Raw genomic sequence first — 144,179 nt, 5'->3', positions numbered from 1 at the left:
GGCAGGCGGACTCTCAACCACTGCGCCACCAGGGAAGCCCCAGAGTGATCTTTTTTTAAAACAAAAGACTGACTGTACCCTCCCCTGTGCCACCTCCACTGGCTCCTGCTGCCCTTGGGGCTGGGAGGGGGCTCAGTGTGGGCCCTCCTTCCTCCCATCTCCCTGGACACATCACCCCACGCGGCTCCCCGTGAACCACGACCTGGGCGGCTTTTGGTTCTTTTAGCCCCGGTTTCCCTCACCTGGGGCCCTATTTCCATCTGCACCTCCACCTGGAGCTCTCCTCCCCCATCTCCTCCTACTTTCACCCACGATTACAAATCACATCACAGGCCATCAGAAAACCTCCCACGAAACTGCCGGGAACTGAGTCTCTCCCTCCACATTGGCTGCTCTTTGAAGAATTTCCCTTTCCATCTCTGTCCCAGCCTCTGCTCGCTCTCTCTCTTTAGGCAAGATCCCAGACATCACCGTGCCACAGGAAAACACATGATAAACAACCCCTAAGCCTTTTAGTAAAAGGGTTTAGTTCCCCCTCATAATAAAAAGTCAGACCTTCTCTAATGGCTCCATCCTTGACGGTGCCTCTGTTGAGAGGTCCCCCAAGAATTCAGGAGACTTTCTGCAGACAGACGGTAACTTAATACAGCAGCCCCAAAAGGAGATGTGAACACGGAAGGGGGACTGGGAAGAGACATTCCTGATTCGTACAAGAGCCAAAAAGTAAAAGGGAAATGTCAGAGGTTTAGAGTGACAATCTGAGGTCTCTCTGCCAGTAACCCAACTCCAATCCAACTTGGTTTTCTAGACTCACTAATAGACCACAGTCTACAGTATCTTTCTCTCTTGTTCTTTTCCCCTCCCTTTCTCTCTCTTTTCCCCTCCCTCTCTCTCTCTTTCTCTCTCTCTCTCTCTCACACACACACACAATCACACACATACACACGCACCAGAAGACAAGTACATGGAATAAATACACTGAAGGTTTCCTTGATGATCATTTAAATGCTAAGAAAGAGAGAGAAAAAGGAAGAATGGGAGTGAGTTGTGAAAAGCAACTTTTCCCCCATTTTAATCCACAGTCATCAAAAGTCTTAGATACTTTTTAAAAAAGCTCCACAAAAGCAATGGTAGAATGAATTCTAACATGAAGGAATCGTAGACCTGGGCTATAATCTACACTCGGATACTAATGCAGTTTCACTTGGAAAAACTATCCTTGACTCAAGCACTATGCAGATGTATTTTGCAAGGAAGGTCCAGGGGGAGATATGGAGAGAAGCAGCAGGCAGACACGTCCTGAAAGCCGTTCACCTCCTCATAGCTGTACAGCACCTGAGGTTACTCTGGGGACATTCTCTCCCTCCCACTGTGTGTGGGGTTGTCAGGACAGGACACACCTTGAGATGCCCTCCCTGCAGGGGATGCAAGAGGGAGTCCAGCTCTACTGGTCCTTGACAAGGTGGAAACGAGGAACCACCTCCCTCTGCATGCAAATGTGGGATGCGATGCCGGGTCAGGGATGGGTGGGCCCTAGGACATTGAAACCAGCCCCGCTGGGTCACAGGGACCTTCTAGGTCCCCGAGCTCCCAGCTCAGAGCCTGTTCCACGATACCACACAGCGATTTTAGGAGGCGCTCACCAAACCCTGGGGCTGCTAAAAGCAGACCCAGTCAAGTGGCCCACACTTGTCTTTCCCAATCACTCTGTCTACAAGGACTCCCCCTTCCCCAAAACCCCAAAGCCTCTGGGGTCCCTGCCACTCACGTGCCACGTACCAAACATATCTTGCCACATCCTAGGGTCTATTTCTTTGCAGGTCTGTCCCGACTTCCAACTAGACTGCAAGGCTCTTGAAGGCATGACTTAGCCTTCTTCATCTTGGCACTCTACACGGTACCCGGGTACCCAGCATGGTAATTAAGAAGAGACAAGAGAGGCACGAGGCCCCCTTCAAATAACACTTTTGTTAAGCAGATAAGAAAAACATGTAACAGATGTGTTATGATTTTTAAAGGCCCCCTTCTAAATTCCAACAAAGTTACTTAACAAGGACCTGATGTCTATTCTCTTTCTGCTGGTATCTGGACCCATTAAAAACAGGATGTGAAAAAAATGCTGAGGAGCTCACTGAGCAGGAAGGACTCATAGAGGACAAGAGTGGACAGTAGATGGCAGTCTGTCCCTGTGTCAGGAGTGGTCACAGAGACAACACACAGTGCAGCCGGGAGAAGCAGCGCTTAAAAGCCTCAGGCAGACGCACTTCCCCCGCCTGGGCTGACTACAGCCAAGATCAGGGCTACTTCTGGAAAGCACACACACCTACACATCCACCCAGACCTAACACCTGTACATCACGCCCCTTCCCCAAACTCTCCCTGGGAAGAACCAATGGCTCCCATTACAACGGGCTCTGAGCATCCATCACAAGAGGCTTGGTCAGGCCTTGGGAACTCAGGGATGAGAAAAAGTGAAGGCAGTTCATGGACCCTCCAGCCTGCTTCTAGTCCAGAGGATTCCCCATCATTATTCACACCAACACACAACATTCCATCCAGGAAGCCTGTGCTTGAACTTCCATGCTCCCACGGCCCCTCCCTAGAGCATAATGATGTAACTGGCCCATTGTGCACACCAGCTCCTAGACCCTGGAGCTCAGAGCTCAGCGTTCATCTCTGCATCTTCTCCAGCATCGAGCACAGGGCCTGAGACTTGGCAGCCACCAACAGGATGCTTAATGAACAATCTTTAAACATGTGTTTTCTGAGTGTCTAGAGATAGATGGCCCTAATTCATGTGCAGTGACACCCAATTTTCCCATGACCAAAACCCACATTTGCAGAAGGACTTGGCAGACTAAGACACAGGGGAGAAGGGGGGCTCTAAAGAGAGCAAGAACAGCCTTTCCTAGTGGGCTGGCAGTGAGCTTCATGACATCAGCCTCGGGACAGGCCGAAATGGGACACAGAGAACATGTATGGCTCTGGACCCTTGGGAAGGAGTATCACTTCTCTGAGCCCAGCCTCTCACCGCTAGGACTCCCTGATAACCCACCTGTCATGCATTCACTCACCCAACACAGATCAAGGTGTTGGGGACACAGAGATGAAAAGACCAGGTCCCTTTCTCTGCAGAGCCCATCTTCTAGTGAGAAGACAGAATACCGGGTGGTGTAACACAGGGAAACTGAGAGGGAGCCCCAGGCTCCCTGGAGGATGCAGGGAGGCTTCCAAGAGAAGGTAGTGGTGAAGCAAAGATGTGAAGGATGCTTTCAATATCTCTGGTGAAGAAGGGAGAGCTTTCTAAGCCCAATATACACACAGAATAAGCCCTCAGTGACCATCTCAAGTTCAAGAACAGATGTATACTTCTGCTACTCCTACCCTCTTGCAATCAGAGGACGTTTCCCTCTACATTCAAGCCCCTTATCAATCCATCCATCCAGGCTTTTCTACTAGCCCTCGATTCCCATAATTACTGATGAGTCAGGAAAGATTTGGGGGATCATCTAAGCCAGGAGCCTTTCACTCTCCATGGAGCAGAGACTCCCCAAATTGCACAGTGAGGCTCTGGGACAGTTTGGGGTGGAGTCTGGTATCTCTGCTCATAGTTCAGGATCCTTCTGATTTCACTCACCAAATTCAACTACCCAAAGAGAATTTTATCCACATAAACCTTTTCCTATGCTTTCAACTCCCAATCCAAGATCTGCCACCAATCTGGCAAGCTTGCTTCTTCAGCACTTTATAAACATGCACTCCTCCATGTGTTCAAGAACTTATCTGGCACCATATAACTTCATTTCCTCCTCCACCCCCTCCACATCTCTGCACGTAAGTCCTCCAGAGGAGCAGGGATGCCCAGAAATGCCAGGCATGGGCCACAGTGAGGCTTAGGGAGCAGCAGAGTCATGGAATATGTGAACGGTCATGACTGGCAGGGTCCTTTTGACCTTCAAGTGAATCCCATTCCCTCTTTTTCAGGAAGAGGAAACAGAGGCCCGTGGAGGGAGAATGCTTTGCTCAAGGTCGCAGAGCTAGTTTGAGTCCTTCATGAAGAGAGGTGAGGTGAGCAGTTTGGGGAGCAAAAGCTGGGTGTCAGGAGAGTTGGGCTCCTTCCCAATTACAGGACGCACATGTTGGGAAACAGGTGATTTCCAGAGCTGCACTCTCCCTCTTGGATCCAGTGGAAGCAGGGGATGGATGTGCCCCATGATCCATCAGGAGTAGATCTGCTAGACACAGAATGGAAATAATCCCAGACTGAGATCTTGAACTATATTCCCTGAGGGATGATTTGGAGCCAGAGGGGGAGGATATTTTTAAATGCCAGGGGCTCAGACCTAAAAACAGAGTTGGGGGGGGGCAGGGCAAGATTGGTCTATCATAAAAAAAAAATGATAATAATAGGGCTATGTCCTCTTACAAAGAAGGAAAGCATCCCCCTACACGTGGAATGTTGTTTTAAACAAAGGAAGCACATATCTTTTGAGCCACAATTTCACAGGCATTAGGTTAATGTTGTCCATTTATTAGCACATTGAAAATACTTTTCAGTAATAGAACCAAGTCATTCTCATTCATTGCTTTGAAGATGTATGTGTGGTAGTGGTGACGGGAAAGTCAGTAGAGGAAGAAAAAACAAGAGCCTTCAGTCACACCCTTCAGAGATGGCGGCCACATGCACCCCGAGAACACCTCTGGCTTCCCTACTTCTGGTATTGCCCAGAAGGGCATGCAGCAAGCAAGGGCCAGGGCTGGAAGACTCTAAAACTGCTCTGCTCTGCATCAAACAGAGCCTGGGGACCCCAGTCCTCGGTAGCAACTCCTGCCTTCAACCTCTCAGCCCCTGTATACATGGAGGAAGTTCCCTAGCCTTTCAAGGAAAGCCATTTTCCAAATTCTGAAGAGCCCTCACATTCTCCATTCTCTTTTACTTTGATTCTGTGCAACCCTCATCACAGGACTCAAGAACCCTGGGACCCACCACCTCTCGTGGGCAAGTGGATCAACACTAGATGTCCAGCTCCAATCTTAGAGAGTTTACAAGGAGGCAATTGTGACTTAAATCAACACCCCCATTCTGGAAGGGCAGATTCCCTTGTCAACAGGACGGGAAGTGAAGGGGGAGGGTGATGGGAGCTGAGACAGATCTGATATCCAGCAGGTAGCCAGAGAGCCTCAGCATTTGTCTTGCACATGAAAATGAACCTTCCCATGGAGCAGGTTACCCTGTGGGGTGACAGACTTTGGAGAGGGCGATCAAGCAATCTCCCATCTGGATGACATCACAGAATGCAGAAACAGAACCTGACTGGCAGGTGATGGACTTGGGATGGTCACAGGCTTCAGGCTAGAATGTCAGCACATCGAGATCTAGCTGTGTACCCGTACACATACCCCTTAACCTCACATAACCTCAGTCTCCCCACCTGCAAAAGAGATTATTTGGGGCACTGAGATAACACCATGTGATATTTACAGGAATGCCTGGCACCCAGTCAGTACTCAAATATGAACGATCATCATCATCAATTATCCTCAAGGTGGGTACTTCTCTCAGTCAGAAACACTAATAGGCGTTCATGTGGAAGCTGGATGATTAGCATCGGGTCTACCAGAAAGCCAAACCCCACCCCTTAGAGCTCTGTACACACCGTGCAGGCGAAGCCAACTTCAAGAGCATTCTTGGCCAAAACAAAACTCTATGGCAAATTCTTTGCATGCCTTTCTGCCTTTGACTCAGCCATTCCCCAAAGATAAAAACAGGAGCTCATTGAGGGTGTGCCAAGATGCACTCCAAGCAAAGCATATTAGCTAGCGCTAATCGAGGAGGAGGATGGGGCTACTGTAGAATCCTCAGATGGTGCCGTTGGAATGGAACTTTGAGATCCTCTAGTTCAAGTTCTTCATTTACAGATGGGTATGTCAAGGGCTGGAGAGACCATCCAGGGTCACACAACAGCAGCCTATTAGTGACAGAGCTCAGTGGCAGGCTTGGTCCCCCACCTCTAAGTCAGCAGGCTTTCTGCTGCCCCAGGCTGTTTAAGATGACCTTGGCCTGGGATCTTTTGAGATCAGTAAGCTGCCATTTACTCCTACAGCTCTGGTCTTGAATGAGCAAGAACCTCAACCCTTTCAAAAAATCTCTGACTGAACAAAATCCATAGAAGCCTGGGGGCTCAACAAAAGTGTTTCCTGGAGATGCTGCTGAAAAGTGAGCAATCACAACAGACCACACCAAAGTTCACGTCAAAATCCTTCTCCAGCGAAACCACACTGACAGGCAGAGGCTAGTCCTGTAAGGATGCCCAGAGCCACAGACAGCCTCTGGTGGTTCCCAATTAGGACTGCTTGAGAAGGACCATGGCACAGATGTGGACACGAAACAGCCAACGCATCCTCACCACCCACACGCGTGTGCACACTTAGCCCCTTGGTATTTTTAGGTAGAAGGAAAGGCTGACTTACGGAAAACTATCAACAACACGCAAAGACTTTAAAGATCTTGGTCCCTCTACATGTGCTTTCATAGGTTCTAAAATGAGTCCTCTGAAAGGCTTCCTTTGTCCAGCCTTGACCTTAATAGAAATGTGTTCAAGCAAGAATGAGGTTCCATCTGCACTGGCCTCAGACGTCCTGAAAGCTCACACATCCTCCATCCCCAAATACAAATGGTCTGAAAAAAAGCTGCTCCCAATTTCTTCCACAAGCTGGCTCTTCTGCAAGACACAATACGGTGACGGTCCAATCTGAACCAGGTGCCCATATACCTGCCACCCATAACACAAGCTCTAGAAATGCCTCCTGCCCTCCCGGGGCCCCTCCTGTGCTCTTGTGTCCCCCAGCACACACACAGCCCTGCTCTCCTCTCTCTCACCTAGGCATGCACACATCTATCCCACCTCGGCGTGCACACACCTATCCATGCACAAAGTACATCCACAGAGCTTATCAGCAGCACCACACGGGTCTTAGGCTGGTCTCCGGTAGATTTGGTCCTTCTCCAACAAACTCAATTTTAAAGAAAACTAAATGGACAACCCTAGCAACGGTCATTAGTTCAGCATCCCCACCACCAGAAACTGCCTGCCTCATTAAAGAGTAAAACAGCAGCTGGTGAGGTTGGGAAGCAGGGTGGTGGGTTTGAAGGATCTTCTGTGTTGGCCTGACTCCCTGCTCTCATTCCAGCCAACCCTGGATTTACATTCCTCATAGTTGGGGTGGGAGCACTGTAACTGCTCAGGAAACAGTCTGGAGAAGCCTGCAGCAGGAGCCGCCTGCTGCATTTGCCGTCCTGGATGGAGGGGCGGAGTTGGGGAGGCCTGCACATCTGATCTGTCTGGGAGGGGAGCTGCGGAGATGGGAAATGTTATGTAATTAAACTCTGCTGGCCTGTCCCGCCTGGGGAATGTGAGAGCCATCAACAGTGACCTCTTCCAATCAACTTAATTGGCCCAATCTCGCCAAGAAAAGCGGCAGAATTGGTTTAGTGCCTCATGGAAATAGCTTAGCGCCTGACTATTTATGGCCACTGAACTCAAGGATGGATGGGAGTCTGACTCTGAGCCAGCGGTTCACAGCATGTGCTGACTTCTGGGAGGACTCGGGAGGCTTGAGTGGGTTTCCTGGTCCCTCTTTTTTTCTGGTCTCCATTTTTGTCTCTGGGGAAAGTGGCTGCACCAACTTGCTGCATTGGGTGTCTGCAAAGATCCAAAGCCCATGCCCTCTTCTTACGGGCAGGCTCTTGCCTGCCAAGGACGCGTAGCCCAGAGAAAAACAGACCTTCGTAGTAACCCGGGTTGGCTGGACTTTGCTCTTCTTTTATCCTAACACGCCGAGGACAATGACTATTTTCTCTGTCCTCAGATCACATTTCTTTAGGCATCATGGCCTGCAGAAAAGGGAAACGTCCGCGTTGGAGAGTTAATAACATTGATTTGTGGACCACCTTTCTTCTGAATAGTTCAAAGACCTGTTATGAAAACAGGTTGCCATCAACAGTAATCTAGACTTGGCTGCCTCCATTTTATGGGTGAGTAAACTGAGGCAGTTATAGAAGGTTCTGTCTGCACCATGGGTGAGCAGTAGACACTCAGCGGGCATTAAGACTGTTTTACCAACTTGCACTGTAAAGAGAAGGAGGCCCAGGACCCATGTCTATAATGGTTCACATCCATGCTAGCGCCTGTATTCAACTCGGCGTCACCTTTGAGAAAAGCTTTGTATCCCTAAACACACCAAGCTTTGACGGGGAGGGAAGCAGAGTGAATTTTCCTTCTCATTGAGTCACGGCAGACAACGCCATTTTACACAGAGGAACAATGGAGGATCAGAGAGATTAGAACATTTTCCTGAGGTCACCCTGCTCCAAAGTGGCAGATCCGGACTAGAACCGAGCCATTCCCAATGGGAAACCTTCCATCTCCACCACGCCATCCTCCAAAATACTGCCGCAAGATCCTCTGACCAAGGATCAGACCCTGTATCAACACTCGTACACAGATGAATTTCCCCTACAAATAAGGCAGAACCTCAAAATGGCACAGCCATCATTTCAGGAAATCAAAAGTGTCATGGGTCAAACAGATGAGGTTTATTCCCCCCAAACATATGCCCTCCCACGAATAGACCTAATCAATGAGGTTCCTGGTCAGCAGGTGTGTGCGGCCAAAGCCCACCCCTCCCCCTGCTCTGTCCCAGTTACCTCCCCAGCTCTTGCTGGTATGAACCCAACCAACGTCACATGCCCCTCCCTCCCCAAATGCTTCCTAATAAACCTGCAATCCTTCTTTTATCTGTACGTTTTAAACTTTGATACACATCTGAGCATCCAAGACGATTTTCATCCTTCCTCGGCCACAAAGAATTCCTGCAAAAATATACATTCCACTTCCTCCACCAGAGCCAGCATACACACCCTTCCTGTCCTCTAAGCTAGCCTCCCCCCAATTACTTCACTCCAGACCCACGGCGTGTGTGCATGCACACACGCACGCCCACACACACGTTAGCTTTACACTCACAGCCCAGAAGTCATCAAAGATTAACAAACACTCCCAACCTGCATCTTCCTGGCATCTTCCTGCTCACTGCCTCGCCCCTTCTCCAGCTCCACGTATGAAGCCGCATCCCTGCCATGCTCTCAGAAACTCAGCCCTCCAGTGTATCAGCACCTGCATTCTGACCTGGCTTGCTGCACCCTCCATTCCCAGCCCACACCCCCTACAAGAAACAGTAACAGCCCTCAGCTCCCTTCCCAACACACAAAACTATCCATCACCCCTATCTTTCTGCGCCCTTTTTACAAAACCACAGGTACCTTTCAAATCAGCTTCCCTTTGGCCTCCGAGATCCATAAACATCTCTAGAAACTGAATTATAGCTCTTGAAAAAACCTTGACTAGCACCGAGCTCTCCTCGTTCCTCCTGGCAAAACTGTGGCAGTCCGCTGAGCCCTGGGAAGAAATTGTTCTAGGGCACCGTGCCACGCCCCAGTACCCAGCAATGGGCTGAGCATCCAGTGGGCATTCCACTTCTTATTTCTTAAATAAGAAACCCATTATACAATGTAATATTATGCGCATCCCTGCCACTCGGCATGCAAAACACATTTCTCCACTCACTCAGATCTCACTCCACACATCCCCAGCCGATACCAACACACAGAGGACTTTTCCCCTTAAATGTACATCCCTCATCCTAAGCCTTCTCCAATTCCCTCCCCTCTGGGGAGGTGCAGTGGGGGGAAGGCAAAAACCACCACAGTATCCTTCTCTGCAAATGCCCCATCTCTCCGTAATGCGTCTGAGCCCACACTTTTCTGTTCCCCACATACCCCAATGCCCTCCTGGCCAAATTTCCCAGCACTCACTCATAAAGTTCACACTCTGCTCTTTGCAGATAATCTCCCCGCCCCATCCCTTCGGTAATCCACAGGCGCCTAGGCTAACCTTCCACACACATCCCCCACACGGGCGCCCTCCCACGCCACACCCACTCCGTGTGTCCGTGCAGGCGCGTACAAGCCATCTGCTGCAACACACCGTACCTCTCCTGCTCCGACACCCTTCGCAGGCACAGATTTCTCATCAGCTACACCTCTGTTCCCACATGCTCTCACCTGCTACCCATGCAAGAGAGCCTCAGAAACACACACACCTCCACCTGCACACAGAGCAGGGGGAGCTCCCGCACCCTGGCCGTCCCCCATGCACACCCTCATGCAGACACTTTCCAAAAAACCTCTTTCCCTGACCAAACAGAGCGCCCAGGGGTCCTGATCGCCCTCCACGGGCCGGCAGACCCGTTCACACAGAGCCACAGCCTCCACTTCCAGCTACAGAACAGTCCACACCAGCACAGAGCCGTACACGCTCCTTCCTGCAACCCCGCAGACTCCCTGCTCTCCCCCAGCACCGTTCAGAGCTTGGTTTCTTTTCATCTACTCCTCTCCCAACGCCAAACCCAGGTCTGAGCGTTTGAGCCCAAGGCAGAGGCGGTTGGATTTGATCCCCTGAATCCCACCCCTCCACCTTCTTTGTGTCGGGGGCGGGAGCGGGGCAGGCTGAGGACATGGGAGAATTTCTCAGTGCCGGGAAAACAGAATCGATTGCAAAGTTCCTTCCCGTTCCAACTTTCTCCATCCTGACATTTGGGACAGAGGGTTTAGATGTGTCTCTGGCTCTCCGTTCTGCGGAGCGGGAGAGGACATCTCTTCATTAAAGAGCACTTGCCCAGCACCGTCCTTAAGCGACTAGAGTCCCGGGGTGACACCCACCCCCTTTAGCCCGCCCTCCCCCCCCCAGCTCCCGCCCCCTGCTCCTCGGCGCACAGAAACAAGTCCAAGACGTGCAGTCGCCAGCTCTCCAGCTCCAAGCTCAGCGCTAGGGCTGCGTCCAGGCAGCTGCCTGCACTGAGACTCTGAACGTGCCGCCCGCCGCCAGAGGTCGAGACCAGGCTGTCTAGTTCGGTGTTTCCTCCACCTGGAATCCCCCGGCCACGGATCCAACGAGAGGGATCCTTACTAGTCAGCAGCCCTCACCCGGTGCGGCTCGGGGGTCTCAGTGCTGTGTCTTTGAGGAACGCAGCAGCCAACCCCCCCCCCCAAAGAAGCAGCGTCTCCTCGCCGCGCACCCACTCGCGCCCGAAAGCCACAAGCAGGGTCCCCTCCCCCACCCCAGGCCCGCCTTTCCCGAATCTTCAACTCCCGAGCGTTCTAAATTTCCTTGGGAGTGTGAGTCTACGACCCCGAGCTCAGGCTCAGGGGCCACGGAGAAATTTGGTCCTTGGGGGTCCTCTGAAGTCCGACCTAGCTGCGCCGGGCCCCGGGCCTCCCAGCCTCCCGGTACCTCAGATTCCTAGAGCTGGCCCGGAGGAACCGCGAGGATCTCCCCAGGGACCGCCCGGCCCCCGTGCCCGCCGCTCCCGGCGGCGACCCAGACGCGCGGGCCGCGCGCACGGCTCCAGCATCTGCGCAGAGACCCAGGGTGGGGTGGCCGCCGGCCAGGAAGAACCCGGGGTGCGGGGCTGCTTCCGAGAAAGCTTTGAGCGGAGGCAGGGGGACTCCAGCAGGTAGCCACGCCACGCACGGAGTCTCAACTCCCGAAACTGGGAAGCGACTCTCCGGGGCGGGGGGGCCGGAGCTCCGCGTCCCCTACCCGCCCAGCCCCCGCCCGGCCCGGGAAGGGGAGGAGAGCGGAGAGCTTGGCGAGGTGGCGAGCGGGGCGCGGGGGGCGCGTGCGGGGAGCGACGGCGGCACCGTCGCCTCCCCGCCGCCCCGGATACGACTGCCACCCCCTTTTGTTACGGGACGCGCGAGGAGCCTTCTCCGCGGGAGTAGACGGATGCGCTGGTGAGGGGCCGGCGGTTTCCCCGAAGCCCTTTCCTGCCCTTCCGTCGGCCCCCTTTCCCCTCGCCTCCGCCCCCCACCGCCCCATTTTCAATCCCGGTCCCTTAAACCTGATCACTTTCCCAGATATTGGGCGGTTTCTCTAGCAGCCGAGGCACGGGAGGGAGGAGGTGGGGAGGAGTGTCCGTGCGCGGGGGCGGGCGGGTGGCTGTGATCGCACCTCGGCCTGGGCAGATCCGGGCGCAAACTTCGGGAAGGCACGAGCGGGGGAAAGTGTGGGAGCGCGGCGCGGTGGGGTGAGGGCGGGGTGAGGAGCCCGGGCCGCGCGCAGCTCCCCGGCCCCGAACCTGCCCGCCCAGCGTGCCCGCCTCCCCTTACCGTGGCAGAAGTGACCATGGCATCCGTGTGACTGTTTCCAGGGACGTCGACATGAAGAGAAAGGTGGACGCGAGCTCGGTCATTCAAAGTCTCTCCCACCCCGCCGCCGCCGCCAGGCCCCAGCAGGGGACAAAAACAGGAGAAAGGAGAGGGAAGAAAGTAGTTGCGCCGGGCTCTCTCGGGGGCCTCGCGCGGAGCTGCTACGGTGGGGAGAGGAGCCTTCAACTCTGAGTCCCGTGAACAGAATCTGCGCGGTTATAACCAGCCAACCCGGCCAGATGGCTCCGCGCTCAGCGCCTTAACCCCTTCGGCGCCGCGCCGCCCGCCCCCGCGCCCGGCCGGCCGCGCGAGCCTGCGCCCCAGCGCCCCTCCGGCTGGGGTCGGGGGCCACTGGGGGCACCGGGTCATTTCCCCTGTCCTTTCTTAAAGAAAAATATTCCCAACCTCCAAGTCGGTAGTATGCTTCAGTTTGCCCCTCCATCTCCGATTTAGAGATCCAAGAAAAAACGAAATATTTAACTTTTCACTGCACTTTACACATTCATGCCTTTAGTCTGTCTCACGTGTTCTTCTCCTTGAAAAATCTCTTTTTGATCTTCTTTTTGCTTTTCATTTAAGGTTTTTCTTTACAAAGCAGAAAGGCCTTTCTTGCCCCTTGCCTCGGGAGGCTTGGGTCGAATGTGCAAACTCCTCCGAACCTTCGACCCTTTCGGCTCCAGATCTCTCCCCACCCGCTACCAAGAGCACCCGTCCGTCCTTCCCTCTCCCCACCACCGGAGCACGCCCCGGGACCCCGTTCCCAGGCTGCCCGCCGCTCCGGGACCAGCACCCAAGGCGCTGCAGGCGGTCCAGGCGGATCAAGCCAGAGAGGTATGGGGTCGGGGTTGGGGGGCACGGGGCGGGGGGGTTGGGGAGGGCGGGTGTGTGTGCGCGCTTGTGTGTTTGTGCGAGCGTGAGCGTGGAAGGGAGAGGGTGATGAATCGGAGCCTCCCGCCCCAGGCAGCCTTCAACTTCTCCTAAGCCCCTTCCAAATGAGGGTCGGGCCCTGCAGCCGAGCGCCCTCCCAGCACCCACCAGTCTGCACGCGGGGACAGCGCGGGAAGCAGAAAGGCAAGCGACAGACCAACCTTTCTAAGCGCTCCGAAAGGAGTGACGTCCACTTCCCCACCCTTAGATTATTCGAGGAAAGGCCGGGGAATGCAGGGGGCAAAATCTCTTATTTCGAGATAACTTTAGCCGCCCACTAGACCCCGCTTGGGGTGAGCTCGGTCTCTCTAAATTTACCCTAGTTAATGCATTTTGCTTTCGCCCATTTGCCGTCAAGAGAAGTTGTGGGGGGGGGATGCCACTGAGGGGTCAATGAGAAATCCAGAGCCTCGGAACGGAGCTTTGCCCTCCTGTCCTCCTCCTACCCGCTCCCCGGGTCGTGGCATGGGGGGATCTCATCTCCGATCCCCCTCCCCCCCACTTCTCCCTCCCTGCCACCTCAGTCACCCCTAACCCCATCTCTTTCCAGGACCTTTGGACGTGCGCGCGCTTGGGGGAGGGGTGTGAGTAGGTATCGCTTCTCCCCGAGGCCCTGCCTTTCCGGGCGTCTAATAAGCAGTTTAGTTGGCGTCCAAGTACAAAAACATCCAAATTCCCTTGACTTGTTTGAGAATTTAGTCAAACACCTAGAAATAAGGGCACCGCACCTACCAGATCAGGCCGAACCCGACGCAGAGAGGAGGCTGCCGGTCCGAGGGGAGGTGGGAAGGGATGGGGAGGCTGGGGGCTGCGTACTAGGTAGATTGTACCTGCCTCATCATTATCCTGGCTGCTGGAGATTGCCACATGGAAAACGGCCAGAAGCGCCTACTGAGGCCCAGGGGCGGCCCGTGGTCCCTGGGGAGAGTAGGGTCCTCCTTCCGTGCCGCCCTCGCGCCAAAAGGTTCAGGTCCTCCTCCGGGCCAGATTAAGCTGCAGAGATGTCCCCTCCACCCGGAGCACGGCACCATGAAGGTCTGGATTGGGCGTGCTCTGCTGGGTCCCGGTTTTCTCGCTCTGCTCTGGCCCGCCCCCCTGCCCTCCCCCACTGCCCGCACTTGCGGCCCAATCCCCCCACCCCCACCCCCCCCCGCTGCCGCGAAGTCAAAGGCGGGATTCAGGCCCACTGGCCACGTTCTAGGGGCTCTTCTCTGGAGCTCCAGGTCCTCAGGTAACCCAAAGACTGCAAGGAAAGAGGGGGGTTGGCTCCCGCTGCAGCGAGGAATGGGTTAAAAACCTGTCCCGGCTGATCCGCCTGCTGCTCTACGGTCACCAGCACGATGGAGGGAGGAGGGGAAGGGAGAGGGGCAAACTTAAATGTGAAAAAAGTCAGAAGGAAAAAAAAAAAAAAAAAAAAGAAGAAGAAGACGAGGCAGCGTGGAGTTTAAGACCGATTTGCTCTGCAGATGCCAGGCGCTGACTGGCTCTCTCGTTTTGCCAGGACCTAGGCGATCCCAGGAAAAGTTTGTGCCTTTCCCAGCTCGAGGGGGTTTTGTCCTGAGCTGGTGGGTCTGTCTTTGAGTGCAATCAACACGCCTTGTAATATGAGCGGTGACACCTTAATCTTGCCAAATATGCGTGGTGCCTTGGGGGGGAGGGGGGGAGAGGGGGGAGAGAAGGGAGGGAGGGGCTGAGAGAGGAGAGCGGAAGAGGAGAGAACAGGCAGAGGCCGAAAGATGCCCTTTGCTCACTTTTTCCCAAATGGAGAGCCACTGGCCCTTTCCTTTGTGGAAGGCCCTTTTCAAACAATCTTCCTGGAGCAGGCAAACTGCCTTTTCCTTACTGCTATCCTTTCTAGTTCAGAGCTAAGTGTCCTCTTCCCCCCTCTAGAGACTGATATCCAGGTCCTCCCTCTGGCTTCCAAGAGAGTGACCAGGTGATCGAGAAATAGCGTGGCCAGAAAAAGGAATAGAAAGATAGAGTAAAAGATTATTGCATATAATATGAAATCGTTTTAGAACTGCGGAGCATTGTGACTTCTAAGCAAATCCATTTTTCGAAATAAAGACAGATCTGAGTGCTGCAGACTGCTAAAGCAAAGAACAGAGCTAGGAAGTAAGCTGGGGAGTTCATGCCCCAAAGGCGGTGCTGGGTCCGGGGGCAATCCATCCAGAACTAGGTCTTTTTGGATCCCTTTCTCCAAGTTGAGCCCGTGGTCGCAGCCTGGGCCTTGGCCGTCCATCTGTTGACTGTATTTTTAGGTTGCTGAACTGTCTTTTGCTCCTGGCTGCATCTGGGTGTCAGGCCCTCCTCCTGAAAGCGGCTTGTGAGAGCGGGGACTGGATCTGGTGTTTGGAGGTCCGCTTTAAAACTCTCTCCTAAAACAAATTTCTAGAGCAAGCCTCCTGCCCACCCTTCTCTTTTGCAACAGCGCCACTCTGTGGTTGAAACACTGAATAGAAACAGAATGAAAACGTTGGCCTGAAGTGTGCCTTTCCCTTGTAAAAAGCAGCACTTACGGCCTTGATGTTGTTAAGTGGACTGTGTATTGGCGAGGTGGGATGCCCAGCGTGTGGTCTTGTGCTCTAGCTGCCTGTGGTTAATTCACTGTGACATGTTGACCCAGGAAATAAGAGAATTGGGCCGAGTGGCCTCCAAGGACCATTTCCTCTGTGACCCTTCGTGGCAAAGACAAGTGGTGTGATTTTCCCCATGATCAGCTAGCTAGCCTTGAACATTTGTCTTCTCTCATTGTCTTTTGTTTTGTTTGTTTGTTTTTCCTCCTGCCTTGGAGATCGCTCCTCCACACCTCATCTGATCCTCAAATATTTGCAGGTTGCATCTTCTGCGGCTGGAGGGCACTGCGGAGAATTTGGCAGGATGCCCGTGACTCCTTTCTTGGGCCCTACCCTGTCCCTCCCCACCCCGACTCACTCAGACTGCTGCTTTGCCAAGGGAGCCTGAAAGTCTCTGTTTGTGAAACAATTAAGCGAATGCAAAAGGTGCTTGCACAGGGACTGGGAATTTAAGGGTCAGGGAAGACCATGCACTCCCTTCACTCCTGGCACTCAAAAGATTCCCCGTGAGCTTCCCTGGTGGCGCAGTGGTTGAGAGTCCACCTGCCGATGCAGGGGACACGGGTTCGTGCCCTGGTCCGGGAAGATCCCACGTGCCATGGAGCGGCTGGGCCCGTGAGCCATGGCTGCTGAGCCTGCGCGTCCGGAGCCTGTGCTCTGCAACGGGAGAGGCCACAACAGTGAGAGTCCCGCGTACCGCAAAAAAAAAAAAAAAAAAAAAAAAAAATTCCCCGCTGCCCACCCATTACTGCACAGGTCCTAACCACAGCGTTATTAACATCACACCCATGTGAACATCACGCCCATTAGCAACCCTGCCCAAAAGGCCCTGAAGAGTCCTGTGTGAGGCATTATTCTTTTTTTGCAAAGTAGGTGCAGCTGTCCACAGAAGCTGTGTGCCCAGGTCTTCCCTAAAATTTCTATCTTGAGAAAGTGCGGCTTTGCTGTTATCATCGCTGGTGTCTGGCAGAGAGGGGATCCCAGAGATCATGTTCTCTGAGCCTCTGTGTCCTCACCCCGCATTGAATAGTTGAGGAAACCGAGGCTCCAGCCTGACAATGACTCTCCCCACGGAAATAGAAAAAGCCTGGTAACAGATCAAGAGCTACGATTCATTGAAAGAGGGGATTTTGGACTCATCCAAACCCAGGTTTCATGCGGCCTTCTTCACTTCACAGCTGTGTGTCTCTGGGCAGGTGCTGAGCTTCTCAGTGCCAGCCTCATAGGAGTGTTATGAGGATCTAAGGAACTTATTTATTTAAAACACTCAGCACAGTGCGTGGTACCATGGAAGCCCCAGCTCCCGATCTAATGGTGCTTGCACTGAAATCCTGCCACCCCACTGGTGGCGAATCAGCCTTTAGAAAGACTGTCCTGTTTTTTGTAAGCTGTCTTTAAACATTTCATTACGGTAACTCCATGGGTATATATTCTCCCTTTTGTACAAAGACAGGAAGAAATCAGCAGAATGAAGTAGTGGACATATTAAGAATTTTAATAGCTTCTTAATATGGACCTCAATGAGCATGGAAGACATAGCTGAAGAATTTAAAAATCTCATCTTATTAATTCTTTGCCTCTAAAACAGAATCACCTCAGCGTTTTAAAGGAAATTCCAGTGTCCTTTAACTCTCAACAGCTTGCCTAGGATGTTCTCGGTTTGTTGTTCTTGCTAATTACGTTCTAGAGCTTACACTGAACAATATAATGAGTTACACTGAACAATAATTGATCAACTCATTTTGTGAAATAGCATGCAGATTCATAATTATGCTTCAAAAAATTACCCAGAATAATAGAGAGAAGGTATGGATTCCTACCACACAGGTGGATATAAAAATCATAATAAAGTCTCCTATTTCACCAGTCATGACATGAATTCCTCACCACCCTATAAATTAGCTTTACGTTGCACCAAACTCCACGCATAAAAAAAATTGACATGAAGGTTTCCTAGGTAACTAATGCACTTCCAGAGGGCCTAGGCCTCAGGAGACAAAGGGGGCAGGGAAGGGGGTGGGGGCAGGGAAGTGAAGAAAGAGAAAAAAAAATCTTCGATGAGACCCATGTGACATAAACAAAATATTTCATGGGTAAGAACTCATAAGGTTTTATTAGCTGGGTTTGACATAGCTATGGCACTGCCATTAATTCCATCTTCAGACGATAAAATACTCGCTAGACTATCCCCCTCATCATCATCTTCTGGTCCAGGTGCAGAGTTACAGATGCTGAGAGTAACTGTTCATCTGCTGAGCTATGCCCACTCACCAGCCAGCTGTTTCTTGAGCCCTCCAAGGGGTATTTAGACATCACCAAATACTGGAAGTGAAAAACAGGGTCAATTTGGATGTTTCAAGAGATGGAGATGCATATGAACAGTATAGACTCTGAGCCCCTTGGAGCAGGGCTGTGAGCCTCAGGGGAAGGCTGGGGTCCACGGGTTGAATGGACAGGGTCCATGTCCGATTTCCAAACCTCCAGCCTGGTGGTCTTTTCACTGCTGCTTCATCTGGGGAAGGGTCTGGATGCTAAAGAACGCATGAATGCTTAGGAGGACATGGAAGGTTGTAGGAGGAGCTTAGGTTTCCATTTATGCTGAAAGAATGTTGGTTCATCCTGAAAGACATACAATCCAGGGAATCCAGGAACAACAGGGAGAAAGCAACACTGTCACTGACTTTGTGAGCTCAGGGAATTCACTGAACTTTTCAGCTCCTTGGTTTTACCATGTATACAAGGGCCTTGGCCTCACTTTCTTGTATAATGGGGAATAGAAATAAGAAAATTTAAAAAACACACTGACTGGGGTACAGTGGAAGTTTTATATTATTTGCTCTCCTCCACCTTCAGTAATTCGAGTGACAGTGACACTCCAGCTGGTTCCAAGCCACAACCAGGTGACTTCTCTGTGCAAAGCTTGGCGAGTTGCTGATTCCTGTGGCTGTAGTGTTCCTACCCATTACTACAGCATAGAGTGAAGCTTGCCTTTTGCACTTTCCGTGACTTGCTGGCAAAAGGGCACAAAATACAGGTTCTTGTCTAGAAAGGTGACTAGAAAACCAGAGTCCTTTCCATCACACGATCCCTTCCACTGGGTGTTGAAGTCATTTGGGGATTTACCTCTGGTTGGGGACTGGAATGGGACTAGGAATTAGACAAGTCTTCTGGCCACACCCTTCATTTACTATGCTTACTGGGTAGTCAGGGGCGGGGAAAGTCTAGGAGGCAAATCTATAGCAATCCAAAGGTACAGCTTTCCCAAGGATTTAAGGCTAAGTAGGGCAGGAACCCAGGTCTCCTTACTCTTAATTAGGAGCCCCGTCCGGTCCAGCCATGAGTATGACAGCGACATACAATAAAATGTCCTATGAGTACTCTCTTCCTGTACATCTCTCCTCAGAATTCCAGGCTGGGTGACCCAGCAAAGGTCACCTCATCCATTCTCCCACCCCCAAGACCAATCATCATTCACCACCGAAAGGACAGGCTCAAAATGTGCAGGATGGGTTGGGGGGCAAGGAAGGTTCATCCTGTTGTCCACGTCTCCTTGAAAACATTCTTCTCTCCAGCAGTCTACAAAACCAAGGACAGGGAACTAATCACTGAGCCCTTTCTTTTGAAGACCTTGTGCCCAGACTTCCCACAAAACACTCAAAAGGGATGTTAGCAGTTCTTGGGGGCCAAGGAAAGCCGAGTTCAAGTTAAAATAAGCTTACAAACCACTTCTCTCCTCAACACACACAAATATATACAGACACACCCCTGCAGGCACTCATCCGATGCTTTGCTATATTTACCAGTCCATTCACTGTAAGGTCTGACCCTGTTCCCACCCTGAGAGCAGGCTGCCCTCAGGACCCCATTCAGAATGCAAGTAATGCTCCAACCACAAAGAATACCCAAGCTGGGGTCTCATAGAACCATAAACTCCCAGCGCAGGGAGAAATGTAGCAGGTGGGAACCTTCTTTACAGATTGTCATCATCACCATCATCTTATTATTTATTATTATTAACAATAGGTTATTGAGTGCTTCATGGGTACCAGGTACTGTTAATAATATGAGCATTATATACCAGGTACTTTTTTAAGTGTGTGTGTATATATATATATGTACATATACGTGCATGTGCCTGGACCAGCATATATTCATATGTTATAGATATATGTATATCACATGTCCTAGAACTGGACAAGGAGACAGAAAACCTGGTTCATGTCTGAGCTCCTGTGTGATCTTAGGCAAGTTACTTATCCCTTCCTAGTCCTCATTTTTAAAAATCTGTTAAGTGGAGATAATAATCGTGCCGACCTGTAGGGTTTTTCTAGGGATTAAATAATATATAAGTAGGTATGATTATTATCTCCATTTTATTGATTTAAAATATTCAAGTGTAAAGAATATCTTGCCCAAGGATACCTAGGTCGTGAAAGAGTTGCAAAACAGAAGTTTGAACCCTAACCGCTTGTCACCTCTACACCATCCGACCTTGAGAGGGTGGTGTTTTTACAGATGAGGAAACAGGCCTAGAAGAAGACGAGCAACTTCCCTTGGATCACCCAGAGGAGCTCAGATGTGAGTTAGGTGTCCTGCCTCAGGTCCAGGGCCTAGACCAACAGTATCAGGGTTGCAATATCTGTAGGGTTCATTCTCCTGGGCTCAAGGTCAGCCTAGGGCAGTGAAAGAAGGAAGGAGATGGATGATAGTGTACAGTGGCGTCAAGTCCATCCATGGCCCGGCCCTTCGAGAGCCTTTGTAGATGGAGGGAACTCATTCCAGAACAGTGACTTGGTACCAGGAAGAAAGACTGATTTTAGCACCCTCCCAGCTCCTCAGCAGGTCTCTTTGCCAGGACACAGCCTAGATAACAACATGCCAGCCTTGGGTAAGAGAAATCCCCCAAGTAAGCGGGACAAACCCATGCAGTGCCGGGTTACTATGAAATTCTTCCAAGGGGGCAGGCCGTTGGCTTTGCTCCAAAGATTAAAAGGCCTCTAATCCAAACTACTAGTGCTGACAGCATCAAGACATACAGGCAAAAAGTTGAGCCTTGAGTCTCTAATAAGTACTAAGTCTGTAAATTCCCACTCCAAAACCATAGAATGCTGGATTAGTACATTATGGAAAACTGATGTATTGTTACATATGTTTCCTTTGAATCCCATCCAGTCACAAGTACACTCATGCAAACATCTCCTCCTTTAGTTTAGACCCAGACTTGAATGCCACTTAGAGCTCAGACACAGCAGGCAAGCCAGCAGTCAAAACCTGCCTGTGAATGAGCTTTAAAGTCCGGAGCTGCTGCCAACAAAGTAATCATGAGGCATCAGATTTATATTTTACTGCTCCACCATGTCCAGCTTCTCTGCCTCCAAACAAGGATAAGAGAATTCCACTGGTCCTTCTCCCACTGCTTCAAAGGTCCTTTGCCAAAAGTTTTCAACGATGAGTCCAAAAGTTAGAAAGTAGTTCCTGTGGCGCAAAGAGAAAGAATAACTTTGCAAATGATGACAGTGATGATCTTTCCACCTGTATCGATCTCCCCCCACTGACTTTATGGACAGTTTAAAAATAAAGTTAACAAAAGAGATATACGACAAAGTTGGAAATAGCCTTCTTTCCATACATGGATATTAATAAACCTCAAACCATGTAGTTTTCCCAGGGTTAACAGGGAATCCATGGTTAAGATGGGAATGGACTCATAACTGGCAGGAGATTTACAGTATGAATCACTGGTCCACTCTGTATCTCAAACTGGAAAACAGACCGGCTGTATTGTAGCATCAATGCATGAATGACTTAAGTTCTTTCAGAGTTGCGAGGTGCCTGAGATTCCCCTAGTGCAATTGCTCATTTTACAGAGAACATTATCAAGACTCAAGATAATGAAGGGACCAGCCAGAGAGCACACAAAAAACGAGACTTGTCAGTGAGAGTGTGGAACCCAAACTCACGACTCCTAGGATGCTGTTCTTCATCTTCTCTGTCTATACAACCCCCAGGAAATAGACACAACTCCTGCTTTCCTTCTAGAAATGCCCCTTTTCCCTTTAATTCCTTACCTTTACCTCTTTCCTCTATTTCATTATTTACTTCCACTTATTCTAATAGTTCATTGTCTTTATTTTGTTCCCATTGTGCACTACTGGCAAGACAAGAGAAAATTAACTTAACATGCAGCAGGCAAGGTTTCAGTAGGAAATGGAAAAGAGTTTTAATTGCATAGAGGTTAAAAGACAGCTTCAGAAGTGGAATGGACACTTTCCTATTTTTGATGACATAAGGTCAGTCCTTTCTGAAGAGAGGATTAATTAGACCAACTCTATTTTTCAATAACATTATAAATAACCTTTTAAGATTCTCACCTGAATGAATCTTTTTAAAAAATCTTCTTTCCTTTGTATTAATGACAGCAAAAGTATCTATCTTTGCTAAGGGAATGTTTCTTTGGTACAATTTTTAATTTTATTTTTTTCTTGCAATAAAGCTATCAGTAAAATGTAGGGTCAAGTTCTTTGCTCTCCTATTTACATCCTAATTCCTTCTTTGTAGAAGAGCTGACACCAACATCTGTTATTGGCATTACAGACCTCAGGAGCTTAGGGCCATCCAATAAACAGGAGTTGCAAAGACCCCAATATCTAGAAGGTCATGATGTAAATTTTAAAAATGTGGCTGTTGTGGAAGACCCCAAAGGATAGAACTAGGAATTTGCAGGGGTGCAAATTTTAAATCAAGACAAAGTGATAGTTCTGACACACAGAATTTCCAGAATTAGAATCAACTGCCTCCATAGCTATAAGTCACTGGACAAATTCAACCATAAGATTACCTTGAAACAATGTTGTGGAGGATGTAAGAACATATGATACACAGAGAAAAGATCTAATACACATATGATTAGTGTCCCATAAAGAGAGGAAATAGAAAATGGTGCAGTAGCAATATCTGAAGATTTAACGGTTCAGAATTTTTGAAAATTGATGAAAGACACCAGCCCACATATTCAAGAAGTTCAGTGTACCTGAACAAGATAAATAGAAAGAAAACCACACTTGGCACATGGCAATGAATCTGTGGAAATCGAAGACAAACAGAAAAAAGTAAAAGTACCAAGGGGAGAAAAGACACATTACCTTCGATTGCAATGAGACTTATCAATGACTTTTTAACAGAAACTGTGGGACTCAGAAGACAAGAGAGTATCAAAGTACAGAAGAAAAGAACTGTCAATCTTGAATTCCTTAGCTAATAAAAGTATCCCTGAAAAACATGTGAAGTTATTTTCAGATAATGAAAATTTGAGATAATTCATTACTGGAAGATCTGCACTAAAGGAAATATTAAAGAGACTTATTCCTGAATGAGGAAAAAGACTGCATATGAAAGTGAGGAAATATAGGAAAAGTTAAATGTGTGGCAAATGTGAATGAATACTAACACTATGGAACCACAAAATATCTTGTAGAATTAAAGTCATGGCAGAAACAGCACAAAAGCCAGGACACTGTAACTAGGTAAAAGTTCCAAGGTTCTTGTGTTCTTTGGAAAACCATATTAATACTAATGTATATTAAACTTTAATAAGTCAGAGTGACCTGTTGTAGTTTCTATGATAACCACAAAATGAATATAGCAAATGAAGATGCTAATGTGGGGTTTGGGAAAAATATTAACTCCAAAAAAGTCCAGAAAAGAGAAAAAAAGGAACACGGCACAGGTGAGAGAGAACTAATAGTAAGGTAGTAGGGAATTAGACCCAAATATGTCTATTTATATATTTATGAATGAATATATTGAAATAAAGTAATCTAACTACCTTAATTAAAGAAAAAAAAACTGGATTAAAAAAACATTACATGGCAATTACACCAAGAAACTTTAAAAGCAAGATGATTATAAAACATATACCATGAAAATATTTTCAAAATGTAAGTAGTGTAACTCTATTAATATCAGGTAAAATAGAGAATAAGGTAAGACTCATTACTGGAAATAAAGAGGGACATTTAAAAATACTAAGTTTCCATACACTAAAATCTAAACTTCCATGCACCTAGTAACATGTATATATTATACATATATAATATAGCACACACACACATGCACACACACAAGGGAGAAATAGACATATCCACAATCATAGTGAGAGATTTTAATACATCTTCCTCCGTAAGTGGTAGATCAAATAGACAAAAAAATTATTAAGGTTATATAAGATTTGTGCAACATGGTAAAGAAACTTGAACTTACTGACAACAAATATTTAAAACTCTGCACCCATAAATTTTTCCCAAGTGCACAAGTAGTAATTAACAGAATTAACAACATGCTGATTCGTAAAGTAAGTCTCAAAAAGTTTGTGAGCTTTAAAATCATACAGAATATTTCCCCTAACTACAGCCCAGTAAAGCTAAGAAATCAGTAACAGTGAGAAAACACCTAAATATTTGGATATTAAGGAACATATTTTTATATAACTCATAAATTAAATAATTGCAAGGTCTATAAAATATTTTGAACTGAATGACAATGAAATATGATATGACAAAACTTGTAAGATACAGCTAAAGCCATGATTAAAGGAAAATATATGTAGCATCGAATGTATAAATTAGAAAAGAATTAAAGCTAGAAATCATTTAACTAGATATCATCTCAAGAAGTTAGAAATGAAGAGCTAATTATAAGCAAGTAACATAGAAGAAAACAATACTCATAAGACCCAAAATTAATGAAAGAGAAAATAAAATTACTATTGATGGAATAAATTTTAAAGTTGTTCCTTTCAAATGTCTTTATAAGTGACTAATCTAATTAATATTAGATTATAATTAATCCTAGTACAGCTAATCAATAAAATTATAGAAGGCACAACATACTGATATCAAGAATGAAAAGAATCACAGATTCTAAGAATTTAAATAAAAATATTTAAGGAAAGAACATTGTGAGCAAAATTATATCGATGCATTTGGAAATTTCTATAAAGTTTACAAATTCCTAGAAAAAGTACTCATTCCCCAAAAGGATATAAGAATAAATAGCAAATGTGAATATTCCTGTATCTCTTAAAGCATTTGAATCTGAAATTTAAAACCTTCTTGAAAGAACTCTCTTGGCTTAGATGGCTGCACTAATGAACACTTGTAAGTATTTAATGAAGAAATAACATCATTTTTACACACAATCTATCAGTGACTAAAATGAAGGAATACTTCCTAAATTGTTTTATGAGGCTAAAACCTGAAAAGGACACTACAAGAAGAAAAAAGAGTATAAGTCAGTCTCTCTTACCGATATAGATGCAAAAACTTTGAAATATTAGAAAGTAAAATCCAGGATATTTTAAAAGTATAAAATCATTTCCAATTTTTGTTTATTCCAGGAATGCAAAATTGCCTTAATATTGAAAACCAATCAATGCAATTTACCACGTGAAGAGAACGAAAAAGAAAAACCATATGATCATCTTAATAGATGCAGAAAAATTGTTTGATAAAATTCAAATCTCATTCATGATGAAACCTGCAAACGTAGCAAACTAGGAATAGAAGGAAATCTCTTGAATCTGATAAAAGGCATCTACACACACACACACACACACACACACACACACACACATCCCTACCTACAAACCTACAGCAAACAACATATTTAATGGTGAAAAATTGAAAGATTTTGCCTTGAGAACATTAACTAGAAAAGGCTATCTGCTTAGTTGGAAGTCATACTCAGGATGATAAACAAATAAACAAATAAATAAAAATAAGGGTTGAAAAGGAAGAAATAAACTTGTCATTATTCATGGCTAACATTATTGTGTATGTATAAATTTCAAAAGAAAATCCTGATAATCTATTTAAATTCAAAAGTGAGTTTAGTAAGATCAGTAGTTATAAGGTCACCACACACACACAAAATCTAATTATTTATTAGCAGCAAATGATTAGAAAATGAAATCTAAAAAATACCTCTTCAATAGAATAAAAACATTTGTATCCAAGAATAATTCTAGTAAATCTATGCAACATAAATAGGTACAATCATTTTAGAAAACTATTATATAAGTATTTATTGAAGTTGAACATATAATTATCTTTGGCCCAGCAATTGCACTTTAAAGTATATATTCAACAGAAGCATGTTGCACTTTGGCCCCCAAAACATGTACAAAATGCAGTAGCAATATTTTAGAAACAACCTAAATGCCCCTCAAATGTAGAAATAAATCAACTGTAGTGTGTTAATACAATGAAATACTCTATAGCAAATGAAACTGATGAATTAATGCTGCATGCAAAAACAGGAAAATCTGGCTACCAAAATTTTAAAGAAACAAATGAACAAAAAAAAGGTACAAAAGATTGCATAATATCTAATTTCATCTTCAATAAGTTTCTAAAAGAAACCAGACTAACCTGTGGTTTTTGAAGTTAAGATAGTGATTACCTCTGAGGACAAAAAAATGTAGTGCTTAGAAAGAGGCAGAATAAGGGCTTCTGGAGTATTAGTGATCATTCCTTGGTTTGGATGCTAATTACATGAGTGTCAAAAGTTTATTGTCACGTATTTATCAGCGGGGCACTCCTCTGCATAAATATTAGAGTTCAATATTATTTTGTAAAAAAGGAAACATCCGTTTAAATAAATAAAACAAATTAATCAATTTAAAGAAAAATTAAGTTTATAATAGTTTTAGTGATATGCGTATATGGGAAAATCATTGTGTGGTTTGCAAAAGACAGACTTTTGGGAAATATTGAACTTGTGGCAACTTATGTTCTGCATTTCTCATCTTTTTTTTTTTTTTTTGTTATCGTTTTGGTGTCTGATTGGGCTGAGGACAAAAGACAGTCTGTCCTGACTCTAGGTATTTCTAACCCCTCACTCTTCTGCTGCCTGCATGGCCACATTACACTTTAGAGATCGTCTTGTTTGATTCCTCTAATTTTGAGGGCAAATGTATTAAGAAACAGGGGAAGTTTAAATTATATAACATCTCCAGTTGCTAGTCTAGCCTTCATTCTACTCAAATTTCAATAACGCTTGGTGAATTTGACATATACCTCTGTCCTCCTTCTGTGATATCCCTTCAGCTGTCCATCTTGGATGACCTCCATCCTAAAATGGGCTAATATATGTGAGAGAGCTTAGGATAATTCAAGAGAGAAAAAAAAGAAGAGAGGAAGAAGGGAAGAAAGAGAGGAAGGGAGGAAGGAAGGAAAGGGAAAAAAAGAAAAGGAAAAAGAAAGCAAGAGCTTTAGAACCAAACTTGTTTCGAATCCCAACTTTCTTAGCCACTTTCTAGCTGGAGAACTTTGGCAAGATCATTAACATGTAATTGCTTCTCTGAGCCAATGTTTCCTCATCTGTAATGACTATTAAGCAGGATAACATATGTGAGGCCCTTGGCACAGTGCTTAGAATGTAGGTACCACAAAGTTATGGGTTCTGCATTTCCTCAGCATCTGATGCTTCAGTAAGGGATTAAGAGGGAAGAAATGATCTCGAGGTTTTGTGTGTCTCAGGCACAGGGTGTTATTATTAATCACACACCAGGCTGATGAGGGGAAGGGCAAGATTAAACTCTCCTGAGAAAATCTCTAATAGATCCCTCATGGGGTCCATACTCCAAAAGGGCTCGTCGAAGTAAGTTCATGCAAAGACATCATCTCCAGAAGGCCCCTGTCCAAAAGTATACATTGAGAGGGGCAATTTGTGCTCATTTGGGCTCATGGGCACTTAGTGTATCAGATCAGCTGGGTCAGGTAAGGAAGGTACAGCCTGCTGGAAAGAAGCAGTTACCCCTTGGGGGGGGGGCAGCGTGGTTGGTGTACCCCTAGGAAGCATAAGTGAGCAGGAGAGATAGTTTTGTCCAATGGCTAAGAACACAAATTCTGGAACCACTCTGTTTGGATTCAAATCCCTTAGCAGTTCTGCAGGCTTAGAAAAATGCCTGAACTTTTTCCCTGCCTCAGTTTCATAAAAGGGAGATGCTGGGTGGGTGGAGAGGATGATAGGGCGTAGGGTACAAGGACCATTCTAAGGAATTTCTACAAGAGTCGTGTTTGCTTCTATTTCCGGCTCCTTACTTACAATGTCCTTTCATAAACTTGCTTAAAGTCCCATTACTGTTTTGCCAAAATAAGTTGCGCCATTGATAACTGTTTACTCTGAAAAGCCACTTAGAATTTAGAAAAGTGATCCTAGCAATGGAAACAGCATGAGATTAGGAGTCAGAAGACAGGTTTTAAGCTTGTCTCCATCATGAACACACCATGTAGTACTCATTAGGCCACTCCCTACCCCACACTGTGAGTTTCACTTTTTATCTGCGAGATGAGGGGCTGTGTTAGAGAATCCCCAGATTCCCTCCCCGTTCTAAAATTTTATGACCCTTTTTAATTTGCCAATCAGTTTCAGGCTCTGAGGTGAGGGATGGCTTTCAAACATGTCATGATCAGATGGTGTGGCCAGCTGACCACATGGAACATTTTTCCCATTCCCCATCCTGGGTCTTGCGTGAATAATGAGAGTTTTCCATTCTCCTTGATAAACAGATAATGGGAGAGGTTTTCATGTGTGTATATGTGGGAGAAATAAATAGATTCCAAGTCTATTTGCAGCCTCTGTGGGGGAAGAGGCAAAAACACACAAAGAGGACACTTGGTCACTTTAAATTCAAATCTTCTGGCTTCACTAAACTACATATTAACACATGAAGTGAATTAGCATTTATGATCTTAGACAATTGTTTATAACATTTGAGATTCATGGAAAAAGGGACTAGATACTGGAAGAGGGCAAATGTGTTTATTTTCAAAATAGGTGAGAAGGCTGACTCAGGACACTATAGAAGAAACTGAACATTCTAGAGGTTATTAAATCAATGGCTTTGAGCTCTTAGGCTGGAAGGTGACAGTCTCTAGGATCTAGGAAGGATTCACTGAAAATGTACTACAGAAGCTGGGCTGGTCATCAAAGAATTAGGCTGTCTCCGTAGGTTGAGGTCAAACTGCAGTCAAGTCTCAAGAGACATAAACAGAGGACTGTGTCTGTGTTCCGTATTTTCCATCAGCGACTTGGAAGAAGATAAACGTTCAAGCTTTCCAAATTTGTGTATTACTCCAGTCTTGGAAATATTTGTTGATATTTTCAATGGCAGAAACAATAGTCAAAAGAATTTGGAGACCTGTAATGCTACGTGAAAACTAGCAATATCCAATTAAAAACGAAGGAAAAGGACAAAAATGTCAAGTCCTGCATTTCGATGCAAAGGCAGTTCTGCTAGGGTAAGAGTTCAACGATTGGGCGTGACCGTGAGTAGTTCCCGCAGACCAGAGTGGGAAGGTCAGTAGAACACAGACAGAACCAAGATGGTGATGCAACCATGGGCTGCATCAAATCATCTTTAGCTCCATTTCAAGGGAGCTAATCCCAGGGAAACAGGTCAGACATACTGGAGGTAGAGGGGAGGTCGAATTGGCAGACGTGCTCTGGGTCCAAAGTCCCTCACAAAGGATAGTAGAAGAATCCCTGTGAGTCCCAGTGCAGTGTTTCATCTTGGTGCCTTCCGGCTCTGAGTGCAAGGAATTTCCTTTTCTCTCCACTGGATAGTTTATCTTGTACATGATTATGTCCAGAGCACCCGCCCATTAGCATGACAAATAAACTCCACTGAAATTTCTCCTTTTATTGAATAGTTCCTTTTAAAAGCATTCTAACAGCAGCTCAAAAGAGCTTTTAGAGGCAAAGTGCTTTATCACTCAGAGAATGTGCTCAAGGGTTTGTTTCACACCCATGAGATGAAGCTGGATTCTGGCAGGCAGTCCTAGTCTGGAGTCTGAGACAACTTCGCGAAAGAAGGCAGAATCCCAGCTTATCAAATAAGGGGGAGAGGCCAGTGGTTAAGGGCTAGGCTCTGCCAGTCAAGTCCAGGAATAGGGCCAAATCTCAGCTCAAGAACTTAAACAGCTGTGCGACCTTGGGCAAGTCACTTGATGTTTCTGAGCTTTGATATTCTCATATGTTAAACTGGGATGATCATATTACCCACCTCCAGAGCTGCTGTGAATCTCAAGTGAGACGATGTACAGAGTTCTTATCGTAGTGTCTGGCAGCTTGTATGAGCTCTAACCTTGATAGATGTTCCCCAGAGGGAACCGTACAATTTCTCTAGTTCTTTGACACATAACCTATTCTAAAATGAGGACCCTGGTTTCATGCCAAGAAACAAAAGTGTCATCATACCCTACACAGAATAGTGACTGCCTGTCTAGTATCCATTAACTGAGAATATTCATGATGACAGAAGGATATAAAGTCAACAGTTCTTTCAAAGGGATGTTTATTTTGACACTCCTAACATGCCCATGCCCATGCCCCTGAAAAATAGTAGCAGATAGATGTGCAGAACACATGTGTCTTCAACAGCCCTTAACGCTGACCCGGGAGGAGCGCAGGTGCAGCAGCGTAGGGTCCTGTTTCCCTGTGTGCTTTGGGGCAGCGGGGAGTGTGCTCTGCCACTGCCCTGCTGGAAAAATCAGGCAGTGGTGGGCTTTGCAGTGAGTGTCCCCTCCCACTTAGATACCAGGACGACGGCTTCAGTTCCCGTCAGGGCTTTTCTCCCTCCCCTTCCTTTCCTTATGAAACATACCCTGTGCACAGTTGTCAGAGTACTAGGGAGTGGCCAATTGGACGTGGGCTTTGGAATGACAATGACAATGCCCCTTGCTGTCTTTGTGAACTTGAGCAACTCATGTCACCTGTATCTTGACCCATACCATAGAGATGATAATATCTTTGTTTCCAAAATAAATAACGTACTATATGCCAAATTTCCAGTATAATGCCTGGCAGTCATCAGAGGCTAACTCCCTCACTTGTTTCCCTCTCGCCCCTTTACGTGCTTTTCCATCCCCCTGCGGCACCCAACTCCAGTACATTTTAGATAAGAGATGGCTGATAAATGTCTGCGTGACTAATGGTCTCTCAGTTATATGTCTTTCCATATCATTTGGGTGAATGGTTATTCTAAGTGATTGAGCTGAAATAGTAGGATATGATTAGAATAAAAACATTCTTGGATTTAAATAGGCCTTCAACCAAAGGATTAATTAATGAATGTAGGAATTCCTGGGACCCCTATAGGCCAGTGAACCATACATTGGACTCCAGCGTCCTGGTAAATCATCGCACCATGTACAACATGGGGCGCTCTGCCTGAGGCGAGTAATCACTTGGTTGTGGCTCTTCCACTGTGGTCCCCTTAGCTCATAGTTAAGGTAGGGTGTATGTTATATGATGTTTTAAGTTATCCACTTGTATCTGCTTGGTCCCTATCAAATAGCACAAGACTTTTTTTTTATTTTTGGTGGTACGCGGGCCTCTCACTGTTGTGGCCTCTCCCATAGCGGAGCACAGGCTCCGGACGCGCAGGCTCAGCAGCCGTGGCTCACGGGCCCAGCTGCTCCGCGGCATGTGGGATCTTCCTGGACCGGGGCACGAACCGCGTCCCCTGCATCGGCAGGCGGACTCCCAACCACTGCGCTTCCAGGGAAGCCCAACACAAGACTTCTCTTGACCGGGTCATAGTCATCTCTGTACCACCAGTGTCTGTCATTAGCCCAACATACACAAGGTACTCGACAAATGCTGGGTGAAGGAATGAAAAGATATAAGAAAAAACATCCAGTCATATGGCCCTCTTGAAACAGGAAAATGTTCCACTCTTCCACTCGCAGAAGGCAAGGTTTTGATCCCAGCAGTGAAGAAGCCTCATCTGGTCCAGCAGGTGGACCCGCCTGACTTGCTTCTCAGATGGAAGGTCTCCAGCACTTTACAGGGCTAGGCCTTGACATTTACAGCTGGACACCCCAGGCAGCCAGCAGAAGGTGCAGGCTTCTCTTGCAAGAATGCTATGATGGGAGAGAGGAACTAGATCTCACTTTTCCAATAAGGAATTTAATTATCCAATAGCTGACATGTCCATGGAGACTCCCCTTAACTTTTGGGGACCTCTGATCTCATTCCTGTCTGCCTTCAGCATGGCTTTGGCTCAAGTACAAGGGAAATCAATGGCATTGTGCCTGTAGGCCAGTGACCGTCTCCCAAATCTAACCTCACTGGCATTTGTCTGTTCTGAGAGATTCAGAAAGTGTTGAAGGGATCCCATATCTTTGCAATGAGGGCAACCGGGGCTCCCACCCCAGTGCCTTGCTAATTTCCTAAAATGGCCTGAATCGCTGCAGTCACTTCCTAAGTGGGCTCTCCGTCTGCACCTCTCCCCACTCTGGTCCTTTGTCCCCACTACTGTTTCAGGAACATGCTTAAAACAACAAAGATCATCAAGTCAGAATAGCTTCCCTTCTCCAAGCATCATTCCTGCTGTTGAGCCTGTGGGATGAAATCAGGATCCATAGCGCATGTGCCCCACCCTCTCTCTCCCCTCTGGGTTCAACCTACCTTTTCTGTTCTATCTCCTAGCCCTTCCCCGTAAGACACTGTGTGCACACTCAACTGTTTCACTAGGACCTTGCCATGCCCGTGCATGTGCATCCTCTCTTCCTTCTGCCTGGAATTACGTTACATATTAGATCTCTCCTGGAATAAGAAACAGAGCCTGCAGCTGTGAGGATTTCCCCAGATACTCAGAGGAGCTCATTTCAGCAAACTTGTAGGACTGTCCTATTCTGGCCAGAAGATGCATTCAATCTGTTGGTCCTTTACAAAAACTGAAGTTTTTTTTGTTCATGTGAATTGGCTTACGATATCTGTTTTACTATGAGTACAGGAGCTGCTTTGCTATTATGAGCTGAATTGTGTCTCTCTCAGATTCATATGTTGAAGTCACAAGTCCCAATACTTCAGAATGTGACTCTATTTAAAGATAGGACCTTTAAAGAGGTGATTTAGTTAAAATGAGGCTGCTAGGGTGGATCCTAATCCAATCCAACTGGTGTCCTTCTAAGAAGAGGAAATTTGGACCCACACACAGATACCAGAATGGCACGCACACAGAGGAAAGGCCATGTGAGGACACAGCGAGAAGGTGGCCGTCTGCAAGAAAAGGAGAGAGACCTCAGGAGAAACCAGCCCTGCGGACACCTTGATCTAGAACTTCTAACCTCCAGAACTGTGAGAAAATAAATTTCTGTTGTTTAACCCACCCAGTCTGTGGTATTTTGTAATGTGAGCCCTAGCAAACGAATACACTTGTAACAAGCAAAATGTTCTTATTCATCTTTGAATTCTTTAAATTCTTAGTGCTTAGAGCTTCTTGGAACATAGCAGATAATCAATAAAGGTATATCAAATGGCAGAAAGAATCTGGGATTAGCATCACCATACAGGGCTGGGATGTAAGCACCACATTCTCGGAGAAAGGGCATATCCAGCTGCTGAGAGATCTAGGATGTTCCCAGGAGTCTAGGGCAGTAATAAAAATGATAGGGGTTCAGGGCACTGCTGTCCATTGCATATCACCAGCCGGGCACATGCTCAGGGACCCTCTGAAGACATCTCTTCCCTCCTGAAGACCTTCATATCCCTTTGGGATGACAGTGAGTTTCCAGATTCTTGGCTTGGTTCTCCTTTATCATAAGGAAACAAGAGAAGGTCTTCTTTTTTTTCCACGTCAGCATGCATTAGTATAACCTCCACCCCACATACTGCCTTCCACCTCTGAAAAATAGGACATTCCTGTTTAGTGAAATAACATGCCAACCACAAAGACAAATGGAGAGCAGCAAGAAAAAGAAGCTGGGAGGCTGTGAATTGCTTTTCTTTCTTTCCCATATAAATATAGTACGAGAATATCCGATGCATAACTGAGCTTTGGAGAAAGATCTCAGCCCATTTGTAGGGGAAGAGTGAGGACTTTTTACGGAGCCAACTTCTCTTCTACTTGAGGAAAAATTGATGTTGGAGCCAAGTTATACCCAGCCTGACCTTTTCCCTCTCTTCCTCCTCAAATGATGACACTTCCAGACTGTTTTCTGGGATTAATATTCCCGTTTCAACCTACCTATGGTAAAGTCCCTTTATCCATGTCCTCATAACACATTCACTTGCATAGTCTTCTGAGTGCCTCCAATTTATACTTGTTAGTATACATATTTTTCACCAAGTTCACAAAGCTTTCGCTTCAAGGTATGACTGCCTGGCTTAGTGTCTGATGCCCATAGATGCTCTACAAATGTCTGTATGGAGGAATGAATGAGATGACCTTGTTTTCCCTACCTCCACCTTATGCCTAAACACACACACGCACACATACACACATGTACACATATGCACAAATAATAATCTATTCTACTCCCTTTTCTTGATAGCTGTTGTCAAGTTTGCACCTGCCTGGCAAGCTTGCCTTTAAACAGGGTCTCAGGACTTCTCTGGTGGTCCAGTGGTTAAGACTCCGTGCTTCCACTGTAGGGGGCACGGGTTCGATCTCTGGTGGGAAAACTAAGATCCCGCTTGCTGCACGGTGCTGCAAACAAACAAACAAACAAATAAATAAATAAATAAATAAATAAATAAGTAAATGGGGTCTCATGCTCTGGGCTGCTAATTCTTTTTTTTTTTTTTTTTTTTTTTTGCTGTACGCGGGCCTCTCACTGCTGTGGCCTCTCCCGTTGCGGAGCACAGGCTCCGGACACACAGGCTCCGCGGCCATGGCTCGCGGGCCCAGCCGCTCCGCGGCATGTGGGATCTTCTGGGATCGGGGCACGAACCCGTGTCCCCTGCATCGGCAGGCGGACTCTCAACCACTGCGCCACCAGGGAAGCCCTGGGCTGCTAATTCTTTATCGATCCTACCAGAACTGCCCAATCTCAGCTCTTGTCATGTCAATTACACCGATTCCAGAAAAAGAAATGTATTAGCCCAAAGAAATGAATGGTGGCATGCCAAGTCTTGCCAGAAGGCCAATGGGGAAGAGATTATTTTAAGGGGAAGGGGATTCCTTAGATGACGCCACAGGTGTTTCCTGTATTTTAAGCTGACTCTACTTGGCACGTTGGGCTATAGACAGCTTGCTGCAGAATTTCTCCTTTGATAAGGGTTTGGCGAGAAGCCTTATTAGATTTAAGTCTTTAGTATAGTGAGGGGACATCTTATCTACTTTGGAAAACCTGTTCTCTTAGAGCTCTATGCAATGCTATAATTTACATATGGATCAATCTGACCGTTATGTGTCCAGTCGATAACTCATTTAGATTCTGATTCCCAGCATCTCAGTGTACAACTCTGCAAGAAAGCAACACTGTGTCTCTGCTCGTCTTTCAGTGCATGGAGACTCACAACCCCAAACCCATGTAAACCATCCAGAACTGAAGACAGCGGGTCCCCTCTTGGACAATGCAGCTGATGAATGAGGCAACGTTAATTAATAAGCCTAGAATGAATGGCTTATGGTCATTCATTCACTCAGCATATATTTATTCACAAAGCAGCTTCGTTTTGAGTTTCTCAAGGAGCTTCTGACATTTTCTTGGAAGTATAGAAAAGTCCAAATCTGTTATTCATAGACATAAATGGCTAGAGAAGAAAGAATCAACTTTAGGCTCCAATTTAAAGTCTCCTGGGTCAAAGCACGCCCTATGTCATGTAAGTATTATACTCCACTTCTGCACTTCTTGACACTTTCTTACCTGGGCTCAGGAAGCCCTGTTTGTGTTTGGTTGTTTGTTTGGTTTTTTTTTTTTTGCACAGCTAATACAAGGATCCTGCAGCTCCTCCAAATTCATGGGTCCCAAGCATTAGTGGTAGGACTGATTTTTAAAAACCTAGCATCCTATAGAAGTGCAAAGAAAAAGGGCAATATTTTAAAGGGTCTCTCCCCAACTCAGGCAATTTGGAAACCACTGGTTTTGTGAACAACTCAACCTTCTGAATTAGTAAGACTTGGATTTCAATGTTCTAGTCTGAGTAAACTACTTCACCTCTCTAAGGCCTGTTTCCCACCATCTCTGAAATGGAGATAATTACACCTACTTCAAAGAGTTGGTGTGTGCATATGTGTGTTTTGTAAAAAAAGAGAAAATACCTATGAAGTGCTTATCACAGAACATAGTAGGTTTTCAGTAACTATCAGTTCCTGTATCTTCCAAGTTTCAGTCCTAAGAAGCGACTTAAGCCACACTGACCTCTCCTTCTTTACATCATGCCTGCCTCTTTGGGTTCTCAAAGGCCATTGCCAAGTGTTCCTATGCAGCCTCTAGCACGTACACTCTGAACTACTGATCGGTGTCCACCGAACCTTGAGACATTGTTCAGATTTGCCTCTGTAGCTTTATGTAATTCAAACATGACTATGGAGCTGGAAAAAAAATGAGTCAAAGAGTCAGTGCACTTCCTTGCATCAAATAGTAAAAGAGCCCTTAGTTGAGAAGCATTTTCTGTCAAGGGAAGCTTCAGGCTTGTTCTCTACATAGCTGGACTTCTTTACTTCATGCTTAATCACAACTCAGAGAACATTCTGGAGGGCTGCAGAATCCAGCCAAGGGTGATGATGCACTCATCATCTTGGAAATGCACTTGGAAATCTCCCCAAAGTATCCATCAGTTTCCCTCCAGTGAGGGCTGCCTGGCCTCACTAATTTAATCAGCCAGGCAGGGGGAACAGAGGTGTTGCATTGGGCTCTGGGGGTCCTCATTGTGCTGTGTCATTAGAAGGGAATAAACACTACCTTATGGGATAAAGTCAGGGACAGACCAGGGCAACATCGGACCGAGGAGGGTATCTGGTGACAATCCAGTTCAACCCCAGTCTTTAAAGAAGGGAAACTAAGGCTCAGAGAGGGAAAGCTCTTTGCTCAGAGTGACACGGATACTGCAGCTGGTGACAGATCTCAGGCAACAACTCCCATTTCTAGTTTGTGCTGCTGCCTGATTTGGTTCTGGCACAACAATTCTGTGGTCTTTGGAATTCCATAGGGTGAGGTTTGTCTTCGTCGTTTATTTTCAAACTTCGGTGATTCTCCTCATGACCCTTATTTCAGCTACCATTGCTTAAAGGTCACATTGAAAAGCAGGGAGAAGTGAATGAATGAGTCGGTGAATGCAGCTCTCAGCCCTCTGTCTGGCTGCTTCAAGCACCGCCCTAAATTAACTACACGTTGCACAATATTTGGCTTCATTGGGTGCCAGACAGATAGTGTTCCTCCCCGCTCAAGACTTAGGAAAGCAGGCAGCTCCATCTTTCTGGTCCTCATAATGCCCCTCCTGGAGCAGGGGTTCGGTGACATCTTTCTGAAAGAGGAATAAATGAGCAAAGGAACCAACTGATTCCTACCTGTTGGAGTTCCTCTCTCTTCACCCTCACTCCCTGGTGTCCTTGTCCTTTTGTCCACAGTGCCTAGAATCACAGATTTTGAGAAAGGACTTTTCAGAAAGGAAATGCTGGATAGCCAGATCCAACCCAGTCCCTTTCCAGGATGGATTACGTGCCTAAGGAAGGGTCACAGAGTGACTCTGTGTCGGGGCTGGGACTGAATCCCAGCTTTTGTGATTCCTGGTGCAGGAGCTAAGCTTTCCCTGCCCCCTTGTTCCTTCTATTTGCTTGTCCTCCCCAGGAACATCTCAGACCTTGGCTCTTAACCTGGAAGATGTGTTCCAGGAGCCGCTTTACATGCTCACCATATGATGCGCTCCAAGACGACATCCTCATTAAGAAAGCTGGCATAACAACAGTAAGTGTGCAAAGCATGGCTTACCCCCTACACTGAAAGATAAGCATTGCCTTTCCTCTATCCACCAGCTGACCACCCAGCTCAGCTGAGAATGGCTTATAAACATAGGGCTCCACAAGGGTCTCTGAGGACTGGGGCCAAGGACTGGGTGACAAGCATAACATCATGCCTCACACTTGGTACATCTCAGTTTACTGTTCTCATATGATGCTCATAAATCTCCTGTTATCTAAGAATATACCTCACATTCTTAAAGATGTGCAGACAGAGGCTCAGAAATTGTACGACTTGGCCAAGGTCTTGCAGTGGCTATGATGGAGTGAGGACTCCGGTACCTGGTGATGGATCGATGAGAGGATATTAAGGTGGATGGATATTCTTTAGGCCGACCTCAACAGGAACACCCCCTGCCTTCCACATCATATTCCTGGTCACCACAATTTGAGAGTAAGAATTAGGTTGAGAAAATTGTGAGTCTCAATACTGATGTTCTTAGTTCTCTTCCTAAGACTCCTAATAACAAGCCATATAAGTTAGGACATTTGCCATCACAAGGCAACCTGAAAATACAGTCTCTTAAATGAGATAGAAGTTTGTTCTCTCTTTCCTAACAGTCTGAGGTGAGCAGCTCAGACAGGCAGGAAGCCTGGCTCTTAGAGGTTGTACAGGGACCTAGATTCCCTTCATGCTGTGGATCTATTCCCTAGGGTATGAGAAGCAAGTAATTGCCTTTAAGCAAGTGACATGAAATTCACAACCTGTCACTTTTTCTTACTGGCAAGAATTTAAGTCATAAGGCTCCCTCGATCTGTGAAATCCTGAGAAATATAGTTTGTAAATGAGTGGGTGTGCATGTAGTTAATTTTGTTTGCAAGTTGGGGAGTGGTTCTATTATTAAAAGAAAGAAGGGAAAATAAATGCCAGGGACAGTTAGCAGTCTTGGGCACAGGGGCTAAGAAACAGGTTCCTCTCTGAGCCTTACTAAGAAGAAGAGAAATCAGAATAGTGCACCTTTATTGACTACATACTGAGGGCCAAAGTCTGGGCTAAGTAGTGGATGCCTATTGTCCTATTTAATGCTCATAATGACCCTACAACATATGTGCTATTATTATTCCTGCATTCTGCATAAGGAAACAGGCTGGGATTACATAGCTAGTAAGGAAGAGCCAAGACTGGCACTCAAATCTAGCTGACACTTAAAGTTCGTGATCTTAATTTGTATGCTATATTTTCTTTTCCCCTACCATTTGACTTCCAAACTGGGAACTCCTATTTGACAGGATGTCCCAGGCAACCTAAACCATTCAGTCAAACAAGGAATATATCCACTCCCCACTGTTCTGTTAATTATACTTAATGTACAAGCAATCCAAGGCAGCATTCACGGATAGATTCATTCATAGAGTCATTCATTCATGAAGGAAAAAAAGATTGGACACCTTCTAGGGAGCAAGTTTGAGGTTAATCATTTGCTTATTCAATGCTGAGAGAATTGGACATAGTGTCTGGTCTTTAAGGAGCTTATAAACTAGAGAAGGAGATGGTCCTTAACTCTGTAACGACAACCTATAATTCCACAACTAAATCTGGTAGTAAATATATACTATAAAGAAAATGCCATAAGAGAAAACAGTGGGAGGAAGCACTTACTTTAGACTGAGTGACGTGGGAAGACTTCTCAGAAGAAGCATCATCTCAGCTGTGCTATGAAATGTGAACAGGAGGCATGAAAAGAGTGTGGGCTGAAGTCTCCAGGGAGAGGGACCAGCCTGGCAAGGCCTTGAAGCAAGCGAGAACTTGGCATGTTCAAGGCATGGGCAGGGAACCAGCTTAGCTGGAGGTTGGCAGGTGGGCAAATCCCATAGGAGATAAGGATGCTCTGGAAGCCCCAGGTCAGACCAGGGAGAGCCTTGGAGACTGTGTTAAGGAGGTTGGATCTTTATCTTGCTCCACAGGGACATTGGCAGGAGTGAAATGAACTATTTGTATTTTACTAAGACCCCTGTTGTGTATGTCTGGAAAATGGAGGGGGGAGAATCAAGAATGAAAAAGGAAGGAAGGTTGAGAAGCTATTGTAATGGTTCAGGTGAGAAATGATGGTGGCTTGGATGAGGGAGTGGGGAGTGGGGGTGGAGGGTTGTGGATTTGTGACCATTTGGGGTTGAGTGATGGATTGGATTGGAGATGGTGGAGGGGATGGGGTCCTGAACCGAGTTAAGAAAGAAATGACTCTCCCAGGTTCCTGGTTGAGAGACTTGGTGGATGGTGGTCCCTGCAACTGACATGGGAGAGATGAAGAGAAGGACTAGTTGAAGGCGATGAACTAAGGTGATCAGCAGAGTGTGTGAAGATTTTGAAACAAGTATCGTGGCCAAGGGGCAACAAAATTAGGTCAGACCCACCCTGGGGCTCTGGGTGATTGTTCTATATGCAGGTTACACATGCACATTGAGAATTCCTCCATGAGGGGCTCTTTGGGGGTGAAAGTCTCTTCACCAGGTCAATTCAGGGATACTGTGGGCAGAGCTGCTCAAAGTATACTCATCAAGGAATGACCCTAAGTCCGGGGAGAGTGATAGGGTACCCCAGGGGACAAATACGATAGGGAAAACAGGCTTGAAATTACTCTGTCTTTTGTTTTCTCATAAAAGTTAATGTGAATTTTTTTTCTATTCCATAATATATACCTGTATTTATGTGTAATATACATGTATGTGTATATAATGTCTATTGTAATGAGATTAATATTATTAATATTAAATTATGTCTCCAATTACTTATAATCAAGTGAAATTGACCATCCAGGAAAAAGTGTCTCATTTATATCTTGGTTTCATTTACCTCTTGGCATAAAGCCAGGCACTTTCCGAGGTATGTGTCTCCCTTTCTGAGAAATATGACTGTCAATGAATAAAAATCAGAGTAGGAACATGTAAGTATGCCTTCACCATCATCTCCAGTCTTGGGTGAGATTGTTCCCATCCCTCAAACAATGATAATATTGTCCATCTGCCCACCTGCAGTGGCCAACTTCACCGTGTCCCATGCACACAGGTCATTTTAGTCTTCATCTGAGCTGGACAAGAGGCACTGTGGTTTTCTGCCCCAAGACCTCGTGGTGTGTGAAGATCAAAGTAAGGTGATCAGGGACAGCAGAGCTCTGACGATACCCCACGCTCCTGGAACTGAGCCGGGGCACACACCATGGACAGGCACACACGGTTTCTTGTCTGAGGAGGAAGCTCTGTCCCCAGTCCTGGGCTCTTTGCATAGAAGTGGTAATGGAAGGCCTGCCTGAGAATGACCTTCATTAGCTCTGAACCAGCTCTTCCTCCTCTCCCTTTCCCCCCTCAGAGATTTATTTATTCATTTGCTTTGGCGGAGTTAATGGGGACTGAGGCTGGGATGGCGGGTAGCCAGTAGTGGATGGAGAGTGTTATATATTGCTTCCTGCAGGGTGACACTGGGGTCAGACAGGGCGGGAGGAAGGGAGGGAAGGAGGGCCGGGGCTAGACGGGCGGCTGAGGTCTGCTCTAATTGAATACCTAGAGAACAAGATGGATGGTGCCCCCCCGCAGGGAGCAATTAGAACTTGAGGTAGCGGGAAGAAAGAGGAAGGAAAAAGCTGGGTGGGGACCGAGAAAAGGAGTCAGGGAGAGAAAACCCCCGCTGGTGTTGGATCTCAGAATAAGGCAGATACACCAGGCAACAGAGACGGAGGTGGGGTGTGGGGAGTCCCTGTAGCACACACATCCCAACAGCAGGTCCAGCCCAGGGCAGAGGCGCTGGTGTCAGTTAAGAAAGCCCTTCCGGTCTCCCCCTTGGCTCTGGCATCTCCACGTTTGATGACGCATGAAATCCATTACTTAGGCTTAGGAGTTTGAGTCCCTTGTGGGAAGCAATAATTTAAGCTGTGATCATTGTTTTACGCCACGGTGTGAATGAGCTGTGTGGTGGTGTGGTGGGTGGAGGGGAGTTGTTAAGAGCAAATTAATACCTGGAAAAAGCAAGTTAGGGGATATGAGAGGAAGATGAGGAGGAACGAATGGGGTTGAGGACCCCAGAAGCTGATCACTTGTCTTCCCTATCACCCCAAGCTTAGTGCTCTATGGCTGAATTTGGAGGGTTCAGTGCCCTGCCCCAGAAACACAGGAAGAGATGCAGGAAGGATGCTTGAGGGAGGGTGGGTGGAGCTGGCATGGGGGAGGCATGGGTAGAGAGTGTGCCTAAAGATTTGGGGAGCTAGGCAGAAGACTGCTTCAGGGAAAAGTTATTACCAAGAGAGGAGGATTTTAGGGAGAATTTGGTAGAAAAAAATGAGGTTGAGTGGCAGGTGGGTGAGTAGCAGGCAAAATGTGAAGGATCTTTATCACACGCTATGGAGTTTGGGCTTAATTTTACAGATCACCAGAAAGAACCATCAGCACTTTCTGAGCAGGGAGAAGAAGAGAGGTGGTTGAAGGGGAAGGTGCCGGAAACTAGCCCTCTGGACCTCATTTCACTTGCTCTTCCTAACACCCCGGGAAGGGAGGTCTTACCCTCTGATTTCTGCAGCTGAGGACCTTGTGACCTGAGAGGTTATATACCTGCCCAAGACATTCAGCTGCAAAGCAGGAAAGCTGAGATTCAAATCCAGGTCTATCTGAAACCCAAATCTGTGCCATGACAACACATAGGCATGTTGGCAGGTTTTAGTGAGACTGAAATTCTCCACCAACATGCCAGGTTTTGTTAGTGAGTGTATTAGTTTCCTAGGGTCACCATATGCATGACCACAGATTCAGTGGCTTAAAAGAGCAGAAATGGATTCTCTTCTGGTTCTGGAAGCTAGAAGTCTGAAATCAAGGTTCTCTCTGAAGGTTCTAGGGGAGAATCCTTCCTTGCTTCTTCCAGTGGCTCCAGGAATTCCATGGCTCATGGCAGCATCAGTGGATCTCTGCCTCCGTCTTCACGTGGCCATACCTCTGTGTCTCCACCCCTTCTCATCTCTTATAAGGACATTTGTCATTGGAATTAGGGCCCATCCTAACCCAGGAAGACCTTGCCCTCAGATCTTCAACCTTATTGCATCTGTAAAGACCCTATTCCCAAATAAGGTCACATTCACAGTTTCTGGGTGGACAGATCTTTGGAGGTCACTACTCAGCCTACCCCAGGGAGCTTGAGGAAGGAGAACAGAGACCAGAAGCTCTGAGATACATCTCCTCCCCTTTCACCCCAGTCAATAGTTGTGTGGCTACGGCATCTCCTAGTGCTTTACCACCCACTGTCTTATTTGCTTTTCACAACAGTCTGGCAAGGGGTCAAGAAGGAAGGGATGGTCCTTGTCCTTTATAGGGATGAGGGAACAAGGCCCGAACCCTGAAAACTTACCCCGTGATTCCACCCTCTGGAACTAGACTTTCAGCCGTCTGGGGGATGAGTGAGTGAGTGAGGGGCCTATTTCTTTACCAATTGAAACAGTTTCTGGTTCCAGACTAACTGAAATAGTAGTGGCATCTCCTCTCCTGATTATCAAGACCAGTTGCTGTCACCGCAGTTTGACCCAGTACCCTGTGTTCAGAAACCCTTAGCTAAAAGACCCTTAGCAGATGGCCATGGTCACATGTCTGTAAGTAAACGAAAAGTTTTAATAACCTTGGCCAAAAGAAAACTTTGGTTCCTGGCTTTCAGAGAGCTAAGGGTTCAAGTGTTCCTGGCTGGCTGGTGCAATGGCTGTTGGTGACTGGAGCCCCTCCTTGCTGGTCACCTTCAGGGCTCACTGCCAATCCCTGTAGGTAGTGATGTTTTACATTTGTGATTGGCCTAAGCAGGCCCTGAGTCCTCGGCTCCAGTGCTGCCTTCCATGTGGCCATAGGGTGAGAGGTGTCCTGAAAGCCGTGGGCAGTGGTCACTGAGTACACCTGGGTGAGTGGACAAGGAGGCCTGCTTTAGCATAAGTGTGTTTCATGTGTCAGGAGAGGGATTCGGGGAATATTTCAGAGGCTCCACAGTATCCAAGTGAGGTGTCCAGCCAGCCCCTCACAGCTGGGAGGAGCTGCCTCTCTGTGCTGGGACGCAGATGTCTGACATGTGTTTGTGCGGAAAGGGTGGGGGGAGGGAAAGTGGAGCCGAGAAGGGAAGAGGAGGGGGAGGGGGGAGGAGGAAGAGGGAGTGGATAAAAGAGAAATTGGGGGGAGTAAGAGTCAACCAGAGAAAGGCAGAGAAAGGTAAATAAAAGGGAGGGAGAGAAGAGTGAAAGGAGAGATAAAAGTGGTTGGTTCTTGTGTGATGGGAAATGGAATGACCCTTGACTGATTTGCTCTCAAGGATGGGTGGCCTTTGACCATCACATCCCCCTAGAAGGAAGCTCTTTGAAACCTTAAGCACCAAAAAATGTAGCATGTTCCCAGCCATGTCATTCCAACAATAAAGATAATAATAAAAAGTAAATTCACCCAAGTCTGGGTTTTTTTTCATGATGACTTTTTAAAAATAGCAAACAGGATTTCATGAGGTTTTACAATAGCAAATATTATCTTCTTCCAAAAAGTACATTTCGATGACCCTCCTTTGCTAATGCTCCAAGTACAGCCTTATCAGGTAGAGCACACTGAACAGGTGAGCATCAGCAGAATGAGGGGGACGTCATTGGTGAGCGTCCTTGTGTTCATTTGGTAGTTCATTTGTACAAAGCTATTTCACGTATGCTATAAGACTGGATTCTATGAGGAAAGATAAAGCAGGTTTTTATTTTTTAATTAGAAAAATGTATGGCTAAAGAAAAATGAATCCTTCAGTCCCAACATCCACCTACTCCAGCTGCTTACATTTCTCCAGCGTATCTAATGACTGTGCATACGTGAGGATGCTTATACAACACGAGGAAGGACGTTCTCCTTCAAAGCTGTCCAAGAATGGAAGACCCTCTTCAGGAGGAAGGGAGTACTTGTCAGTACTGTGGTTTCAAATGCACCCCGCCATCACCACCAAAAGATATATCCACATCCTAAGCCTCAGTACCTGTGAATGTGCCTTATTTGCATAGAGGGTTTTTTTCAGATGTAATTAAGTTAAGGATCTCAAGCTGAGATCATCCTGGCTTTAGGGAGGCCCTAAATCCAATGACTGGTGTCCTGATAAGAGAAAGGAGTGTGAGGTATGGGACACAGACGTGGGGGAGAAAGCAGAGACTGGAGTGATGTGGCCACAAGCCAAGGAATGCCAGGAGCCACCAGAAGCTGGAATTGCCAAGGAAGGGTTCTCTCTAGAGCCTTCAGAGGCAGAGAGGACCTGCCTCCTGACACCTTGATTTCAGACTTCTGGCTCCAAACTGTGAGCGTATACATTTCTGTTGTTTTAAGTTTCCAAGATTGTGGTGATTTCTTGCAGCAGCTCTAGGAAACTAATACAGAGGGATCAAGCAGGGGATTATGCCTCCTTGGTAAAGATATCTCCAAAGGAATCTGAGAATCAGAAAAGCAGGTCGTTTGGCTGTGTGACTTTCAAGGTTCTTTCTAAGCCTCAAATTTTATAACTCAGAGAATTTTTACTCAACTGCATTATGTACTTAAAATTTAATGTTCTGCTTTTCTATTCAATGTGATTTTATATGACTGTGTATGTATATAATTTCATATATTTGTCTCTAATGACTACATAATATGCCATCAAATGAAAGTACCACAATTTCCTAACTTCTCTGACTGTTGATGCAAATGGTTTAAATATTTTTTACTATTATAAGTAATGCTGCCTCAGGCCTCCCTACTCAAGCAGCTATTTTTCATTTGATGTCCTATGACAGTGGTTCTCAACCAGGGGTGAGACATTTGGCAGTGTCTGAAGACTGTGATTATTACAAGTTGTTGGCAGGGTTGCTACTATCATCTACTGGCTAGAGGCTGGGGATGCTGCTAAACATCCTACTTACAGGACATCTTTCCACAGCAAATACTATCCAGTCCAAAGTGTCAACAGTGATAAGACTGAGAAAACATGCCTTCGGATAAAATCTTGGGATGGAATCAATAGGTCCTTGGGTGTGACTCTTGACGTGTGTTGTAAGAGTGTAAGCAACTGCCCGACAGTCATGTGCTGGCCAGTGGCAGAGCCAGGCCCACAACTAGGACAGACTGCAGTCCAGCACTGTCATCATCCCAGCCCAGTGACCTCTCCTCCATAGTCTAAAGCTACGGAAACATCCAACAAGGTGTTTCAGGACCGAGAACCAACAAAAGATAAATATACCTGGACTTTGGGAAAGTGAAGTTCACCCCTCTTCTAAACGGAATGTTGATTCCCACTGTGTTAGGAAGACTTCCCTAAACACTTCAGTCCATACCACCCATCTCATCATGAATGCTCCTCATTGCCTGCACTGATCATGAAAGCACTTTAAATGTTCTGGCACATGGTAGGCCCTTAACAGATGCTTGGAAAATGTCTGAATGATGACCAGTTTCATAGCTTTCTGTGAACAATCCTGGGTATGAATACAGTCTGGTCTGAAACAGTGACTGTAGGAAAATACATGCTCACTGAAACTTGAAATGGTCCAGGCAGAACCTGTAGCCTCTCCTTCATCTCCTGAGACTTAGGGGCTGCTCCCCATTGGATGGTGGAGGAACCCATTCCATCCGTGCTCTCGGAGCGTGGTCCAGAAGAGGGCCCCTTTCGTGTCATCTGGGAGCTCATTAATAATGTAGGTGGCTACTTCACAGGTGTACAATCCATCATCTACCTAAAGCCCAGAGCCGTGTTTATATGTGGATGGATGAAGACGGCCCCCCTACCACCACAATAGCAGAAGGAGCTGGGAAGTTAAAGAGAAGTGATCTGGGCAAGACATTCTACCTTGTCAGTGAATGTGATGAAATCGTGTAATAATGTACAGGGCAGGGAAGGGGCACGTACTCCTTTAGCATGATAAGGTGAGGATTATTATCTTGCAAGCCACGTAAAATGAATACAAATTTCTCATGAAGACCAGACAAGAGTCTTGAGAATGACATTAATCCTCAGTATGGGGTAATGCGCTAGTCTCAGATCCTTTATGAGGAATAAGGGTCACAGTCCAGAGAAAAGCCTTTTTCCCTCATTTCTCTTCCTCTGCCCTTAAGCATCATCTAGAACTCCCTCCCCACCCCACCACTTCCTACCCTTTGGAAACCAGAGCGTGTGCCTTCTTTTTACCAAAGTAATAGAGATGGTATTAAAAAAGGTCATTGGGATGAAGAGGGTGTTTCAGGCATTAGGAGGCTGTAGAGATGGGGATTTCATTACTCTATCAGGAGGATGACACGTCCTGGGCAAGGGGAGGGGGAGGAGATAGCAAAGAAAAAGGTCTTGAAGGAAAAGAGCTGCAGGAAGGGGTGCTTGTGCAGGAGGGGTCAGGAAGGGTCACCTGTGCAGGAGGGGTGCCTCCCCTCTTTGTGAGGTGGGAAGGGACCAGAGAGTGAGGCCAGGGGTTAATGCCTGAATCCCATGTCCCACCCTTTCCCCTAAGGCTGCATGAGTGTGACCAGATCCTTTCAGTAGGAAGTTGCTTCATTGGGTCCCAGAGTCTTTTGGATTGGAGGAAGGCAAGAGAAGAAAGAGAAGGAAGTCTCCACCTCCACCCCAACCCTCTGGTCATCTAACAGGTGTAAACCACACCCTCTTCATGGCTTATTGGGTGACAGGAAGTACTTGCCCTCAGACTGTGAACCAGCTGGAAAAAAGGTAAATAAAATACTCCTTAATTAGCATCACTCTCTGTGGGACAGTAAACAAGGGTCTACTATGCAGGTTCTATTGAGATAAGAAAACTGAGAACCAAAAGGTCTATAAATAGCTTCATGGTAAAATAACAATCTGGGTCCAGGACACCAAGCATGTGCTCCTCCCCATATCTGACTATCTCTGTGCCCCTGGGAGAAGACAGGGCACCCGCCTGTATGGTCTCTGGGAGACGGCGGTGGGTGCCAAGCAAGGGACACAGTGGTCCACACAGCCAAGGGGGGGAATGTGATGTCCCACTCTGTGCACCATGCACAGTTCATACATCCCAGTCTGTGATTCATTGCTCTTAACTTTTCCCCTCCGTGTTGTAGTGAAACTGAGGGGTTTTGCTCTCCAAAAAGCGTCTGGAAGTCTTTGAAAGGCATTGATCATGTCAGCAGGCACGTGTCTCCCTGAAGAACAGTTGGGTTGCAGTGGATCAGAGTGAAGTGTGTGACATGGGCTGCAAATAGGGAGCCCCTAGCGTCTGCCATGCAGTGGGACTGCATTCAGAGGGAGTCTTCATAGTCTTAAAGGAGCAAAAATGTCTTTCCTGCAGCAAAAAAATATTCATAATCCTCTTCTTATCCATCAAACCTCAATCAAAACTTAACCTCTTTCTTGCTGTTGTATTTATTTTTTAAGAAGTGAACATATTGGCTCACCTTACTTCCCTTGCCTTCTTTTCCTTACTTTCTTTGTGGGTTTTATCCAAAGTCATGAAGCCTGGGAGGTGGACGTGGAGGAGGCAGTGTCCATGGCAATGAAATGATAGACTACAACTAGTAGTCAAACATTTAACACATGTATTCACTCATGCACTCAACAAGTAAACATACTTACTGAGCACCTGGCATACTGGCATGTGAAGGACAAGCAAGATGAATAAGACAGGACTAGTTAACAAGATACAGCATGTATCCTGATTACTACAATACCAAGAGGAAAATCATTGCCCCAAGATGTACAAATAAAATAATATAGGATTTGAGGAGAGAACGTTCAGCTTAAGAGTTCATGGAAGGCTATGTGAGGTCTCAAGATGACATTTTCGTTGGGCTTAAAGAGGATTCAGGCATGAGAGCATAGACAGTAGTAGGGATTACTGGCAAGTGAACCTGATAAAATAGTGACAAGGAATTATAGGTTAAATATTGAGGATGGTAAATTATATAGGTTGAAGTTCAGGTAAAGTATATGATGGGAAGTAGTGGAAATTGTCTTTGGGAAGATATGTTGGTATCAGGTGGTGGACCATATTTGGTGGATTATGATGGCTGCAGAGGAGTAGAATATGATAAGTGTGGTCCTTCACCCACACTCACAGACACAGGCGAGTGGTATAGTTTTAAAGAAGAACATTTATTATACTTTTTCAGTGGCCCAGAAGAAATGATGAAGACCTGAATCACATCAATAAGAGTTGGAATGGAGAGGAGAGTTTGACTGGATGATAAATTGCAGATACTGGATTGGTAGGATTTATCACTGATCATTTGTCAAGCCAAGGGAGGAAGTGAAGTTCAAGATGACTTCAAGGTTTCCAGATGGTGAAGGAGAAATCAGAGGACTCTATTATGAAAAATGGGAAACAAAAGAAAACTAGCTGATTTTGGAGGGAAGATCAGATATTCAGTTTTGGAAACACTGAATGTGTCAGTCCACTGGGCTATCGAGGTAGAGATGTATAGCAGCTCTTTTTCTGCAATTGCAAGGTGGTAGTTTCAAAATCGGGAGTCTTCAGAATAATGATTATAATCAGAGCAATCAAGCTGGCTGAGATTGTCAAAAACAAGTCCAGAGAAAGAAGAGAAGAATGGAGTAGAAAAGAAAGGAGAGGTGAGGTCAGATCTTTAGATAAGCTATGGTTCAAAAGGCAAAAAAAGACAAAAAAGAAAAAGAGAAAAGTTAAAGAGAAAAGAAATTGGAGAACATAAGAAGGAAGAGGAGGAGGTTCCAAAAGGAGTAATTTGAGAAGAGGGAGGACAAAAAGAGCACTACAGTACATTGGAAGCTGAATCAGATCTGATATGATTAGGTTTGCTGTATAAAATGGAAACCCAAAATAACAGTGGTTTAAAATTTTAGAGATCTGTTTTTCTTTCAGAGAGAAGAAATCTGAGATAAACAATTAATAGGCTGGCATGACTGCTCCATGCTGTCATCAAGGACTCTGGCTCATTCTGTGCTTCTGTTCCGTAAACTCTTGTATATGGCTCCCCTGTTAAAGTTTGCCTCGTGGTCCAAGATGGCTGCTGGAGCTCCAACCGTTATGTCCACATTACAATAAATGAAAGGAGGAAAGGGCGAAAATGCTTGTGTCATCTTTTTGTACTACTTTTAGATATTCTCCTATAAGTCTTGTCAGAAAACTTCTGCTTCCGTATTATTGGCTGCAGTTAGCAGCAGGGAAGCTGGGAAAGGTATTATTTGCGTTGCTGCCTAGAATAAACTCAGAGTCTATTTGTAACTAAAAGGGGAAATGAATACTGGATAAGCAATCAGCAGGAGTGTCTACCATAGAAGCCAAAGGTGTTTCATATAGTCCAGAGGAGTCAATAGCAGTGGGTTTAAAAGTGTGGTCACCAAACCAGTAGCTTCAGCATCACTTGTGAACTTATTAGAAATGCAGGATCCTGGGCTCCATCTTTGACCTATTGAATCAGAAACTCTGAGGGTGGTGTTAACAATAATTAACAAGAAATTGGTGTCTTAATAACCCATCTAGGTGATTCTGATAATGCTTAATTTGAGAACCATTAATCAACAGGTTTAAATGCTGCCATTTATTGTTTGCTTCAATAATCATTGAGCAATTGTCATGTATCAGGCACAGTGTTGAGTCCCTCTATCTATATCATATCATTTAATAGGTGGCTTAGTTAAGGGACCATGAGAGCAAATAACAATACTTAAAATTACACTAAAATGGTTAAAAGTTTCTTTGATGAGTTAAAAAGGCCTTATTATAACCCAGTGACATGCTTCTGAATATTGCTTCTTATTTCAAAGGACTAAGCAAAAATCTGGTTGTGACCATTGTGTTTATCTGAATTTTTAGTTAGAGTTTTGACCAAAATGAACCTACTTGAATAACTGGTCAGGTATACAGTGTGATATGGTTCCCAATAGAAAACACACACTTATCTGTTACTAAATTGAGGAAGAGAAGATGCACATTGTAAAACTAAAACTCACCAATAATCTCATAGCAGTAAGGTGATGTAACCATGGGCTCTTACTTCCCCTTATAGCTTCAATAAGAGCTGTGAACAGATAGAAGTGACTGATTACAGTTTTTCTCAGTTCATATCTCCCTTACAAAGAGACAAATAAATAAGCAAATGATGTCAAAGATGTTTAGAAAATTGAGGTAGGAAAGACCACAGTTCCAGATAATCTTCTTACCAAATAATTAGCCAGAAAAGTTACTGAAGTTTACTTTCATTTATTTAAGCAATGTTTTCAAAGTTCCTGCTACATCAAGCATGGCATGGAACATGGGATCAAAGCCAAGTAGGCCAGTGTCTGCTCTTCAGGAGTGCACTTGTGCTCTGTAAAGAGGGGAGATGGGTCCAAGACATACACGCCACTGAGAGTTGCAGTGGTGACATGGATGCAAGCTTCCATGGGGCGTAAAGGCCAATTCTTCCTGGAGAGATAGGATCCAAGATTTCACTCTTTTAATCGGTTTCTGTTCTGGATTTGGAGTTTTTCAAGGGTAGGCATGAATTCATGTCTGTATTACAGAAAATCTTCCTCTCTTCTATTTCCAGTCAATAAACCCTGTAAGCCTCAATTGGTGATCATCCTGCTGCAGCCAATGAATGCACAGATAGCAATGTCTTGAATGTTCAGAACGTCCTCCGTTACGTGCTTGCTGTAGATTTGCAGACTCATACCCAAGTGTTAACCCTGAACCATAACTATTGTTTTGGTCAAGTGTGTGAGTGTGTGTGTGTGTGAGTGTGTGTGTGTGTGTGTGTGTGTGTGTAACATCTGGAGATTATTTAAAAAAGTCTAAAAACCCAACCCCATCAGGCTGAAACACATCATTTTTTTTAACATCTTTATTGGAGTATAATTGCTTTACAATGGTGTGTTAGTTTCTGCACATCATTGTTTTTAAAGCCAGCTACCACATAAAAGTTTTCTTTGACTCAGAAAGGAAATATTTGTTCCTATACCTGCTGTTGGCTGTTACCAAGTGACTTCCTATGGTCTTTGGTCAGATGCATTTTCCCCCCTATTTTGACATTTTCTTCCCTAAGGTCATCCTGAACTCCTCCAAGACACTGGTCATACACAAAACATGGCGAGACAGTCCCATGACATTGAGGGGCTGGGCAGACCATTCCCAGGAGTGGGATCTCCACTGCTTCTTCTATTCCCATTGTAGAAATGTCTACCCAGGGTGTTGTACTTTAATCCAGTTAACCAACCTAGAAGGGGATGAAAAATAGAAGACCTGCAGGATGACAACGCTGTGTTGTGCATGGGACAGCAGAGTCTAGTCTACTGGAATACTGAGTGAGGGGTGGATGGAAAGACAGAAATAGTTCAAGGATCTTGTATCTTAGGCTAAAGAGTCTGGATTTCCTTTGTCCTAACCAGCCACATGACCTTGGTCCAATCATGTCTCTTCTCTGGACCCCAGTTTCCTCTTCTGTAAAAGGAATGAGGTTGGATTAGAAGCCTCCTCTTACAGATGATAAAGAGGAGGCACTTAAAGCCATTCAACGGTGTGTTGGAAGGGTTTTTAGGGAAGATTCATCTAAACTGTAGAATAGGTGGCATTGAGGAAGTGTGGGATGCAGGGAATCACATAAGAAGTTATTTCAGGAGGCCAGGCTTTCTTGCTTGGTACCTGGCTCCTGACCCTTGGGTGTGAAGCAAAAGACGTTGTCTCTCTGTCCCCATCACTCTGTTCCCTCCCTCCACTGCTCAGAATTCCAAGTCAAAGGTAAGGCTGACGGATTTGTGGGTTCTTTCCTTGGTCCCCCGACAAGTTCAGCATAACTCCTCCTCCTGGACAGCTGCAGGATGGGGTCTCAGGGGTAGTGGGGTCTTCTATATCCTGCTCTAGTTCTCCAATAGCCAGTCAGAGCACTGGGCAGAAGCAGGCTACCGCCATCAGCATGAACGATGGACCGTAGTTTGTCACTGAACTGAGTTTCTCAGTTGCAAGTGCAGCTTCAAGAGATAAGGAGAGAAGGGGGAACAGCCCTCCTCCTCTGGGCCTCTTGCCTCCGCTATGGCACAAGGCCCGGCACCCTCCCCTGCCTTTGCCATCTGTATTCACCAAACTTCTTTATAATAACTTTTGCATTTGTGTTGAATTTATACTGTCTGAGCTGACCCTCCCCGCAGCTCTGCAAGTAGGTGGGACAGAGGTTGCTGGATCCATTTAACTTAAGAGAAAACTGAGATTTGGTTTCAGGGTGACCTACTCAGTTCACAGAGCTACTGAGTTTCAGAGCTGGACTCCCCTGAGTCTTGTGACTCCAAATCCATTGGTTGATTCTGGTACCAGAGCCCAGTGAATCCAGCCAACCCTGGAGAGACTCAGCTATTGGGGAAGGAACACTCCAACCTCTCTCCTGTGCTCCAGTCTCCAGACAAGGACCCTCATTCCTGGGTACCAATAGGAAGCTGGGTGGCAAGCAAGTCTGGGTGATGCTACAGAAAAGGGCAGAAAGTGGATCTTGGGGGCAAAGAGAGGCTCCCCAGCACACCAGGTATCTCATGCTTACTTCCACCATTGCATGTATACGTGTAGCAGTTTCCACTGAAAAATGGAATCCTCAAGCTGCCAGTATTTAGTGCCTGTTGCTCTAGGGTAGAAGTTCATAATCTTCTCATATAATTCAGGGGATCAGTGAACTTGAGTCGGTAAAAATGACATTCTTTGCTTTCACTAAACGTTAACTGAAATTTAGTATTTCCTTCAATTATGAAATAGGCAAAAAGCCAAGGTAGAATTAGCAGTAACTGTGACATTGCCATCCATAAGATATTTTTATGTATATTACAGATTTTGCAGGTATCTGGAAAGATGCTTTATATTCTTCACTACTTCAAAATTGTAGTAATTTTTAGACCTGGCTGTAGATCGTGTTATTTAATGTGTTATTAAAAAAAAAAGGTCATCTATTATTGTATCACACATTTGGTTTTTAAATTTTATTTTGACAACTGGTTCTCGAAAAAACTGGTATCCTTTTAAATCCCACATATTGCATGCACTTAAACATTTTTTTCTGAGTTCATCAGACAGCCAAGGGGGTCTATGGCACAAGTAAGTTTCAGGAACCCCTACTCTCTGGGCCATGCAGAACTCCTGGAGCAGAGGTCCGGGAAAGTCCTGGAAGACCGTGATTCTGTTAAGAAAAGCTCCTTAACACCTCTTTGGTTATAGGTCAGATCCTATTCTGGAATGGAAAAGTGGTGCCATTGAGCTGAACTGTTTAGCATGGATTGTCCAGAGAAGCAGACATGATCATACTGTGAAAGTGTTGCTTCTCTGGGGGTTTGAGTCCCGGGCTGGGGAGTAAGGCTAGAGAGAGTGTCACCGGGTAGAAAGTCACAGCCTAGGACTGGAAGGGGGAGGTGGATGTGCTTGAGCGGGTGTGGTCACTGCTACCTATGTCAGGCTATCCGTTTCTGCTCTGCCCTCCAGATACGTTTGTTACAGCCCAGAGTTAGTTCTCACTTGGGGAATTAAGGGCAAAGCAGTGAGAGGAAGGGGAAATAGCCTGAGAAGCGATACTGAGCCCCGATAAATGGAATGGGCAGAGAGAACCCAGACAGAATACGGTACTTTAATACTGAATTGAAGAGTGACTCTCCCCTCCAAGGTTGACAAGTCCAGGGAAGTGGACGTTTTCTTTTGTAGCTGTTGGTAGCCTTGATTTTCTCCCCCATCCCATGAACCCACTCAGAGAACTGGGGCTGTGTCCTAGCCATTTCTGTGTCCCCCTGCATCAAGCACAATGTCTTTCTCCTGACAGATGCTACAAAAATGTGAGTTGTGTTAATTACTGACTGGCTGAATGCACTAATGAAAGAATGAATTCATGAAGAGTGTGGTTCAGGGGCGTATCGAGGTGAGGTGGGGAGTGGAGGAAGCCACCCACCCCAGAAGGAAGGATTGTTTTATCACTGACCTTTTTGTTTTTAATTTAAACTTTTAATTTTATCTTGGGGTATAGTTGATTAACAGTGCTGTGTTAGTTTCAGGTGTACAGCGAAGTGACTCAGTTATACATATACATGTATCTATTCCTTTTCAAATTCTTTTCCCATTTAGGTTGTTACATAATATTGGCAGAGTTCCCTGTACTATACAGTAGGTCCTTGTTGGTTATCCATTCTAAATATAGCAGTGTGCATCGCTGACCTTTTTAGATTGTTTAGCTCATGGCAATAATAAAAAGCAGATCAACTTTTTATCCATTTTATGATTGTGTTTAAATCCTGTGCCCATGGTGCGTCCCCTTACTGCCCTCACCCAGGGCAGACCACTCCCCGCAGCCCTTTCTGTGCGCTTCATGCAAACGCACGAGGTGGTGAAGCTCCGATTCAGTGCACAATGAATCAAACCAGAATGAATGTGACCGGACGTCTCTGGTTGCCCACTTAAGCAGTCATGGCCTCCATTTATCTGAGATTTTACCCTGAAACCCTGCAGACCCTGGGGAGCATTGAGAAGATGTACTGAACACAGGACTGAAACACTGAATGGACAAATGGACAGTACTTGCCAAGCGGTTTCCATCACACTCCAGATGATGCCTCCCCTGCCCCCTACCCCCCATCTCACCGTGGCTGAAACAGCATTGCCATCTCCCTAAGGATGCCATCCACCTAGGGAACGGTCCTCCGAGCGAGCCGCTGAACATTTGCTCAATGAGTTGTGAAATAACCTCTGCTTGGGGCACCATGAATTGGGAGAGAAGAGCATCCCCATAGGGCGGCTGCCCCTGTGAGTGCTGTCGCCCAGCCGTGCATCCCTGGAGACCGGCCCAGTGAGCTTGGTGAAGAAATGAGGGGATGGGGAGAGTTACTGGCTGCAGCCACGAGGCTTTTTGAGATGACCTGTGGGACTTGGGACGGCTCTGTGTTCATGAGTCACTTGGGCTAAGTTTAGTGCTGGCTTCAGTGGCAGAACAGATGGGCAGTCAGAGCAAAGACCTTCTGCTGGACTCTAGCCCGGCACGACCCCATCCGATTGGTCAGCCAGATCTGACCTGACACAGACTCAGGCCTGTGCTCCCAGGTCCTGGCAATGGCAGGCAGAGCACAGGAATCCGTGACTGCCCATGATTCCTTCTACACACACTCATTCAGAAACTTTCGTTGAGCACCTGTTAGACAAAGGTAAATGCAAGTCCCTCCCTCAAAGGACGTGAAATCTAAATGGAAGATAGACCATAACCACACAGTTATATCAAAGGGATCAAATAGATGGGAAATGGACAGGAAATAACAGTGACTGCAGCTTGGATGGTGTTTTACAGTGAATAAAGAATCCTCTTTGATCTATCATTTTATTTGCTTCAAACAGTCATCATGGGGAGTTGTATCATTATCCGCAAGTGACAAATCAACACACTGAGAAGTGAAATAAGTTGCCCAGCGTCCCAGAGGAAGCAACTGGGGGGAGCTGGGAGTCCAGACCTCCTCCTTCAATTCCCAAAGCAGAGTCTTTTCCATACCACTCTGCTGTTACATCAGCTTTTTTTAGGATGGGATGTTCGTTTGCTTGGATAGGAGAGAGTGTGGTTTAAGAGTCCTAGTCCAAAACAGCATTGGTAATTTAATAATCTCGAAGTCCCTGGCTTTACCATTCTTTCAGCCTCTGTCACGCACACATTTCATTCCTCCCCCCAAGATGTTGTTGTATTTTTTCCCTTCCTGCATATGGATGTGCTTTATCTTCTTTTGTTTTTGTAATTGAAGTATAGTTTATTTACAATGTTTCAGGTGTATAACGAAGTGATTCAGTTTTACATGTATATGTACTTTTTAAGATTCTTTTCCATTATAGGTTATTACAAGATATTGAATATAGTTCCCTGTGCTATATATCCTCTTTTTTGGAAAAAATATAATTTTATTGCTTTTATGATCATAGAGATATCTCTACTAATAGAAAGGGGAAAGTGGAAATACATTTGATTATTTTGCTTAATAACTCTAGTGCAGACAGGTAGATAGATAGGTATAGGTATACAGTAGTATTCTTTCTCATTACGACTACCCAATAATAAGAAGATAGAAAGCACTAGTGACTATCACATTTAATGGCATGTGGTTTAACAGCAATATTTGTGTATGATGATTTTCTGAGAGCTCTCCATGCTTATATTTTTTTAATTTTTAAAATTTTTGTTTCATTTTTTATTGAGGTATGATTGACATACAACATTGTATTAGATTCAGATATACAACATAATGATATTTGATATTTGCAAATATTACAAAATGATCACCACAATAGGTCTAGTTAACATCTGTCACCACATGTGGTTCCAAAAACATTTTTTTCTTGTGTTGGGGACTTTTAAGATCTACTCTCTTAGCAATGTACAAATATGTAACACAGTGTTACTAATACAGGCGCCATGCTGTACATATATCCCCAGAGCTTATTTAAGTTAAACTGGAGATTTGTTTCTTTTGACTCCCTTCTCCCATTCTGTGTTTTATCCTTTTAATATCTTTTCCTGCTTCTTCAGGGATTATATTTCTCTCCACCTCTGGAAGGGCCTGTGTCCTGGACAAGGGGAATGGACAAGATGGTGGGAAGGGGTGGACATGATATTTATGGAGGGGCTAGGAAAGTACTCTGATACACTCCTGGATGCCTTCATTGAACCTTTACTTCCTGCCCAGTATCTCTCAGGGTTGTGGTGAGGATTCAGCCCAGGGGGCAGCCATTTCACCCTGCATCCCAGAAACTCAGGCCCACATGCAATTTCTTCAGGGAAACCCACTCTTCCACCATGTAGGGAAAGCCCTGGGTTGAATCCCCTGGGATGGAATCCAGAGAACAGGTCTCTTTCAAGTCTATTATATGCCTTTTCAGGCAAGAAATAAGATCTTCTTGTTCTAGGGTCTGTTATGATCCTCTGATGGTCACTTTGTGGGTTTTCTAGCCTGAACTCAAACATGCTCCGTGGTTTCCCTTTAGATGTATCTTGCCATTTTCAAATTCCAGCTTTTAACACAAAACCTAAGTGTCTGTAAGACAAGCTCTGGCCATGCTTCTGATCTAGAGCAATGAATCCTGCTGGGTGTCACTTCCCAATGAGATGATTTGGGCATCGTTGGGATGTGGGGAGAGAATGGGCTGGTGGGGAGGTGAAGAGTGTGGGTAGGGTGATGTTGAGGTGGAGGTGAGAATGCCCACGTGGTTTATTGAGAGTAGGCAGAATGACATTCTTGTTTCATCACATGATGAGTGTTTTCAAGGCACTGAGCCAAGACCAGCCAGAAACCTATCAGGGGAAACACCTCTGTGAAATATTCCCGAGTTCACAAAGCAGATGTCCACCAAGGCAGCACAGCTCACCTTGTTCACTCCTGCAGGTGGTCACAAAGCACGGGATCCGGAGAAGGTGCAGGTGGGTGGGCTTCTTAGAGACAGCTGGCAACAGGGCCAAGATTGCACCCCAGATCTACTGAACCCTAAGTTCACCTTCTATTCACAGCCCCCGAGTGTACATGATCGGGTGATAGTCATTCTGGTTCTAACTCTGCCCCTAATTAGTTTCATGACCTTGGTTATGTTACTTATCCTCTCTGGCATTCTGTTTCCTCCTTTGTAAGATGCAGTTTTGGAAAAGTTCATCTCTGGCTCCCTAGGGGCAGGGACTGTGTCCCCAGCGTATGGAGTGCCACCTGACACCTAGTCGGTGTGATGTGAGTGCCTAGAGAGAATGAACCAATGTTCCACTATTCTATGAATGTCCATTATTTTATTTATTTATTTTTTTTGTGGTACGCGGGCCTCTCACTGTTGTGGCCTCTCCCGTTGCGGAGCACAGGCTCCGGAAGCGCAGGCTCAGCAGTCATGGCTCACGGGCCCAGCCGCTCCGCGGCATGTGGGATCTTCCCAGACCGGGACACGAACCCGTGTCCCTTGCATCGGCAGGCGGACTCTCAACCACTGCGCCACCAGGGAAGCCTTAATCTTCAAGTTTTGAAAAGTGAATATGAGCATTGAATGTAGACTGTAACTCAAACAGGATTTAGATTCAAAGGATTAAGGGCTAAAATTGAGAGAGGCTATGTGTTTTGGAGTACTTACTCTACCAAGATTATGAGCTGTCCCTAGACTGATTTCCCATTTTGGCAATTTTTTTCTAACTATTCCTAGTAGATACTTGTTGTCTGGCTCCTGAGTATCCATTTCATCTCTGTTCTGCCATTGGTAACAGTATTGGGAATTTCCTCTCTCAGTCAGGAAACTCCTGGTGAGGCCCCCTCCTTGCTACAAGGATGACACACATAACACAGGCCTGGCCAGTCATATATTTCATTGGCCAAAGTGATTGGTTTTGAGATGAACATATGACCCAATCAGCCAATGAGGTTTTTGCTAGGGTTTTTGAGAGAGGCAGGGAAATTTCCCCTTGAGACTTGAACCTCAGTTGATTGGAGACTGTTTCTGTGAAGGCTTAGTCTGTCATACAGAGTGTAGTAAGTCAGAAAGAGAAAAACAAATACCATATGCTAACAAATATATATGGAATCTAAAAAAAAAAAAAAAAAAAGAAAGGTTCTAATGAACCTAGGGACAGGACAGGAATAAAGACACAGATGTAGAGATTAAACTTGAGGACATGGGGAGGGGGAAGGGTAAGCTGGGATGAAGTGAAAGAGTAGCATTGACATATGTACACTACCAACTGTAAAATAGATAGCTAGTGGGAAACACAGGGAGATCAGCTCGGTGCTTTGTGACCACTTAGAGGGGTGGGATAGGGAGGGTGGGAAGGAGGCCCAAGAGGGAGGGGATATGGGGATATATGTATACATATAGCTGATTCACTTTGTTATACAGCAGAAACTAACACAACATTGTAAAGCAATTATACTCCAATAAGGATGTAAAAAAAAAAAGAAAAAGAAAGAAAAAGGAACAAAGCCAACACAACGGGGGCAGAATAAGTCCTGCCCAAATCACCTGACATAAGTCATTATTAAAGCACTAGCCCTTTGTTATATGAGCCTACAAATTATGTACCTTTTATTCGTTAAGCAAGTTACTGGATTTTCTATTACTTGCAGTTGAAAGAGTCCTACATCATTGATATAACATTTTTTCAAAATAGAAGGAAGGTATTTTAAATATTTTGGATATTTTGAGTAAATTTGTACAATTAAGTGGTTTTTCGTATTCACAGAGTTGTGCAACAATCACTATCTGATTCCAGTACATTTTCGTCACCCCAAAACAAAGCCCTATACTCATTAGCACTTATTCCTCACTCTCCTCTCCTCCCAGACCTTGGTGACCAATGATCCACTTTCTGTCTCTATGAAGCTGCCTAGACACTTCATACAAATGTAACCATACAATATGTGATATTTTGTGTCTGGTTCTTTCACTCAGCATAATGCTTTCAAAGTTCCTCTATGTATCCTGTATCAGTACTGCATTCCTGTTCATTGCTGAAAAATATTCCACTGTATGGATATATCACATTTTGTTTACCCATTCTTCAGCTGATGGACATTTGGTTGTCTCCATTTCCACTTTTTGGTGATTATGAATAATACTGCTATGGACATTTGTATACAAGTTTTCGTGTGGGCATACATTTTCATTTCTCCAGGAGTGGAATTTTTTGATCATATGGTAAATTTGTGTTTATCTTTTTTTTTTTTTTCACACAGACCACATGGCTTAAGCAACAAAAATTTATTTTCTCACAGTCTGAAGGCCAGAAATCCATGATGAAGGTGCCATTGGGATTGGTTTCTGGTGAGCTCTCTCTTCCTGGCCAGAAGACATGTTCTTCTCTCTGTACTCGTATGAAGACAGAGGGATCTCTGGGGTTTCTTCCTCTTTTTATAAGGATGCCAGTCTTATCAAATTATTTCCCCACCTTTATGACCTCATTTAACTGTAATAGTCTCCTTAAAGACCCTATTTCCAAATATAGTCACATTAGGGATTAGTTCTTCAACATATAAATTTTGTAGGGACACAGCTCAGTCCATAACAGATCATTGGTTATTTAGGAATGTGTTGTTTAATTTCCACATATTTGTAACTTTCTGAAATTTTCTTCTTTTTTTGATTTCTAATTTTATTTCATGTGATTGGAAAATGTACTTTAAAAGATTCCTATCCTTTTAAATTTTTTGAGGTTTGCTTTATGGTCTAATGTATGGTTTATTCTGGAGAATATTCCATATGTACTTGAGAAGAAACGTGTATTATGTTGTTCTTAGGTAGAGTGCTTTATAGAAGTTTCATAGATCTAATTTATTTATAGTATTGTTCAAGTGTTATATTTTCTTGTTTTTTTCCTTCTAGCTTTTCTATCCATTATTGAAAATGGTTTACTGAACTCCCTACTATTATTGTTGAATTGTCTATTTCTCCCTTGAATTCTGACAAATTTTGCTTCATGCATTTTGAGGCTCTGTTGTTAGGTGTACATGTGTTTATAATTATCATTTCTTTCTCATTATAAAATATTTTTCTTTGTCTCTAGTAAGAATTTTTTTCTTAAAGTCTCCTTCTGTGATATAAATAAAGCCATTCCAGTCCTCTTTTGGGTACTTATTGTATGGTATTTCTTTTTCTATACTTTCAAGTTTCAACCTATTTGTGTCTTTGAATCTAAAGAATGTCCCTTGTAGATGGCATACAGTTAGACCATTAAAAAAGTCCCTTTACCAGTTTCTTTCTTTTGATTGTAGTGTTTAATCCATTGACATTCAATGTAACTACTGCTAAGGTAGGGTTTATATTTGTCATTTTGCTATTGTATTATATATGTCTTATGTGTTTTATTTCTTTATTCCTCCATTTCTTCCTTCTCTTTGGTTAAACAGATATTATCTAATATTCCATTTAATTCTCTTGTTGTTTCTCTTAGCATATATTTTTGAGTTATTAGTGGCTGCTCTGTGGATTTTAATTAACATCTTAGTTTATAAAAATCTGGAATATATTAACACCAACCTAATTTTAATAGTGTACAAAGATTTTATAGTTCTATCCTCTCCTTATGTGTTGATGTCACCATGACATCTCTATGCAGTGGGTGTCCATCAACTCAGATTAATAATTAGTGTTTTCGCAGTTGTCTTTTAAATCAGATAAGAGAAAAAAAGTGTTACAAACATCTAAAAAAATGCCTTTATTGGGCTACTCACAAGCTTGACAGTGAGAGTGTATTCCCCCTTAAATTTTGCTCCCAAAGCATCTCACTTAGCTCACCCTGGTCTCAACTCTGCTGCTCATTTCATCCTCCCCCAGCCCCTCCTTAAATGCCAGCATTTTTTATTTTCTTTGTTTTTCACAAGTGCGGGTGACAGAGGCCGAATGTAAACAACTGAAGCAGTTCAGTGGCTCTCAATGCCATGTGCCTGCTGCAGACTCAGAGCAGACATCACCAGCCCTCTAACGAATAGTCCCTTGTGCATTGCCCACCTGGCCAGGGGCTGCTGCAGACAAAGGAGGGTGTGGAGTGGCAGGGGGAGGAGATTCTGTTGGGGAGGAGGTCTTCTGTTAGAGCAGGGTCCCTGTGTCAAAGGGGGTCCTTCTGGGAATTCAGCCCTATGGAACCACAGGTATGCACAAACAGAGAAAAAAGAAATCAATGAATGTCTGGTCTGTGTTTGGGCTTGTGGAAAAGGATTGCATTTCCTTTCCTTTTGTCTATTCATAGATTCTCAGACCACTAATTCCTTTAATCAATAGTGAAGATTTGTACCAGGTGTCTCAGAGATGCCAGCATTTGATTGTTGCATTAATGCCACTTAATCCCCTCTCTTGCAGAGCCTGCTCAGGGACTCCAAGTAGAACCCACTTGGGGGCTGGCTTCTCCAGAGTGGTTTGGAAGCATGAGACCAGGGATTGAGGGAAGCCAGCGGCCATTGCTTCTTTGTACAGAGCTTCCCAGTTTACAACACACTTTTACATTCACATTTCAGCAGGCAGACAGGTCAGAGGTTACCATATTTCCTAGAAACTAAGCAAGAAAAATGCTGCGAATTAAAATAGGGCACATAATTGGTGATAAGATATATTCCAACTTCAGAGAAATTAAAATGTGATTAAATAAGTGTGTGTGTCTGTGTATCTTGGAATCAATGAAATTTAGTTCCAAGCCTATTTAACAGGCAAGGAAAACTAGGGTCCAGAGAAGGTAAATGACAAAGCTAGGCTCCTAGTTCACTAGTTCCTGGTCCTCTGGCTCCCAGCTCAGTGCAATTTTTAATACAAAGTCTGTAACACAGTATTTAAGGGCAAACCATATACCTACTCTGGGCTTCACTTCTCTCTTCTGTGAAATCAGGATAAGAACATTTGGCTTCCCTGCCCCAGAGGGTTATTAGGAGGCTCAAATTAGATGATATAGCTGCTTCTCCTATTTTTTCATCAATTGACTAAGAGTTTACTGGGTGTGTCCCAGGTGGTGAGCTCTGTGTCAGGTTCGAGGAGATAAAGGGAGACAGATAAGGCCCCTGCTTTTGTGAAATTTCAAATACTGCACTTTGTAACTTGCAGAAGAATATATGATGACAATGAATTACTGTTGCTATTGTTACCATAGGAGATGCTGGCAGAAAAGCCCTTGAATGGAGCCTAATGGGGTTGACAAAGAAGGAGAAGGTGGTAGCCCAGCTTTGCCTAAGAGAAACCTCAGATACGGTGTCTAGAATTTTCCAGGGCATAATGAAAAAAAAACTGAACGTCCAAAATTGGAATTCTGGCCCCAGTGCTCTTCCCGGATCCTCTCTTGCTTTGCGACTCTTTATTCCCTTCTCTAGTGCCTTGAACTTGCTGTGGGCTTTCTCATCTGCACGTCTTATCCCCATCCTTTCATCTTCTCGACGCTATTTGAAAAAATCCTGCCTATCCTCCGGCCCAGGTTTTATGAATATTTTTCTAATCAGCCCAGATCACAGTGATTTCCTTCCTCTCACTTCCTTCTGCATGTTTTTCAGCCCTGGCCCTTCAGCATTCACCATGTTTTAATTCACTGACAATATCTCTGTGTTTGTCTTCCTACCTAAGGAAAGGACCCTGCCCTCCCTCAGAATCCATGCATTGATTAATTTATTGCTGGTTGAACCTTAGTCCTCATTTTTTTTTTTTTTTTTTGGCTGCACTGTGTGGCATGTGGGATCCTAGTTCTCCGACCAGGGATCGAACCCGTGTCCCCTGCAGTGGAAACACGGAGTCTTAACCACTGGACCGCCAGGGAAGTCCCTTTATTCCTCATTTTAAACTGCCTCAGCATCCTCATTCTTGCACTCTGTGAAGTAGACAGTGAAAGTCACCTTTTATAAAATGGAAAGCCAGGTTCTAGCAAAAGTTATCTGTGGTGAAATCAAAGCTAGAAACTGATGCAGCATCTCCTCCCAAGATGTTCTCCAAGTTGAAAGCTGGGGACAAGTGACAAATGATCTTCTTAAGGCAAGGATGATGGGCCCTGCTCCACTCTGCTTTTTGTTGTATTTTTCTAGCATACTCTCCATACTCTGACCTTAAGAAAAGAATGGAATTGGTAATTAACCCTAGGAGAGCGAAAAGTTAGCAAGGAAACCTCCTCAGTGCCTGGCAGTATGTTAGTGCTTACTAAATATTTGTTAAAGGAGTGAAAAAATGAAAAAAGAAACAAGAGCTGGGCAGCCCTGTGAGAGGGTGGCCAGGGGGAGTGGCACTGACACCTGTTGTTACAAGGTCTAATTCCTTCTTTTGCTAATGGACTGCTGGTCCCATCGCTGTCTGGGAGACAGTTATAGGATCACAACATCTTAGAGCCCCAGACAGGCCATGCCCACTCCCACCCCAGGACCTTCAGACAGCATTGTTCTCACGGCCCTTGCGGGACCCTTCCTCTACATTATGTGTGTGGTTTTCTCTCTTACTTCATTCAAGACTCTGTTTAAATAAAATCTCAGTAGAGTCCTTCTTTCAAAGCTCTATCTTCAATAACACCTTCCATCACTCTCTATCTGCCAACCCACTTTCCTTTCTTCATAGCATCCATCACCACCCAAAATGGTTATAAGCTAGGTGAAGGCACCACCTGGGAGTGTGCCGTGCATAGCCTGTGTGGCCATGTGCAGTGATCTGTTTTTAGAGGACATCTTATGTATATACTGGTTTATTTGTTCCTGTCTGTCTCTCATCACTAAAGTGTAAGCTCCATGATAAAGACTTGGTGGTTGTTTTTCGTTGAATCTTTAGTGCCTAGAACAGAGCTTGGCACATAGTAGGTATTCAATAAATAGTTGTTGGGTGGAAGGATGGATAGATAGATGGGTGAGACCTGAGGCTAACTTTATCTTCCCTTCTGTAGTGTGATACTGCTCTCTTCCCTACATCTCTTGTTGAAGAATGGAGAGCAGCATGCTAACAACTTCACAGATCCATTTTACGTCAGAGCTTGTGGGACATTAGTGACCACCTCATGCAAACCTCTTATTTATATGTACAGAAACTGAGGCTCTACTGTGGTTCTTCCCAGCTCACCCTAACACGTTCATGGACCAGTGGCAGAGCTAGCCAGAACCCATGATGCTCAGCTTGATAAACTTTCATTCTACAGTGTTGATACTCCCTCTTGAGTCATGGAAGATTTAATGCCTCTATGACATAAAATAGACCTGTACTTTGGATCAGAATCTTCTTTCTGAGACAGGCAGTTGCAGCTAATTTTGATGGCCCAGGGTAGCTTTCAGACCACTCTGACCATCTGAACAAAGCCATACTCAGGTTGTTTTCCTAGGATAAATCTACTCATAAGAAATATCTGACCCGGCATACAAGAAAGATCCATTCTGCCAGGATCTTCCTGTCAAGCAATCAGAAGACCAGTAAATGAGCCCTTCTTGGTGCAGACTCCCGAAAGCATCATTGACAACCCAGGCATTATGTAGGCAGATATATACAGAGAAGCCAGCCTTATGGAGGACTGCTCTGACGACCCATTCCAGGCTCATCACAGAAAAGAGAAGGTCCAAGTGTATTCAAATCCATCAAGACTTTATTGGGGGCTTCCTAGTACCTAACCCTAGGTTTCAATACAGCTTTAGACATGAGAGAAAAATCTCTAAGGATCAACCATAATGAGCTGTATGTGGGAAAGAGGGTCAGAGAGTTCAGGAAGGGCTAGATGGGTGAGAGAACATTTCAGGGACAAGGCAGTAATTCCATGGAGCTTGGAGAGATTGAGTACATTCAGAATATGAAGAAAAATAAACAAAACCATGACAATAGGAATGGTCTAGGACCTGGACTCCAGGTGTATTTATAGGATACACTAGGTTCTAGTGAAAATTATTTTTATAAGTGGCAGAAGCACATTATGGAGAAATGGAAGTCAGGAAGAGGAATCAGACACGATACTGTAAGGGACAGATTGTTGTGAAAATATAGTCAGATTTTTGAAAAATGACATGATGGAAGGAAGGCACTAAGCGGTTCATATAGGTTGGTTTGAAGCGAAAGGGAGGAGATAACTGAAGGCAGAAAGGCCATGTCCAGAGCTGAACCAGAGAAGAAAGAGTTTGATTGACAGGTGAATGCCATCTTTGCACACAGCACTCTCAGCTTCCAGCCTCTTCAAATGCATCCCACCTTAGGTGAGCAGATTCTATTCTTTCAAATATCAGAGAAATAGATCCTACAGCTCTCCTCCAAGCCCTGCCTCTGTCATGTGTGACCACAGAGGTTAGAAAGTTCTTCCTTTGGCTTAATGTTAATCTTTCCCATGGGCATTTATGTTTTCCTTCCTCTGTTCCCAGCAGTGAGGGGAAAAGGAAATAAAGATTTCATAAAGTCATCCTAGAATGGCACTGCTGGAGGGGATCTTTGAAATCATTCAATTCTACTTATTTCTTGAAAAGATCAGGAAACAGAAGGGGAAGGCTGCACAGCTCCTCTGTGTCTGGACTGGGATCACACAGTGGTGTGGTTAAGAATCCATCTGCCAATGCAGGGGACACAGGTGATGGGTCTCAGAGTGTGGCTGGCTGTGTGTGTTGGTCAAAAGGGGCAGGTGTGTCTTGAGAACACCGCAGTATCATGCGTGTGTCTCAGTCCCAAACCAGGTTGGAGCATCTCTGACACAGATGAGTCAAGTCTGAGCCATAATGGATGCTCAGGTCCTGGGCAAACCCTGCTTCCCATTCTCCCTGCCAGACTGTTCTCACAGGAAAGGATTTAGCAGTCACACACCCTTAAATTTCCTGCCATCTCTCTTTCTCTCGGTCTCGTCTTGGTCTTTGGACAAAATGGAAGAAGTGGGGCCATTTTAGGGACCTCGCTTTATCCCCATTAAAAGAGCTGAGCATAGCCTATGCTTGATACACCTACTTGGACCTTCTGGTAAATGATTGGATGCCATTTCTTGTTAAGTGGATCAGGGCAGGACTAATGTAGGAGTTGATACCATCGGGTATGATCTGTGAGAAACCACAAGCCTGGCCCAAACCATCATGTCATTGACCTAGCACAGAGGCAGAAGTTCTGCCTACTAGAATCCTTCTTTGGAGTGATAGGTTTGTAAAGCTACATTTACCTCTGGGAAGGAGGATGCTTCCTGAAGTCGAAAGCAGTCATTAACTTCTTGATGTACTATCGTTCACAGGGATTTCACTCATCATAGAAAGAAAATATTACGAGGCTACAAGAAATAAAATAGAAGCATTGAGTGGAAGGGCAAACAGGTGAGACGTAGCCAATGACTTCACTCCAGAGTGTGGTGCTCTGGGCGACAGGAAGAGGCTGCTTCAGGTTGCCTGGAGAAATCTACGGGAGGGGATGTGGGGAAGCTTCCCAGTTCTGCCGAGATTCTGAGGAATCATTCTTTTGGCCCCGCCTGGAATGGAGAATTCAAGTTTGGAGACATAAGACAGACCCTTATCAAAGAGTGAACACATGTAGCAGGATTAGGGCCCATGGACATGAATAACTCCACCACGCTGGCCCTGATATCTTCCTGATCTGCTCTGAAGGGAGGGAGGCTGAGACATAACCTCACCACCAAAGCCAAGTATGTCACGGAGCTTTTAATAACCCTGCCTGTCCCTGCCTCCCTCACAAAGGGGAACAGCTGGCCTCACCCTCCCCTCTTTTCATTGTCACTTTCCCTCTGTGATTCTAGGACATTGTCTTCGAACGGGTGTCCCCAGACTGAGAAGCATGTTTCCAGGATATTAGCAGCAAATCATTTGATAATTTCTCTAACGCTGTTGTTGCTGGGATTCTCTCCCTAAGTGGTGGTTACAAAAGGCAGTTGGGGAGATTCGGTCTAATTAGAGGCCCATCTGTTTTTCACCTGCTTGCAGTTTCAGTCCCACCCACCCATGTTTGCCTGGCCCACCCAGGTCTCACGACACCTCCTGCCCTCAGCAGAGGAGAATCTCAACACAGTCTGGGAGTGCTTCAGACCAACACCGTGGGCCGGGTCTACATTTGGGGACTTCCTATCTCCCCATTCAATGCCTCTCCGTCCATTCGTGGGGACCCCCCGGAGGCCCACGCTCACCCAGCAGCAAGCGCCAGCCAATTGTCCATTTCCAGGAATTTCGTGAGCCAGTTGACATCACACTGGCAGCTTGAAATTAGCCACAGTGCGGGGATGAGGTAGGGTGTCTTTACATCCTGGAAATCAACAGATGCCTCAAAATAGCACACGGCTACCCTCTCCTTCTTTCGGGAACCCTGCTCCTCCATGCAGCCTACCAAGGCCTTTTCTTCCTTTTCTCTCCCACATTCCGTTTTCCCAGATATGTGGCCTTTCTCTTTTGCTCTCCAATGGCTCTGATTGGAAAGGATCTAAGAAAGTACTTCCTGCTATTGTATTAATAGACAGTAATAACCTCTACCCCTCTGGTGACACCTACACTTTAACTTCAGGTAAAACCCTAAACCAAGGGAATAACCCTGTTGTTCTCTGCATGACATTCCGAGTAGCTTGTTTGGGGTGGGGACCTTCCTAGAACCACTGCTCGCTTGAAAGTGGTCCCAATGCATTAGGTGGCAGGGCGATGTCCTCTCCCTGCCTGGGATGATGCCAGTGGCCTGGCCTGGAGCCGGGCAGTCAGTGAGGTGAGTCCTTCCCACCTACAAGCTCAGTCTTATGGCATGTTTTCAAATAAGTGGGTCCCTCCATATTCAAAGCATAAAGACTGTGCCGGAATCTTAACCTAATTCTTCAAGATTCAATATTTCCTTCCAGTTGAATTAAGGTCCCCAAGAAACAGAACTGGACTTGAGAAGTGGGTGTGGGTTGATGTTTTAATCCCTGAGATCCCTGGGCTGCTCCAGTCATATCTGGGTGTTCATGGAGAGAAGAGCCGTCAGCCTCTAAGGAAGGGCTTGCGCTTTGAGACAGCAAGTCAGTTAACGCTCTGATTCTTGAGCCATCTTAAGTTTCTTTAACCCTTTCTCCAATCCTTTCAACCTCTCCAAGGCCCTTCCATATCTCACTTCAAACTCTCCTTGAATGATCAAGGAGCCCGGGCTCTGGCAAAGATCTGTGTAGGCCAGGAGGTGAAGGAATAATTGCCCTCAAGCTTTTACATGTCATTTTTTAAAGGGAATACAAGCCCTGTCACACTCAGTCACACTATGCTGCCTCTCACAGGATTCTGCATTGGGGCAAGGCTTCACGTGATGAATTATGCATGATAATGGTCAAAGCCTTGACTTTTATTTCTATATCCCAGAATCAGGTTAGCTTTGAACACTGTAGGTAGTATTGCACTTTACTATGATTCCTTGTTCTCTACCATGACACTTACAACAGCCGTAATTAAAGGTTTGTGGGCTTACTTGTTTAAATTATGTCTCCTTCCTTAAACTGTAAGCCCCATTAGGGCATCAGGGTCATTGCCTGTCTTGTTCATCAGTGTGTCCCCAGCACCTGGCAAATCATGGTTGCCCAGTAGACACTTTTTAAATGACCTTAAGATCTTTCTCAACAAACCAGAACTTCTTCCCCTATTTTGAGTTTTCACTTGTTTTTCCTCCTACAGTATGGTAACCTGAACTTAACAGTACTGAAGTACTATTTAACCGGGAAGCAGAAGGGTCTCAAAGCACGAGTCCTCTGAAGGCTTCTGCATTTTGGCTCTATTGTAATTTTGTTGGAGAATCCAGTTGCTAAGCCCAACTCAAGAATGTAAGACCCCTATGGTCCTTAACCAAATTTTTAACACTTTTTGTGGCCCAATTAGTTTCAAGTGTACAGAAAAGTGATTCAGTTATACATGTATATATATCTATTCTTTTTTAGATTCTTTTCTCATATAGGTTATCACAGAGCACTGAGTAGAGTTCCCTGTGCTATACAGTAGGTCCCTGTTGGTTATCTATTTTACATATAGTAGTGTGTATAAGTTATACTGATCTACTTTCAACAGGGCGTGTGCTGAAAGGTGTTTTCTCAGCAGCAGGACTGGGCTTCTCCTGGCTAATACACTCTCTCTGACTAGATTTTCTTGAGCACAATGGATCTGTAAGGCCAGGACCGGGTTATACACAGTCTCAGCTGCTCCTATTATCTGTGGCATTTTCTTAAATTCTGATGACATCTTTCAAGGTGCAGTTTCAGACCCCTGACTACTCCTCTCCCCAATTCCCAGCTCTCACATAGAGCACATCTAAATCTGGTGCAGTTCCCGAAGTCATCTCTTGCTGACTAGTCCTTAAGTCAGTCCTGTAGGTAACTGTTTCCCAGACATGACCGTTAATATGCTGGGAGTTCAGCTGGTCTGGACAGAGGTTCTCAAAGTATGGTGCCTAAACCAGCAGCATCAGTATCATCCAAGGACTTGTAGGAAGGAAAATTCTAAAGCTCCACCATAGATCGATGTATCAGGGTCCAAAAATCTAGGTTTTAATAAACTCTCCAGTTGATTCACATTGCAACTGATCTCAAGTTGAGAACCACTGGCCCATATTTTAGAACATATTTTAGCCTTGGAATTCTTCAAGTTAGAACTTGGAATGGAATTGAAACAGGAGGGAATGGGGCAGGGCACAATCTTTAAAAGAATAACATAGCGTTTGCAGATACGACGTAACTCGTTAGAACCGATTAGGCCCAAGATGGTGGAAGAATTGACTTCCAATATACCTTGAGCCTCATTATACGCTCATTGTAATACATTAGCTAAACGACACACCCACCAGTGCCATTGACAGTTCCAAGGCCAACCATAAAAGGTGAAAAAGTGGGTGGTGGCCCGACTCCTGGAAATCTCTACCCCTTCTCCAAAGTAGTTGGAATAATCCTCCCACTCATTAGCCTATGAAATTACCCAGCCCATAAAAACGAACTGCCCCATATATTGGGGCCTCTTGCCTTCTGAGATAGCCCGTACTTTGTGGAGTGTGTTTCTCCCAGGGCCTCTCTTACCTTCTGAGATGGGCTGCATTCTGTCGATGGAATATGTCTCTCTCTAAATAAATCCACTTCTTGCCTATTGCTTTGTCTCTCGCTAAATTCTTTCTGTACTGAGACATAAAGAACCTGAACTTCAGTAGGTCCTGAGACCAGGTGTGTGATTTTAATTAAAAGACAGTGGGTTCGAGTTGCAATCTGGGTTGTGTGGTTTCAGAATTGTAAAAAGAGGAAGTCTTTTAAAATATCATATTGTTCATCCTCCTCATTTTTCAGGTGAGTCAGTTGAGGCCGGAACGATTTGCCCAGAGATATGGTGCATTCCTCACAGAGCCTGTGTCTCATGGGTTCGTATTCCGAGCTCTAAGAGTATAGATCAGAGTGTTCCCAGGAGGTTTGGCCTTGGAAATGTGTTCGTGTCTCGTGTCAGGGCAAAACCCAACCTTTCTTGTGCTTTGATCTTCTTGCTGAGGTACAAATCCCTTCCTCCCTGTTCTTCCTCCTAATCTCTAATCACACCCAAAAGCAGAAGTGTCTTGCAGAAAAAAAAAAAAATCTCCGAAGGCTTGGAGTAGAAGTATGGTCTCTCTTCCAGAGCTCCAACAGGTGATTCCCAAATGTAATTGTCACCCAGATTCCCTGCGTGCCTGAGAACAGATGGGCAGTCTGTAGAGGACTCCCTCCTGGAATTTTGGGAAAACCTATTCACAGACGTGGAGGAGGGGCTGCAAACTGTCTCTGAACTGGTCGGCTGGCAACTTTCACTCCCCTCAAAAAGGAGAAGAACTTGCTGTGTTTGGGGTTGGTCCATTATCACTTGGGGGAAAAAAGACAAAACAAAACCCTAAACCGTTTTTGCCAGCCTCTGCTGCTTATGTCCTTCCAACTCAGGATGATGGCCAGCTTTACATTTCATCTATCATTTGAGACCATATGTGGAAATTCTGATCCCTGACATTTTTATTTTTATCTCTCGAACTGAAAAGCCTTGTTTCTCTTCCAAACCATCTTATTAAAAAGGCTAGAGTTGACTCCAAGGGCTGCAGGCAGAATGGTGACAAGTGACAGGGAGGGAGGGAGAGGTGGGTGCTTTGGGAAGGCCAGGGTTGCTGCAAGTCCTAGCCTGTCTCGGGCTGTCCTGGAGGGTGCCTGCATCATTCACAAAGACTCTGCTCACTCTCTTTCCAAGACCTTCAAAAGCCTTTGGCTTATACAATCTGCCTGTCTCCTCTCCCCTAAGCACAGTGCTGTGTGTTTCTCTATCGAAAGAGGTTTAAACAGTAAATCACTGGAAGAAAACTGGTTCCTTCTGCTTCCAAAAAATTCTTTATTTTCTGGCTTGGGCATGATGTTTTTGTCATTGGGTGCCCTAGTGCTTTGCCTTCAGGAGATCTGTAAGTTAATATTTGCAAAGAAATGATCACTAAAAGCCAATATGGGTTATGTGGAACAAACCCCATCTCCTCTTTTTAAAAATGGTTACCAGGCAGCAAATCAAAAGAATGCTGTAGTTATATAGAGTATCTTCATTTCAGAAAGGCATTAAACAGTCTTTCATGGTAGCCATATTAAAACAAAAAAAAAGGGAAATAAAAGTTGTCTCCGTGTCCTGGGTGTGAATTCACAGTGGTCATCATTCAACTTGGACCAAGGTCATTTGTGCCATGACCTGGGCCCTCCCCCCCATGCTTTGCTTGTCTCTTCTTTAGTGATTTCTGCAAAAGCATAGAAGGACTGTTTATCAAATTTTTGCGAGGGATAGCACAGAGAAAGACGAACGCTTTAGATAACAAGATGAAGATTCAAACATTCTCAAAGTAAGAGTGTTTAATTTAAAGCTAAAAAGTAGAATTTTTAACCCCCAATCCTGCAATTAGTTACATAAAAAGAAGATGAAGGAGGCTGGGTGGGCATAATAGTCATCAGCTAAAACAAACAAACAAACAAACAAACAAACTTGGTGTTCCCGTTGACCATAAGCTCTGGCCTGCAGCTGCCAAGAAAGCCAGACATGTTGGGGTTCTATTAATAGAAGTATACAGAGCAGATCAAAGGAGATAATGGCCCCACTGCACCCTGCACTGGGCAGACCACAGCTGGACTACTGCCTTGTCCTCTTCTGCATGCCACATTCTGAGAGGGACGTTGGTGAATAGGAGAGAATACAGAGGGCCGGAAGTGGGGTGGTGAACAGCCTGGAATCTGATTCATGGATGCTCCAAGAGATGGGAAAGTTCAAAAGGTTCCAGAAATTACAAAAAGGCAGATTTCAGCATGGAAGATTTTCTAATAATCAAAGCTACCCAATAACGGTCTATCTTTTTCTCATAAATTAATGAACTAATTTTCAAAGAAAATGCTCCAATTCTAGCTGTAAGATATAGCTGGTATTTTATTGGGAAGATTTCTCTATAGCATGGGAGGCTATGTTAAGGTGAGCATGATGTCTAGATCCTTTTTAAGACTGCTTCCAACCCAAAGATTCTGTATTTGGGCTAGTTTTTCCACCACATCAACACCCTGGATTGGGAACCATGAGATCTGGTTTTCAAGTATGATTTTGCCAAGATCCAGGTGGGCTAGTAACTTCTCTCTAGGCTTCATTATTTTTTATTATTTGAAAAGTGGGAAGGATGAATTACATGATTTCTAAGGTCGGTCTTAGGAAGAATATTCGATTTATTTTATTTTTGAAATTATAAAAATTACTGAGTTAGAGGTGATCACTAACTGGTGGAACAGACTCTTTGAAAACTTATCTTGCAAAGTGAATATTCCAAGATCTGCTTGAAGAAGTCATTTCTTTTTCAATTCCCCTGTCTCAGTCCCTGACAGAGGATATCTAAGAAGGCTGCCCACTAATTTCTGCTGATGGACATTTTTCAGCAATGGTGGCTACAGGGCTCTTTTCCAAAAATGAAATTCTCATATGCCCATAGGAAATATTCAATGCTTTTCTATAGTATTGTAACACTAAAAAACTGTAAAAATCTTGACACAAAGCCTCATAAGCACTGTAGGGATGTCTTTAGTCTCAGCTGGCGGAGATCTAACTACCTACAGCCACTTCAAAGAGTGATTTAAATGTTTCTGTTAAAATTTAAAACAGTCTTAGCCCTTGACCAGTGATTCCATTTCTCAGTATTGACCCTACAGAAATATACTCTCATGTGTGTAGAGGTCTGCATAAGAGTGGTTACTGTAGGTCTGTTTGTAATAGCAAAAGGCTGAAAACATCTAATTGCTCATCATCTTGCGGAAGGCTAAACAAACCATTGTGTATCTATCCAAGGGACATTATGCAGCAGCTAAAGAGAGGGTACCGATGAATGAAGATCTACACCTCCTGCTAGTGAGTGGGAAACAAACCAAGTTGCAGATGATATAGTCAACATAATAATATTCAACCATAGAGGATGTTGTTGGACTTGTACAGAATGTGTCCTGCACTTTGCATTTGATTTTTCTGAATTGGTGGCTAATATTTTAAATGGAAGAATTCTACATTAAAATATAGATTTACTCTTTAAAAGAAAATTGGCTTTAAATCAAAGCTGATAATTTTTTGTGTATATAACATGTATAGAAATAAAACACACGACAACAATGATGCAAAAGGCTGAGGAGGGAGAATGGAAATATAATGTTAGAATATTCCTAGAGTATACATTAAATGGTACAATGTTATTTGAAGGCAAGCTCTAACAACTTAAAGATGATTATTGTGAAATCTCTAGAGTTCACCTCTTAAAAAATTAAAGCAAAGAGGTATAGCTAATAAACTAACATTGTAGTTGAAATAGAACAATAAAAATAGTGAACCCAAAAGAGGACCAAAACAGAGGAGAAAGGGAACAACGAATAGGTGGCACAAATAGAAGAGAAATAACAAGATAATCCATTTAAATCCAAATATTAAATACATTAAATATAGATGGTATAAATACTCCAATTATAAAACAGAGATTGGAAAAGAAAACAAGACTTGGCTAAATATATTCTTTAAGAAATCCAGTTTAAATATAAAGACACAGATAACTTAAAATAAAGGAATAGAAAATATACGCCACACAAACACCAACCATAAGAAAGTTAGAGTGGCTCTGTTCATATCAAAAAGTAGATTTCATTAAAAGGATCGCAATGAAGACAAAGGGTATTTAATAATAATAAATGAATCAATCCCTTAAGAAGTCATAACAATCCTGAACGGGTATACACCTAATAACAGAGTTTCAAAATATAAGAAGCATAAACTAGTAGAACCAAAAGGAGAGATAGAAAAACCCACAACTGTAACTAGATATTTCAACTCTCTTCTCTCAGCAATTGATAGAATGAGTAGAAAAAAAATAAGAATATTGAAGACAACACTATCAACCAACGTGAACTAATTAACATTTATAGAACACTCTGCCCAACAACAGCAGAATACACACTCAGGACACATAAACATTTATCAGAATAAGTCATATTCTGGGCCCTATAACAAGTCTCAATATATTTAGTAGGGTTAACATAGTACAAAACATGATTTCAATCACAATGGTATTAAATTGTAAAATAGCTTTGAAGAATTTTTGATTAATTATAAATGTATTAGGGGAATGGCTGGGAGAATCCAGAGATAAATTTGCTTCAAGTCTTCAAAAGTGTGGAACTGAACTTCTTTACTTTTAAGGCTGAACAAAGCATGATTGATTCTTTTACTCTTTTCAATTCCTTCAAGGCCACGTCATAACTTCCCTAGTCACTAACATATTATGTAGAGATGCTTTTCACAGAAACGAAGTAGGCAGTTGCTCATATGATATGTTCTGAAACATACCATGAAAAGTCCCTGCCCTTTGCCCCCAAAGTTTGGACATTTTTTCAAGTATAAAACACTTGAAAACCCAAAAGAGATGTGAGTGTCAGTCACGAATATTTTAGAGTAAATCACTTTATCATAGGTAAACAACTCAGGCCGTTAAGGAACCAATGCATTTTTATGGAGGGAAATGAGAAAGCATCAGAGTGTCCAGATCATGGTCCTATCTAAGCTGAACAAGCCCAGAAAGGATACTTCTGCAGGTGCCCTGAAGAAACTTAAAGGGCGAGCATCATCAGGAGAAAAGAAAGAGGCAGCGGACAGAGATCAGGGTACAGTTTAGACCCAGGTCTATTCACGATTTTCTTGGGACCTCCTGTGTAGTGGAAAGCAAGATGATTAATGCCAACAAACTTGTTCCTACCTTCACTGCAGTACTGTCGTAGATCTGATGAGAATGAGGACTGACTCCCTCACTTTTCTGTGCTTGCCTCGGGGATGTGAATGACTGAACCATGTCCTGGCAGACACCCCATGGGAGACAAGGCCTTTACCATGGAATGTTCCATGACGCAGACCCAAATGGCCCCAAAGGGGATATTTTCCTGAGGGGTCCCGGCTAAAATATTTATTTTGTTGGGTGGCATTCCTTTGTTTCCCATGGTCTAACTAGACTTCCTTGCTTTATCCATGTCCTTAACCATAAGCTCATCTTTTGAGTTTGTTGTGGTTGTGGATAATGTCTTACATTCTGCATCATTGAAAGCTGAGAGAACCTGACAACTGAGACAACTGGTCACCTCCTGGCGTGATTTGAGGAGCCAACCCTTCCTTTAAAGTCACTTCCTTCCCCCAAATCTCCCTTATTACAGTTACAGACTCATTCTTTGACTGAAGCCAGTCAGTTGTATGCTTCTGCAGGGCAAGAGTGAGCCTTATCCATCTTTGAATCCCTTTAAAGCAGGAGGGACAATTCTTTGTTCAGGACTCCTCCCTGGCAAGCATGCTCCATCAGTATTGGTTGGATTGTATTGCATTAAGCTCTCTAAAAATGCAAAGCCTCTTGGAGGACTCTTAGTAGTCAGATAGGAGTTACAGTCAGTATAGAGAATTCTCTAATAGGGGAAGTTTGGTGGGAGGGAAAGGATATAAAGGTGGTAGGTAACTTTTTGAAGAAGTCAGGTAAACACTGAAGAGATGGAAAGGTATTTTGCTAAGGGCGATATGAAGGATGCAATAGAAGCTTCATGGTCATGATAACAATTTTGGGGATACACACCCTGTCCACAGAAGTGCCCTATCAGCAGCCATGGTTCTGCTGCATGACTCTAATCCCATGGCTATCACCAGTTAGATGGGGGATGACGACCAGATTGAAGATGAAACAGAGCTATCATCTTTCTCAAGAACTGACCTTAGGAACAAGGATTGGGAGATGGGGATGAGTCAGCATCCTCAACAGCACGGCACTGGGTTGTGTGTCCACACACTTCAGCTGCCTCCAGCTCTTGGGCAGCTGGGTAGGTCAGCTTCTTCGTGGATTCTATGAACCCCAGTATACTTCCAAAGATGCTCATTTTTGCTTAAACCTACTTATATGGATTTCTGTTGTGTTGTTTTTTGGTATACAGCAAAGTGAGTCAGTTTATATATATATATATATATTATATATATACATATACTATATATATACTATATATCATATATATATATACTATATATTATATATATATTCTTTTTCATATTCTTTTCCATTATAGTTTATTATGGGATATTGAATATAGTTCCCTGTGCTATTCAGTAGGACCTTGTTGTTTATCTATTTTATACATATAAACTATATAAACATATAGAGAATGTGAATCAAGTGTTGTACCCCGCAGGGTACTGCCCTTTTGAGTGGGTTCATTCTTCTTTAAATGGGAAAGGCTGGCTCTCATATTACACCATGTTTAGCATCCCTGATCCTCACCTTTCAAACGCTGATAGAGCCTTTGAAACCAAAGCATTGCCCAGGTTTGCAGAATGAGGCAGGTGGTATTGCCTAAGTTGAGTATCACTCCGTTAAGCAGAAATAATATAGTTTCAGTGATCCAACAGGTTTAGGAAATGTTGGGTTAAGCAAAGTTGCATAGGTTTCTTTAGAATACGAGTTCTCAAAACACTTACTATGTGAATGTACAGAATGAACGGATCCAATTTCCCTTGACCCAACTCTTACTTGGGATTGAGCCTGGGGACACTGATAAAGGGCAGGTATTTGTCCCAGGGAAATTGCAGTTTGGATCCTCACTGTGAACCACCAGCTTCTGCACTCCATGTAACCACCACTTCATGCCAGTCAAGAGCAGCACGTTGTCTAAGAAAGAGAAGGAAATAATGAAATACTTTTTGTTGCTATTAGAGAGGCCAATAAAAGGAAACTCTGGCTGTGGTGCACTTTTTCTGTCGGTCTATGAGCAATTCCCCTTTTGGGAAGAATAGTGAGAGTAAAAAAGTCCAAGTGGGAAAGCCAAATGGGATGAATACTATGGCTAGAGGATGAAATGGAAAAAATGGAGGTGCCCAGGGTCCACACCTCATTTGGATTTTACAGACCACGTTCACTGAGGCAGCCACACAGAACAGTCAAAATTCCTTCGCCATCCTTGCTAATTTTCCATTACCAGTGAAGACTGAATTTTACATTTTCAGCCCTCACTCCCACTATCCAAACATGGGCCCTGCTCCAAAGCTATACAGCTCAGGCAAGCAGTTTACAACTTCACTGGCCAAGTCTGTCTTGAAGGATTGGAATAGATTCTCTTGATGGCCATTAACATTTTCATCAAAACCGCACTATACAAGTTGGTCACTTTTCAGTTCCCCACATCTCCTGTGACGAGTGGTGGCTGGTTTGTTGAACAAAGGTGACCAGGGCTGGGGTCAATGAGGAAGGTGTTCTCAACAAAGGTTCTGAGGGACTTCAAGGAAACCTCAAGGGGCCCCAGACAGGGCTGTCCAAACAGCTCTGGGAAGACTGCCTATGGAGTGGCCGGGTTAGAACTGAGACCATAAGTCTGTCAACTCAGTTTCTTTTCTTGCTGCTAAAAATGTTTTTGGTTTGTTATTTGACTTATTTTCACTAATTAATTAACTAATTTACCCCCTCACTCACTGAACAAATACTTACGGGGAATCTACTGTGAGCAGCCCTGTTTTTGGTTCTGGGAAAACAACAGTCAACAGAACAGTCAAGGTCTCTGCACTTACTGAGCTTGCATTCAAGTAAAGGAGATAGACAATAAACAACTGAGCCAATAAAGATATTAAATATCAGGAAGGGACAAGGCTAGGAAAGAAAATGCAGAGTCAAGGGTTAGTGGGTGATGAAGTGGGGCTAGACGTTTGCTATTTTATACAGAACTATGAAAGATAGCCTCTTCAAGAGGCATGAATGAAGGTGTGAGCCATCTGAAAGTCTGAGGAAAGAGCATTCTAGGCAGAGGGAACCATGAGTGTGAAGGACTTCAGCAGGATTAAAGTTGATGGTCTAGGGAATTCCCTGGTGGCCCAGCGGTTAGAACTTAGCACTTCCACTGCCCTGGGCCTGTGTTCAATCCCTGGTTGGGGAACTAAGATCCCGCAAGCCACTTGGTGTGGCCAAAAAAAAAAAAAAAAAAAACGAAAGAAAGAAAAATAAAGTTGATGTTCTCAAGAGGAGCGTGAAGGCCAGTGTGGCTACTGCAATGTAAGCCAGGTGGGAGGTGGTGGAAATGGAGAGAAGTAGGCAGGGCCCAAAGTGTGTAGAGTCCTGGAGACCATGATAAAGAGTCTGGCTTTTGAGACTGTTGGTTATGGAACAGAAAGTAGGAGATAGCAAGAATGGAGGAAGGAAGAGATCATTCTGGCATGGTTAAGAGCAGGAAGGTGGTTAGAAAACTACTGCACTATTTCAGGCAAGGACAATCATGGCTTGGACTAGGGGGATAGCAGGCAAAGTGGTAAGACAAGTAATTGGATTGAGATGGTGTTCCAAATATTTCTTTTTTCCCCTGTATTTCCCAACCATTCTGCAGTTACCTTAGAGCCAGATGATTAGTTCAATGAGTAGAACTTGTGTGTGTCACATCCAGGCTGTGACAGTTAAGAGCAATTGTGTCCCCTCTGTCTCTTTCCTCCCCAACCACAGCCGTCTGGGCGTCACATGTGCCAAAAGATGGATGAAGGTCTCCCAATGCATTTTCAGCCAACTTTTCTCATGTGGATTTAAATCTCATGAGAGTTAAAGTGCTTGTTCTGGAATCTCACATTGTTTAGTCTGAAAAGTACAATATATATTTTGAAGGTGAATCTAGAAGGATATGTTAAGGGAATAAAGAGAGAAGACTCCAAGATAATGCCACACTGTTTTGGTGTTATTATAGGGTGAATTATGGTGCTTTTTATGCAGATGGAAAAGAGTTAAGGAGCAGAATCACGTTTGAGGGTTAAAAACTAAGGATTCGAGAATGGACCTGTTAAGTGAGGTGCCCCAGGGATGTTAAGGACCATTTGGGGCCAAACACATGTTCCTATTGTGTCTCATTTTTGCAAAGTTTTGATGGTAAGCATATTAAGTTCCTAATGGCAGTTGTGATGATTTCAACCAAGTAGAATCTGCTACTTAGATACTTTATGATGGTAGTAGAGGAAGTCAGGTGTAAAGGGAAAAATACTATTTTACCTCTAACAAGGTTAGACTCCCCTATAAAGAAATGTTTCTCTATATTTCACAGAACACTACTTTATGATGTAACAAGGATTCAAAGGTCAAATAAAATGGAGAAAATTTAGGATAGTCTGCTCTTGAAGATTAGTAATTAATCTTGGAGCTTCAAATTCATAATATGTTCAACGTTCAGTGAATCCTGTAGTAAGGAAACTTAACTTTGTAAAAGGTAGTGCTCACAATTATTTTATGAAGGAACCCCTTCCCCTCAAAGCATTTTTCAGCATGTCATGAAATGCTGTGTTCCTCAGAACACAGTTTGGGAAACTATGCCATAGAAGAGTACTTCTTCTTTTTTTTAAATTTTATTTTATAATGGAGTATAGTTGATTTGCAATGTTGTGTCAGTTTCAGGTGTACGGTGAAGTGATTCAGTTATACATATTCACATATCCATTCTTTTTCAGATTCTTTTCCCATATAGGTTATTACAGAATATTGAGTAGAGTTCCCTGTGCTATATCGTAGGTCCTTGTTGATTATCAGTTTTATATATAATAGTGTGTATATGTTAATCCCAAACTCCTAATTTATCCCTCCCCTCCCCTTTCCCCTTTGGCAACCATAAGTTTGTTTTTGGAGTCTGTGAGTCTGCTTCTGTTTCCTAAATTAGTTCATTTTTATCATTTTTTATATTTCACATATAAGTGATTCATATATTTGTCTTTGTCTGACTTACTTCAATTAGTATGATAATCTCTAGGTGCACCCATGTTGCTGCAAATGGCATTATTTCATTCTTTTTTATAGCTGAGTAACACTCCAATGTATATATGTACCACATCTTCTTTATCCAGTCATCTGTTGATGGACATTTAGGTTGCTTCCATGTCTTGGCTGTTGTAAACAGTGCTGCAATGAACATTGAGGTGCATGTATCTTTGAGTACTTCTTTATCTGTGGTAAAAGAAAGTCTTTTTAATGTCTAATATTTCATGGATTAACACTTTTATTTAAAATTACAATAAAAATGAGACAAAAGACCTGTATGCAGAAAATTATAGGACACTGATGAAAGAAATTAAAGATGATACAAATAGATGGAGAGATGTACCATGTTCTTGGATTGGAAGAATCAACATTGTGAAAATGACTCTACTACCCAAAGCAATCTACAGATTCAATGCAATCCCTATCAAACTACCAATGGCATTTTTCACAGAACTAGAACAAAAAATTTCACAATTTGTATGGAAACACAAAAGACCCCGAATAGCCAAAGCAATCTTGAGAACGAAAAATGGAGCTGGAGGAATCAGGCTCCCTGACTTCAGACTATACTACAAAGCTACAGTAATCAAGACAGTATGGTACTGGCACAAAAACAGAAAGATAGATCAATGGAACAGGATAGAAAGCCCAGAGTTAAACCCACGGACATATGGTCACCTTATCTTTGATAAAGGAGGCAGGAATGTACAGTGGAGAAGGACAGTCTCTTCAATAAGTGGTGCTGGGAAAACTGGATAGGGACATGTAAAAGTATGAGATTAGATCACTCCCTAACACCATACACAAAAATAAGCTCAAAATGGATTAAAGACCTAAATGTAAGGCCAGACACTATCAAACTCTTAGAGGAAAACATAGGCAGAACACTCTATGACATAAATCACAGAAAGATCCTTTTTGACCCACCTCCTAGAGAAATGGAAATAAAGACAAAAATAAACACATGGGACCTAATGAAACTTAAAAGCTTTTTCACAGCAAAGGAAACCATAAACAAGACCAAAAGACGACCCTCAGAATGGGAGAAAATATTTGCAAATGAAGCAACTGACAAAGGATTAATCTCCAAAATTTATAAGCAGCTCATGCAGCTCAATAACAAAAAAACAAACAACCCAATCCAAAAATGGGCAGAAGACCTAAATAGACATTTCTCCACAGAAGATATACAGACTGCCAACAAACACATGAAAGGATGCTCAACATCTTTACTCATTAGAGAAATGCAAATCAAAACTACAATGAGATATCATCTCACACCAGTCAGAATGGCCATCATCAAAAAATCTAGAAACAATAAATGCTGGAGAGGGTGTGAAGAAAAGGGAACACTCTTGCACTGCTGGTGGGAATGTGAATTGGTACAGCCGCTATGGAGAACGGTATGGAGGTTCCTTAAAAAACTACAAATAGAACTACCATATGACCCAGCAATCCCACTACTGGGCATATACCCTGAGAAAACCATAATTCAAAAAGAGACATGTACCAAAATGTTCATAGCAGCCCTATTTACAATAGCCCGGAGATGGAAACAACCTAGGTGTCCATCATCGGATGAATGGATAAAGAAGATGTGGCACATATATACAATGGAATATTACTCAGCCATAAAAAGAAATGAAATTGAGCTATTTGTAATGAGGTGGATGGACCTAGAGTCTGTCATACAGAGTGAAGTAAGTCAGAAAGAGAAAGACAAATACTGTATGCTAACACATATATATGGAATTTAAGAAAAAAAAATGTCATGAAGAACCTAGGGGTAAGACAGGAATAAAGACACAGACCTACTAGAGAATGGACTTGAGGATATGAGGAGGGGGAAGGGTAAGCTGTGACAAAGTGAAAGAGCGGCATGGACATGTATACACTACCAAACGTAAGGTAGATAGCTAGTGGGAAGCAGCCGCATAGCACAGGGAGATCAGCTCGGTGCTTTGTGACCGCCTGGAGGGGTGGGATAGGGAGGGTGGGAGGGAGACGCAAAAGGGAGGGGATATGGAAACATAGGTATATGTATAACTGATTAAATTTGTTATAAAGCAAAAAATTAAAAAAAAAATCAGACACACACACAAAAAAATAAAATTACAATAAAAATGCATTGCTAGAAAAATAAAAAGCAGTCACACATAACATGAGACAAATATTTTATTATTAGTAGAGTTGACAGTCATAGAATGACTCTGTCAGAATGCTGAAAAAGTTTCCAACTGTTCTCTACAGAAAGTTCCACAGTTATTTCATTGCAGACCCATAACAAACAGTTGGTGGACTGGCCCAGTCCATAGACAAGGCATTGGTACCACTGCCATACAGCGTCATCTCCTCTCTTGGACTTTTCTTAAGGTGGACTCTCCCATTCCTCACGCCATGCCCTATGCCATGTTTTGTGGATTCTCATGATCAAAAGACCAACGTTTGTATCAAAATATGACCTACGGCTTGGGCTTAACTCAAAGAAGCCAAATGAGAAGAAGCCAAGCTTGGCTTTGGAATTTATTTCTTTTAATATAAGAGAAAGAATCTTTGCCTAAGAACTGTAGTTGGCTGTCCTTGTTGATCTTTCATCCTTCTATTTAACTGATGATATATCCAGAGGTAACTGGGACCTTAAATGAAGAGAGAAAACAGACAATTTCAACCTGGAAGCAGAGTCCTTCTTGACAGTCCTCTGGATCAGTCCAGCTTCCCTCTTCTGCCCAAGAGTTGACCCCACCTGTGTGACCCTGTCACAATGATTACCTTTGATAATCACCTGCACATTTTAATCTATCTACCTCTTTGCAGGTGGTCCACTGTTTATACCTTACAATACCTAGACTTTCACCAGATCCCTAGTATTAGAAAGACACCTCAATTTCCCTCTGCCTCTTTGGAATATAAACGTGCCAGCTTCCCAGATATAGATGAGAGGTACATTCCTGGGAAGATGGACTTTGGGGGTTGATCCTGAGAAGGGAGGGATTGGGATGAAAATTCATCTGAATGTCAAGGTGGACACAGAGACCAAGAAAATTTGTCAGTGGAGGAGTTATTCAGAAGTGGGGCTCCTCCTGCTATCAGATGAGGGTGAATTGGAGGTATATAAGACAGACCCAAAAAGAGAACCAGCTATTATCTTCTGTAACATGGACAACTAACTTGGATCTAGCTAAGATGGAGAACTACTCTGAGATAAGCCAAATAATAAACACCTTGGGTTCTAACTAGCTACTTTTTAAAATCAGGCATATTAAGGTGGCTCTGCTATTAACAGAAGGTGGAGAAGGATGTACCGAATGTGAGAAATTCCACAATTGCCCACCAGACCTCCCTGTTTTGGCAGAATCTCGTGCTTCAGTCTCTACTGAGCAGGGCTTAGCGACTGTCTCCCACCAGCCAACATAACATCTAATAAAACACAAGAGGGTAAAAACAAAACAAAACAAAACCCCCAAAACAAAACAAAACCCCCACAAAACCCAACTATCTCTAAGCATTATGCCAAAATAAAATAGTGGAAAATTCCGATAGAAGGAGTCATATGTTGGAAAGGAATTAGTATTCCCTCCTCTTGGACATCCTTCCAAATGGAGAGCCATCCCTCAGAACCTGAGACAGGAGATGTGACTTTTCTAGTCGGTGGGTTTGGGATGAGTAATTGAACCTGCATTGTTCATCTCTTCCTTCTATGGGATATGCTTGCAGGGAGTTTGTGTCCTGAACAATTCTGAAACATTCTCTGTCCTTAGGGAGTGGACCTGTGGTTATCCAATGCTGTTTGTGCCTGAGCGGAGGTGTCTGCTTAATTTGGGATTCAGTATTAGGAATCTCACTGTTGTCACACTTTTAAACAATGTTCCTTGAAAACTTTATTAATAAGAGGGGAAACATCTTAGTCTCTAAATGTCTATTCTTCTATCTCAATTTGTCCAGCATTCAGGCTTGAAAATGGATAATGTTATATATTGACCCCATCAGGTCTCCAAATAATGTTATTTACATTGTCTCTTTTGGAGGCAGGGTCTCTGATAGGATCACAAAACCTAACCTGTGGGGCTCTTACAGAATTTAATCAATCAATGTTTAAAAAGGCCCTGTGAATTGTGGTGTAATATACTGACGTACATAACTGGTAGTGATGAGAACGATGTCAATGATAATGACAATAAACTGACACCTGAACGCCTCCATCCAGGTCCTTGCCACCAATTCCTTGCTCCCTCTATCTTCTCCACACCTCTACACCAGCCAACATGTGTAGAGTAGATGGCGAGTGCCCTTAAAGCATTTAAAACTCATGTATCTCTATAGATAAAATCAAATACTCTTTAATTTTTGATTTTAGGAATCAATTCTAGGAAAGGTAGTTACAAAGAAAACATTTTGGTAGCATTTACCCACAATATTTGGGGCTGTGAAGGTGATGAATTTTTTCTAACAAATTAGATTTTTAGGCAAGTAACAAATGGGACACTGTTGGAATATTTATTGGGTTCCTAAGAGTCCCCAAACATTCTTGATCTGACAGTCAGAATCAAAACAAATGCCTCCATTTCTTAAACATTTCCTGGTATGATGAACATTTCCCTTTATTTAGAAGAAGAAACAGTTTGAGTTGTGAAGTTGCCTTTAAATAGTGCTTTGAGAGAACATGCATTTAGTACTGCTTTTTAGAAGCAATGGGATAGACAAGTTAAGATGCCTTAATTTTTCAACCTTTAAAAATTGTGGGGAGAAAAATGTAGAAATGATATTTCCTTTCTCACAAGGCTGTTTTGAAAATTAATGAATTAGTGCTTATTAAGTGCTTGGCTGAAAGGTGAGGGGAAAAATATCAATCATCTCTATTATTCTCTTCCAAATGTTCATCTGCCAGTAATAAAATCCTGAGCCCCAGGCACAGTCTTTTGTACTCTTGTCTTTGGAGAGAATCGCCTACAAGTTTCACTTATCCTGGTGAAACATCATAATTAATAATTCAGCCATTATACTATGGCAGACACAAGGTCAATGATGCACTGCCCCGAGCGTTGGCAGGCCCAGCACTGCTCTCTCTTGCTCAGCTGCCTGTTATTTGTTTGCAGTGCAGAAACTTGGCCATGGCAAAGGCCCATGAGGCCTGAATAGGAGGCCAAGGGCACCCTCTTGGTTGATCCGTGACTTTGAAAGACGCTTTTGGCACCTTGCATGGAGATGACCAACAGTCATGGAGTCAGAAGACTTCAGGGGGCCAGAAGGATTAAATGAAGAGGGCATGAGTCAGACCTGCACCAAGCTTGGAAACTAAGGGGGCACTTCTCCTAACTCTTCCTCTCTGGATTAAGCTGGACTTATTTTACCTGAAATGTCAGTGAGTCCTTACTGGACCCTGCCCATTACATAGGTCCCTCGCTCAACAGAAACTCACATATTAAATTTCAATTGAAGGCACTGATGAATGGTCAGAACTTCACTATAAGAAACACATCCCTGGACTTCCCTGGTGGTCCAGTGGTAAGACTCTGTGCTTCCACTGCAGGAGGCGTGGGTTTGATCCCTGGTTGGGGAACTAAGATCCCACATGCCTTGTGGCGTGGCCAAAGTGGGGAAAAAAAAAGAAAGGAAAAAAGAAACACATTCCTCCTTCCAAAATTTACAATATATGGGAAATCCTAGGAAATCATCATCTCTCTCCTCTGCCACCACGACCCCACATGCTCTGACTTTCCTCTGGCCATAAGCAAACCTCAGCTATTAGGCCAGGATTAACAACTGGATGTGTTAAGACAGGCTAAAAAGAGAAGCAGTCAGGAGCTAAAGAAATAGTCTATTAATTCAGGACTGAATAGGCAACAGGAACAACCTACTTAATCTGTCTGCTCTTGGCTATCAGATGTTGGTCAGTGGTCAAACCTCTCTAGACAGACAACAGGGCAAGCTTCCATCCCATGGTGCTTTCTTTTTAAGGTCCATGTCATGAGTTGGTAACTACAGTCGTGTATTCCTTGATGACAGATTTAAAGCAATAATAGGCTGGATGGGTCATGGCACTGATTTAGAAAGGTGTCATTTCAGATTTTAAGTTGCATGGGATCTGGGACACCATTCAGTGTAACTGATTTGTTTTATGGATGAGAAAACAAAAAGCTCATAAAATGATTCACCTGAAATTGCACACTTGTTGGTACCAGAGCCAAAAGTCACAGCGCAGGCATCCAGGGGTCTCGCCATTACTCAAGGTCATACCTCTTAATTATGCCCTCCTAATTTGCCCTCCTCTTGCAAAGAACAGATCAACTGTCACCTTGTAGGTTTCCCCTCAAGCCCTATCTCAACCCATCTTTATAACACTCCCACTCTGCGGATTAGTTGTTTACGTGTCTAACTTTGCTTGGCTTTCAGTCCAGGTCCCCACACACAGTAGGCACTTAACACAATTTTATCTACATGAAATGGCATCAGTCATGATATATGGAAAGAAGTCAGAAAATTCTAGTGGTGGGAAATGTACACAGCATGAAAGACTTGCCTTAAAGAGAAAATCAGAAATGTCAAGGAAAATCTGGTCCAACAGCTAAATCTCAAGGGATGGGTATAAGAGGCAACATCTTGGTAGCTATAATACAATAAAGTGATGAGAGTTTCTAGTGCTGCGTTGTATTTCCACATTCAGTTATTTTATGTTGCAATTCATTTTGAGCTCAACCCACTTTCATTGTCACATTAAGTCTGTTTGAGAAAAAAATTCTCAGATAAAGATCAACCATATTTGAAACATGAAGTAATGCTATTCCTTCCTTGCTGTGACACAAACCTTAAAACAACATACAGAACATAGGGCTTAGAGCTGTCCTACATAACCCCTACATAACCGTTGGCAGAGAGGGATGTGAGTGAGGCACGTGCCAGGGCTCCCCGAGGCTGTATGTGGAGGCTCTGTGGTCAGGGGACGGAGTTCAGGATGGTGGTTTAGAGCACAGGCTTGGGACAAGACCAGAGAATGAATCTTAAGTTGCCAGTTCTAGACCAGTGACCTTGGAGAAATGTTGAATGCTTTGAGAATCTGATTTCACATCTCAGAGGCTTGTTCTGAAGAGAAATTAAAATCCTAGTCTCCATCTGCACACATGCAGTAAACACTCAGTGGATGGGTGCCATACTGATGGTAGTTGTTTTTGATTATGGAAGAAAGCCCAAGTTTGTTTGTTTGTTTTTTTTTTTTTTTTTTTTTGCGGTACGCGGGCCTCTCACTGTTGTGGCCTCTCCCGTTGCGGAGCACAGGCTCCGGACACGCAGGCTCAGCAGCCATGGCTCATGGGCCCAGCCGCTCCACGGCATGTGGGATCTTCCCGGACCAGGGCACGAACCCATGTCCCCTGCATCGGCAGGCGGACTCTCAACCACTGCGCCACCAGGGAAGCCCAGAAAGCCCAAGTTTTGTGCTCTTTCTCCTTGCCCTGCCTACCTCCCATCCCATCGTCCTCTTGTTATCTATCTACCCTGACTAGGAGAAAATCACTCCTGGAATCAGCATGGGTGTATTGTAGTGGTGATGAGTTCCAGCTCTTCAGCAAACCATCAGAGTTTAAACCATAATTCGAACAGATCCATGCACCCCAATGTTCATTGCAGCACTGTTTACAAAAGCCAAGACATGGAAGCAACCTAAGTGTCCATCGACAGATGAATGGATAAAGAAGATGTGGTACATATATACATCAGAATATTACTCAGCCATAAAAAAGAATGAAATAATGCCATTTACAGCAACATGGATGGACCTAGAAATTACCATACTAAGTGAAGTAAGTCAGACAGACAAATATCACATGATATCATTTATATGTGGAATCTAAAAAAAAAAGATACAAATGAACTTATTTACAAAACAAAAAGAGACTCACAGACATAGAAAACAAACTTACGATTACCAAAGGGGAAAGATAGGGGGGAGGGATAAATTAGGAGGTTGAGATTAACAGATATACACTAGGGCATATGAAATAGATAGCCAACAGTTCCTACTGTATAGCACCAGGATATAATATTGGTGCTATACACTATAGCCAATAGTTTGTAATAACTTATAAGGGAAAAGAACCTGAGAAATAATATATATATATATATATATTTATATATCTGAATCACTTTGCTGTACACCTGAAACTAACACAACATTGTAAATCAACTGTATTTCAATAAAAAATAATAAACAAACAAACAAAACAAAATCTTGGCTTTGCCCTTTATTAGCTGTGAGACTTTGGGCCACTTATTTAACTTCTTTGTGCCTCAGTTTCCTTAATTAAAAATGAGGATGATAATAAAATCTACTTTACTCTGTTGCATATGGATCAGATTAATCAGCACATAAACTTTTTGGAACATGCTTGATTACAGTGTCAGCTAATTCTCATCTTTTAACTCTTTCAGAGTCTTCTGCCAATACGTGTTTCCCTCCCTCTCAGGAACCTGTTATTGACCTATCCATGAGCAAAAGTTATGAAAGAAGGGAGAGAATATGGTGGGTACAGTCCTGGACTTGTGAGCTACGCAGAAGCAGGGGGTCAAGGCAGAGTCAGGAATCAAATCTGGGCCAGCACTCAGGACGTGGGGTCAGGTGAAGTCCAGAAGTCAAGAGAGGATTTCAGGTAAGCATCCGAGGGGGGAGAAACAGACACACCAGTCAGAACACCTAAAAACCTTGAAACAAAGGCAAAGCTACCCAAGGAAGAAACCCTTTTAGACAAGGGCTATTTTTAGAGACTTTCCAAGGCATGGTCCAATACAGCAGCTCTACAGCCATGCATAAGAGATGTGGTTTATTCATTTACTTATTTATTTTTCAGTAAACATGTATTGAGTGCTTGCTATGTGCCAAGCATTGCTCTAGGCACGAAGGACTGAATGAGTCAAATAGAACTCCTTGTTCTCATGGAATTTATATTCTATGTATATATTTATATTTGTACTATAGTAATTTCTATGCAAGATATATTCACACATAGGATAAAATCTCAAGCGTAGATCCTGATTAAGAGCTCAATGCCAGGAAGAAGGCAATGGTTACATGCATTTACCTCCCCACACCTCCATTCCATCTGGTGTATTCTGTCCCTTTTCATCCCACTCAGGACTAAATACCAGAACAGGACATCATTCTAGAGGCCATCTTGGGTCCTCTCCAATTTATAGCTAAAATAAACAATTTGCTTCCAAATGTTGGTACCTTTTTTTAAATTAATTATTATTGGTCCATCCATGTCGCTGCAAATGGCATTTTTTCATTCTTTTTTATGGCTGAGTAATATTCCATTGTATATATGTACCACATCTTCTTGATCCTTTTAGTAACAAAATTTTATCTTCACAACTCACACCTAATCATCAATCTTTTCCCACCAGGGATGCGTTTGGACTCAAGTTCTTCTGGTGTATCTTACTGATACTCTTGGCAGATTCTGAAAGATTACAAACCCAGTCAAGATAAAGCCAGGTTGGGGAGAGTGTGCATTTAAGCCTGGGGGACAGTTAAGGAGCATGCGGACCTGTGGAGAATGGAGGTATCCCTTCTCTCAAACTTGGTCAGTTACCACCAGCCATTCCAAAGCCGCTTCCCCAAGTGGCCTATGCCTGTGCTGAGAAGCCCAAGGCAAGTGCATCTTCCGTGCTGACCAAGCATTTTTCTGCCCAAGTTTGGGGTTGCAGCCTCAGCATCCTGATGTCATCACTGGCCCAGTCTGACCGCCGGTTCCCCAGAATCTCAGAATGAGCCGTTCTGGTCTCCTGTAGAGTTGGTGGGGATTTCTGTATTTTCCCAGTTACTATGGAAACACAAATAAATATTTGGATAAGGATGAGGCACAAACCCTCCTTAAAGAGCTTGTGTATTCTAGTTAATGCTGGAAGTATCTGAGCACAGTTCAGAGTGCAACTTCGCTGGCTGTAGCCGACTCTTTTCAGAAGGCATGTTACTTCTCTTTGACTATGTACTCCCATTCCCTAACTCCTCCTTTCTCTCTCTTCTTCCTGTTCAGTTTCCCTTCTTTTCATTTTAGTTCTTTTCTCTTTCCATTCTCTCTCTCCTATGCATCCCCTCGGCACCTCTTTTTCCCTTTCCTCTTACTTTGCCTTCTCTCACGGTAAAGCAGAGCATATTCTGGGCAGCTAAATCTGCACGGAGCTGGTTTTGATCAGCTCTAGTCCTCGAGACCATGAGTGACATGTCACAGAGTAGGCCTGTGGCCAAGACCCACTTCCAGTGCTTGCTGGAGAGATGCTGAGAGGTCCTCCTGGCCGGAGCACAGATGGTGGGTGATGGAGTCCGGATGCCGAGACTTAGGGCAGGTCAAAACAATGATCGCTCAAGTGTAAACTGTGCTAATTGCTGGGGACAAAGGGAGAGCCAGTCCCCAGTGGAGTGTGTTTCAGGGTGGAGTCCCAAAGCAAAAGGTGGCTTCTGTTGCTTACACGTTAGTAGTAAGAGTCCTGGCCTAAGCTTCCAGATTGTCTTGTTTTTAATTCTCATTTTATTGTTGTAGAGACTGAGCTGTACTATGTTACCCCAGCATACAAAATTTGATTTTGATCATTTATAGGTCCTTTCCCAATGAGGGAGATATTTTTCTTGAAAGATATCTCATTTAAAGCATTATAGATACATAGATAGATAATAGATGAATAGATGATAGATAGAATAGATATACATACATACAGATATACACACACATATATAAATACACAAATACTGTGTGTACTGTGTACACACAGTACACACAGTGTGTGTATATATGCAGACACACACACACATTTGTTTTTTGTTTGTTGGTTGGTTTGCTTTTTGGCCACATGGCTTGTGGGATCTTAGTTCCCCAACTAGGGATTGAACCCAGGCCCTGGGCAGTGAAATCACCAAGTCCTAACCACTGGATGGCCAGGGAACACAAGGGAATTCCCTCCCACACACACATTTTGTTGTAAAATAAAACACAGAAACAGAAAATTTTACAAAACCATATCCTAGTGAATTATTATAAGGAAAACACCATCAATCCACCCAGGCGAAGAAAGAACTTTGCAGCCCCCATGTGACCCCTCCCTGTGCTTCACTCCAGACACAGCACTGTTCTGCCTCTAAAATGAATCACTATCCCATTTTACAGTTATCATGTCCTTGCATTACTTTATGGTTTTATCACTCGAGTGCATCCCCAAATGCTGTAGTTAAATCTTGCCCATTTTTAAAAACTTGCCCTTTTAAAGTTCCTTTAATCTACAGTTTCTGCCTCCCTTCCCCTCACCCCTGCCATTTTCCTTACAATTTGTGTTGGTGAACCTGGCACGTGACCTGCAGTCTAGATTTGGCTGGACTCATACTCTTGGTGTTGCTCAGCATGCTCCTTTGTCCTCTGCATTTCCTATAAATAGGCAGATAGAATCTGAGGATTGGCCCGACTCAGATGTGACCCTTTTGCAAGACTATGGTGGTGGCATATTCTTTCAACATAGCGTTGTGTCTGGTTTACAATTTTTTTTTTTTGATGTTAGTAGCCATTGATGCATGATAACTAAATCCATTCACTTATTGGGGGTTGGTGACATCTTAATCTATTATTTCATTTTACATCTAATACCTCAGCTCTTTGAATAAGGAAACACTTTTTCTCATCCAATATTTTGTTACTCAGTGGCACAATTCATATAGGATGGGCAGGATAAATGTTAGAATCTTACCTTTTATTTACCCAGTTTTCAAGGTAATGAATTGGTTCCTTGTCACCCTCTAAAGGTGACCAATTGTAAATATTATAAATCTGTAGATTTTAAAATGTTTGATGTGTTTCAATTCATTGCAATTCTTTTCTTTATAGAGGCTTGAAGTGTCCCCTCTTTAGGTACCGAGAGCTTTTTCACGTTGGTGCCTAAGTCCTTTTGACGGGACCCTAGTAGTTCATAGCTGTCATGCTATCTGGTATGGTAGAATGGCCCAGGTTAACTTTGAATATTCTCCGAGAAGCCCTGTTTTGTATTTCGTTTTTCACTTTTTAATGAGAAATAGAATTTCAAGGCCACAATGTGGTCACTAGAGATGCTTATTACTACTGGGTTTTATATGTAGATATAGATAAGTAGATATAATCTTCTATACACACATGTAATGACTTTATATGTAAATATAGTATTTCCATTTCAAAACCATGACTACATGACACTTCCTCAGCCTCTTCTAAGTAATATATATGTCTCCTTCCATCCATGTTTATAATCCTGGCTCTCAAAGACACCAAGAATGATAGAATTAGCGTGTCCCATGATGATTCATTTGCTCTAGCCTACATTACACAAACAACAGTCTCAACATATCCATATTAATACTGTCTCCATCAATTATGATTTCTCAAAGAAGGTTAAAAAATTGTATATATACTTCCCATTATCCCTTTTGTTTTTTATGGTTATATTATATCTACATTATCTGAGCATATATATCTATCTATGTATCTACACATCTATCTATCATCTATCTATTATCTACCTATCTATCTATCTACCTATCTATCTTCCATACTATACTCATTCTTGCTTAATCCTTATTTAACCTCAGTTCTACAAGTTTATGTATTCTCAAGTACATGTATACGTAATTTAATGATCACTACTACTCCTGTGTCTGTTTCTCTCTAGTTTTTTTTTTGTTGTCTGAAGCTCATTATCCAGTAATTTCCTTAGGAAGGGCTTCTGGATACAAAATTCTCTGATTCTTGATATTGTTAATGGATAGAAAACATTGAATAACCTAAATAAGTGACTTCATTTTCTTGTGGTACAAAAGTCTGAAGGTAAAATAATTTTTATTCCAAGTAATGCATTATTTTTTACCTAGATGCTAACATAACTTTTTAATTAAAAAAGTTAGTGATGTTATGAGAATACATTTTTATGATTATCATTCTGCATTGATATCCTCAGGTACATTGTGTACTCATTCAATGTCTGGTTTAAAATACTCCTTTAATTTTAGGAATATTTTCTTGATTTTAGTATTTGTTCTTTCCCTTTGCTTTGTTTTTTTTTCTTCAGAAATATCAGTGTGTTGGATCTTCGTTGTGTATCTTTAATATTTGTCACTCTGTCTCAAATATTTTTAATTCTTCATTTTTTCTGATTTAATTTCTTTTTCTTTTTTGAATTTATATTTCTTCTAAGTCATTATCTGTTGTGTTTATTCATTCTTGTGCTCCTTTTAGTTTAGTCTTCATTTCTAAGCTAAACATTTCTATTTTTTCCATTACTTTAGTTTTGAGTCTTTTGAATTCTGACTTACGTTGTTTTCTCATATCTTGTCTTTTAGTTTACTTTGAAATATTAAGTTACAGATTTAATGTTTTAAAACCATGTCTTTCTGGCCTCTTTCATTGTCTGTAGGGATGTTTTGCTGATCCTTGTCCTCTTTTATTCTCATAGTAGCTTTATATTGAATTGATCTCAACACGTGTTCATATGTTGTTGATAGGTTAAGAGTTCCTGACTATCTTCCCCTCTCCCACTTTTATTTGCACCTTATCTTTCCTTTTTTCTCTATTCTTTTGTATTTGCTTAATTTTGATTTCACCCCCAAAGAGCTTATCCTCAGTTTAGAGTCCTGTTCTATAAGAAAATCCTGGGGTTAGACTTCTATATGTCTTTCAGGCCTTACAGCAGGACTCTTGTACTCACCTGCTATTGGACTGAATAAAAGTGCTTCCAGTTTCAACTGTGGTTCTCAAATGTGTTTGCTGTGCTTTGCAGTGATCACATATTGGCTATTTGGGATTCTCCTGTTTTCTGGTCAGTCAAGCACTCAGTTTTGCCCTCTGGTTTTTCTTGCATGGATGCTGGTAACTCGCAGATCTTGTGACTGTTGGTGGTTTGCCCCCGTCCACTCGCATGTTGTCAACTAGTTTTGTTGTAAATGTTGTCCATGGGTTTTGGTCTTGCTATCTAATGACTTTATCTCTTTTTTAACATATGGATTTGGAAAAACCCCCAAATACGCTGCTGTTGCCACCTCCGGCTTTCAACAGCTCGTCTCTTATTGCAAGCAAGGTCAGTGCCTATGTGTCTCTGTGAGTGCTGCATGTGGGCTTCTTATTTCTTTTAATTAAAATTTAATTTATATAAAATAACATGCATAGGCCTTGAGTGTTCAGTTTGATGAGTTTTGAGAATTGTATACACTCCTATGACCACCGCCCAAAGTTGCATCCACATGGAACAGTGGATAAGTTTCTTCACATCCCTTTCTAGCTGGTCACACTGCCTACCCCCAGCTCCCACCAGAGGCAACTGCTTTGTGATTTTATAACCACAGGTGAGTTTTTACCTGTCCTTAGACTTCATGCAGATGGAACCACCATTTTGTTTCTATCCCTAGATCATTGTTGAGGATTTTGTAAGTCATAAATCGATGTTGAATTTCATCAGATGTGTTTCCCGCATGTACAAAATTGTTATATGATTTTCTCCCCTGTTCTGCTAACACCCGGAATTACATTGCTTTAGCTTAAAATGTTAACACTGCTTGCTAATATTTTGTCAAGGATTTTTCACTTATGTTTATAGAAATGTATTTTTCAGGTTTTGCCTTCAGGTTTATTCTGATCTCATAAAAAAGAGTTGGAAAGGGATATTTCTTTGCCTGTTTTCTGAAAGATTTTGTATAAGACTGGTATTATGTATACTGTAGACATTTCATTAAGTTCACCATTTTGTCCTGGAGTTTATCTTGTGGGAAGATTTTAGATTATGGATTCAATTTTTTAAAATAGATATAGGGCTATTCAGAGCTTTAAATTTCCTCCCAAGTTTGTTTTGGCAAACTGTACTTTTAAATGATTTTTCCCAGTTCATTTAAGTTGTCAAATTTATTAGCATAAAATTTTTTTGTTAATATGCCCTATTGTCCTTTAAATATCTGTAGGATATTCAATGTTGATCATATTTCATTCATGATACCGATAGTTTGGTATTATTTTTTCCTTTAATGTTTAGTATAATTTAACAGTAAAGATAATTAGGCATAAAGCATCCTTTGTGGGAGAGTTTTTACTGTAAATTCAATTTCTTTAATAAATATAAAACTTTTTGTTTATGGATTTCTTGAGTTAGCTTTGATAGTTTCTGTCTTTGAAGAATCTGTCTAATTCATCTAAATTGTTAAATTGACCACTGTAATGCTTTTTTTTTTTTTTTTTTTCTTTTTGCGGTATGCGGGCCTCTCACTGTTGTGGCCTCTCCCGTTGCAGAGCACAGGCTCCGGATGCGCAGGCCCAGCGGCCATGGCTCACGGGCCCAGCCGATCCGCGGCATATGGGATCCTCCCAGACCGGGGCACGAACCCGTATCCCCTGCATCGGCAGGCGGACTCTCAACCACTGCGCCACCAGGGAGGCCCCTGTAATGCTTTTCATAATATTCCTTTATTATCCTTCTAATGTCTATAGAATCTGTTGTGATGTCTCTTCTTTCATGCTTGGTATTGGTAATTCATGCCTTCTCTCTTTCTTTTATTTTTCCTGATTTGTCTGGCTAGAGTTTTATCAATTTTATTAATATTTTCAAATAACTAGCTTTGGTTTCATTTATTTTCTCTGGTATTTTTCTGTTTTCTATTTTATTGATTCTGCTCTTGATTACTTACTTCCATCTTTACTCTGTTTTAATTTTATCTTCTTTTTCACTCTCTGTACATGGAAGTTTTTATCATTTATTTGAGACTTCTTTTCCTTTAAAAAATAAGGAATTAGTGCAATAACTAATTAGGGAAATAAACATTCTCTAAACAGTGCTTTACTTACATCTCACATATTTTGATATGTTGTGTTTTTGTTTTTATTTAGTTCAAATTTTTTTGGCTCATGGGCTAGTTAGAAGTGTGTTGTTTAATTTAGAAATATTTGGAGATTGTCCATATTTGGTATATTATTAATTTCTGGTTTAAGTCTGTTTTGGTTGGAGAATATACTTTGTATTATTTTCAGTTGACTTAAATTTATTCTGATTTTAGTTTATTATGACAATATTGCTCTATCTTGGTGAATGTTCCTTGTGCACTTGAAAAGAACCTGTTTTGGGGTGATATACTCCATAAATGTCAATTAGTTCAAGCTGGTTTGTATTGTTATTTAAGTCTTCTGTATCCTTACTGATTTTCTGTCTGTTCTTTCTATCAATACTGAGGGAAGAGTGTTAAAATTTCCAACTATAATTGTAGATAATATTATTGTCTACTTATCCCTTTAGTTCCATCAGTTTTTACTTCATGTGTTTGGAAGATCTTGTTATTAGGTGTATATACATTTAGAATCGTTATGTCCTCTTGATGAACTGACACTTTATCATTATTAAAGATCTCTCTTTATCCCTGATAATATTTCTGTGTCTCAATTCTATTTTGTCTGATGTTGATAAAGTCATTTCAGCTCTCCTTTGACTGGTGTTTACATGGTGTATCTTTTCTCATCTTTTTCCATTTAATCTATCCTTGTCTTTATATATAAACCTACTGTATATTTAAAGTAGGTTTCTTATAATCAATGTATAGTTGTGTACTGTTTTTTATCCACTCTGATAATCTCTACCTTTTAATTAGAGCATTTAGTCTATTTACATTTCATGTATATGGGTTTAAGTCTACCGTTTTGGAATTTGTTTTGTATTTGTCCCATATGAATTTTATTGACTTTCCTATTCTCCTGACTTCTTTTGTGTGAATTGATTATTTTGAATATCCTCTTTTATTTCATTGATCAACTTCTTACCTATATCTCTTTGTGTTATTTTTACTAGCCACTCTAGACATTACAATATGTATCTTTAGCTTATTACAGTATACATTCAAGTAATATTATACTACTTTATAAGCAATGAAAAAATCTTACAAGCATGTAATTCCATTTACCTCATTTCCTACCTTTTGTTATTTTATCATAGTTATTTAAGTCAATATTAATTTATTATGACATTTATTTAACTTCTACATATACTATAAACCCCCAAATGCATTGTTATTTATTTTTTTAAATAAATATATACCATATAAACATATAGCATATATCAAAAGTCTGCAATCTAGGCAGTAGGTAGTTAGTGAATGATGAGATGTAGCCATCTCCACTCCTGGGTGAAATACAGTAGAGAGACTCAAGTGGGGTGATACTCAGATGTCCCTTGCAACCACTGCTGGCAGTGGCATTAGAGGGAGCCTGACAACAACCAAATAAGACCCAGCCCCCAATTGTGACTCATAAATGCTTTTGGTTCTTGGGGAGGAATTGCCAAACACAAGACATGGCTGCAGTCTACACAACAGTTAAGTTACAAAGGAGATGAACAGGATGGCAAATCGTGCACAGGTAAAAAGATGAGTAGTGATGGACTGGGTTTGAGTATGCATATGCCACTTACAAGCTGTGGTGTCTTCAGTAATTTATCTAACCTTTTTCATTCTGTTTCCTCCACTGTAACATGAGAATAATGTTAGATACCTCACTGGGCTCTGGAAATATTCATGAAACTAACAAGTGTGTAAGTTCCTGGGTCGTTACAGACACCCCTTCATCATTTCCTTCTCTTCATCTGAAATTACGGTCCTTGATTTTTGGCTTTGATCAGCCCTAGCTGACTGTGGGCTTCTGCATCTGATATTACCATCGTCATTGTTATCATTTGTCATTGTTTTTACTGTGGTTGTTATTGTAGACTTTGTAGTACTAGAATAGAAAAGACAATTAATGGACTACCACAAACTCTCTGGTGATGTTGACAAACAGCTTTCCTCACAACTTAAGGAATGACTCTGATATATGTTACAACAAATTAATTTTGGAAAAATATGCAACAAATTAAAGCCTGTTTGTAAGCTTGCGGTTGTTGAAGCAAGGTCCCCAGTCCACGCACATGCCTGTGATGTATAGCGTTTCTCTGCTCCCATAGCAGTGTTAATGGCCTGGGGTCTCTTCTAGAGGCAGCTCAGGCAGCATCCTCTCAGAGCCACTGCCAAAGCACCTAAATGGAAAATCACATTACATGATTACCTTGGTGATGGCAAGAAAGTTAGCATTCCCATCAGTCTGCATGTGCGTGGCTTGTTATGTTTGATGAATCAGATGAAAAACATGGAAGGAGAACAAAGCACAGTCATTCTGCATAAAGGCCATTCTTCAAGCTCAGCCATTTGTCAGCCCCTGGTTTTTGAAGACAGGCAGAGCCTTCTAAACACGTGTCCAGCTACGTTTGTACAGAGAAAAAAACCTGGCATGTTGACAAGTTCATCACTGATTTTGAGCCAATCACTGAATCAGTATCACTTCACCACTGGGTCTCCTCTACCACTTTTTCCAGTTTCAATCCCAGTAAGAAATTAAGGAAGAGGAAAGAAACATTTATATAATTTCTATCATGTGTGCTCCTTTGCAAGGTTTTTTTTTAAAAGGGGGTATGTGCTGAAATATAGTAATGGACAATTTTAAATGTAGCAAGCTTATAACAACACATATCAACTTTGCCCTTTTGGTGTAGTTAAGACAATTGAGATCCCAGATCCAGTCATGACTTCTTTTATGAGAGCTTAGTTCTGTGCTGGCTTTAATCTGTTTCCGTGTCTCATATTAGTGTATATTAGGTTGTCAGTGTGGTTGTCTTCTTGTTCAAAGCTACTTTTCTAAATGCAAGGAGCTCTCAGCACCTCTCTTGTTCTGCATATCCTAGTGTTAGACTTTCGCATACGCAGTCTTCAACAGCTATATGCTGGTAGTTTTGGCTACTTTTTTTCCTAATTGCTAACACACAAATCCATACAAAAACTTGAAAATCTTCAACTAAAGACATGTCTCCTTTTGCCATCTGGGAATGCTTTCTTTTTCCCTTGACCTGGTAGAAAAGAGTTGGATGAACTTCCTCTACTTTAACTGAACTCTGAGCAAATCCTCAAAGTCTCTCTACACAAAGGCTTTTATTTCCTACAAACAAACTAGTTGATTTCTATTTTACATTACTCTTTGTCAACCTCCACCCCAATCCCAGCCCTAAGGCAATATGTTAAAACTGCATCCATGCAGCCTTACTATGGTTTTTTGATTCTCATTATTTCATGAATGTGCTTTGTGTGTACATACGTGATCTCATTTATCCTCACCACACTCTTACAAGACAGCTTTTAGCAGCTTTGTACGATAGATTAAGAAAGCCGATGCTCAGAGAGATTGAGTAGCTTGTCTAAATTCACACTGCCAGGAAGTGGCAGAACTGGGCCCCCAGTTTAGGGTAATCTTAACCTAAAGTCGTGCTCTTTCTGTTGGCTCTGGGACCTTTAGTTGTGGTCACCATAAGCTTGGTGACTATTGTATAGTCAGATCAGGTAAGGATTGCAAGGCCATTTCTGAGTAACATATCAGAGCCATGTCCCATAAGAGTCCCAGGGAGTTTTCAGGGGGTTCCTGATTTTTCCAATAGCTATGCATCTTTATCCTGCTGAGGGCTGACTGCAACATGGATTTCAGGGGCAGCTCAGCACAAATAACCCTACAAGGGCTCATAATCATCAAAGTCTCATTATAGGCTTCTTTTTTAGACTATATTCCAATACTCACATACTGTCGGCTCTAGAATAGAACCTAGTGATCAGGTTGAGACAAGCCCCATGTCTGATAGACTGAAAAGTTAAAGCCAAAGAGAACCAGCCCACGGCACCACTCAGAGAGCAGCAGCCTCTGTCCTTGCAACGGGGTGTTGGGAATGGGAAGATGCATCCTCATAGTTTTTGCAACTTGAGACTGAGCATCAGAAGACAGTCCTGTGTGGAGGAAAGCTTGCGGCTGCTAATAGGAATCTATGATGATGCTTCACTGGGGATTTAGGCACAAGCCTTGGCCACAGATACTTTGTGTTTGGAATTCACCATGGAGAAGGTGCTTTGTCTATACCGTATAGTGTCATTGTATAGGGATTTATGATTATTATCATAAGGTAATCATTAATATATATTTTAGCAATTGACTGAGCTCAACACAAAGCAATAATGCATAGCCTCCTTCTGTCTGTTAGGTACTTACCTAACTGAGTCCTTCTCTGGGCATTGCCCTCAGCCCAAGGGAGAAATTCCTGGAGCCGCCTTGTGTAAGATCACACCTGCTTCCCAGGGGCGGCCTGTGTCTCATGACTGATTTCTCTGGGGGCACAGAGGCTTGGACCCCTTGCCTCCATCAGGACATCCCTGGATGCCCATCTCAACTGCGGAGCACCCTGCGGGTTTGGCTGGTGCCGCTGTGGCCACTGCATTGTTGTTCAACTTCTCCCTCTGACCAATCCTGCTGCATGTGAATCTCTATCGCAGAGACTGTTTTATGGAGAACTTGGCCTAAGGTGCCATCTAAGGGGGCTCTCTGATCCATGAGTACTTTAGTTCTATGGGACACCTTTACCTCTAGCCACCTTCCCTTCTCCCACCCCTTCCTCCTTCCCATCAATGCTCCTCGCACTGCCCAGCCCCTCTTAGGCGTCACTTTCATATCCTAACAATTGTTGTGGGTTTTCTGACCTCAGTCAGCCAGGTCTTACTTTCTAGGCTCCCTCTGGTGCCTTTCTCAAAAAATGTTTTCTGTTTGTCTGATTCAAAATCTCTCTTGGCAGGAGTCAGTCTGGTTTATACAAATACTGCTTACTGATGTACATAATGTCTTAGAATCCAACCTGCCTTCCTGAGCTGGGCTGCCTCCTTCTAGATGTCTTCCACACCTTGTAAAGGGAGCTGAACGTGGAAAGCTTGGAGGCAGGAATGGAAGGAAGAGCGTGCTCCTCTTTCCACCTTGACGTGCATCTCTCCCGCCAAGCCTTTCAGGGCAGGCTGTTCCTCCTGCACCTCGTCCATAGCCTCTCTCGAGGGCAGGAAAAAATACAGAAGCATATGCTGGTTGGGCCACATTCCTGGAGGTCACAATATCAAAGGTGGACTTTTTACATACTGCCAACTGCATTGCTTCATCCCTCTTCCTGGAATTTCGGCAAATGACCACCTTTCTCCAGGAAGCCTTCCTGCCTGAATCCTACCCATTTTGCAAACCATTGACACAGTTTCTGACTCAGTAAAGTTACCTTTACTTTATTCTCTACTCTCCTTCAACTCCTCTCCCTACCTCAATACACAGTATCATAATTAATCGTGGGTGATCAGCCATTATGGGTATAATTTGGATATACCTTGGAAAGACTCTAAGCTACCAAGCAGCACACTGATGGCACGGGATTTTTAAAGTTGCCCATCCATCTATCCCCAAGGCTCCACCTTAAAATTTTCATTCTACTTTCATTCTAAGGCCTTTCTCATAACTTACCCATAGTTCTTTCTTTCTGACACTCCTTGTACTGTGTGTGAATCTGTCTTCCCAGCTAGCCTGGGTGTCCCTTGGAGGGCAGGAGCCACATTAATCATCTTTGCTCCTTCCCACCCGCCACTTCTGATGTGCACGTATTTGGTACTTATTCAATACAAGTTAAGTAAAAACACTTAATGCACTAGTAGACAAAAATTAGAGTTTCTAATTCTCAAGAAAAATTTCTTCCTAACCAGCACCACCAAGCATTCAGTGTCCTTAACTAAGTGGCACTGTCCCGGGTCTGGTGGTGAGCACTGGGGTGTGACAGAAGGTGGAGGCTGCCAGAGCACAGTCCCTGCTCCCCAGCCCGTGATAGCAGTGTCCTGCCCCCTCGTGATCACAGAGAGCTTGAGCATTTATCTTCTACAGACCTCAGTTTCCTCATCAATAAGGTATCGGTATCCCCTCCTGCCACATCGCATTTTCTTTCCAGTGACTCTTAATGATTTTCTAGATTCTCAGATGAATTAATCATAATAAAATCATTGGCATCCACCCCACCCAGCCTGGTGGTGGCCACATAAGTCTCTTCTCTGAGCATGAAACCAGATGAGAGGTAATTACCCACACAAGAGCAATTTGGTCTTAGTGCAAAATGTTCATCTTTTCAGATGCTGAAGCAAAATACACTCTTCATAACACTCAGTGGCCTTTTGATTGCGCTTTCTGCCTGAGCTTTCTGCATGGATATGAGTATATCCAGCCCACACCTCATCTACTCTGGATTTTATTAGGAGGTGGGAGGGAGGTGGGTGGAGGGACAGGTAAGCCTGCACACGTCCTTAAAGGTCTTTGTCAGGATCTTAGTTTGCACACGTGTGTGCTACTTTCTGCCGCTAACTAATCTGTAAAGTTCTTGTGGAAACTGATTACCGCCTCTGACTCTGGAACTCCATCTTGTATCCTGTCCCCACGTAGACTTTACTGCTTTGTCAAAAGGCTTGCCATTAGAAGAAACAAAATGTCTTACCTGAGATCATATAAAAAGAATGAATCAGTGGACCACAAGAACACATAAGAAGTGATGTTGAAATGATTAATTATGAATAACAATACATGGTAAAATAGAAAGAATGATGCCAATCTGTGTGGAGGAGGGTGCAGCAAAGCACAGTGTTTTTCAGATTAAAATATGAATTTGCATTGAACCTGCATATTTTGGGTATGGTGGTTTTTTACTAAAGTGAATTCAAAATTAAATTTAAAAATTTATTACAGCCATTCTTGGTAATTTTCTGTCTATTTTTTATAGATGCTCTTTTCATTACTCTGCTTGGGCTGCCATACAAAATACCACAGTGGCTTAAAGAACAGAAATTTATTTTCTCACAGTTGTGGAGCCTGCAACTCAAGATCAAGGTAGCAGCAGTGTTGGTTCCTGGCGAGACCTCTCTCCTTAACTTGCAGATATCCACATTCTCTGTGTCCTCCCATGGCCTTTCTTTGGTGTGTTCTCACTCCTGGTATCTCTTCCTCTTCTTATGAGGACACCAGTCTTATTGGATTAGGGCCTCATCCTTATGACCTAATTTAACCTTAATTACCTCCTTAAAGGCCCTACCTCCAAATAAAGTCACATAGTTGGTTAGAGCTTCAACCTATGAATTTTGGGAAACACAATTCTGTCCATAATACTCTTCAAATCTAGTGTTTTGAATAAAATAGGCATGGAAATGAAAGGCTTCCTTTTAAAGCCACCTAGATTCAATTCACCATTACTCATGCCAGAAATAGGAAGCTCAGAGGATTCAAGAAGCCATTTCTTTTCAGCATTAGCATATATTTTTATTTTCCCCCTATTTTGCACCAGGTTGAATTTTCAGATTAATTCTCTGGTTTGGTTTCCAAAGGTTGTTTGCAATGCTATGCTATAAAAATGTTTGTACACTTATCTCTCTGTATGTCCACTTGAGTAAAGTTGTAAGGAGTAAAATTGCTAGGTACATGCACACTTGACCAAACCCTGTACATTTTACATTCAAATGGCTACACTGGCTTACACGCCTACTTGCAAAGTGTGTGGGTTTCCATTTTCCCAGTATTTGATATTACCCTGATACTTGATCTGTTTTCCTATTTTTGCCCATTTCATCGGTATAAAATAGTATCTCAAATTGTTATTTGATTTCACATTTTCCTGATTCATAATCAAGTTGAACACCTGTTCATAGGTACGTTATCTTGTCAGCTTTTACCTTCTATAAATTGTCTCTATATTTTCTTGACCCATTTTCACTTGGGTTTCCTGATGGTTTCTTGCAGATTTACATAACTTTCTTATATATTCTGCATTACAATCAGTCTTGTGTTTTAAAACATACCTTCCCTGTCTGGCAACTGTCAAATTTGTGTAGAGAGTCTTTCTTAGAACAAAATATTCCCTCCTTACATGGTCAAATCCAAAGTGTTTCCCCTTATGCTATAGGTGTTTGCATCTTGCTTAACAAATGTCCGTTCAGTTAAAGAACACAGAGCCAACCTCCAAGGCTTCTTCTAATAGTTTTGCAGGTTTGCCTTTCATATGTAGATTTTTAATCTACTTGTAATTTATTTTTGCAAGTAGTTGGAATTTGAGTTCTAATTTTACTCGTCTCTATGTTTTTCAATTTCCCCATCACAATCTATTAAATAATTGATCCTTTCATTATTGATTTGTGAGGACTCGTCCATGATAAACCAAGTTCCCTTGTATATATGGATTCTGTTTCTGAATCCTCCATTCTGTTTAACTGGCATATCTCTCTGTCCTAGAACAATATCATGCTGGTTTTAATTCGTTTATCTTTGCAGCATGTTATAATATCTGAGAAGTAAAGACAGTCTCCTCTTTTTGTTCTTTTTCAAATATATATAGACCTTTATTATTCCATATATATTTTAGTGTTATTTTATCTTTTTCTCAAGGATTTACATTGAAATTATTTAAACTTTATATATGATGTGGGGGAGAATTGGAATTTTTATGTGTTTTTTTCACTCATGGTCATGGTATAGGTCTCTATATACTTATTTTTTTTAATGTCCTATTGGCTATTTTTATCATTTCTTTCCATGTAGGTCTTGTGCATTTTCATTCATTTCTAGTTACTTTAGACATTTAGAGCTTTTATTTCCTATTTTAAATGGTATTTTACTTTGTGGAGTCTTCATGAGTGTATTGTCCTATTATAAATGCTACTTACTTTCAAAGACATTTTCTGGTTGGTCACTGCTGTTACAGTAGTTTGTTGACTTTCTTGGGCTATGTAAATTATCATTTTATTTTCTCTTTCCAACTCTTATGCCTCTTATTTCTTTTTCTTGTCACTTATTCGTTAGCTAGAACTGTCCGTAGTCTGTTGAATGAAGGGTGGAAATAGTAGCAAATACCTTTATTATTTTCCCAACTTAGCTCTAACAAATAAAAAGTACAAGTCCGAAATGCTTAAAGGAGATTTGAGAGGTTTGATGGAAAAGTGATTACATTATCAACAGTGAGATTAAATTATGGGTAGATACTGTGGCTCATCTACTGTTGTTAGGGATGTTATCAAGGGTTAAAAAGTGCTACATACAGACTAGAAGTCAACAGTTTCCCCTTGATTTTAGCAGAAGCATCAAAAAAGAATTGTATCAACAAGTTGCTGACTATGAAAATTGATATCAATTCAGTGCTAGGTCCTAAAATCTTCTGTGTCCCACATTTTGGTAACCTTTCCAAGAAAACGGGTATTGTTTAAGAGTGTTTTGAGCAAATAAGTGATATAATCAAAGTGATAAATGCTGGTGGTCACTAAGGCTTGTGGATCGCTGAAGACTATTAAATTCCATCCCATCATCTCTGTGCATGCGGCCAAACATCCCTGACCTTGATTATAGGACAAGCCTCTGGACTTGCCTGTCTCCACGTTCTTCTCCTCAATTACATCCTCCATCCTGGCACCAGAGTCACGGGCTGAGAGCAATCTGACACACCCTGCCACCTGTGAGACATCGTGTCTGAAAAGTCTAAGCAACCTAACCCCTCAGAAAGAGACCTGCTGCTGAGAAAACAGTATCTTCTGGAGTTAAACTAGCCCCCCGTCCCCGTCCCCTGCATTTCATTGGCACCTCCTCATCTCCATGACCATGTTGCCACCTCTGGTTCCTGAACTTCTCTCCTCTCCTGGGCTCCAAGTCAGGAGTCTCCTGAAAGGGCCCTGGCATCTTACTTCACTTTGAGGCTGGTGTCACTTACTCTGTGAAAGGATTTGCCGTTCACCTTCATCTGCCTTCCAGACCTGAAGGTCTGATGGTCCACTTCTGGTCTCCCTTGTGCTCATGGCTAACCTACCATACTGTGTGCTGGTGAGAACCCCCTGACACCCCATTGGTTATAAGAGAAAGTCCAGCTCCTCAATACAACAGGCAAGGCCACAGTCCACACCCCGCTGCCACCCAATCAGCTGCTGTTCCTCCTGTCTGCCACGTAATTCCATGCTTCCTCTCTCTCTCGACTACCACTTTCCTCATCTTTATTTTCTGAACCCCTATTTATCTTAAAGAACCAGTTTAAATGCCAGCCCTTCTGAAGCTTGCCCCCTTCACCTCTTTAGTTAGAACTTGCTTCTCTTAGGCTCTAACAGCAGGGTGTTTACGTTTGCATGATTGTCTTGTGTTACTTTTTAGCTATTACTGGCTTTCAAGTCTGTCTGTTCAACTAGTACATGTACACCTTAATTTTCTGCTTTCCAGAAGTCAGCTTAGCAACAGGGACTTAATATAGGCTAAAAAGAGTTTGTATAACATAAACAATATTTGGAAGGTTGATTGGTGGTCACATGCAGGATGGCTCAAGCTGGAGAGAGTGAACAGAGAGGACCCAGAGGCAACTGCTATGCCCTCATCATGATTGAGGGGGACAGGGGTTGGGGTGAGGATGGAAGGAGTGGATGTGAGGTCCCAGGATTGAGTGACTAAAGATGATGATGGTTCATGGGAGCAGTGAGGGAGGAGAAGCATCTACAATGTTCTGGAATTCTGAGTGCAGGTGCTTATGGGGATGGTGGTCTCTTAACAGAAACAGGGAAAGAAGGAGGAGGTGACCTTGAGGGAAAGCCATCTTCGGTTTGATGTCATCCAGGACATACAGCTGCAAAGTTCCTGAAATGTGGGTCCAGTGCTGGGAACAGAGATAGAACACAGACTGGGGAGATGCAATCATTGACGATGTGGTGAGAGATTGGAAGTATTACTATGGGCAAGAGGACAGAGAGCAGAGAAGAGATCCTCTGGGGGAAATGCTCTGCTGGGGATGCAAAAGAAGAAAATAAGGACACAGAGGATGAGGAGGAGAAAGGGCCAGAAAGTAGGCATGGACCAGGAGAGTGTCTTGGGGGAGAAGCCAAGAGGGAAGAATTCCAAAGAGTAAAAGGTTGGTGATATCAAGTTCTATGAAGAAGAGGCCACGGGAGGACCTTGGTGACCTTCAAGAGAGCCCTTTCTGAGCAGAGGAAGGGGGCGGGGACACTGCCGGCTGTGAGAGAGAAGGTGGGCGGGAGGAAGCGGAGGGGGCAGGTGCAGCCAGTTCTCCAGGGGATTTGGCAGCTCGGGGAGCAGAGGCCGGGGAAGGGCTGGGATGTGTGTTTGCCACCTGCATAGAGAGCACTGCCAAGTCAGCGAGTCTAGCTCCAAACTGTGACCCACTGACCCCTCTTTTTCTCTGTTCCCGCAGCCATCCCGTCCGGCCTGCTTTTGAGAACCTGCAGGCTTTTCTGGTTCCATTTCTCCATTGCTTCCTCCACGCTGGGGGATAAGTCTTCTTAAAGCATTTGTCTGGTCCTATTTCTCCTAGGATCAAAGATGAAATGAAGCCCAGTGCTTCATCCAACTATACCAGAGTCTCCAGGCTTGGGCCTCAACCTCCTTACAGAATTCTCTCCCCTGCTGCCCCTGTAGTCCCAACCTACACCTCAACCCCTGTGGGCCCCCCACCCACCCACTGCCTGAGCTTCCTACCCCTCCTCTCCCCGACCCTGCACCAGAGAAGACGTACCAGCTCCCCACCTCTATCGCCTCCATTCTGGTCCAACCACCTCCAAACTGACTCTCTTCTTTCTTTTATTCGCACATGTTTCCTTTTTTCTCTGCTTGAGCTGGAAACTGATCTTCCAGAATTGTCTTCCTTCAAAAGATGTCATCTTTATTTCTTTTTTCAGAACAGGCATTTCTGGTTTGTGTTTGGGCATGATGTGGGAAAAGCTGAGGGACCTGCGTCGTTTAGCCAGAGGGTTAAGTCAGTATTTGTCCTGTGTGCAAGCCAGAGCTTCCCCCCAACGCCATTTGTAAATGCCCTCTCCACCAGGGAGACCACCTGATTTCCCAAATGTCATCTTGCTTTAAAACACTGAGTTTCTACATGTATCTATAAACATATATATGAGTTTATACACGCACTGTACACAAACACACACACACACACAGTCTTCCTATTGCTCTTTGAGGGTGGGCCTCTGTTTTACCTATTCTGTATCCTCATAAGCCTACTACAGGCCTACATCCCAAGGACTTACTAAACGTGAATTAAATTGCAGGGAAAAATCATCCTCCGATCACTGAATTAATTGGCTGAGAGGATGTAGAAATGGCGAGCTTGTGGGGAGATGGAGTTTTCCGTTGCCCAGAGAGAACAGCTCCATAGTGGGTGGTGGGCACCCCCTCCTGTGAAATCAGACCGACACCCTATTGTCTGGGCTCTCCAGCACCCCTGGGGGCAGAGGGCGGCCGTCATACCACACAGGTTGGCACCTGGTGATGTTTAATTCAACACCTGTATCACAGACTGTCTTGCATTGTTCTCCACTCTTTCCCGCGGGGCTGTGTTTGCACTCCAACAAGATTCAACAACAACAAACACTGGCTGTGTATCTACTTACTTACTGTGTGCCAGGAGCTTTCACATAGTTTTCATATTGAAAACTCACAGGAGCCTTGCATGGTAGGTATTATTATTGTTATCATAGTTTTTCCAGGGGAGAAACTGAGTTTCACAGACTTGCCGATGGTCGTGAGACTAACATGTGTCTAAGTCAGAATCTGGACCAAGATAAACCAAGCTCCTGTGTCCTTTTTCACTCGTTGAGGGCAGGACAGGGCTTGACCTCCTCCCTCCCACCAGGGGCCAGCCTTTCTGCCCATCCCCGCAGCATCCTTGGTCCAAAGCTCACTACGCTCGCTCCTCCCTAATTGATGGGGAAGTGCCTTCCCGGCTGCTGTGCTCGAAGGAGGGAAAACGCCCACTGTCATTCTGCGCATGCACAGTGCTAGGCTCCGGCCCTGCAGGTATGAGGGCAGAGCTATAAATACCTGCCGCATTGTCCCCCGTCAGGGCCAAACAACATCAGGGCGCCTTCCCTAGGGGAGCTGATGAATAAATGAGAGATGTCGCCCAAACAAAGACAGCCTTGCCTCGGGCTGCACCTGGTGATTCCAGCTGAATTGTTAAGGGGTGTGAATCCATTTTGTGACCTTTATGATGAAGGCCCTGGAGCTCATGACCATCTCCACTGGGCACACAATGCCCTAGAGCAAGGCCAGGGCGGGAGGGAAGGTGTGGGCCCCAAACACAGCTACTTTCATGTAGCGCACCCATCCCCACCCCCGTGCCCACACCCGGTGCCAGGTGACGGTGAAAACCCAGCCAGCTTGGCTCTCCTTCCTTCCCCTCTGAAACTTCACGTATCACCCTTGCAACAATCTATGCAGCAGGATCTTCTATTAGAAGCCTAGGGACTTCCCGGGCGGTCCAGTGCTTAGGACTCCTTGCTTCCACTGCAGGGAGCGTGTGTTCCATTCCTGGTCGGGGAGCTAAAGGCCCACAAGCCCTGCAGCGCTGACAAAAAAAAAAAAAAAAAAAAAAAAGCCTAAAAGCCCCTCATGTTTGAACAGAACTTCCTAGTTTACAAAGAACTTGTGAGCCGTCTAATGCGGCAGCGTCAAGAGGGCACGTATTATGAACCTCACTTTCTCTAGTAGTGAATCAAGACTCAGAGAGGAGAGGTGCCCTGCCCGAGGACACACAGCAAGTACGAGGCAGAGCGGGACACAACTGCGGGTCTCCTGGCTACAGTTGCAGGGCCTGAAACTGACGAGTCCCAGGGAGAAACAATCTTCTTAATGTTGATTTACAAACTTTATAGAAAGGATTTTAGAAAAAGAGTTCTTGGCAGGCATCTTGATGCCTCCAGTGAAACTGCCAAGGGCCTTGGTAACGTCTGAATAGCTTAGAGCAGAGGAATAACAACCATCCCAGCCACACCTGAAGTTCTGGGAGCTGCTGAAAAAAGATGGGTCTCCCATAGCTTTACAGAAGACTATCACAAAGCCAAATTTGGAACCTCTTGGCACACATTTGGTGGCATATCAATACCCCTGTTTTTCATATATAAATAAAAGTAACAGAATCAATATTAAGTCATCTTCAAAGCTGTTTTTGAAATAATTTGCAGCCGGGAAGTGCTTATCATGTACTAAGGTAGGCAGGCTGGCCTGGCTGCTATCTTTGGGATATTCCAATTTAAGAGTCTTAAGGAAATTCCTGATCCTCAGGAAAGCACTCTCTCCCTAGGACAAGCATTATGTTGTCTTGTATCTTGTTCCCTCCAATTTGTCACCAGGTGACAAGGGAAGGGTTTTGAGATCCACAGCCAGGTCAGGACCTGGCCTCTGTTGGCACCTGTGTGAGCTCAACCTGCTTCCTGCACATGTCAGAAATCTACGTAAGTCACAGAGCCTCTAGCTTGCCCTCATCTGTCTCAGGCCTCCCAGACCTGGAGGCCGGTCAAGAAGGCAGGTCAAGAAAGCAGAGTGGGGTCTGTGTATCCAGGGTTGGGAGGCCCCGTTTAATGACACCTGCCCACATGTGGGCATTGTTTCCCCTTCGGTCTCTCCTCTCCCTAGGGCAGAAAAAAGTCTTTTTTCATTCATTCATTCCACATTTATTCATTCATTCATTCATCCTATTTTTTGAATGCCTACAAAGTACCAAGAACCGTTCTACACCCTGGGATTGCAACAGTGAATCAAATAGACAAAACCTTCTCCCCTTGCGCCACTGACATTCTACTGGGAGAAACTTTCATGGAGTACTTCTTGTCTACATACCAAGTAAGACAGATAATGAAAGGTACAGTATGTTACATCATGCTAAGTGCTAAACGGTATGGAGACCCAGAGCCGCTCAGGGAGGCCTGGAGCCTTCAGAGAGGAGGCTTGTAAATCCAAGTGGAAGCAGTCGGCTAGACCTTACCAAGAGGGTAGCCTTTGAGTAAAAATGCGAAGGAGTGGGGAGTGACCTCTGTAGCTACCTGGGGCAAGAACCTTGGAGGCAGAGGGGACAGCTGGAGCCAAGTCCCAAGTGGGAAGTGTCCTGGTATGTTTGAAGAATGGTCAGGAGGTTGGCGGGGCAGAGTGGATGGGAGCAAACGAAGTAGATGAGATCTGGGGTCTTGGGGGACGCAGACTCTCATGGGCTCTAGGGACCACTGTAAGGACCTGGCTTTCCCTCCAGAGAAACCAGGCATCATGGGAGGTGGCCTCCTGACCAGATGTCTGTGTTCACAGTGTCACTTTGGGGACAGCATTGGCAATGGGCTGTTGGAAGCAATGGTAGAAGCATGGAGAGAAGATAGAAACCTTTTCAGGACTTCCAGAGGTGAGGGTGGCTTGGATCAGGTTGGTGGCAGGGGCATAGGTGAGGCATGTCATGATCTGGGTCTCTTTGGAAGGTGGAGCCAATGGGATTGGATGCAGAGACTGTGAGAGAGAGGGAGGGGTCAAGGTCATCCCATGGTTTTTATCCTGAGCACCGGAAGAAAGGAATTGTCATCCCGGAGTCAGGAAGACCACGAGTAGACCAGCTGGGGAGGCAGAATGGAAGCTCCAGCTTGGACTCCACTTCTGAGAGGAAGCATGGCGCAGTAAGAATATTCTGGCTCTGCGCTTACTAGCTGGACCACCCTGGGCAAATCACCTCACCTCTCTGAGTCTCCATCTCTGCATTGGCTAAAAGGAGATAATAATAGTGCTACCTGCTTCAGAGGAGTGTTACAGGGCTCAGAGTCATGTGAGGATGTGCACAGCATCTGGCACTTATCTGGGCTCAGTAAATAGTGGTCGAGGTTATTATGCCTACAGGACCAGGGCAGAGCCCAAGAGCAGCAATCAACATTTTCCAGTCTCTAAAACGCAGTTGGTGGGCGAGGACGGGGCAAAGGCCTCCTTTGAAGCCTTAAAGGTCAGGGCTTTGCCAGCTGCCAGCTGGAGACAAAAGCAGCCTGATTTTCCCCATTGCTGCTCTTTTTTTCTTTCTTTTTTTAAAATTAATTAATTAATTAATCAATTAATTAATTAATTAATTTTTGCTTTATAACAAATTTAATCAGTTATACATATACATATGTTCCCATATCCCCTCCCTTTTGCGTCTCCCTCCCACCCTCCTTATCCCACCCCTCCAGGCGGTCACAAAGCCCCCAGCTGATCTCCCTGTGCTATGCGGCTGCTTCCCACTAGCTCTTTGTTTCTTGCTTGTCTATCTCAAACCAACCGCCTGAAGCCAACTCCCCACAAGGAGGGGACAATCCCCACGGGAGATGCCCTTGCTACTGGCTGACTTCACACCCCTCGGCACAGAGGGAGGGCCAGCTCCTGCCACCCTCCTGCAGTCCCTCCTCCAAGACCCACCTCTTGGAAGGAACACTGCCTTGACCTCACGAACTGGCCAGGCGGCCTTGGTAAAGCTGCTGTGTCTCCTTGGGTTTGTTTTTCTCCTCTGTAGAATGGGGATAACGCGACACCTTTCCCAGGGCTGTTGTTCTGGCATTCATGCTCTGGGCCCCGGGTTTGAATTCTGACTTTCTTGTGAATTCTTGCACAAGTTCCTTACACTTTTGGTGCCTCGGCATCCACATTTTAAAAGGGAGGTTATAGTAATACATACCTCCTAGGGTTGTGAAAAAGCAACGTGAATAGAAATATTTCAATTAGAGTCTGACACGTGGTAAGTTCTCGAAAACTTTAGCTGTTATAATTGTGTAAGGAATACCTAAAAGTGCTTCAAAATGCTATAGCACTTTAAACATATGGTGTCACGTTTTTATGTTTGCCTTGAATTTATGACGTTCCCAAGCCCATCCTCGAATCCTCACGTCAGAGTCATCTGCTTTCTACGTTGTTACACAGAAGTGCTGAGATAGACCCAAAATATTAAGCTTCTCTTTTTTTTAACATCTTTATTGGAGTATAATTGCTTTACAATGTTGTGTTAGTTTCTGCTATATAACAAACTGGATCAGCTATACATATACATATATCCCCATATCTCCTCCCTCTTGCATCTCCCTCCCTCCCTCTAGGTGGTCACAAACCACCGAGCTCATCTCTCTGTGCTATGCGGCTGCTTCCCACTAGCTATCTATTTTACATTTGGTAGTGTATATATGTCCATGCCACTCTCTCACTTCGTCCCAGCTTACCCTCCCCCTCCCTGTGTCCTCAAGTCCATTCTCTTTGCCTGCATCTTTATTCCTGTCCAGCCCCTTGGTTCTAAATAACCTTTTTTTTTTTTTTAGATTGCATATATATGTGTTAGCATACAGTATTTGTTTTTCTCTTTCCAACTTACTTCACTCTGTATGACAGACTCTAGGTCCATCCACCTCACTACAAATAATTCAATTTCATTTCTTTTTATGGCTGAGTAATATTCCATTGTATATATGTGCCACATCTTCTTTATCCATTCATCCGATGATGGACACTTAGGTTGCTTCCATGTCGTAGCTATTGTAAATAGAGCTGCAATGAACACTGTGGTACATGACTCTTTTTGAATTATGGTTTTCTCAGGGTATATGCCCAGTAGTGGGATTGCTGGGTCATATGGTAGTTCTATTTTTAGTTTTTTAAAGAACCTCCATACTGTTCTCTATAGTGGCTGTATCAATTTACATTCCCACCAACAGTGCAAGGGGGTTCCCTTTTCTCCACACCCTCTCCAGCATTTATTGTTGGTAGATTTTTTGATGATGGCCAGTCTGACTGGTGTGAGGTGATAGATACCTCATTGTAGTTTTTTTTTTTTTTTTTTTTTTTTTTGCGGTATGCGGTCCTCTCACTGTTGTGGCCTCCCCCGTTGCGGAGCACAGGCTCCGGACGCGCAGGCTCCGGACGCGCAGGCTCAGCGGCCATGGCTCACGGGCCCAGCCGCTCCGCGGCATATGGGATCCTCCCAGACCGGGGCACGAACCCGTATCCCCTGCATCGGCAGGCGGACTCTCAACCACTTGCGCCACCAGGGAGGCCCCTCTCATTGTAGTTTTGATTTGCATTTCTCTAATGATTAGTGATGGTGAGCATTCTTTCATGTGTTTGTTGGAAATCTGTATATCTTCTTTGGAGAAATGTCTGTTTAGGTCTTCTGCCCATTTTTGGATTGGGTTGTTTGTTTTTTTGATATTGAGCTGCATGAGCTGCTTGTAAATTTTGGAGATTAATCCTTTGTCAGTTGCTTCATTTGCAAATATTTTCTCCCATTCTGAGGGTTGTCTTTTCATCTTGTTTATGGTTTCTTTGCTGTGCAAAAGCTTTTAACTTTCATTAGGTCCCATTTGTTTAAGCTTTTTTTTAAAAATAAAAACTTGCTTGATATGTATTAATCTCGATATTCAGAAAAGTTCTGCAGGTAATTCTTCAACAGAATGCAAAAACGCCTCCAGATGATCTGAGTTGCTGTTTTCATCACTGAGTTTTCCTAGTGCAAATTCTGCCGTCTCTGCCCTCTGTCCATGGGCTGCGATTGCCCCAAAGTCAGGCTCTGCATCTCCCGTGAGGTCTGGGTGTGTGTGAGAGCTGAGGTCCATGGATGGCATCTGTGCAGACCGAGCATAGAGAACACGTGGGCCTGCGTCAGAATGAATTGTTGAAAAGACAGAAGAAATATCTGAGCCATCTGAGATTTATTGTACTGAGAACACACTGAAGCATCAGCAGTCAATGTGTTTGCTAAGACAGTCCTCAGTGGTTGCCAGCTATGTGTCCTAAGGCCAGATTAATCCCTGCTCCAGACAGACATTCATGGCACGGCCAGCAGGAGAGACTATTGGATGCAGCTGCCCTTCTGCTCTGCTCAGTCCCATGTCCTCAGCTACCCCATGCCTTGCTTACCCAGGCCCGGTGGTTGGCCAAGCCCATCGCTGGGCTCACCTTAAAAATGTCTGTTTCCACAGGTAGGTTTCTTCTCACTCATGTAGATGGACTGGACTCTGCTTCCATGGCTGCCACTGACCAGCTGGGTGACAGGAGGCCAACTGCTCAGACTGTCTAAGCCCTTTGAGCCTTGATTTCCCTGTGTGCAAACTCAGATCACACTACCTATTCCTCGAGGGGGTGGATCACGGATGCGTTTTGTAAATAGGTAGCAATCACTGCAAGGCACTGTCACCCTGACCCTGACTATGCCTGTCTGTCTTTTTGCACTTGAGTTCCTGGTCTGGGAGAGAATGGGAATAGCTTTCTGTCATCTAGAGCATAAAGAAGATTAACGAGCTCCAAGGGACCGAGGCCGAGCATTTCCTCTTATCACACCTCTTTTCAGCTCTATGGCTGTTTATGTAACCCAGCCAACAGGGGCATTTAGAAAGAAGAGCAAACACTCACCCACCACCCAGTCACACTTATAGGCTCCTGTTGTGATTCAGCCCTGGGTTCTAATTCAAGCCACACTGCAAGTTCCTGACTCCTTTGGAAAAATCATTTCCTTTTCTTTGAGTTGAAATTTCCTCCTCTGTAATAAAAGGGGCTGTATTAAGACCTCTGTAAGGTCTCTGCTGCCCAAATATCCCATTGTTGAACTGCATATTTCTGTCTGCTGGCCGATGAACAAAATATCTGGCCAATTTACCCAAGTATTAAGGTGCATTTGTTATTAATTAAAATTATAAAATCCTGGGTAACCTTTGGTCTCCCAGGTCTGCACACTTCATCCATTTCTGATTCTCCCATCAGCTGCAGGAAAAGTCCCTTGGGCCAGTTCACCCCCATGCCTGGTGGATCCCCACCACCCTCCTTCAAGAAACAAGAACCAAGAACCAGGGATTTCAATTAGTGATGAGAGCGTGGGAAAGCTGAGAGAGTTACTAAATCAGGGACTAACCATTTGAAGGAGGAGCTATGTCAAAACACACGCTATCTTGGATGGGCTCTTCTACAAGGTTCCTGTTCCCCAATGAAGCAAAAGATCCACATAGTTGAGAGTAGAATATAAGAGCATAGGAAGACTTTTGCTGTCATTCAATTCTATGCCCAGTTTTACCCCGACCCAGAGAGACGAAGTGACTTACCTAAAGTAATATGGATACCTGGTGGCAGAGAGTGTTTCCCTGGAAGCCAGTCCTGCCTCTTTCTACTTCATCTCTCCCTTCAACCATTGCCCAAGAGAAGGTGACCTTTTTCCCTTTATAAAGGAGAAGCAGAGATCTGAGATACATTCAGTACAGTTGTCTGATAACACACAGCATTTTGTTGTCACTAGCAAATCTATTTCTTGAAGTGGCTTCTTTCCATCATGAAATGGGGACCAATTGGCATGTGTCTATTCTTATTTAATTCTGAAAGTCTGGTCAGGGTCAGCTTAATAGTCTTATTTAATTATTTGATTAGATTTTCCCAAAATGTGTGCTCTCTTTCGATTGGCTGGGAAAACTGTAGCCCAAACACACATTTGCTCTTTGTGCCCAGATGCTCACCTGCACACATACACACATGTGCATGTACATGTACAGTTAAGATGCATGAGTGTGCACATGGTGCCCATGGGAGAGGGTGTGAGTTGGTGGATTTTGTACTACATCAACAGCCATAAGAGTAGCTCACTCTCCCAAAGGCAGGTGGCCACTTGGGGTCCTTTCTAGCTCTGAGAGTTAGAGTTTGTGATTCTGTGTTGACTGAGAAATGATCAAAGACTTCCCATTCTCTAAAAATACATGTTTGCTTCCTGAAAGAGAAGAGCCCAGGACAAATTCATACTCTTCTTAGCATTTATCATGTGGGTGGAAATGGGACATGGCATGTAGGTGCTCTGGGATGGAGCTTGTAGAGGGTAGAAGGTTTGGGGTTCTGGATCCTCCAGAGCCCATAGACCTGTCTCTACACTCCAGTAGGACACTGGGGTGGAGCAGTGGACGGACGAGAGGACTGGGTCTACCATGATTGCTGCCAGGACTCTGTCCCTGTGTACATTTGCCATCCATCAACCATGCAAGGGCCATCGTTAGGTTCTGGGGCACAAAGGTACATAAGTCACGGCCTCCGATACTTCCATCATTGCATAGTTCCTATGCCAACAGGGGTGGATAACAAACATATCTTTTAAAAAGTGTGATGAAGTGTGATCAGTGTTTTACTGGAGTATAGCTCTATAAAAATACCATGGGAAGGCAAGACGGAGAAATCATTCTTCCCTGGAGGAATTTTTCTCCTATGCTGGCCTAGGGTTCACTCATTTGAGATCTAATATGTATTCTTTGAATGTTTTCAACTGCTTACCACGTGTTAAGAGTTGGGAGGAAGTAGTAGGGAGAACCCGTTTTGAAGAGAAAAAGGGAGACCCAGGGATCAGAGTCCAAGTCTCCTGATTGCCTCACATTTATTCAATCCACATTCACTAAAGCACAAACCCTGCATCAAGCTATTGGCTGGACTCAGAGGACATGAAGGTAAGTGAGAGATCCCTGCCCAGTTCTGCTCAGAGAACCCACCCGTCAGGCCAGTGGGGCCTGGGGTCCCATGGGGGTCAGTTCTCAGCCAGCATCACGAGATGGTGTTCAGAGAACCCACCTAAACCAAGAACGGAGCACCAGCCCGCCCCTGGGAGGAGCCCTGTTTTGGGGTATCCTGTCTGTGGGGCTGGGACTGCACATCTGTCCACAGGTCTGGTTCCGGCCTCGTGCTTCAGACCTGATGAGTCCTACTGTCATTTCTGGCACCTGATCACGTCCACTTCTCACTCTGCCTTTACCTTGTGGACTAAGTTTGGGCGTCCAGTGACACCCACCTCACATCTCAGACCCAGCTGTTAGCAGGGCCTTGCTGTACTGTGTGATAAGGACTTACTGGAGCCAGAGAAAGCTCTACAATAAGAGGGTCCACCTAGGGCTGAGGTGTGAGGACATTTTTCTTCCCGTATCACCTCTGGCTAATTACGTGGCTGTCTAGGGCATTCGTCGTGTTGTGAGACTGACTTGGGCGCAGTGAGGGGCAGGGTGAGGGTGGGGAGGGCGGGCATGCTGTGCTCTATTTGGGGGTGTCGTGGGACGTAAGTAGTTTCCTAGGATCGCCAGCTGACTGTGAGTCATTAAAAGCCAAATTGTGTAAGCTGATTGGCCTGCTAAAGAAACTATATCATACAGGGCTCTATAATCCCAAACATAGTAATACTTCACATTATGTGACTCCAGGAGGCTAAGATCAGGTCCCTCTCCACCTAGTGCACAAAACAAGGTGACCCCCTGGTTTCCAAGGGAAACACAGTGGGCCTTTCATTACTCACTTTACAGCTTATCTCCTGGAAATCTTGCTTCCAGCCTGAGGGTTGGGAGGAGCCATGGTTTGCTTGTGATGCCTCTCCTGACCTGCAGCTTGGGGCCCAGAGAGGGAAGCAAGACAAGGCTTAGGGCCTCCCTTTTCCCTTTCCCCACCTCCCTGGAACACTTAGAACACCCCAAGCTCCTCTGAAGTGTGGTTTTGACATATGAAGGCACCAGACAGGGAGCTAATGACAAGGGATGGGGGGAGGGGTGGGCAGGCCCTGCTTTTTTGTCCAGTGGGGCTGGTCCAGGAGCTCATCAGTGGGGTCTGACTGAAGAGCTGATTGAAGACTTTCCTGGGTTCTTCCACCCAGTGTTCGATTCTACGCATGCCTGATGTGCAGTGTTCAAATGCGACCCCGTATATTTGATGAGTATTTTACAGCTTATAAAGCCTTTTCATGTATTATCTCACTGGAGCCATGGAAACCCCAGAGACAAGACATTATTATTCTTATGTTACAGATGAAGGAACTAAATTCAGAGAAGTTTAAATGATTTTCCAATGGTTATTTGCTCACTCAGTGACTAACCATGGCTTAGCCTTAAGTCACCTGGCTCTACAAAGCCCCTTTCACTCTATGATGGATACATTCCTGAACCAAATAGAAATAATTCTTGGGTTTTAGCTCTTAGGGATTATATGTACCAGTCTTTCTCTTCAATAGCACAGATAAATGGGAGCTGATAGAAAATTCCTTCTTATTATTTTGAAGGAGATGAGAAGGAAAAGTAAATGAAATGTTGAATGCCCAGAGGGGCTGCTAAGGAGCGTTGTCTCGTGCTTTGGAAAGTTGGTCTAGTGTCAGCAAGTAATGTGTCTTGGATAACTCTGCTAGTATCTTGCCTGGATATGGGGGGAAGGTAAGATGGGGTTTCAAGTTCTCATCTGATCTAGAGGGCCTGTGAGTCTTTGGTTAGAATTTCTATGGCATCGCCTCTCAGTCATGCTCAGTCACTCCTGATACCCTCTGCCATCATGGAATCTGCCAGCTCGGCCTTCCCAGGCCACCTCCCAAAGAAAGAGAACACCCCTGTCAGCATCTCCCCAAGGCCCTTAGCAACTAACCATCTCCGGACCATCTCCATGGAACAATGTTGTCCATAAAGTATGACAATTCCTTAGCTGCTGTGCTACTCCACATGGAAGGAGATGGTTAGACTTTTTTTTTAAAGACCCACAATTTGATCTCCCAAAACACTGCTTTATTTGAAGTCAGTATTGAAAATATCATCTCCACAATTAGGCAAAAAGCGTGCATTTAAAAAAAGACTTATCGGGGCTTCCCTGGTGGCGCAGTGGTTGAGAATCTGCCTGCCAATGCAGGGGACACGGGTTCGAGCCCTGGTCTGGGAAGATCCCACATGCCGCGGAGCAACTAGCCCCGTGAGGCACAATTACTGAGCCTGCGCGTCTGGAGCCTGTGCTCCGCAACAAGAAAGGCCGCGATAGTCAGAGGCCTGCGCACCGCGATGAGGAGTGGCCCCCACTTGCCGCAACTAGAGAAAGCCCTCGCGCAGAAACGAAGAGTCAACACAGCCGTAAATAAATAAATAAATTAATTAATTAAAAAAAAAAGACTTATCAAAATTGGTGAATTTTTGTGTAGCCATTTTAATATTGAGGATGGAAGAAAAAAGCAACATTTTCAGCATATTATGCTTTATTATTGCAAGAAAGGTAAAACACAACTGAAACGCAAAAAAAAAGATTTGTGCTGTTTATGGAAAAGGTGCTACGATTGATCAAAAGTGTCAAAAGTGGTTTGTGAAGTTTTGTGCTGGAGATTACTCACTGGACGATGCCCCACAGTCAGGTAGACAAGTTGAAGTTGATAGCGATCAAATCGAGACATTAATTGAGAGCAATCAATGTTATACCACGTGGGAGATAGCAGACATACTCAAAATATCCGAATCAAGCGTTGAAAATCATTTGCACCAGCTTGGTTATGTTCATTGCTTTGATGTTTGGGTTCCACGTAACTTAAGCGAAAAACAGCTTCTTGACCGTATTTCTGCATGTGATTCTCTACTTAAACGTAATGATAACATTGTGTTTTTAAAACAAATTGGGGATACTGTACAATAACGTGGAATGGAAGAGATCGTGGGGCAAACGAAATGAACCACCACCAACCACACCAAAGGCGGTCTTCATCCAAAGAAGATGATGTTGTGTATATGGTGGGATTGGAAGGGAACCCTCTATTATGAGCTCCTTCTGGAACACCAAATAATTAATTCCAACAAGCGCTACTCTCAGTTAGACCAACTGAAAGCAGCGCTCGACGAAAAGCATCCAGAATTAGTCGAAAGAAAATGCATAATGTTCCATCAAGATAACTCAAGACCGCATGTTTCTTTGATGACCAGGCACAAACTGTTACAGCTTGGCTGGCAAGTTCTGATTTCTCCGCCGTATTCACCAGACATTGCACCTTCAGATTTCCATTTATTTTGTTCTTTACAAAATTCTCTTAATGGAAAAAATTTCAATTCCCTGGAAGACTGTAAAAGGCACCTGGAACAGTTCTTTGTTCAAAAAGGTTAAAAGTTTTGGGAAGATGGAATTATGAAGTTGCCTGAAAGATGGCAGAAAATAGTGGAACCAAAGGGTGAATACATAGTTCAATAAAGTTCTTGGTGAAAATGAAAAATGTGTCTTTTATTGTTACTTAAAAACCAAGGCACTTTTGGCCCACCCAATATTAGTACATGGGGGTGGGGTGGGCAATGATACCCTTTACTACTTGAAGATGTCAGAATTAAAAGTGTACTCTAAGGGTTCAATCATTAATCACAGAAAGTGAATCAGAGTAGGTTCCTCAATGTCAGCTCTATTGCAAGTTTGAACGGGATCATTCTGTGTTGTGGTGTTTACCCTGTGCCCTGTAGGAGGTTTTGTGGCATCCCTGGCCTGTGCACACTACCATCCTGTAGCACCATCCCACCTCACCCCCGAGCTGTCGTAACCAAATATGTCTCTACATGCTGCCAAAAATTCTCTGGGGGAAAAGCTGTCTTCTGTTGAAAAACACGAGAATAGGGAAACACCAAATCAGAAAGGACTTTAGGACTTCTAAGTCTTGGGTCTAAATGTACAAACTCATTTAGAAGAAAGAGAGTGGGGCAAACTTGAGAAGTGGCCACCCAAGTACCTGCCAGGATACATCATAGTCCCTTTAAGCATTAAGAAGGTGCAACCTTTCTGGAAGGCATGACAGTAGCTGGACCCCTTTGGGTATTCTATTTTTCAAATCCCCCTTGTTCTGGATCCACTCTACCAAATAACTTTCTGATTATCAGTTTTTCCAAACTGCTTTTCCACACAGAGAGGCTTCACTGGCCAAATGGTGTGAATGAGTGTCTTGTCTACCTGACAGCCATACTTTATTTTATATGAGTGAATTGACATTGCAGTTTATCCATCAGTCTCTGTGAGTTAGGTTAGCAGAACTCATTCATTATCTGTGATCTATGCTAGGATCTCCATGAGACGGAATTTTCAAGCCTGCAAAATTCAAAGAATTTAGCAAGATGAAAGCATACTTATGAAACCTCTTAGGAGCCAACCAACTCCCTTCTTCTGGGTATCTATTGTTATATAATAAACCACTCCAACACTTAGTGGCTTAAAACAACAGCTACTTTATTGCTTATAATTCTGTAGATCAAAAATTCTGGTAAAGCTCAATGGGTATGCAGGACACCACTGGATTCACGTGTCTGCATTCATGTCTGAGGTCTTGTTGCTGCCAGGAAGTGGAGTGTCTCAGTGCTCCTCCGCTTGGCCTCTTTCCTCAGCAGGAGAGTCTGGACTTTCTTCCATGACAGAGCAACGCCTTAGGAGTGCAAACACAGAATTTGATGTGTCTCTTAAGGCCTAGGCCTGGAAGTGACACAGTGTCACTTCTGCTTCTAATTGTTGGTCAAAGCAAGTCCAGCCTGGAATCAGTGAGAGGGGGAATACACTCCAAATCTTGAATGAAAGAGTGTCAAAGTTACATTTCGAAAGTGTACTTATAATTGAAGGGATTAGTATGGCCATCTTTGGAAACAATCTGCCTTACTGTCATAGAATAAACTCCAACAAGATTCATAGGAAACCTATAAAATCTTTAAGATAAGTGTATTAAAGAAATCAGTAAGAGCTTGGATTTTAGGACAGAGGTTGTTAAAAATAAAGATGCCTCCAGGCCCCCAACTTTCTTTGGGCAGAAAGCAGACTGAGAAATCTACTCAGGGGAAAACACAATCCATTTCTTATAGAAAATGAAAGGTGTTCAAAGGGAAAAGCCCAGACAGCAGAGCCAAGAGCTGAGGAAAACAAGAGATTGCAGAACCATTCCCAGACAGCAGAAATGGACTCTGATCAAGGAACCTTCCTTGATGTTAGAGTCAGGGGAACTGACAACATATGTCTGGATTTCACAGTTGCCCCGGATCAGTGATTACTTTGTTCTTCCCAACATTTCCCTTGTAAAATGGAATGTCCTCATCCTATCCCTGTATTTTGTGGATGTGGTGGACAGGTAACCTATCCCGCTAGTTCATAGGTCTCCAGGAGTCTCATCCACATTTGAACGTCATGGAGAGCATGAGGTGCTCTATTTTGAAACCCTAAGCACATGCCAACTCCCATCAGGATGTGAAGTCTACTTCCCCTCTCCTTGAATCTGAGTTGACCTAGTTATTGCTTCGAGCAATAGAATATGGTGGAAATTATTCTGTGTGACTTTGTACCTAGGGCTTATGAGGTCTGGCAGCTTCCACTTTTATGCTCAAGAGTCCATAACAACCATGTGAGAAAGTCCAGCCTAACTTACTGGAAAAAGAGATCAAATGGAGGAACACTGAGGTGCCTCAGCTGACTTCCACGATCAAGTCCCCATATATGTAGTTAAAGACACCCTGGATCCTCTAATCCCAGTAACACCTAATCAGTACCAGGCGGGACAGAGTTAAGTTCTCCCTGCTGAGATTTCCCCCAACTGCAGATCCACAAAATCATGAACAAATTAAATAGTTGTTATTTGAAGCCACTGTGTTTTGGAATAGTTTGTAACCCAAACAAGAAAACACTGAAACATACATACCCTAGTCTCACAATATGATTTGTTTTCTACTTTGTTCACACTTGTCACCTTCTCCCTGAATATTTTGAAGAAACACCTCAAATTTTCAATTCTTAGTAGGGTCTAGGGTATTTCACTATTAAAACAGTTGTATGAACATCAAGAAAGCATAATGACACCATGGGACACTCCTGATTCCACTCATGCAACAACCAAAACTGAGTAGACAAAGCAACCAAAGACCTATGGTTCACAGTAGATTCAGATGGTTGTAGAAGGTGTCACCACAGACCTCCAGGGTTTAGAACCCTGCTCTAGCTTCCATCAGGAAAATATCTAATCACGTTTAATCTCCTCACCATCCCCTTTCACCTTTCTCCCCTAAACCCCAGCAAGCACTTCCAGACTTAACCACCATCATCTATGTCCTGCTTGTTTCTGCTTACAGTGTGCTGTGGGAATTATGAGGGTCCCCAGGGTCTCAGCCCACAGGAAGAAAGCAGACCACCAGCTGAGTCTTGGCTTTGGGAAAGGTCACCAATTACAGCTCTCTGCTTACAGAAGAATTCTGGGTTGTCCTTACCCTTTGCGGTTACTTCTAAGAAGTCAGCTGTTAGGCACTCTTCCCGATTACTGAGAACAGAAACATGGCCCTGAATTTCCATGGTAGTGTCTATCCTATGGCAAGGGAGGGAAAGGAGGACAATCTGAAGAAGTTTGGATTTATTATGGGATTAAGAGCAGCCTCTATGTTGAATGATCTGATTATTTTGGCTTTGGACACAGAGGCTATGGAGGGCTCCAACCTCTAAAACGCAATACCTATATTATAAACAGGATGGTAAATATCCTTTCTTAACATAGAACAAAGTCCAAACAAGGAGCCAAGCAGCAGTAATTCTGGGAATTTTTTCTAAGCTGTGCAGATGCAGGATGACTTGTTTTGGAATCTGATGAGAAATACAGGAACTAGAAACCAATGGTATGAAAATATCACCAAAACTGAAAATAAATGCTCCAAGAGAGATGTCATTCTCCAAGAATCTATAGACCTGTGCTTGGACCTTTTCTTGGCCACAAACCTCAGCTGACTTCTCTGCACTGCTTGATGGTCCTTTTCTACCCAGAATATTCTTTCCTCACATCCATCGCTGAACCCCACACTATACTCACAACACCCCAAACTTGATTCTTCTTCCTCAAAAAACAAGACCATGAAGAATAAAGTACTTCAACTTCCAACCTTCTCCACCATCATGAAGTCAAACATGTCAGCTCTTCCTCCATGGTCAGCTCTTTTCTTCAGGGGTCAGAGGACAAGATGTCCCTCTCCAGTTCCCTGTGGTTCCTGATGTTATCCCCTCCCACTTCCCTAAGACTCTGACTCAACAACTGCCACATTCCTTGCTACATCTTCAACCACTTGTTCACTCGTGGCTCTTTGCCATCTGCCAATAAACATACCCAAGTCTCTCTTCTCCCCAAAAAATCCCTCTCCTGACACTAAATCCTCCTCCAACCAACAACCTGTCTTTCATTCTCCTGAAAAAAATCTTGTGCTCCTGAAACAGATGTCTACACTCATTGTCTCCACAACTTCACAACCCCGTCATTCCTCAACCCCTTTCCATCTGGGCTCCCTCTCTGCTGTGCTTCTGACTGTCCTAGCCAAGGTCAGCACGCATGGGGGGATGATGTCATACCCACAGGATGCTTTCCAGCCCTATGTCATCAGACATTTGTTCTCCTCTAACATTGTGATCGTGAACTCCTGACTCCCTTGGCATCTCTTTTGTTTCAGCTTGCACCTCCTTGATGATCTCTCCTTGACTTCCTCATGGAAGACACCTCAGCCTTCCCCTTAAATATGCTGTTCTAAAGAATAAGACCTTGACCAACTACTGTTCGTCCAATAAATGCTCTTTGAATGGTCTTGTAACTCATTCTTTTAAGCACTCCCTGTACATTGAAGACCACCACATCTCCAGCCTCCTTCTCTTCCCTGAGAGCCATGCTCGCCCTCCAGCTGTCTTCAAGTCTTGGCCATTTAACCTTGCTCATCCTATTTCTCCTCTGTCCTATAGTCTCACTTTCTCAGTTCATAATTCTATCATCCATCTTGTCACCTAAGTGAGAAACTTGACATCATTCTATACTCCCCTTTCTTTCTCCCTCACAGCTGACCAGTCACCAAGTCCAGCTGACTTGGCATCTTAATTACTTTTCCAAGCTGTCCCTGCCCTCTCTACTCCTGCTGCCCTATTAGCTCTTACTCAGCCTTTTGAAATCCTCCTTTCTATATTAGTCTATCAAAATCCACTCTCCAAATGAAAACAGAAGGCTCCATTTACTTGTAAACATGTTATTCCCCCACTTAATCCTTCAGAAGCTCCCTATTATCTGCAGAAATCACTCCAATCTCTTTGCCAAGGCAACTCCCTGTTCTTGTGCTATATGTTCCCGTATGGACCAACTGCTATGGTTCCCCACCCTCACCATGTTCTTGCATACCTGTGTTTTGTGCATGCACAGAATGTTCTGTCTTTCTTTCACTGCCTGGCTAACTCATTCTCCTTCAGAACCAAATTCAAGCATCAGTTCTTCTGAGAAGGCCCCTCTAAATCTACATGTTGGACCCAGTGTTCCTCTTCTGCTCTTATAATCTCGTAAAATCTGCATCTCTCTCTCTTTCTCTCTCTCATCACTTTCCTTGCCAAATTATATCTACATGTTTTGTGGATGTGTTTGCTCCCTTACAGTATGGTAGAATCTTTAAGAACAGGAAATAATTCATCATTGCAGTTTAGTAACTGACACACAGTATGGACACAGTAGGCACTTAATAAATGTTTGAATGGAACAGAAACACCTGGTTGACCTTAGGAAGTCACCTTCCCTCCCTGGGCCTCAGATTCTTCATCTGTCAGTGAGTGGGGGTTGAATGAAATGTTTTCTATTAAAGGTCATTTCCTCTCTAACTCCCCGTGCTTTTGTGTGCTTCTGAGCAAGGAGGTGTTGACAGGGCAGGGTTGTCCATATGTCTGTTTTTTTTTTTTTTTTTTCATCCTACTGGAGTCATGCCTCTGGAGTCATTTTTTTTAAAAAAAGAACAAAATAAAATAAGAACTCACATTTGCCACATGCTCCTTGGTGCAGACACCCTTGAAGGACCTTTAATGACTCATTTGATATCCATTCCTACCTTATAAGTGGGCATCACTATTATCCCAATTTTCATGTGGGGAAGCTGAGGTACAGACTAACTTTCCCAAAGAGAAGAGACTGCAATAGAAAGAAACTCAGAATCTGACATAAGAGTGTACTCATGACCATGACACTATCATGCATGGACAGACAGACAACCAGATGGAGACAGATACACACACAGATCAAGAGGCATGGTGAAGGGAGAAGAGGAAAATGAATACTGCACTGAAGAACAGAGAGAGCAGGGAGGTTTGCAATTCATACTCCCATGCCCACGCGAGGCCTGACTTAGCTCAGAACGTGATGAGCGGAAGGGTAGAGGGATTTACGTTACCCCTGGCCTTCGAGGCATCGTATGGGTGAAAAATGAAGAGTTTATACAACCGGATTTTATGAGGCATCTTTGGGGGTCATGAATTCTTCCTGCATTTGTCATCGTAGTGCTAATTAAGCTATATTTCGTGGGCTTTAAAGTGGCTCTGGCTAGAATTTCTTAGATAGTTTATTGTCATTTAGCATGAGTCAGGCTTGAGTTAATGGACATGGGCTACTTTATCCACTCTGGTTAGGGCCCTGCCATTGTTACTATATCTTTTGAGATTCATCCTCCTGACACTAATCAGCAAGTATTGATTTAGATATTGTATATTTCCATAGGAATTCCATTTTAATTCAACATTAGAGTGCCAATTAAAATACAAAGGAAGGGACATGCAGAAGTCACCTTAAAGCATTACTGTCTTGGGGAAAATCTGCTGGATTTAGTTGTTTGGCCAGCTCTGCTTGGGGTAGGACAAAGACACATACATAAAGGAGTAGCCTCCTTTATGAATCACATGGAGGCCCAACAGCTGCTTTAGGGCGTGGCCCATTGGCCAGAGTTTGAGGAGAGACGATGGGGCAGCTTGGATTTGGGTGGGGCGGGGGACCCTCTGAAATGTACCGAAGATTCCATGGAGGCATTGAGTACTTAGCAGCATCCTTGAAGAAAAAGGGAAATGGGAACCTGTGATGTGGGACAGGAGGTGTCCAGTCTGACCATCAGGATAGAAGGAAGAGCACAAGAGTTGGGATTCAGATGCTTTCTCATGCTGAGAACACCCCATCCTCCTTCTTACAAAAGTAAGCCTTCTCCGAGAGGTATATTGGGTGAAACTGAGTCTTAAGAACTCCTATGTTCTTTTTTTATTCTTTCGCGATGAGACCAATAGACAGGCTTCTCTTGTTTTGTTCATTCCTGTATCGCCTTACATTTTGGGTTTGCCCAGATCCAGTTGTAAGTACCCCTGCCTTTGCCATCGGCTATTCACCTCTGGTCCCAGGAACACCAAGGATTGCCGTCAGTAACCAGAAGCCAGGAGAGAGGCAAGAGACAGACTCTCCCTCAGAGCCTCCAAAAGGGGACCAGACCTGCACACATCTTGATTTCAAATGTTTCTCTGACCCACTGAAAATGACACGAGGAGGTTTTTGGATTTAGACAGAGGTCTGTCTCTCTGAGAGGCAGGATCTGAGCTGGAGTTTGTAGTTATATGATGTTGTGCACATCATTGGCTCCTATCCTAAAGCCATCTGGGCTATTAGGTGTCTTCATTTCATTAATCATCATAGCATCATACAGGGGATTTCTTTGTAGGGATGGCAAATGAGGGATACTGAGAATAGTAATAGAAACAGCTTGAGTGTTGTAAAGACCTAAGTGGGAGAAGGCCAAGAGGTAGCTCCATCTTTGGGTCTATGGGAACAAGGTTTCTAGAGCTGTCGTTGGAGCTGAGACGAAGGAAAGAAGCTCTTGGGTTGGCAACAGGAGACATTAGTAGGGGTGGGACTTGAGGGTATTATGCTAAATGAAATGAGTCAGAAAGAAAAAGACAAATACTATATGATCTCACTCGTACGTGGAATCTAAAAAAAAAGCCTCATAGAAACAGAGAACACATTGATAGTTGCCAGAGATGGGGAGTGAGGGATGGGGGAGATGGGTCAATGTGGCCAAAAGGTGCCAACTTCCAGTTATAAGATGAGCAAGTCCTGGAGATGTGATGTACAGCTTGGTGACTATGGTTACCAATACTGTATTACGTATTTGAAAGTTGTTAAGAGAGTAGATCTTAAAAGTTCTCATCACAAGAAAAAAATTGTAACTATGTGTGGTGATGGATGTTAACTAAATTTATTGTAGGAGTCATTTTATAATATATACGTATATCAAATCATTGTGTTGTACACCTTAAACTAACACTGTTATACATCAATTACATCTCAGTGAAGCTGGAAAAAATTAAAGAAAAATAATAACAGCCTGAGTTGCTGAAAAGCTTGGAAGCAGGGGCAACCGAAGGCTCATCAGCCTCCTTCTGTCTGTCCCTGGAGTCTGTGGATACAGCTGGCTCTCAAGGGTGTTGCCTGTGGATTTTCCAGGCCATTGGCTACTGCTTCTTTCTCCCTTTGGCTTTTATTTATTTATTTTAATTTAATTTAATTTTTTTTTGTATTTCCCTTTATATATATGTATTAATATCTTTATTGGAGTATAATTGCTTTACAATGGTGTGTTAGTTTCTGCTGTATAAGAAAGTGAATCAGCTATACATATACATATATCCCCATATCCCCTCCCTCTTTCGTCTCCCTCCCTCCCACCCTCCCTATCCCACCCCTCTAGGTGGTCACAAAGCACCAAGCTGATCTCCCTGTGCTATTCAGCTGCTTCCCACTAGCTATCTATTTTACATTTGGTAGTATATATAAGTCCATGCCACTCTCTCACTTCATCCCAGCATACCCTTCTCCCTCCCCGTGTCCTCAAGTCCATTCTTTTTTTTTTTTAATTGAAGCATAGTTGATTTATAATGTTGTGTTGGTTTTGGGTGTACGGCAAAGTGATTCAGTTACATATATAAATATATATATATATTATTTTTTATATTCTTTTCCATTACAGATTATTACAAGATGTCAAATATAGTTCTCTGTGTTATACAGTAGGACCTTGTTTATATCTTCTATACATAGTAGTTTATATCGGCTAATCCCCAACTCCTAATTTATCCCTCCCTATCCCTGTCCCCTTTGGTACACATATGATCCAGCAATCCCACTCCTGGTCATATATCTGGAGAAAACTCTAATTCGCAAAGATACATGCACCCCAGTATTCACAGCAACACTATTTACAATAGCCAAGATATGGAAGCAACCGACCTAGAGATTATCATACTAAGTGAAGTAAGTCAGACAGAGAAAGACAAATATCATATGATATCACTTATATGTGGAATCTAAAAAAACAGTACCAGTGAACTTATTTACAAAACAGAAACAGAGTCACACACATCGAAAACAAACTTATGGTTCCCTCTGGCTTTTGAAAACTTCTTTTTTAGCACTTCTGGTTATGAAAACAAAGAGGGCTATAGACCTGTGGTGGCTCAGAGCCAGGTCCAGGGCCAGAGGACAAAATTTGAGGAAGGATTTACTTCCAGGGCCAGCTCTGCACTGGTGTGACCCTGAGGGTGAATGCCACCTTATATTTTGTCCCTTAGGTGGTACCAGCCCTACCCAGTGCTGCCTGTGTCTGCATAAGATGGCTTTATCCTCTTTTTTACTGTTAGGAAACACTCTTGCTTGCAGATATAATTTCTTCAATGTCAGTTGTATCGCAATAATAGAGATGATATTTGGTCTCTTGTCTGCTTCAGGGAAAAGCACCCGAGAAGTGGTATTGCCTGGTGCACGTTCTGGGGCACCCTGCCTTGTGTCCTGGTTTTGACATTTACTGGCTGGAGGCCCCGAGCCAATTACTTAATCTCTTGGGGCCTCAGTTTTTTTGTTGGCAAACTTGGAAAAATAATAACTCCCTCTTAAGGTTGTTTTCAGAATTAAATTAGTTAATATACCTATAAAACTCACAGGATTTCTTGACACAATAAATATTTAATAATATTAGTAAATAGTAATAGTTATTAATAGGTAACGTTAAGTAGGGGAAGGACACAACTTGCACCTTGATGTTCATATATATTTAAATGTTGGGTCATTTTAACTTGATTTAAAATCATTTGAATGCTTAGTGATTGCTAATGATTAAACAGGTTTATTGTTATGTTTTTATTTTTATAGCTGCTGCTTAAGTAATTGGATCATTAGGTAGGTGTTCATTCTCCATCAATTATAAGGGGTTAGCTTCTGCAGTCCCTAACAAGTTAGGCAATTACCCAGATTGCTGGCACAGTGTCGAGAGAGCATATTTAGCTGGTGAAGAGCTTGTCTTTATGTCACAATATTAATGGCAATCATCACACCCTTGCCTTCTAACACGATTGCCAGCAAATGAGCTCTATTTTTTTAGGACTGGTTAATGGGCACATTAAATCCAGGTGTTTTGAATTTCTTAACAAATATGTATTTCACAAATATATCACACTAGACATAGATCAGTTTGGAACCACTGAGAAGAACACCAATTCCCCATTGTGTTCTACTGAATGTATGTACCAGCAGTGTGCTGATAAATTTTACTCATGGCGGGGGGGAAGCCCTGATCTGTAGCATTTACCAATTTCTGTGGTGTAAATGCTCCTACCAGTGAATGCAGAGTTTGGGGGAGAGATGCAAACCATTGGCTCTCATGGACCAGTACAAGCTGGCAGCCTCAGTGTATCCCTGCCCCCCAGTTCTACACTCCTTGTCACAGAAGTGTCAGATTAGGAGTTCATTTGGCAAAAGAGAAATTTACTCCTTGGGTCCTTGCATTATCAACTCTGCTAGCACACAGGACTTATTCTGGGCTGGTCACAAATATTGACTCATTTAGATCTCAGAAAGAAATATAATTCCTATTTGCAGATGCAGTAACTAAGGCACAGAGAAGTTAGGTAACTTGCTTAAGGTCACACAGCTAGGGAATGGTAGATTTGGGATTCAAACCTAGGCAGTCTGGCTCCATTTATGGATAATAAGCAGTTATAGCTAATGGTTAATATTATGGTTAATGGTTAAAAACGCTGCCCTCTGTACTCTGTTCATTTTCTCTCTGTCTCTATCTCTTTCTGAGTCTCTTAAGCAAAAATCTACTTAAAACATATCTATCATGGCATTCTATTTGTTTTCCTCATATTTTTAACACAGATAATAATGATTTTATCCTTTTCTTACTTTTTTTTTGTTATGCACCTCTCCTACCAGATTATAGACTTCCCAGGAATAGGGACCATGACAGATACTCAATAAATTGCAGTTGGATGTCAGGATGAATCTTATATCATCCTCCCCCTGGATCTGTCTTCTTTCCTAGTATGTACAGATGTGTGGGTAAGAGTAGAAACTGTCTTTGTTGTCATACCTGTGATCCTCACTGTGCCTGGGACATAGCTGGAGCTCACGAACGTTTGTGATTTGAATAATTTGAACTGTCTTCTCAGGGACATTCAGGGGTTTCCAGTGTCACCTTATTAAAAGCAGCTCATCTTCAGGCACATCCATGCTTACTGCACTTGACTTTGTTCATACCCGTGTGCTTGTCTTAGCCTCCTTCTTGGATTCTTGACATGAACAGAGACTGTGTCTTATTACCTTCATAGCCCTAGTATCCAGCATAATGCCTAATGCTTCATGGGCATGTCAAACATGTTTCCAGACTGAAGCAAGCAAAAGGCGCTCAATAAGTACTCATTAATGGATGAGTAAGTAAGGAAGAACTTGCTCCTCAAAGTAGAACATGTCTGATAGGAAAGGTGCTTGAGTTGTTAATACAGGGGCCCATATATATATATATATATATATATATATATATATATATATGTGTGTGTGTGTGTGTGTGTGTGTGTATATATATATATATATATATATATACACACACACACACACACATATATTCTGCTGTAACGTCTGGAATGTTGGTGACAGAAGGGGACAGTCTGAAGGACTGTGCCGATGTGCCATGGATGAATTCGGAAATTATCTTGCAAAAGCAGTCAGACGTTGCAGGAAGAAGAGTGGCTTAGGGACCCAGAGTTCAGGATTTGAGATCTGGTTCATCCACATATGCATAATATGAGCCTCGGTAATCCCATTTCACCCTTCAGGGATAAGCAATCTATATGTCTTCCCAGCTAATGGTTCCAGATTAAAAACTTAGTGTAGTCCAAGAAGTAGGATGTTGATGCCCAAGAATTGCTCTGCAACCCTGAGTCAAGTGTCTGCCTACCACTGAATCTCAAAGATGCTGAAGAGATAACATGTGACCGTATCATTGAACAATTCATTTCATAAATCTCAATGAAACATAATGACCTGATGAATATTAATTACCCTCTCTTTCCTTTCCAGGCACAAGAATGGAGAAAAAAAAAGAGAGAGGAGAGCAGAAGAGATGAATTCTTAAGTGGTGTGATTCAATTACCTCCAAAAGATCTCCAAAGATGAGCATGCGATTACTACTAATTGCAAATAGTGCTACTGAAAATGATAACGATCCGTCATTTTGCTTGGCCCCGTTCTAAACAAGACTACAAGCATGACCACAGATTCATCACGTTAAAGGTCAGCGTTCTGGGGGGCTTTGGTCACGAGGTTTGGATGATACCCATTCTGAATGGTGGGTAACAGAATCCCAGGGATTGCAGAGGTCAGCCAACCACATCCTTGCCCACCACCCACCTCTGGACTCCACCTCACCTAACCTAGAGACATGGGTATCCTCTCTCCTGATAGCCACGTTATTTAAAGTAACAACAACAACAAAATAACTTTTCTTTTAATCTGGTCCCAAACTCTTCATATTTGGAAACTGCTTCCAGGTGATCATTTTACCGCATTCTTGTTACAGTTTATTCTGCAGCTGGAACCTAGGACCTGGAAGGGTGGACACAGATGCTAGAGCACACAGTTCTATTTCCATTTCTATGGACCTTGGCAGCAAGAAATGGGACTTTGATTTGCCTGCCTATAAAATAGAGATAATCCTAATTATGTCCTTCTCTTTTGTTGAAGTGGGAATATTTTTGGAAATCCATGGTGTGTCTTTAATAAAACGGCTCTGCATACATAAATCAGAGATTATTCTGGGATTTATTCTGGTATTTGTCAAAAAAAATCCCTGTGACTCTGCGTGTCAGGACACTAATAATGGCTGCTTCCAACTTAAACAAAGACAACCCCATGCAACCATCGTTATTACTATGTCACCCTCCGCTCCTTTGACCACAGAAAACATGGCGAGTGTCTGGGATCATGAAACAGTGAAATCCAGAGAAGAGACAGGGAAGCTGTTTCTCTAGAGACGCTGGCGTTGCTCTGTACCCACCTCAGCCCAGCCTGGCACCGAGGCCGTCAGCTCCTCCTCACTGCTCACACATGGATAATCCATCTGTTGATCCTCCAAAAAAGCTTTGAACCCCACTTCCATTTCCTCCTCCTAATTCTGCATTATAAAATCACACATCATCGTATAAGATAATTTTTTTTACCACCCCTCCCAAAGTAAAAGAAGCAAGCAGACACACAAAAAGCTTCCCAAAGCTAATACAATTTGTCCTTGGTTTATCCTTTGTCTCGGATTACCCACATCAAGAAATAACTTTTGAAAAGGAAGTTCTGAATACATCAGTAGCGTCCCAGCTGATTCTATCAGCGGAGGGAACGTCCTGCAATTTGCCCCGTAAACCTATCAGACTGCTTCTCAGAGGAATGGAGCTCATCTCCCTGTAGGGAATTGGAAGCTTCTCCAATGACAGAAGAGAACTATTGCATTGTTAAATACATCAGCTTATTTGCTCCTGCATGGTGTGCCTGCTTTGATCCTGAAATAGGAAAGCCTTGCCTTAAGAGGCAGGGGTGGGGGTGGGGAGGGGGTCCCCCGAAGATGCTTTGTTGCTTTAGAGTTATAGATCCCGGAGAGTCAAGATAAGCTAGCCCTTGTCTTGTTTTGTCTAGACTCGAATAGCTATCCTCACTACTTATTTTACTGACACAGACATTTGAGCATGAGTAAGTACCCTTATCTGTATGTCACAGGACGGTTCAACTGGATCTGCTCTTCCTCATATACAGTAAATCATTTTCATTCCGATTTTGCTGGAGGTAACATAAAGGGTAACTTTCAGAGTAAAACCCTCCTATTGGAACTATAAGCTCCTGTGATACACCCTAGTGTCCCTATAATCTATCTGGAGCTCTGGGGGCACCTCGGAAAGCTGTGGCTAAGAGGGATCATGTGTGTGTGTGTGGGGGGGTCCTGCCCTAAAATCCCACACTCTTCCAACCTCAGTTAACGTGTGTGGTCACAGTCACTACCCACACTTGTCATTCTTAAGCCACCAGGAAAATGTGGCAGTGGTAAATACCAGGGCTTTGTTGAGGCCTGAACTCAGCTTCTCAAGCAACCAGATGCTGGAATCCATCAGGCTGCCCCGGGAGTCTGGCTGCATTTCATCTTCCTGGTTCCGCTTTGACTTGAAGTCTAGGCCACAGATACACCCCAATCCACTAGCTCTACACCCCGGGAAAGTTCTCGAACTTTCGTGAAGAGGAAGTTACCTGGTGAGTCTGCTCAACTTGCACCTAATTCCATCCCTAGAGTTCCTGATGCACCAGGAGTGGGGTGAGATGGGAAAGATGTGAGTTCTAACCAACCTCTTAGGTCCTCAGATGCATTTGCTCTGGGGAACATTGCTGAGGCCCAGCACAGAAGGAGGGGGTCTCTCTCTCGGGTAATTCAGTCAGGAGACCTGAGACGTCGTGCTTCTTTTTTCTTTCATTCTTTTAGTACTCAGCTTCTTTGCCTAAAAAAAATGGGAGACCGTCCACCATGTTTGTAAGGTTCATTCATGCCGGAATGAAGGTCTGGGTGACAATATGCCTGGTGTGAGTTAGATCATGTCCCCTAACCAATATGGTAGAGTCTTGAACCCCAGCACTTCAGAATGTGACAGTATTTGGAGACAGGGTCATTACACAGGTAATCGAGTCAAAATGAGATCAATAGGGTCTCTAATCCAATACAACAGGTGTCCTTATAAAAAGGGGAAATTTGGATACAGGGAGATGAGCATCAAGGAAAATTCATGTGAAGATTATAGCGTTATGCCATCCAAAGCCAAGTAACCCCCAGAAGTTCAGAGAGACCTGGAACAGATCCTTCCCTGCCGACTTCAGAAAGAGCAGGGCCCTGCTGACACCTTGGTCTTGGACTTCTATCCTCCAGGACTGGAAGATAGCACTTTTCTGTTGTTTCGGCTGTGCAGTTTGTGATACCTGGTTGTGGTGGCCCTAGGTAATGAAGACAATGCCTAAAGATCCTGGGATACGTGGACCTGGTGAATTTCCCTCCCTGTGATATGCAAGTTGTACTGGAGATTTTCCTGCTGGAGTCAAATCCAGACAACATGGACCAGAGGAAAAGCCACGAGCAGCTGAGTCTCTGTTGCTTCATGTGGATCAAAGTGGAGAGGCTCGTCTTCAGGGGTTGGCTGGGCGCCTCCTTACCATTTCTTTTGGTTCCTCTGTGTAGTCAGGGAGCTTGTGTCACTCTGAGTCTCTCCACTGTAAAAAAGCAACATCGGATCTCTTCAAAGGCAATGATCAAATCAGATGCTGGGGACAGTATGCACAACAGCCAGCAACGAGTGCACTCTTACCAAATGCCAGGCACTCTTCTCATTGTACAAAGACACTCTTATTATCTGGGTACCTCACAGGTGAGGAAACCGAGGCACATGGAGATGAAGTCACTTGCCTGAGGTCACACGCCTGTAAAGTGGGACAAATGTCAGACTGGTCCAGAGGCACAGAGAGGATGGAAACACGGAGTAATCCATTTAATCAAAATATTTCCCCCAAATTTCTTTTGAATTAGTCATTAGAGAAAAAGAAGGAGTTTGCTCATCAAAAATGCTGTGCGTAGGGGGTGAGAGAAGGATTCTCCAGAGAAAGTAAAGCTTCTGCCAAGAGTGGGTGGGTTTGCTGCATTCAGGGAGGTCTGACATTTGGCTCTTCAGAGGTGGGAAAGAGCTGAGAGAGCAGACCCCATTCCTAGACCTTTATTGGTCAATGATGTCCAGAAGTCGTCACCATAAAGATGACTCACTGTCTTTTCCTAGGGTGTGCTCTCCTAATGGGTGGTTACTATCACCACCATCCTCCGCCTCCTCATCACTTTCCCTTGCATTGCTGTATTATTTTGCAATCAATAAATACCTTTCACACGTATCCCTTCATGGGTTCATCATGGTGTTATGAAATAAGCAGAACTTTAATCCAGATGAAGAAGAAACCAAACCTCACAAAATTTCAGTGATTTGTTTGAGGTCTCTAGCTAAATCCTTTGAGAGCCAGGACTTAAATCCAAGAGTGCTGACCTTCTCTAGCTACCCAGGCTCTTTCTAGTCCAGCCCCCAACCAACACCCCAACCCGGGGCTCTGGGCTGCCAGGAGCTCTTGGTGTCGGATGCTCTTCCCAGAGATCTGCTCCTCCTTGCCCTGTTAGCGATCCCTGGGGCTCCCTGCCCAGAGGAATTCAGAACATGCTGTGGTTATTTGTAGAGCGCTTTGCCTCTGGGAGATGGGGGTTTACACGGCTCAGAAAAAGCAGCATGTGCCCACACAGACAACGCTGCCCAGGCTATTAATATCCAAGCACAATAGCTGAAGGACGAGGTGGAGTGTGAGACTTGCTCTGCCCACAGGACTTCTTGGTCAAGGAGATCGTATTCTTTTACAGCAGCCTTGCTAATACCCATGCAGTAAGACTCTTGCCCCATCTTCTGATCCAGCGTAGACAGCAGAAGAGAACAGAGAGGACCTTGCCTAGAACTGCAATTGCCTGTCCTCATCATCTTTCCTGGGAGATCAGGACACATGGAGGCTTGACGTCTCAAGACACTATTTGATTAGTGCCCCGTTGGGATTCTAAAGCATCCCAAGCATCCCGCATTTGTTGTCTTTCTCAGTCTTATAGTTATCTTTGTGCAAAGGGAAAGGGTAAACATTTCTAATGCATGTATTCACTCAGAAAACATGTGTTGAGTCTCTACCATGTGTAAATGAATCTAAAGCATCCCGGCTCTGATGATACAGAAATAAGGAGGATAGCTTTCATTTACTCAAGCTCATAGCTCGGAGGAGAAAGACAGTTCATCATTGTTGTATCGTGGTGTGATGATCGCTGTAGTAAAGCTAAGTGTAAGAATCTGTAACAGCGCAAAGGAAGGAGTAGTCAACTCAGGCTAGAAGAGGCAGAAGTCAAGGAGGCTTCCAAGAGGAGACATAAGTGCACTGGGTCTTAGGGAGGAATAGACATTCAGCAGGAAAAGGCTGGGAAGGGTGTTCCATCAAAGGGAAGGGTAAGTGGAAAGCCAGGGAGATATGCACCAGCCTGGCACCCAAGATAAAGGATCCAAATCCCAGAGAGGGAGGGGATAGGCTGGTGGGGTATGAAGATGGACAGGAAAGAGCAGATTTGCAAGTCACTTAATGTCTTTGGACCTTAGCTTCCAAAGATATTCTGGAAAGCCTCTCCAGTTCCTTTTTTGCTCAGCAATGTTGCCTACCACACATCTGGCTGTGTGCCCATGCCTCATGCCACATACTTCAAAGCCTCCATGAGAACTCTGAAGATCTCCTGCAGCCTACACTGCTTCAAGAATTGTGGTGGATTCTCAAGCAGAGAATACTTTGTGTCAAGAGATCTGGTGGCAGAGCTATGGCCAAGGCTGCAGGATGGAATGGCAAAACGATAGGGCAATGGAAATCTACCAGTCGTGACCAATGAAACCTAGACCATTCTCATCTGCTTGAGAAGCTAGGAGGCTGGGACGGGCTCTCTAATCAGCACACCAGGCTTGGGGTCTCCCTTGCTCATTTGTAACATTTAGGGACCCACTGACAGACCCATGTGTCTCTAGTGCCAGTTATCCAGGTTCACCTGTGGCCCTGGTCCTTTGCTCCAGCAAAGATGAAAAGGCCTGTGGGACCCCAAGATTGAACCATGAAATGTCATTAGCTAGATCTCAGTCCTCACAACTCCCAGGACTAATTATAAAGCAAGGAGTGGCTGGGGCCAGACCCCTCTGGTATAAAAAGATTTTATGAAAGCCAAAGCAGGGCGATTAGGCAACAATAATTCTCACCCTATTATATTCCTTTCACTTATTTACAGTAATAGACACTGGTGGCTACCAAATATAGAGACTGGAATCCAGTGAGGTCACACGGGTGTTCTGGAAGCCAATGATGGAGCCTTGGAATCTGGGGATACCATGAGGCAATGTTTCAGCTGCCCCTGCATTCTTTACCTCCCATTGTTCCCAGCTCTCTCTGCTTCCCTTCCCCCACTGCCAAAGTCAAGAGCACAGACCCTGGCGAGAATTCTAAGCTTCATCCCATGTCTAGGACTAGCAAATATCTTTCTTCCATTCAGGGCTTTTTTTTTTTTTTTTTCCCTGCCCTTGGCAGTGAAAGCATGGAGTCCTAACCACTGGACTGCCAGGGAATTCCCTCCATTCAGGGTTTTAAGAAGACATTCACACTTGTTCTCCTAACTCCGTACAATGGGAATGAACGTGAGGACTCCAAAGGCAGAGTTGGGGTGGCACTGGTGAATGTGCCTTCCAGATCACCGGGGCATCATCTCCCCACTGAGAAGCCCTTGAGCAAAAGCTCTGTAGCAACAAAGATCCCTGTGTTCCTCCATGTCTCCCAGCCTCCCTGGCACCGGGTTGACACCTCAGCCAACTGGCTTCTGCCTGATGAAATGTGGGCAGTGACATAAGCCACTTGAGGCTGGCCCTTAAAAATCCTGCAACACCTTCCAGCTCCCTCTTCCAAAAAAAAAATAAAAATTTTTCCCTTTTCTTTTTTTTGCTTTAGATGTCCCACATACCAGATGGAGTAGCTACAAGATGGAGAAGCCTCTTGACCCACCAGTTATCAGACTGTGACATAAGTGAGAAATAAATGTTCTTAAGAATGATAAGCCACTGATGATGGGGTTGGCTGATGTGGCACTTAGCTCTATTTTTTCTAAACTCTCACAGTCCAGGCACTAGGCACAGAGACATTCATTTTGCAAAAAAAAAAAAAAAAAAAAAAATCCAATGCATTAAATAAATCTCTGTCTCTTTTCCTTGATCGTATGATTCATGCTGTAGAATAACCCTTGACCTGCAGATTGGAGGAGAAGTTATAGTAAATAAGTCCCTGGAGGTAGGCAGGCCCCCATGTCACTGACTTGGAACTGAAGCAGTTTAACTCCCCCAGGAGTAGGAAGAAGGAGCCTTTCCCGGGACAGACTCCAACAGGCTCCCTGGACTCTGTGCTCTCAGAATCGGGGAACAAAGTTGCAATAAACTGTGGAGACAATTAAAGCACACACACACACACGCACACACACACACACACACTGTTTCCCATGTGGAATAGCCTCACCATGTGTGTCCATCACTGGGGAATTATCTGAGGAAATTGATTGGCATGTGCAGTAATCTCGGATGCAGTGTGTCCTAGATTGTTTCCATACTTCTCAGTAGTCTGGGACCCAGTTTTTGAAGGGCCTGACCACCTTTTTAACCCATGACATTTGTTTCTTCTAGAAATTCCTTTTCTATTTTTCCTTACCTCCCACTCCCCTCCATCCATCTCTACCTCTAGCTCTAGTCTCTGAGCTGAAATCTCTGGCATCTTTCTTGGTATCTAGTCCTGTGCTCTTGAGGAAATGAAACCTTCGATAGTTTAGAAAACAGAACCCCACGCTTTCAGACTGGCATGACACCCACTTTAAGTAATCAGACGAGTCTGATCTGAGAGGAGCCCAGCCAGGGAAGCTTAAGTCTCTCCTAGATTCAGGCGTTTGGTGGTTTTTACCAACTCAGTCACTGAGGCAGAGAATCAGAAACAGAAGGCAGCTGCAGATTCCATCCTATCTGGCTCCCCAAAGCATGGTATCAGGAGTTATCGAAGGCCAGGGATTGCGCTGAAGGCAATACACAGAGGAGCATCATTTCTCTGCCATGCCCCTCATCACACCACCTCCTCCCTAAGTATGCGGTCACCTCACTCACTCCTCCTCTCTCCAGGGTATGGCAATGGCCTTCTCCTACTTCTTCTCCTCCAGCCCATGTGATTCGCGGCTAGCAGAATACTCTCCCCAAACCTACTATTGGTCATATCACTCCTCTGTTCGTAAGCTTTCCCTGATGCCCCACTACCTTTTGACAAAACCTGAAGCTGGCATTCAAAGGCTCCAAAATCTGTACCCACTCTATCCTTCCGAGCCCATCCTTTCCTATTCCTCCTCCCAAACCTTCAAACTGTCCACGTCAGCTTCATCCCATGCCTCCCCACCACCTCCCGAGAGGCCACCATGGCCCTCTCTGACCGGGAAAATTCTGCCCACCCTTCAGACTCTCACCCCACTTGGTAGCCTCCCTGCTCCTGAGGGCACCCGTGCATATATGGTCTCTCCTGATTTCAAATGCCATAGGTCATTGGACCTCCCACTTATGTTTAACCTGTTCTGCCTGGTACAATGGTTATTGCAGCGCTGTTGGTTTTGTCTCCACAATTAGAGAGTGAGATCTTTGAGGGGTGACACATGATTCATGGTGACTTTGTTCATGGTGCGTTTCTGTCCCTTGGCAGGGTGGTTGCTCAATAAATATCACGCCATGGAATGGAATACAAGGCAGGTGAATCAGCCTGACATTAATATTCAATGAGGCTTTTATCCAAAGTGGGAATCAAGAGTTGCCTGGACTTTCTTGAAATGTGATCAGATACGTCTTTAAAGATCAGCCTTTCTTAGAAAAATAAAGAGGAGCGGGGAAGGATTCAAGTCATCAGAAAAAGAAACAGTAGCCACCTCGTTTTTACATCTTAGCCAGGGATTTGTCCATCTGCAAAAAGGTCTGGCACCACACCTTCTGGAACCACAAATCGCAGAGCTTATGGGTCCAAAGTGTGCACCGAAAACAAGCGCTCTCCATTTACCAACTGTTTTCCTCCTCCTTCCGCTAATCGGGAATCTCCGCTCGAAAATGACACCGGGTGTGTGTCACTGAGTGTCACCTGCTCCCAGGCCTGCTGGTGCCTCCCAGGCCCTTTGATCCTCTATTCCCATTGTCTCCTGTAACCAATCCTTTCCATTTTGTATTTCCCCCCCTAGATCACCTGATACTTCCAAGCAACCAGGTGTTTCTTTCAGAAGCCAGAAGCTGATAACCTGGGCTCGTTGATCTCACCCCCAGCCCATGTTCTGTGCAGTGGAAGACTCGGGGCGGAGATTCTTTCCACCAAGAGGTGGGTGCCAACTCTCCCTTTCAAACTCATTCATCAGCAAACTAAAGAGAATGCCCAAAATGTTTGGAGCTGTAGAAGCACCATTGGTTTAGGTAAATAACTTTACGAGACATTTATTTCAAGATAACATCTCATTAGATGTATCCGTTTTTGGTTTAAAAAATACATGAAATACATGAGTCCTATTACTTTGTAAATATCCCTTGAGTAATTATCTTCACAGTTTGATTGTAAATTCTTGGGACAAACACTAGGTATTATACGTCTTTTGGGTCCCACACTATGTCCAGCCCCAAACTGAAAACAGAAGCACACATGCCTTGTTGACTTCTTGTTTCTTTAATTGTTCCTGGATGAGACATTTTCTTGGACTATACACCTCACTGATCTTTTCCATTAATTGGAAGAGTCAATTTAAAATAGTTGCTCAATGTTTTATTAGCCCTCACGGAAGCTCGATGAAGAAGTAGGGATGGTTGTCATCTCTAGACCTTTTGGAATCAAGAGAGGTTGGGATCAAGACCAGAACGTTTGAATGATTTTCCAGGTGTCACCCAATAAGTCATGGATAAGTCCCCTCAGTTGGGGAAGAAAATGTCATAGAAACAAGGTAAATCCACTGAACATAGTCAAGTGATAAATATGCTAGAAGTTTCTAGAAGGGAGCGTTCTCATTGCCTGAATTCATCTTGATCCCAGCAGTGTTCCCTACATCTAGGGAGAAACAGGTGTAAGAGAATCTCATAACACCAGAGTATTTTAGGTCATTCCTCTTGCTTAAAGGGACAAACCATATAAGCAAATCCCCCCCACATTGGTCCATGAAAGGTATGGCTGTGCTCAGGCACGGGAGAGAGGAAGGCTGAGGTTGGGCTTGTCCTCACGACTTGCATTTAACATTCAGCCAAGCACCATATTTTCCATATTTCCCAGGACACAGAGGGCCTCCTTCTAACAGAGGCGATGCCCATCTTCACACACACATTCTAGGTGAAGAGATGTGATGTCACATCAGCAGACAGTGTCCTGTTTAGACATCTTAGACCTACTTAACCTGGAGACCCGCCCTGGGCCAATGTCCCTACCCAGGGACAGACACTGCATTTGCACACAGGCACACAGGATTCCTCTAAAACTCCAAGATTCCAGCCAAACTATGTGCATACCCCTTGTTCAGATGGCCCTATTGGTACACCCCAAGAATCAAAGGCAATAATACTTCTGTGACTTTAAATTCTTGGGCCAATTCTGTGCATCTTTACAATTTGTATTGCCATCTACTTGGATCACGAGCATTAACATTTAAAACATTGTCAGAAGTTTTGCACACGTGTAGGCAATAAAGCTGACTGGTAGACTAAAGTCCCTCTTTTCCAAGAAGCTAAGAGGGCTTGCCTTTCCCTCCCATTAAATCCAGTAGGTTTTATAATGTGAGATTTTCTCCAAACTTGGAAGAAGCAAAGAATTTGGGGTCAGAAACCCTTAGTTTGGGGGCATTTGTATAT

Source organism: Mesoplodon densirostris, chromosome 11 (genome assembly GCF_025265405.1).
Source record: "Mesoplodon densirostris isolate mMesDen1 chromosome 11, mMesDen1 primary haplotype, whole genome shotgun sequence".
NCBI classification, from domain to species: domain Eukaryota; kingdom Metazoa; phylum Chordata; class Mammalia; order Artiodactyla; family Ziphiidae; genus Mesoplodon; species Mesoplodon densirostris.
This window is presented reverse-complemented; position numbering follows the sequence as displayed.